A 144179-nucleotide genomic window follows, 5' to 3' on the forward strand; every position below is an offset into this window, starting at 1 on the left:
TGTTCCTGAGTTATTCCGAACCCGAATACTCGTGAATAATTCTTTATTAGGGGTACTTACGTCCACTGATGGGGTGTAATGTCTTCCTTTAGGGTCCCACCATGGGTAATTCTTCAATTATATATGTATCGATTTTGTCGGAAATTCAAGTGTATCTATGTATTGAACAGCGCGATACGCCATCGAATTCAATCGGATTCTGTTCTGTTCCTGAGTTACTCCGAACCCGAATACTCGTGAATGATTCTTTATTAGGGGTACTTACGTCCACAGATGAGGTTGAATGTCTTCCTTTAGAGTCCCAACATGGGTAATTCTTCAATTATACATGTATCGATTTGTTTGGAATTTCAAGTGTGTCTAAGTATTGAACGGCGAGATATTTCATCGAATTCTGTTCTGTTCCTGAGTTATTCCGAACCCAAATACTCATGAATAATTCTTTATTAGGGGCACTTACGTCCACCGATGGGGTTGAATATCTTCCTTTAGGGTCCCAACATGGGTAATTCTTCAATTATATATGTATCGAGTTTGTCGTAAATTCAAGTCTATCTATGTATTGAATGGCGCGATATTCCATCTAATTCAATCGGATTCTGTTCTGTTCCTGAGTTATTCCGAACCCGAATACTCGTGAATAATTCTTTATTAGGGGTACTTACGTCCACAGATGGGGTTGAATATCTTCCTTTAGGGTCCCACCATGGGTAAATTCTTCAATTATATATGTATCGATTTTGTCGGAAATTCAAGTGTATTTATGTATTAAAGACGCGATATTTCACCGAATTCGATCGGATTCTGTTCTGTTCCTGAGTTATTCCGAACCCGAATACTCGTGAATAATTCTTAATTAGGGGTACTTACGTCCACTAATGGGGTTGAATGTCTTCCTTTAGGGTCCCACCATGGGTAATTCTTCAATTATATATGTATCGATTTTGTTGGAAATTCAAGTGTATTTATGTATTGAACTACGCGATATTCCACCGAAGTCAATCGGATTCTGTTCTGTTCCTGAGTTATTCCGAACCCGAATACTCGTGAATAATTCTTTATTAGGGGTACTTACGTCCACAGATGGGGTTGAATATCTTCCTTTAGGGTCCCACCATGGGTAAATTCTTCAATTATATACGTATCGAGTTTGTCGGAAATTCAAGTGTATCTATGTATTGAACAGCGCGATACGCCATCGAATTCAATCGGATTCTGTTCTGTTCCTGAGTTACTCCGAACCCGAATACTCGTGAATGATTCTTTATTAGGGGTACTTACATCCACAGATGAGGTTGAATGTCTTCCTTTAGAGTCCCAACATGGGTAATTCTTCAATTATACATGTATCGATTTGTTTGGAATTTCAAGTGTGTCTAAGTATTGAACGGCGAGATATTTCATCGAATTCTGTTCTGTTCCTGAGTTATTCCGAACCCAAATACTCATGAATAATTCTTTATTAGGGGCACTTACGTCCACCGATGGGGTTGAATATCTTCCTTTAGGGTCCCAACATGGGTAATTCTTCAATTATATATGTATCGAGTTTGTCGTAAATTCAAGTCTATCTATGTATTGAATGGCGCGATATTCCATCTAATTCAATCGGATTCTGTTCTGTTCCTGAGTTATTCCGAACCCGAATACTCGTGAATAATTCTCTATTAGGGGTACTTACGTTCACAGATGGGGTTGAATATCTTCCTTTAGGGTCCCAACATGAGTATTTCTTCAATTATATATGTATCGAGTTTGTCGGAAATTCAAGTGTGTCTATGTATTGTACAACGCGATATATCATCGAATTGGTTGTGATTCTGGTCTGTTCCTAATTCCTTAGTTATTTCAAACCACTTTAAGTGTAAATCTGTTTTACAGTTGGGTACCTGTGTCTACTGATTGAGTCGCATTCTTGATCAGAGATCCCTGTAACCTGTCACAAAAAAACTATTGTAAAATCTGGCAAGTCGTTTTTGGAATTCGGGAAAAAATTATAAACTGAAAAATATAATGTTGGACCTGATGTTTTTTGTGTTTCACCTGAACATATATAATTCCTGAGAATTCTATTAGAATCACAGTGGTATTTCCATCTAGACATGATGTGGAGTTGACATCGCAACAGGGGTTAAACCCGCTCAGAGGCCAAACGCCGGACGCCAGACGCCGAGCGGCGGCCGAATGTTACACGGCGTTTGGCGGCTGAACTGGTGACGCTAGATGGCGTTTTGGTCTAGATTCTAGCTACAAGTCACAATAACATTGCATATAAGCCGATCGCTATGACGGCAGGTCCAAATGTTGGGTAAAGAATTGTGAAATAACGATTGGCGCCCGTTTCAAGCAGAATCATTTGAGAATAGGAGAAAGTGTACCAAATCAAGGCGCGTTCAAGGCGAGCAGAGGCATCATTTGAAAGAGGAACTTAATTACAAAACCCCGACTCAAGTGCATCGGAAATTATATGACCAATTATCAGACAATAAACGTCTTTTAGGGTCACATACATTTGTACCCTCAATTAAAGTATTGCAAAACGTCAAAGGAGATGGCTGTCCAGCAACGAAATATTCCAAAAATTGGCTACTCGCAATGGAGAAGATTATGGAAGTCTTCACGAAGGAAAAAGATACTAATTTTCTACGTGCATGGTCCGCGCATCCCCCAAGCGTTAGTATGTATAATGACGCACAGGTGTCCCTTTATCAAATGCTGTGTCGCATAGATTTCCTTTTCTTGGATGCCAGCGGAGGCGTTACGCGCAGCAAGAAAGGGTTTGAAAATTTTCAAATCTACGTACTTTTTATGCGAAATCCAATGGCGGGTCGGCCCGGAATACCAGCTGCGAGCTTCCTGTCCAATAAGCATGACAGCATAACAATAGGAAACTTTCTACGAAACTTTCTACGAGATTCATCTGGTGGAAAGCGTACCGTTAAACCGCTAATCATCGTAATAGACGGCAGTAAAGCGGTCTGGAATGCAGTGTTGGATGCGTTCACAAGGGAGAATAGAATTCAATATTACTATCGATGTTATCGCATTGTAACGGGTAATGCTGCGCAAAATGATTTGGAAAAGACATTCGTAATAAATTGCTACAGCCACAGCATGAAAGCCGCATCGATCTTGTGTCGCAAGCACTACAAAAAGGAATTTGTTTCCGCTGCATTGTTTTGGATCGGTCTTTTACTCTCGCAAGAATTGTTATCAAAAATGGACGAGATTATGCGCAACATTTATATAATGTTGCGAACTCCCGAATTGACATCCGATGTTCAAAACAGCTTTCGGTTTCTGTTAGAGCAGAAAGGACAGGAACACCCCATTGATAACATCGACGATGATTTCAGTGAGCAAGGCCACGACGAGGATTATTTTTCCGGAATAATTCCTATCGATAAAGAGCAAGAACTCCGATCTCCTTTTTACCTTCGATATTGCAATCTCGAGGCAAAGTGGACATCAGAATTATATCAATCCGATTCTGACCTGGGAACCGACGATAACGTATATTATTCGCCGACTTTTTACGCAAAATTAGTCGAAATAATTGCCAGTCGACTCGGCGCAACCTCTCGACTTATGCTCGGAAATTTATCCAGACATAGTCAAGCGGACATTCCATCAAGTCAATATTTGAAATTTGGAAATCTGTATAATCAGTTGAAGCGATACCGTGGACGCTCAATTTGTGACGGTACAAGAACGCAAGGTTCGGTCGAACAATTTTTCTTGCAGTTGAAACGTACCTATCTAAACAACAAACGCGCTTCAAATATACCAAATTTCGTGTGGAAGTACGAAGACGAGATAAGGGTCACCGGTAAAACGTTTGCTGATGATTTGATTAAAGTGAAGTACGGCTCTCAGGCCCGACGAAAACTGACACAGCAAGGAGTGCGGCCAATGGTGAAAAAGCCAAAATTTGTGGAGTCGAAGTTCAAGAAAAGAACCAGCAGAAGAACAGCATATTATGGAACTCCTGCGGCTGCAAAGAATATCCGGGATCATAATTTAAAATCCTTAATTTCAAAGCAGCGGAAATTTGCGGAAACATTGTGGGGCGCAATAGAGCAACAGACCGCGGCAACGGTCGGGGCTAACTTGATGAATATTGCGATAACAACGAAATTCAATATCGGTGTGACGTATGCTGATATAATTTCCGTTTGTCCTAACGCATCGGAGGAAACCATTCAAAATCTTAATGACGTCACGACAAATCACACCAGCGCAGGATGGTTAACGGACAGCATTGTTAATGCATTTGTTCAGCAGTGTGTCGGGGTTAGAAATTCGCAAATAAATGAAGATCATTTTGGGTGTTTGGACACAGACATCTGTGACATGATAATCAGTGGAAGACAGCCTCATTCAGTTGCGGCCACCAGCAAATTTGCAAGGAAATTATCTGTCCAGTTCTTATCCGTCAGGAATTCAATCATTTTGCTCTGCTACATTTTCAAGAAATGGATAAAAAGATCACCTTTTACGACTCTTCCGGTGATCGTGAGACGGACCAACAAAAGCACATTTTATCCTCGATTACGCAATACCTTTCTGGTATTTCTGGGGCAAATATAAACAACGTAAGGGAGGAATTTTGTGACCAGTTCCTTCAAAATGACTCGTCGTCATGTGGTGTTTGCGTATGTATGTCAGCGTGGAATATTTGCTTTCAGCAGCATCGCCAAACATATTCACAAAATGAATTTCGTGGGAAAATCATTTGGGATTTGCTTCAACATTATGTTACGTCATCTCACATTGTACAGAATGCCGAGGTTGAAAGTGGGATAATCACTCAAATTCCAGGACTCATAAACTTGGGAAATACATGCTGGTTCAATTCCGTTGTACAGGTATACTCTCATGTCATACGACTGGTGTCGGGGCCTATGGACGACAGTGTGCAAATTCATCCGGAAATCACAAATATACTCATTCCATTGACAAACTTGAAGACGGTTGCACTTGACGTGCTAATGAATGCTGTTCGAGCTGTATGCGACGGAAATCATTTGGAATTTGGTAGTCAGCACGATTGTTGTGACTTCATTTGGATGTCACATTTGCCGAAAGTATTGAAAGAGCTGGGATTGAAGCACGAATTGAAGTATGAAAAGATCACACAATGTGAGACATGCAATATAAATCAAACAGAAACGTACCATCAAAAAATGTTCGACGTGGATTGCGGAGTGAAAACGATAGCTGATGCATTTGAAATTTTGAAACGAACATGTGGAAAATGTGGCTCCATGATGGATATTAATTTCAAATTCAATGAGACTCCAAGGATAGTGACCGTGCGCCTTAACCGTTTGAACGATGAAGCTGAAAAGTTGGAAAATGTCGTCATTCCCAGTAGAAATCTGGACATCCAAGGATCTAACCAAATCCTGATTGGATATGCCCTCAAGGCGGTGATCGCACACAGCGGAACCTCCCAAAACGGGCATTATACTGCATATTTAATGAGCCCAAAGAGATCGGTACAGCTATGCGACGACGAACATGTGAGATTTGTGGATTCGAAAAAAGCCTTCGATGTCATGTCTAGATCGGGATAGGCTACATCTTTCTTTATGTTAAAAAACATCCAAAACGAAGGCCTCTGCAATCGTCACCCCAGACCGAATATTTTATGAAAGCACTGCCATCGATTATTGCGGATGTCAATGATGAAGTCAAGGAAATGGGCGATGCGATATGCCAAGATGTTGTAAAAATTGCTAATCTGACATTACAGGAGGCGAAGAGTGAAGTTCGGTATCAGTATCATGCTTTATTTCTCGAAAGAAAATACAGCCAATTACAAAAAATGATCTTACCTGTAACGACGGATTCTGGAAGAGAACATTGGAACGACGAACTTGAAGTGATATTAAATTATATCAGAAGTAAGACTTGTATCACGCATGAAAGATGGATAAGAAGTTTGACCACAGGTGACGAATACAAATCCACCCGACACTTTTCGCGACCAGTTCTGAACAATGCTTTCGTGCATAAAGAAAGTGAGCTCGTAACGCAATTGGGGCCAACCAACAATTGCAGTAAATATTTCAAATGGGTTGTTTTTCCTGAAGTTGCTTTGATGTATCTATCGATTATCGAGAAGAGAACATATGAACAAGTTCTGGAAAATATGAATCGATTGACCGAAGAACTCAATCGGTAGTGGTAATATTACAATATTGGCTTCATGAAATGTATCCTTATCTTGAACGGATCATTCGGGCATCGACGTAGCCGTCAGCGGCACAGCGGCATTCCCGGAAATGAAATTGCGGATGAATTATTGCGTCCGTCCGTTTTCGACCGAATATCGTCATTTGGAATATCGCGTCGACATGATAATATTTTTTTTGCCTTTTTCCAGGTCATTAACTACTAACAGTGCATTTGTTTAAAATTGGGTGTATTGATTCTCCTACATTTGACTTCCGTTTTCTACCTGACACAATCGACTATTTTATTTTATCATGTTGTAAATACGCGCATCATATATTGCTGTGATTAATGTGAACTTTTGATATGTATTTCTACTGATTTAACGTTTACTCACGAGGTGCACCAGACCGTTAACGGCGATAAGCGCTACTTCATTTTTTACTATCTATAATAATAATAACAATATTGGTTTGCCATGTATTGATTTTTTGTACCTAAGCTATCACGTAACGGCAGTGAGTTGCTAACATTCTACAAAGATGTATTGTGCAAGTATTTAATATATTTCAACATATATTGGGGTTACTTGGATTTTTGTTGGAAGATAAACAAGTTGTTGAAGTTGTATCAGTGTTTCTAAATAGTGGTCTAAGTATCGTAGAATTGAAAACGTTGTTGTTAGTTCGGTCGGTCCTCCGCGACATACCGAATAGCTGAGTAATAGGATTGACCAAACAATGTTTAGACTGCGTATCAGTATTTGAAGTATTCAACATTAGGCAGGGCGTATCGTTGACCACGGAATTATGAAAGCTACCGTTCTGTGGTGTCCACGTCTTGCGATCAGTTTTTACACTTGCAAATGTCGGCTCAACTCACAAAACAGAGTATTATAGCGAAACAGTTTAGTGTTCATGCTCAGTTCATACATCAAGCGAAGTCTCATGATGTCAGCGGGGATTAATTCACTTACATACGATCTTAGCGTATAATACAGCACGACGACTACAATTCCACTTGATAAATGGATCATCAACAAACCCGCAACATGCACTGCATAAAACCACTGTACAGAACAAACAAGGGCGATAATCATCTCTGAATTTAGATTTTTCATAAAGTACTTTGAAAGACCTTTCCGATAATACCTTGATTGTGTGAAATATATCGGCGAAACACTCTTGAATTCAGCTTGGAATTTGTATGCTTTGGAATCTGTCGCACAATTGGAATGGCGGGCATTTGTCCGATACCCAATTTTACCCGAGGTTGGCAGTGGTATTAAAAACAAACAAGGCCGATAATCACTCCTAATTTAGATTTTTCTTAAAGTACTGTGAAATACCTTTCCGATAATACGCTGATTGTATGAAATATATTGGCGAAAGACCCCTGAATTCAGCTTTGAATTGGGCATACTTTGGAATATGTCGCACATTTGGAATGGCGGGCATTTGTCCGATACCCAATTTTACCTGAGGTTGGCAGTGGTATTAAAAACAAACAAGGCCGATAATCACTCCTAATTTAGATTTTTCTTAACGTACTTTGAAAGACCTTTCCGGCAATACGCTGATTGTATGAAATATATTGGCGAAAGACCCTTGAATTCAGCTTTGAATTGGGCATACTTTGGAATATGTCGCACATTTGGAATGGCGGGCATATGTCCGATACCCAATTTTGCCTGAGGTTGTTAGTGGTATTAAAAACAAACAAGGCCGATAATCACTCCTAATTTAGATTTTTCTTAAAATACTTTGAAAGACCTTTCCGGCAATACTTTGATTGTGTGAAATATATTAGCGAAACACTCTTGAATTTACCTTGGAATTTGTATGCTTTGGAATCTGTCGCACAATTGGAATGGCGGGCATTTGTCCGATACCCAATTTTACCTGACGTTGGTAGTGGTATTAAAAACAAACAAGGCCGATAATCACTCCTAATTTAGATTTTTCTTAACGTACTTTGAAAGACCTTTCCGGCAATACGCTGATTGTATGAAATATATTGGCGAAGGACCCTTGAATTCAGCTTTGAATTGGGCATACTTTGGAATATGTCGCACATTTGGAATGGCGGGCATATGTCCGATACCCAATTTTGCCTGAGGTTGTTAGTGGTATTAAAAACAAACAAGGCCGATAATCACTCCTAATTTAGATTTTTCTTAACGTACTTTGAAAGACCTTTCCGGCAATACGTTGATTGTGTGAAATATATTGGCGAAAGACCCTTGAATTCAGCTTTGAATTTGTATGCTTTGGAATCTGTCACACATTCGGAATGGCGGGCATATGTCCGATACGCAATTTTACCTGAGGTTGGTAGTGGCATTAAAAACAAACAAGACCGATAATCACTCCGAATTTAGATTTTTCTTAACGTACTTTGAAAGACGTTTCCGATAATACCCTGATTGTGTGAAATATATCGGCGAAACACTCTTGAATTCAGCTTGGAATTTGTATGCTTTGGAATCTGTCGCACATTTGGAATGGCGGGCATATGTCCGATACCCAATTTTACCTGAGGTTGGTAGTGGTATTAAAAACAAACAAGGCCGATAATCATTCCTAATTTAGATTTTTCTTAAAGTACTGTGAAAGACCTTTCCGATAATACGCTGATTGTATGAAATATATTGGCGAAAGACCCTTGAATTCAGCTTTGAATTGGGCATACTTTGGAATATGTCGCACATTTGGAATGGCGGGCATATGTCCGATACCCAATTTTGCCTGAGGTTGTTAGTGGTATTAAAAACAAACAAGGCCGATAATCACTCCTAATTTAGATTTTTCTTAACGTACTTTGAAAGACCTTTCCGGCAATACGTTGATTGTGTGAAATATATTGGCGAAAGACCCTTGAATTCAGCTTTGAATTTGTATGCTTTGGAATCTGTCACACATTTGGAATGGCGGGCATATGTCCGATACGCAATTTTACCTGAGGTTGGTAGTGGTATTAAAAATAAACAAGACCGATAGTCACTCCGAATTTAGATTTTTCTTAAGACCTCGATAGCGCAATATTATCTAAGGTTGGTAGTCGTATTGAAAACAAAAAGGCCAATAATCACCCTGAATGTAGATTTTTCTTTTAAAGTACTATGAAAGACCTTTCCGATAATACGTTGATTGTGTGAAATATATTGGCGAAACATTCTTGAATTCATCTTGGAACTGAGCATACTTTGGAATCTGTCGCCCATTTGGAATGGCGGCCATATGTCCGAAAAGCGGAATATTGCGACAGTGAAAATGGCACTAATGTGTCAAGTTGATTCTCGTTAGCCGGTCTTACTGTGAATAGAAGATGTATAGGTATTAGAGATATTATATTTGTTTAGAAGAACCTAACATTTCGATTATTGAATAGTGGAATATTGCCCAGCGGCGAGTTGAGGGTTAATATTCCGAGTTCGCAGTAATAGTGTTTCACGTGATCACAGAGATTTCGCCGAAATTTCGCCAGGACGAGTTGAGTGGTGAGACGCCGAGTAGCTATACGGCGTTTGGCGTCCGAAATGTGAGACGCCGTATAGCTACTTGGCGTCTGAATTTGTCTAGCGTATAGGATCTTATTTGAGGGTAGTCACGCTCACGAAGGATTGCTAAAGGGTCGAAGTTGGGAGCTTTAACGCCGACAGACAAATGATGTCTGCTATACAGAACACTATGGTAGACGTCTTTCGATGCTTATGATTATCGAGTTTCCTTGCAACAATGACAGCGATTGCTCTAGCTGAGGATTTGACACACCTCATTAGAATCATAACAGTCCAAGAACTTGATTGTGGTCTCTGCGAAATCAACACGTTCAAAACGTCAGAAAAGCTAGATGAGCATATCGAGGCGGTACACTGGGCTCATCGTGTACCTCACGCTGTCGACAAAGAAGTGCAAGGTGTGTAAAGATCTTACCGAGTATATAGCCATGTTGCATTCCTCAGTGAAGAATCTCTACTCGATTGTGATTTATGGGTAATTGACTGAATGTTAAAAAGCTTGATATTATAATGGCTTGCGATTACTTGAAACTGGAATTCATGTTTTGAGGCAATTTTCAGCAAAATCTGAGACTTGAGAGACTTGAACCAATCTCTGCTTTGGTTAATCTCAAATTGAATTGTAACCGGTAGGCCTACCCAATGGATTCAGAAGTATTTGTGTAAAGGTAATTAATTTAGAGGTAGGCTACTTATACCCATCAAATATTAGTTAGCAAGACATGTCAGCGGAGTCAGCCATGTTTTTCTCTGAACCAGCTTTCATATGACATGTTACTTCCCAATTTTCGTGTAGACATAATTGCGCTAGTTCATGTTATGCATGATCGATTTGATTGGGGGAAATTTTTCCTTCAATATATTCTATCATTTTACACTATAATCCACTCTCAACTACTTGGCTATGCTGTTTTATGACCGTTACAGTAACAGGGAACTTAAAAGCGATTAAACTTCATGTGTGGATGACCACGAAATGGTCATTTTTTAAAAGGCGATAACTGTGGTGCATGGACCAATTTTGATTAGCTTTACTGCACTCAGGGCTATGTACCAGATTTACCCAGCTCCGTTTTCATTGCAATCTGAGATCCGGGTTGAAATCCTGGTACGTTTAGCGTAATATATTTGGTGAGAGACACCGATTCCATATTGGTCTGAGACCAAGTGGATACGAGTGTGGTTGATTTGACATGGATTTACCCTTGTGTATCTAATTGTATTCATCTATTCCAGGCTATATCGTACCATGCCGTTTGAAGTGTATGGAACGTATTGGTCAGGCCAGAGGCAGGAGTCACTACCACTGCCATACCTGCACTAAAGTTCTTGGTCGACGTGGTACATTTGAAAGTCATTTACAAAAAGTATGTGGCAATCCGCCACCAAACAAGGAAAGCAAGACTCGTCGTTTAAATCAACCGACAGATAGCAAAAGTAAAAAGCAATGCACCAAATGCGACAAGTCATATTCAAGGTCTAATGGCTTGACAAGACATGAACGAGATGCCCACGGCCTTCCAGCAACCCTTCCTGCAGTTTGTATTGATCCGAAAAATGGTGTGTTCATGGTCTCCCAAGGATCATCAGGCCAAGCTGCTCCTTTGCACGTTACGAAGCATTTATTAAGAAGCCTGATTGGGTGTGAAGACAAAGACTGTATATCAATTTTTGGGACCCTCAAGGACAAAAATCCCGGGGTCCAATGTGATCATTTAGATGCTGTAGAAAATGCACGTCCATGTGCAAACATTGATTTAGATGAAAAGGTTTTGAACACCCTCGTTGAAATGAAGCTAATATCAACCGCAACTAGTGAAAAATGCAGCAATGAAAGAATGAGGAGTGTGCAATGCAATGCTCCACTCGTGGTGCATGCGAATTTTGAAGCATTCAATATTTCGAAGAAATACAAGTATTATTCTATCTTCACTGGCGAGAAGACATACTATAGTCCTAGTGAAAGAGTGCGGGTGACATTTGACGTTGACGGAGGCTCATGGTCATGTCTGTGCTCTTGGAAAACTGGAACATTCTTGCACATCACACTGGCGAAATGGTATGTGTTCCAGACTGAACCAGATCTCATATCATGTATGTCGAGGTAATCTTCATTGCATGACTTTCGAAGATTCCATATTTAGTTTCTTAATATTTGATTTACAGTACTCAACCTCCTACTGATCACATGCAATTGAATAAGAAGTATTTTCTCGAGCATAAACTGATCCCGGAAAAGATACCTAATGAATATTTGAAGGAAGGAATAATTTCAGAATTGGCGCTAGAAGAAACTGTTTGTGCAAGGTGTGCTGGAGTCCTTGAAGTGAGCGGAATGCGAAAAGCTCAGATTTGTTGAGTCAGTTGTATGTGCTTGCTTATTTCTCTGACTTTACCTGTGGTTCCACTGCTTATTTTTTTGTGACTTTTATTATGGTTCCAATGCTTATTTCTCAGTCATTTTTACTGTGGTTCCACTGCTGATTTCTCAATGACGTTTCCTGTCGTTCGATTGCTTATTTCTTTGACTTTTACTGTGGTTCCACTGCTTATTTCTTAATGACTTTTACCGTGGTTTCGTTGCCTATTTCATATTGTGGTTTCATTACATACTGTATCTGCAGAAATTCATTGCGAGTGTACAAATATGGGGTGGTGACAGGGTTGTAACCAAGTCACTAGGTTTCAAGAAGTCAAGTCGAGTCGTTTTCAATTCACCGGCGAGTCAAGTCTGAGCAATCCCCAACGAGTCAACCCGAGAGCAATGGGTCGAGTCCAAGTCATGGTGTTTACTGTTCCCCATCGAGTTCAGCTTCAGATCACTTCTGTGGAACTCGCGGAGGTGATATCAAAGGCCTCGGATAATTTTTATGTTTATTTTTTTCCATTCTAAACATGGTTATTGTAACAGATAAAAGGCAGGTTTGGGCCCATTTATCAGTCCTAATATACCATTCTTGAATACGTCATACAATTAGTAAATCCATTTTTAAGAAAGAGACTCGAGTCATCAAAAAAATTGTGAGTCGAGTCATGACTCGATTCATTGCAACCCTGGGCGATGATACAATAATTTGATACAGCTGAACATACAATAGATCATTTGGGATTCTGCCACCGCTTATTATGACAAAAAATTAACAATATGCAATCTCAGATATCACATAGTTGCGAGAACTTGATAGTCGCGCCATGAAATGAGTTAGCCTCTGCTCAGTTTACCGAGGCACCAAACGCCGTATAGCTACTAGGCGTCTCAACGTACCAGAGGCCAAACGCCGTGTAGCTACTCGGCGTCTGAACATAACAGACGCCAAACGCCGTATAGCTACTCGGCGTCTGAACATAACAGGCGCCAAACGCCGTATAGCTACTCGGCGTCTGAACATAACAGACGCCAAACGCCGTATAGCTACTCGGCGTCTCACCACAACAGACGCCAAACGCCGTACAGACATTTGGCCGCCGCTCGGCGTTTGGCGTTTGGCGTCTGGCGTTTGGCCTCTGAGCGGGTTTAACCCCTACTCTGACATCGACATCATACGCTCAGGCATGGTCCAAACCTGACATCTGCGCAATATTTGCATCCAGACATACTCCGGGTCTGATATCTTCGTATCGCTTGGCGTCAGACATGCTGCGGACCTGATATCTATGCAGGAAACAGCACCAGGTATGGTCTAGACCTGATATCTGCGCACTATTTGTATTCGGACATGCTCCGGAGCTGATATCTGTGCACCAAAAGAATCCAGGTATGGTCCAGACCTGATATCTTCGCACCAAAAGAATCCAGGTATGGTCCAGGCCTGATATATGCGCACTACTTGTATTCGGACATGCTCCGGAGCTGATATATGCGCCCAAAATTCCCCCAGGCATGGTCCGGACCTGATATCTGCGCACCAAAAGAATCCAAGTATGGTCCAGACCTGATATCTGCGCACTATTCCTATTCGGACATGCTCCGGAGCTGATATCTGCGCACCAAAAGAATCCAGGTATGGTCCAGACCTGATATCTGCGCACTATTTGTATTCGGACATGCTCCGGAGCTGATATCTGCGCATCAAAAGAATCCAGGTATGGTCCAGTCCTGATATCTGCGCACCAAAAGAATCCAGGTATGGTCCAGTCCTGATATCCGCGCACCAAAAGAATTCAGGTATGGTCCAGACCTGATATCTGCGCACTATTTGTATCCGGACATGCTCCAGAGCTGATATCTGCGCCCAAAATTCCCCCAGGCATGGTCCGGACTTGATATCTGCGCACCAAAAGAATCCAGGTATGGTCCAGACCTGATATCTGCGTACTATTTGTATTCGGACATGCTCCGGAGCTGATATCTGCGCACCAAAAGAATCCAGGTATGGTCCAGACCTGATATCTGCGCACCAAAAGAATCCAGGTATGGTCCAGTCCTGATATCTGAGCACCAAAATAATCCAGGTATGTTCCAGAGACCTGATATCTGCGCACTATTTGTATTCGGACATGCTCCGGAGCTGATATCTGCGCACCAAAAGAGCCCAGGTATGGTCCAGACCGGATATCTGCGCACTGAATCGACCTAGACATGCTTAAGACGTGATATCTGGGCACAAAATTCCCCCAGGCATGGTCCGGACCTGATATCTGCGCACTGAATCGACCTAGACATGCTTAAGACGTGATATCTGCGCTCTAAACGAAGCGTGACCTTTACATAACCTCGATGTCTGCGGTTTTTGGTGATATCTGCGATATCTGAGTATATCCAGAATGATATCTGCGATATCTGAGTATATCCACAGTAGTGATATCTGAGTATATCCACGGGGCCTGAAGTTAGCCCTCAACGATTTGGCCCTCAAAGTAAAAATTACCAACTAATATACTCACGACAGCATGAATCCAATAGATCACCATTTTTGAAATATCGACCATGATCTGTAAATCTCAAACGCCACACGTAGTATTTTCATGAAATCAAATCAAAGCATTGGCCTGCAACAAACCTAGAATGATGATATTTCGCTTGACGTAACAAACCCGATCTGCACATCCCTCTGGTTACTTATGCCACCATTATATTTTTTTAAATAACATAACATAACATAACATAACATGGTTGGGTTATATTTTTATCTGAACAAGTCACACACAATGTACAATGCGATAAGACACAACGCGATGTCATGAACAGATAGGAGGATGTAGAACGACACGCTTCAGTAGCGATCCTTTACTCTAACATCCACCTCGGCCTAGAGTGCCCGATGTCACAGTTCTTTTTCGATGTTGATCTCTTTGAAGCCGCGGCCCTTTCTACTAGTTCTTTTCCATTCTTTGTGAGTGCTTTCTTTCGTCGGGTCTTTTTCTGGGCTTTTTAACATGATCTCGCTACAGTGGAAAATAAAGAGCGTCGAATATTGAAATCAGAACGAATAAATCTAATGCCTAGCACATTAATCACACACCGAGTCTTGACTTCTGACAGGAGCCGATTAGGGTCCAGATCAGAGGATGAAGATTCTCTCTTAAGACAAATTAACATGATCGCTCTACAGTGGAAAAAATAAAGAGCGTCGAATATTGAAATCAGAACGAATAAAACTACTACCTAGCACATTAATCACACACCGAGTCTTGACTTCTGACAGGAGCCGATTAGGGTCCAGATCAGAGGATGAAGATTCTCTGTTAAGACAAATTAACATGATCGCTCTGCAGTTTAAAAAATAAAGAGCGTCGAATATTGAAATCAGAACGAATAAATCTAATACCTAGCACATTAATCACACACCAAGTCTTGACTTCTGACAGGAGCCGATTAGGGTCCAGATCAGAGGATGAAGATTCTCTCTTAAGACAAATTAACATGATCGCTCTACAGTGGAAAAATAAAGAGCGTCGAATATTGAAATCAGAACGAATAAAACTACTACCTAGCACATCAATCACACACCGAGTCTTGACTTCTGACAGGAGCCGATTAGGGTCCAGATCAGAGGATGAAGATTCTCTGTTAAGACAAATTAACATGATCGCTCTGCAGTTTAAAAAATAAAGAGCGTCGAATATTGAAATCAGAACGAATAAATCTAATACCTAGCACATTAATCACACATCGAGTCTTGACTTCTGACAGGAGACGATTAGGGTCCAGATCAGAGGATGACGATTCTCTGTTAAGACAAATTAACATGATCGCTCTACAGTGGAAAAAATAAAGAGCGTCGAATATTGAAATCAGAACGAATAAATCTAATACCTAGCACATTAATCACACACCGAGTCTTGACTTCTGACGGGAGCCGATTAGGGTCCAGATCCGAGGATGAAGATTCTCTCTTAAGACAAATTAACATGATCGCTCTACAGTGAAAAAAATAAAAAGCGTCGAATATTGAAATCAGAACGAATAAATCTAATACCTAGCACATTAATCACACACCGAGTCTTGACTTCTGACAGGAGACGATTAGGGTCCAGATCAGAGGATGAAGATTCTCTGTTAAGACGGAAGGATCTCTATAAGTTGAAGGATATTGCAGGAAAACTCGTAGGGCCCAAATACATTCTGTGGACCCAGTTGTACCTTTACAAATCAAGGAAAGGCTGGTAAGGTGTGCTCGCTTTTAGCGAAGCGCCTATAGAAAGTAGCAACAGCGCCACGCATCTCTGGAGCCCTACGCAACAAGCGGGCTAAGGTAATAGATATCATAATAATGTGACATATCCAATGTAGACTATTTAGACGTAGCCTAAATATCTCTATCAGTTGAAGGATAATGCGCGAAAATTGGTAGGGCCCTAATACATTCTGTGGACCCAGTTCTACTCTTAAAAGTCAAGGAAAGGCTGATAAGGCGTGCTCGCTTGTACCGAAGCAAATAGAAAAAGTATCAACAGCGCAGCGTTTCTCTGCGACGCGTTTGCACATAGCTATTGCCGCGACGTCAGCTGATCCCACTCTCGCCGCTCTGCCGCATCCTTGCTCTTGAGTTACTCTCTCGTTTCGCCAGACAGCATTGTTGCGTCACACTGCCAATCTACTTAACAATGAATAATTTGGGGCTGATTGTGGGGGTTCCAGAGCCATGAGTGGAATAAAATTTATATTTTCGTAATCAGTGCAGAGTCAGCTTTCGATTGATACCCGATTCATCAAATTTATTGCTCGGCAAGCCGGTCAAAAATAACCGTCAAATTGCCTGTAGCCAAATGGAAATTGTGACGTGATACAATTTCAATGAACCGTGAGATTTGCTTGTGTCGACACCATATAGGACACTATGGTTAGATAGTCCGATTTGTGCGAATAATTATTGAGACGACCGATTTCGAATCGTTGGGCGGGGCCGTTCACAATTCCATTTGTGTGCCTTGGAGTCGACTTTTATCAAAATACGCCAACCAAAACTCTGTCAACAAAAAGAGTTCGTGTACCACCTAAAATAGTACATTGAACGCTCTCTCATTCGAAATTTCATGCTGGTGACGTCATATTTTGTGATACGATTGTTGATATACAATGTTCTATTTCCAATTCTCTACTAGTTGTTGACGATTACCTCTGACGAGTGTCAGCCGAAAACATTCGGGTTCATTTCAATATGAATATACTATTCAATTACGATAAATCTGTTTGAAGCATATATGCTTTCCGAAGCCTTGCTTGAGTGACGCGTCTTTAATATCAAATGAAGTCAGACAGCAAAGTCAGATGACGTTCGATTCGACACTACCGATCACTTTATTGGGAACCGCGCATATTAGGCGGCGCTTCTGTAGTTTCGATTATCACTATGTAACAAAAATTTAGTTGAGCCGATTTTTTGATATTTCCCATGCCATATTCCTTATAGTAAAACACGTTTCTGGCATTTATTTGCCTCAAATGTCGTTTAAAAATGTCATTAAGCTTGTTAAAATTCCCGCACCATGTTTTTCAAGGTCCTTTATTGAATTTCCTATTAACTATGACGTCACATTGATCCATCATTCATTCGATTCGTAATAGTTGGTTGTAAGTAGGGTTACCATACGTCCTCTTTTAAGAGGATTTGTCCTCTTTTTTGACTTTTTTGAAAGTGTCCTTGGAGGACGCCCAAATGTCCTCTTTTTTTAGATTTTGCCTTCATTTTTGAGAATTTTGGTTAAATATAGGGAAGAATTCGACTGAGATACTGTAAATCAGCATCATAGTAATGCTCCAGCGGCTATTTCGGGAGCTTAGCCGGAAAGTCGACCTTTATTTAGTCATCTGACCACGAAGTGCGAAAAATTTACCATTTTTTCAGGATTTTCCTCCGGTATTACAATTCTGAAAAGTGTTCTCTTTTTAGTTTTCCCAAATATGGTAACCCTAACGTTGAGCAATAGAACAAAGACCTCTGCAAAGGTCTCATGATCAAGTGTGTCGTTGACTATGACTACGTTATGGCACGATATTATACAAATTCCAAAAGGACGTAAGGCTCTGCAGCTCTGCTCTTCACATTACACATAAATATCAATGTATGAGTCATTGTTTTATGTCAGGCCTATACCTACTTATCCAATAAGCAGAGTAACGTCCATTGCTGGGTCATTGCACAATGCGCAACCATGACCAGCCTTAGATATTTGGTATGAATCATACCCAACTTTATCGACTATAATCAGAGATGGACATCACTGGACACCGGAGTAGTATAGTAGATCGCTCGCACATCGCCATTCTTTCTTATGGGCCCGCTGGTGATGTGCCTGGAACTCGTGTTGGTGATGGTACCCTTTTGACCCCCCCCCCTTCCGCTCGTGATGTGCCATGTGTTCTTATGGGATCTCTGGTGATGGTATCCTTTCGGGTATAGGCTGCGTCGGTGATGTGCCGTGAAAACTCGTGGTGATGATGGTACCCTTTCAGACCCCCATGTGGTGATGATGTGCCTATGTGGTGATGATGGTACACTTTCAGATATATGCTGTGGCGATGATGTGCCCACGGATTCTTGTGTCGTAGTGAACTAACGTTGTGGATATAGGCCGCGGCGATGATGTGCCTGCCACAGGATCTGTGGTGACTCGCCATGTGTTCTTATGGGTGCGGTCGCATGCGGCTATTGCGTCTTATGGCGGGGGGGGGGGGGTGGGGGGGTGGTGAGCGGCTATTGATGCTAACACGAAACCCGGGGTGGCGAGCGGCACTTATTTCTTATGGCGACGACACTTATTTCTTATGGCGACGGTTCTTATTTCTTATGGGTGAGTTGGCATGCGGCTCTTATGTCTTATGGGCCCGCTCGCATGCGGCTATTGCGTCTTATGGCCCCTCTCGCATGGTAACTCTTTTCAGTATAGGGATCGCTCGCAAGCGGCTGGGAAACTCGTGTTGGCATGCGGCTCTTATTTCTTATGGCGGGGCGGCATGCGGCTATTGCGTCTTATGGGTGCGGCGGTGATTCGCCTGTCGTCTATTCTTACGAGATCTGTGATGAGTCGCCATGTGTTCTTATGGGTGCGGCGGTGATTCGCCTGTCGTGTATTCTTACGGGATCTGTGATGAGTCGCCATGTGTTCTTATGGGTGCGGTCGTGATTCGCACTTTCAGGCATCTCTCGCGTGGTGTTGAATATGTACGAGTCACCAACAATAACCGCGCAGACGGAAACGCGGCCTGTTTGCAAGAGGATTACGCAGAGCGTGCGACCTATATTTCGAATGACCTGCGCGCTGAATTGTTTCCCATACAGCTGTGTGCTACTATCGATTATTACACTAATCCAGTCAGTGCGAAATAGTTTGCTAAATCTAGGAATTACTCGCATGGTAATGTTTGAGTAATTAGATTACCACAGAGCCGGCGTAGACGGCGATTCGAATATCAACAATAAGCGCGTTCACAAACTAACACTTCAAAAATGTGTGAAATAGGTTGCAAATCCCACGATCACTCACGAGATAATGTCTCGGACATAGCCATCTCTCGCAACTTGTTGTTAAATACATTCCAATCGCCACAATGTAATATTTTGATAATCAGTAGGGATGGTGTGAACCTCTGAAAGGTTCAGGTTCGTGTGAACGCGAACCTTTTTGAAAGGTTCTGTGTGAACACGAACGTGAACCTCGTGACGTCACGTGACGTCATATTGCTAATTCCAACCCTATCTTTCAATGAAGTGATAGCCTATATTAATGTACAGTACACGATACCTAGCGAAGACTCGGTCCACATAATGCCACAATGCTGAAGTACATATCGGCGTTCTAAACGTCGCTAAATGTATCAACAGCGGTAATCAAAGGATATAATAATTGCGTAAAATCAATACATTCCGTCGCTTTGCCAACAATTTCGACGAGGACTTACTACGGAATATAGGCTTACGCCTTAACGGTCTTAGCCAGACCGGACAATGTGTTCGGAGTCTGGGTATTGCTACATTGATATTGAGCAGAGTGTACAACGGGTATCAATACTCGCTACCGATACCACAAAAGACAACAAGTTATGCAGCAGTAGCAAGCACCTTAATCGCACGGATTTGGTTTTAATGATACAGTAAAGATATGAAGTAAAGATTGACCCCGTACGCCCGTTCGATTTTTTACATCAGAAGACGATATCAATGTCATTGATTGGTTGAATACGCATCATTCGCTGACTACGTATATCGCTCGTGATGTTGTGTGATTGCGGGTCAAGCTCACAGCAGATAGTCACTAAATATTCACAAAGGGAAAGCTGGTTATTCCGAGAAAATTTTTGCAACAAAGCAACTAAAACTTTTAAGGTTGTCGAGGTGCGTGGTGCATGCTCGTTAAGCGTTGATTTCTTATGCTGCCAGCACCATGCATGGAGTGGCCCGCAGTTGAAATGCAATAAATTTTAGCCAAAGATCTTATAATGAAGTGAAAATTACAATTTACCAAAAGGTTCACAGTGCAGAACCTACCAAGGTTCTGTTGTGAACACGAACCTCTAAATTTCCGAGGTTCACACACAGAACGCGAACGTGAACCTCACGTTCACACCATCCCTAATAACCAGTATGTCACAGAACTGGATTTCGCTCGTAAGATTTAATAAGTAGCGAATAACAGACCGTCAGTATCGGTAACTTGAATAGCGACAAATTGTCACTTATTTCCGCTCTAACCCTAATCCTTTGTGAAGTGAACGCATATTCAAAAAGGTGTGAAATAATTTTAAAATCCTACGACCACTCACAGGGTAATGCTTCAGACATAGCGATCGCTCATGATTTGGTGTTACAGACATACCGATCGCTCACAAGGTAATATTTCCACAATAAGTTTGTCACAGAGCCGTCGCAGACGGTGATTCGAAAACCAACAATTTGACACTTTCTGGTGGTCGCTATATGTTTTGACACTTCGGAACAGTGACTGACTTTAGTTGTATGATAAGAATCATGAAAATATTCAAGCAATGTGTCAATTCGTCAACTTGAAATGAAACTTACTACACAACTCAAGTTGATTCTTATCTTAATGTGTTAATTCGGCACAACTCTAATTCTTTTGAGAAATCCTAATAACGCGATCTGCTGAATCGAACGTAACCTGAATATTACTGACGCCAACTTTCAGCCACATCGAATTATTCGCACATTCCGCGTCGCTGTTTCACACCTATAGAATCAATACCAACTATCTCAATGAGAATCAGGAATCACAAGTATACACATACAATAATTATATTTAATACTGAGAAATCAAACGCTTAACAAAAACAAGCAACTAATCATTTGCCGACTCTAGCATTACCAAAAAAATTCAGGCATTGTTGATTGAAAATCCTCGAATCCTTATTATCAAAAAAATGTTATAGTGCGGTGTCGGAATCCATTCGCGGGATGTACTAAAGGTAAATCCAAATAATCCAGAATGAAATATTTGGACTTTGACATAGTCTGAATTGAAATAAATTAACAAACATGACTACCAACTTTCAATCCAGTCATATTTAGAATTAGATTTGAAACAAGTAATGAAACCTTACAACTCTATTCACGACTGAGTTTTCCGTTTGTCAAATAGAGTTTCAGTAAATAATTTCACTATGTTATCGCGATATTTTAATGTGTTACTACACACAATCAAGTCAATCAATGAAATAGCACCTGTTGTGAATATTTCTTACTTGACAACCACTTGTGCATACCGCGATCGAGTTGCGACGCGATGAGTTAAATCGGAATATTTCAATCTATTTGTCGAAACCTTGAACAAGCTGTCTGATTATTTTTTTGTTGCAATTGAGTTAACGGAAATAGTATTACACATCGACATCTTACCATCTTACCATACTCCAAAGAGTCAACAAGGAAAAACCTTGCCAAGTAAATCCGTTTGTAACTCACCCAATCAACTCAAACAGTACCAGTATGAAAACAGCCAAGCATACACGAGTCCATACAATCACTAAAACCTAAAGTCTGTAACAAGCTCGGCTGTATTCATATCCCTACGACGCGTCTTTGTTTTTTTTTCAACTGTAAAAGTCGTTACTATTTTGCAAGACAAAGTAATTAGGCCTACTACTCGATATATTTTGTAAGACAAAAGTAATTTCTACTCGGTGCAGGTGACTTGAGATTAACATACTATGTTTGAGTACACGAGATTTGAATGTCTGACCAACGTAGTTGCGACTTCATTTCTTACAATCGAACGCTGGTGTTATATTCAAAGGTATCACGCTGTAAACATAAGGATTGACACATTGATTTGACATATGTTATAGTTGATCATGACTTGATTATTAAATTATTCGCGGTAATTAGACACGGCGTTGTGGTAACTGTTATGACAGCAACAAACTTCTCAGTGCCATTGTTCTTAACATATTAAGTTGTAAAACTATACGTGTCTGAAATGTTCTTGATTGGAGAATTACTCCACCTCGATGAAAATCACTCTGCGTATCACGACATCAGGAAATATTTTACAAATGTAATTGTTTCCAGTAATCAAGACTAAAGATAAAACAGCACTATCGGTATTATTACATTCAACAACCAGTACAATTATTAAAATCTATCGTTTGCTATAACCGGTTATAAAGATGTAATAATTCCATTATTCATACATTGAAAACCCGATACAAAATGCTTTATTATCCCGATTCGCAACGAGTAATTGAAACGACTAAGTGTAGAGTCAATATATCACAATATCGTTAGTATTGAATCCAGCAATTGATACGATTTATTGTCGGGATTTGTGACAGCGCATTGAAACATACACAACTTACAGAGTGTGAAAATATCACTTTGGTATCGAATACCCTTTGAAGCGCGCGATCAATACATAATTCCGGTCACACTCTCTAAGACATTGTGAAGTCTACAGATTTACACTTCAAGACTTTGATCAACACAGAATCAATTTGGAATATCTTTACTGGATGCATCCTATTCTACTAGACTTGAGTATACATAAAACTCACAGCATTAACAAAATCGCAATAGGTGCTACACTGAAATTTACAAAATATGTTTGTATTATTACTCAAAGTAGTGATCATGAATTATCATTTGAATCTTCTAAAGTAATTGTAATCGTAAAACCAAACTTGCGAAAGTCATTACCATAACAAAAGAATATTGTAGGTTGCTTGCTAAATGTATGCCGGAAATATTTGTAGAACGCTCACGACCAAAGAAATCGGAAATTGTCATTCATCAAAGTAAATGTCGTCACAATACTCTGCCACTAAAAGACCATACTTGTATGTGATTGAATCCCTAACAATTAACTATTTTTCAAACGAGTAAAATTTATTACCTGATTTTCTCCGCTTACTATATGTAAATGTAAACTCAAGCGTCATTTAACATCACAAAGACATTGATAAAAAGTAGGCAATCAAACGCTACAAGTTTAACTTTTGTAGGTTGTGTATGATTACCCCACGCAACTCATTTCTTACCAAAAGTATATGAAATATATTCATGTTACACGAAAATACTCGATATTCCCAGAAACATCCGAGTTGTTTACACAAAAGTTTGTATGTATACAGTATGCGAATACCATGTGTAAGTCCAGCACAATTGCAGTATCTATCCGAGTTTAGTTAACACAATTTACGACAGCGAGGTCGCGTCATTTTTCGTAAGAAAAACCAACCAATCCTGCAGGATATGTCAATGTCATAGCAATAAATCAGCTACTCCAACAACAGAGTACATATGTTTTCTAGTTACGGTGCTTACATCTTACACACAAAACAATCTACTTTGCTAACGAAAAGTGCTGAGTCATCACATGGTTGTCCTCACAACAATACAACTAAAACATACTATCATACAAAATAGTCGTTATAGTTTGCACACCAACGGTACATCGTGCAAGTAACAAGTCTCGAGAATCCAGTTATTGAAAAAACGTGAAAGTGTTTGTCCTGCGCCAAGTCGTTATGTTGACGAAAGCGTATATTGTAATATCATGATCGATTTGCATTCGTTGGTCACAAAATGGCACTACTCTAAATAATTATTTTACACTCAAACACAAAAGCATACTAGTCACCATTCGTTTTCATCAAGCACGAGTTCAAGAAACTTACTACGACATGAATTGTTATTTCTATGTTGTGTAAATAGTTAATAATTAATTTTAGTAACACTATATCAACATCATCGAGTTGTGTGAATAGATTTACATGCGGTCTTGTGGTTTTAATCGAAGTACACAGCACGGTCTAATGTAGAGCCATCTCTATTGTACAGCAACTCGGTAATCGAAATGCATTAACATTTAAACAACGATCTTGGTTCGTCACACGAAAAATATCTTCACTGTCCCTACACTCTGATACTCTGCACAAGATGTGTAAATCATTTTCATACTCGTAATATTATGCTAACGAGATACCGACATCGAGCGAAAACGTTTAACAACATCAATGACACTGAACATACGATACCTACCCGAGTAAAAATATCATTTTCGTTTGGACAACTGACGTTTACCTGTGTAAAATTACCATTTTCCTTTGGAGATCTGACGTTTACCTAGAGTAAGAAACCATTTTCACTTGGAAATATATTTTTTCCCTCAGCAACAAACCATTTACACTTGGAAATATATTTTTTCCCTGAGCAACAAACCATTTTCACTTGGAAAAATACTTTTACCTAGAGTAACTAATCCTTTTCTTCTGGAAATATATTTTTCCCTGAGTACCAATACCGTTTCATTTGGGGGGGCTATCGTTTACCCCAAGTAACAATACATTTTCACTTGGAGATTCAGCGTTTACCTAAGTAAAAATATAATTTTCCTTTGGAGATCTACCGTTTACCCAGAGTAACACTTGGCGATCTATCTTTTCCTAGAGTAACAAAACCATTTTCGTTTGGAAATAAATTTTTTCCCTAGGTAACAAACCCTTTTCACTTGGAAATATATTTTTTCCTAGGGTAACAAAACCATTTTCGTTTATAAATATATTTTTTCGCAGAGTAACAAACCCCTTTCGTTTAGAAATATATTTTTTCTCTGAGCAACGATACCGTTGCACTTGGAAATCTATTTTTTCCCTGAGTAACAATACCATTTTCGTTTAGAAATCAGACAACCAATCCCGACAATTTGATATTTTTGTATATTGTTTACAGTGGATAGTGGCAAAATATACACCAACAACGACCCCGATACATTTGTGTAATCACATATTCACTTGTTATGGTGCATCCCATCAAATTCGGCGGTTAGCCACACACACACACACAATAACAATGCGCAATTTCGATATGACTGCGATGTCCGGGTTCGTGCTTTAGATTTTCCAGAATCAATCCGTCTAAAGTTGTAATCCCCTCGACTTTGTTAACTGATTGATACACGGATAACAATCTGTGGAAAATGTAGGAACGCATGCTACCCATCGAGCTAACGATTCCAGGTTACTTGTGATTAATTTTCTTGCTCACACTATACAGATTATAGGTACAGGGATATGTAGCGGTAATCGATTTGGTCAATGCATATCCCCCCATTCAGTATGGAATTACAGACCCAATACAGGTCAGTTCCGGATATTCAACGCAAAGCGATAAAGCAGAACCAATGACCAAATGTAATTAAACATGTAGATTCACAAGCCTTGATTTTTTCGTTAAAAATGCCAATACATATCGAATATACTTTACGATTGTTCAACCCTACCAAGTATTCGCGTAAATGTGGTGGATGACATTACATACAATGTGTCGGTGTACAAATGTTGGGTGTTTATGCACACATCGGTATGACCCATAGGCAACATCATCATACCCTCCAGGACTTCGTTATTGCATCGCGAGGTCAATAAAATCGATTTTGTGTACTCAATCGGTGGCATAGACGACGGAAGGCTTGGAGATCCAATGTAAAATACAGACAAACAAACGGGTATATTTGTCCATCTTGGTTATTCATTCAACCACCATTGGTGCTCTCGATACAGCGAACGGTACAGTATGTAACGCATATCATTAGAGTGATATAACCACAGGTAAATATGGAGACCGGCCACAATAATTGTATCGAGATTTAACCGAGATTACTATCCGTTCACTGATTCACTCGATCGTTTTAGCAACTTGTAACATCACAAGATAGACTCGAATTACTAATATTCACAATGTTTATGATAAGTGTCGTTACTGATCGTTCACTAAGTCTATATGAATAGTCGAAAAATCGGATATCGCTACTCTCAGCACCAGTGATTCGGTTTAAGTTTGAAATCGATTTGGTAATGTAATCCAAAATGATGTGTTTCTGCGGGATCTGTTAACCTTCTCAAGAAAGTGCTGTCTCTTTGCCACATGAAACAAATATTATCAACCGCACCTTGCGTGCATCGATTTGTCGGCGTCGTACAATTATTGTGGCCGGTCCCCATATTTACCTGTGGTTATATCACTCTAATGATATGCGTTACATACTGTACCGTTCGCTGTATCGAGAGCACCAATGGTGGTTGAATGAATAACCAAGATGGACAAATATACCCGTTTGTTTGTCTGTATTTTACATTGGATCTCCAAGCCTTCCGTCGTCTATGCCACCGATTGAGTACACAAAATCGATTTTATTGACCTCGCGATGCAATAACGAAGTCCTGGAGGGTATGATGATGTTGCCTATGGGTCATACCGATGTGTGCATAAACACCCAACATTTGTACACCGACACATTGTATGTAATGTCATCCACCACATTTACGCGAATACTTGGTAGGGTTGAACAATCGTAAAGTATATTCGATATGTATTGGCATTTTTAACGAAAAAATCAAGGCTTGTGAATCTACATGTTTAATTACATTTGGTCATTGGTTCTGCTTTATCGCTTTGCGTTGAATATCCGGAACTGACCTGTATTGGGTCTGTAATTCCATACTGAATGGGGGGATATGCATTGACCAAATCGATTACCGCTACATATCCCTGTACCTATAATCTGTATAGTGTGAGCAAGAAAATTAATCACAAGTAACCTGGAATCGTTAGCTCGATGGGTAGCATGCGTTCCTACATTTTCCACAGATTGTTATCCGTGTATCAATCAGTTAACAAAGTCGAGGGGATTACAACTTTAGACGGATTGATTCTGGAAAATCTAAAGCACGAACCCGGACATCGCAGTCATATCGAAATTGCGCATTGTTATTGTGTGTGTGTGTGTGGCTAACCGCCGAATTTGATGGGATGCACCATAACAAGTGAATATGTGATTACACAAATGTATCGGGGTCGTTGTTGGTGTATATTTTGCCACTATCCACTGTAAACAATATACAAAAATATCAAATTGTCGGGATTGGTTGTCTGATTTCTAAACGAAAATGGTATTGTTACTCAGGGAAAAAATAGATTTCCAAGTGCAACGGTATCGTTGCTCAGAGAAAAAATATATTTCTAAACGAAAGGGGTTTGTTACTCTGCGAAAAAATATATTTATAAACGAAAATGGTTTTGTTACCCTAGGAAAAAATATATTTCCAAGTGAAAAGGGTTTGTTACCTAGGGAAAAAATTTATTTCCAAACGAAAATGGTTTTGTTACTCTAGGAAAAGATAGATCGCCAAGTGTTACTCTGGGTAAACGGTAGATCTCCAAAGGAAAATTATATTTTTACTTAGGTAAACGCTGAATCTCCAAGTGAAAATGTATTGTTACTTGGGGTAAACGATAGCCCCCCCAAATGAAACGGTATTGGTACTCAGGGAAAAATATATTTCCAGAAGAAAAGGATTAGTTACTCTAGGTAAAAGTATTTTTCCAAGTGAAAATGGTTTGTTGCTCAGGGAAAAAATATATTTCCAAGTGTAAATGGTTTGTTGCTGAGGGAAAAAATATATTTCCAAGTGAAAATGGTTTCTTACTCTAGGTAAACGTCAGATCTCCAAAGGAAAATGGTAATTTTACACAGGTAAACGTCAGTTGTCCAAACGAAAATGATATTTTTACTCGGGTAGGTATCGTATGTTCAGTGTCATTGATGTTGTTAAACGTTTTCGCTCGATGTCGGTATCTCGTTAGCATAATATTACGAGTATGAAAATGATTTACACATCTTGTGCAGAGTATCAGAGTGTAGGGACAGTGAAGATATTTTTCGTGTGACGAACCAAGATCGTTGTTTAAATGTTAATGCATTTCGATTACCGAGTTGCTGTACAATAGAGATGGCTCTACATTAGACCGTGCTGTGTACTTCGATTAAAACCACAAGACCGCATGTAAATCTATTCACACAACTCGATGATGTTGATATAGTGTTACTAAAATTAATTATTAACTATTTACACAACATAGAAATAACAATTCATGTCGTAGTAAGTTTCTTGAACTCGTGCTTGATGAAAACGAATGGTGACTAGTATGCTTTTGTGTTTGAGTGTAAAATAATTATTTAGAGTAGTGCCATTTTGTGACCAACGAATGCAAATCGATCATGATATTACAATATACGCTTTCGTCAACATAACGACTTGGCGCAGGACAAACACTTTCACGTTTTTTCAATAACTGGATTCTCGAGACTTGTTACTTGCACGATGTACCGTTGGTGTGCAAACTATAACGACTATTTTGTATGATAGTATGTTTTAGTTGTATTGTTGTGAGGACAACCATGTGATGACTCAGCACTTTTCGTTAGCAAAGTAGATTGTTTTGTGTGTAAGATGTAAGCACCGTAACTAGAAAACATATGTACTCTGTTGTTGGAGTAGCTGATTTATTGCTATGACATTGACATATCCTGCAGGATTGGTTGGTTTTTCTTACGAAAAATGACGCGACCTCGCTGTCGTAAATTGTGTTAACTAAACTCGGATAGATACTGCAATTGTGCTGGACTTACACATGGTATTCGCATACTGTATACATACAAACTTTTGTGTAAACAACTCGGATGTTTCTGGGAATATCGAGTATTTTCGTGTAACATGAATATATTTCATATACTTTTGGTAAGAAATGAGTTGCGTGGGGTAATCATACACAACCTACAAAAGTTAAACTTGTAGCGTTTGATTGCCTACTTTTTATCAATGTCTTTGTGATGTTAAATGACGCTTGAGTTTACATTTACATATAGTAAGCGGAGAAACTCAGGTAATAAATTTTACTCGTTTGAAAAATAGTTAATTGTTAGGGATTCAATCACATACAAGTATGGTCTTTTAGTGGCAGAGTATTGTGACGACATTTACTTTGATGAATGACAATTTCCGATTTCTTTGGTCGTGAGCGTTCTACAAATATTTCCGGCATACATTTAGCAAGCAACCTACAATATTCTTTTGTTATGGTAATGACTTTCGCAAGTTTGGTTTTACGATTACAATTACTTTAGAAGATTCAAATGATAATTCATGATCACTACTTTGAGTAATAATACAAACATATTTTGTAAATTTCAGTGTAGCACCTATTGCGATTTTGTTAATGCTGTGAGTTTTATGTATACTCAAGTCTAGTAGAATAGGATGCATCCAGTAAAGATATTCCAAATTGATTCTGTGTTGATCAAAGTCTTGAAGTGTAAATCTGTAGACTTCACAATGTCTTAGAGAGTGTGACCGGAATTATGTATTGATCGCGCGCTTCAAAGGGTATTCGATACCAAAGTGATATTTTCACACTCTGTAAGTTGTGTATGTTTCAATGCGCTGTCACAAATCCCGACAATAAATCGTATCAATTGCTGGATTCAATACTAACGATATTGTGATATATTGACTCTACACTTAGTCGTTTCAATTACTCGTTGCGAATCGGGATAATAAAGCATTTTGTATCGGGTTTTCAATGTATGAATAATGGAATTATTACATCTTTATAACCGGTTATAGCAAACGATAGATTTTAATAATTGTACTGGTTGTTGAATGTAATAATACCGATAGTGCTGTTTTATCTTTAGTCTTGATTACTGGAAACAATTACATTTGTAAAATATTTCCTGATGTCGTGATACGCAGAGTGATTTTCATCGAGGTGGAGTAATTCTCCAATCAAGAACATTTCAGACACGTATAGTTTTACAACTTAATATGTTAAGAACAATGGCACTGAGAAGTTTGTTGCTGTCATAACAGTTACCACAACGCCGTGTCTAATTACCGCGAATAATTTAATAATCAAGTCATGATCAACTATAACAGGGGTCGGCAACCTTTTGGTGGTCACGGGCCAAATTTCGAGTGTACAACTTTTTCGCGGGCCAGAATTTTTCTTAATACTATATTTTATTCTCACTTCGGTATATTATCCTACATTGCCGCAATCTCAATCATACCAATAACAAAACACGTTTATTTACACTTCAACAACGCAGCTTGCTTTGTGAATGGTTTTCGACTTCTGGTAACAAGTCAGATGAAGCAAGAATCATACCATATTTTAAATGGGCGTACGAAATAGTGATCTTAGCTTGCTCTTTGTGAATTTCATTGTTGAAAACTATTGTTTACATGCGTACGTGCTACCAGAAATCGATGCAATTTCTTTTGCATTGTTGGTCAAGCTGGGATAAAGACCAATTTCAAGAACGTACTCTTTGTAAAGTCATGCAGCGATATGCTGTTTGTATGAAATTTGTCATTCAATTCAACTGCATCGTATTTCAAAACAGCCCATTTGAAATTTTCAGGCAATGGTATTGGCGTCCACATTATTAAACGGAGTACTGAATAGTCGGAATTTATTTTGTAGAGAAGGAATTTAAGAAAAGCGGGTGAATATTCAGTAATTAAGTTTCGTATCGCAGTTACAAATGTGGTGTTGGTACTAGGTTTTCTCTCCTCCAGCATAGGAACGTGAGCATAATTTCTTTGTATTATTGACATTCCCAGGGTCGCAGATTTGTTTCGAATGCGTCTCAACATCTCATGTATTCAGCTGTTTTCCCCCGAAGTTGCAAATTCAATTTGTTCAGATGTGACGTTAAATGTACAAAGAAAGCAAGATTAGATAACCATTTTCGATTACAAGATTATGAGTCGGCGATATTTGTATTTTCGAGGAGAGTTGCTATTTCATTTCTCAGTTCGTACACTCGTGCAAGCATAGCTGCTCGACTTAATGCGCGAACATAGCAGATATACAGAACATCACCATATTAATTCTCTGCTTCTAATATTATCTGGCGTAAATGTTGGTGATTCAGTTTGTGAGACCAAATCATCTAAACAGTTTTCATCATTGTGGCCAAAACACTATTCAGGTTTGTTAGAGGCTAGTTATCTATAATTAAACAGTATAAGATTGAGATTTTGTCATTGCGTCTGAGATGTTCCAAGAGTTGGCGGGGGGGGGGGCACAGCGTATAGTGGTGACGATAAGCGCCCACCAATCCGGCGACCCGGCTCGATTCCCGTCGGAGGTTTATCTGGGCTCCTCTTCCCCCGCCGTCGCCGTTCTTACAGCGACAAATAAAAAACAGAAAAAGACCCGAGAGAAGAAAGAAAGCACTCACTAGAAATGGAAAGAACTAGTAGAAAGGGCCGCGGCTTCAAAAAGATCAACATCGAAAAAAACTGTGACATCGGGCACTCTAGGCCGAGGTGGATGTTAGAATAATATAGGATCGCAACTGCGTGTCGTTCGACATCCTCCTGTCTGTTCATGACATCGCATTGCGTCTTATCGCACTGGACATTGTGTGTGACTTGTTCAGATGAAAAATATAACTCAACGACTGATTGATTGATTCCAGCAAGCAGCGGAAGGACACCTTTATTGTCACACCCCATCAGAGTGGTAAACCCTTTAAAAAGTATGGCACACGTTCGGTTGCGAGATACACCCGATTGATAAGTAGGCCTACTGATGTAGTCTACTCTACAGACAATCTCCATCTCCTACTTCAACCACCTTCGTTTTATGGCGTAACAATAGACTAATACGATGTAGGCTACTTATATCGTAGCAATGCCGCATTCTTTCCAAGCAGCGCCGCACTGCAGATTGAAACTCATTATGAGTAGGGCTTGGCACAATGATTCGAGTACTCGAATCTGAATCGAGTATTAGTTTTAATGATTCGAGTCGAGTAGTAAAAGACGATTTTTTCGAGTACTGAAATTATACGCTCCTCACCACTGAAAGTTGATTTATCAGCGAGGAGTTTATCAACGATCAACGAGTTTGCTAATTTCACTGTTGAAGCCTTGAAACCTTGATTGGCCGTATCGCAGCATGCGTAACATGAAGTACAAAGCTACGAACGTTACTGGAAATAGCACATTTCCGAAGTCATGATCATCCCACAATATTGTCACCAAGTGCAATGAAACGGTATGGTCGAAAAAAATAACAAAGTATCCCTAATATGATGGATAACAGGCATTATATTCTTTGTGGTCGCTTAAAAGGTACATATTTGAACTTTGAAAAATAGTATTCTGTTATGACGTCATAATGAGTGATACTCGATTACTCGACTCGACTCGAAGCATTTTACGTGATTCAGAATCGAATCACTCAGGTACTCGATTTTGCCCAGCCCTAATTATGAGACGGCGGGCCGTATTCTTGTGATAACTAATTATGATGTCGCGGGCCGGACGATTTCGCTTGGCGGGCCGGATCCGGCCCGCGGGCCGTAGGTTGCCGACCCTTGAACTATAACATATGTCAAATCAATGTGTCAATCCTTATGTTTACAGCGTGATACCTTTGAATATAACACCAGCGTTCGATTGTAAGAAATGAAGTCGCAACTACGTTGGTCAGACATTCAAATCTCGTGTACTCAAACATAGTATGTTAATCTCAAGTCACCTGCACCGAGTAGAAATTACTTTTGTCTTACAAAATATATCGAGTAGTAGGCCTAATTACTTTGTCTTGCAAAATAGTAACGACTTTTACAGTTGAAAAAAAAACAAAGACGCGTCGTAGGGATATGAATACAGCCGAGCTTGTTACAGACTTTAGGTTTTAGTGATTGTATGGACTCGTGTATGCTTGGCTGTTTTCATACTGGTACTGTTTGAGTTGATTGGGTGAGTTACAAACGGATTTACTTGGCAAGGTTTTTCCTTGTTGACTCTTTGGAGTATGGTAAGATGGTAAGATGTCGATGTGTAATACTATTTCCGTTAACTCAATTGCAACAAAAAAATAATCAGACAGCTTGTTCAAGGTTTCGACAAATAGATTGAAATATTCCGATTTAACTCATCGCGTCGCAACTCGATCGCGGTATGCACAAGTGGTTGTCAAGTAAGAAATATTCACAACAGGTGCTATTTCATTGATTGACTTGATTGTGTGTAGTAACACATTAAAATATCGCGATAACATAGTGAAATTATTTACTGAAACTCTATTTGACAAACGGAAAACTCAGTCGTGAATAGAGTTGTAAGGTTTCATTACTTGTTTCAAATCTAATTCTAAATATGACTGGATTGAAAGTTGGTAGTCATGTTTGTTAATTTATTTCAATTCAGACTATGTCAAAGTCCAAATATTTCATTCTGGATTATTTGGATTTACCTTTAGTACATCCCGCGAATGGATTCCGACACCGCACTATAACATTTTTTTGATAATAAGGATTCGAGGATTTTCAATCAACAATGCCTGAATTTTTTTGGTAATGCTAGAGTCGGCAAATGATTAGTTGCTTGTTTTTGTTAAGCGTTTGATTTCTCAGTATTAAATATAATTATTGTATGTGTATACTTGTGATTCCTGATTCTCATTGAGATAGTTGGTATTGATTCTATAGGTGTGAAACAGCGACGCGGAATGTGCGAATAATTCGATGTGGCTGAAAGTTGGCGTCAGTAATATTCAGGTTACGTTCGATTCAGCAGATCGCGTTATTAGGATTTCTCAAAAGAATTAGAGTTGTGCCGAATTAACACATTAAGATAAGAATCAACTTGAGTTGTGTAGTAAGTTTCATTTCAAGTTGACGAATTGACACATTGCTTGAATATTTTCATGATTCTTATCATACAACTAAAGTCAGTCACTGTTCCGAAGTGTCAAAACATATAGCGACCACCAGAAAGTGTCAAATTGTTGGTTTTCGAATCACCGTCTGCGACGGCTCTGTGACAAACTTATTGTGGAAATATTACCTTGTGAGCGATCGGTATGTCTGTAACACCAAATCATGAGCGATCGCTATGTCTGAAGCATTACCCTGTGAGTGGTCGTAGGATTTTAAAATTATTTCACACCTTTTTGAATATGCGTTCACTTCACAAAGGATTAGGGTTAGAGCGGAAATAAGTGACAATTTGTCGCTATTCAAGTTACCGATACTGACGGTCTGTTATTCGCTACTTATTAAATCTTACGAGCGAAATCCAGTTCTGTGACATACTGATGATTATCAAAATATTACATTGTGGCGATTGGAATGTATTTAACAACAAGTTGCGAGAGATGGCTATGTCCGAGACATTATCTCGTGAGTGATCGTGGGATTTGCAACCTATTTCACACATTTTTGAAGTGTTAGTTTGTGAACGCGCTTATTGTTGATATTCGAATCGCCGTCTACGCCGGCTCTGTGGTAATCTAATTACTCAAACATTACCATGCGAGTAATTCCTAGATTTAGCAAACTATTTCGCACTGACTGGATTAGTGTAATAATCGATAGTAGCACACAGCTGTATGGGAAACAATTCAGCGCGCAGGTCATTCGAAATATAGGTCGCACGCTCTGCGTAATCCTCTTGCAAACAGGCCGCGTTTCCGTCTGCGCGGTTATTGTTGGTGACTCGTACATATTCAACACCACGCGAGAGATGCCTGAAAGTGCGAATCACGACCGCACCCATAAGAACACATGGCGACTCATCACAGATCCCGTAAGAATACACGACAGGCGAATCACCGCCGCACCCATAAGAACACATGGCGACTCATCACAGATCTCGTAAGAATACACGACAGGCGAATCACCGCCGCACCCATAAGACGCAATAGCCGCATGCCGCCCCGCCATAAGAAATAAGAGCCGCATGCCAACACGAGTTTCCCAGCCGCTTGCGAGCGATCCCTATACTGAAAAGAGTTACCATGCGAGAGGGGCCATAAGACGCAATAGCCGCATGCGAGCGGGCCCGTAAGACATAAGAGCCGCATGCCAACTCACCCATAAGAAATAAGAACCGTCGCCATAAGAAATAAGTGTCGTCGCCATAAGAAATAAGTGCCGCTCGCCACCCCGGGTTTCGTGTTAGCATCAATAGCCGCTCGCCACCCCCCCCCCCCCCCCGCCATAAGACGCAATAGCCGCATGCGACCGCACCCATAAGAACACATGGCGAGTCACCACAGATCCCGTAAGAATACATGACAGGCACATCATCGCCGCGGCCTATATCCACAACGTTAGTTCACTACGACACAAGAATCCGTGGGCACATCATCGCCACAGCATATATCTGAAAGTGTACCATCATCACCACATAGGCACATCATCACCACATGGGGTCTGAAAGGGTACCATCATCACCATGAGTTTTCACGGCACATCACCGACGCAGCCTATACCCGAAAGGGTACCATCACCAGAGATCCCATAAGAACACATGGCACATCACGAGCGGAAGGGGGGGGGGGGTCAAAAGGGTACCATCACCAACACGAGTTCCAGGCACATCACCAGCGGGCCCATAAGAAACAATGGCGATGTGCGAGCGATCTACTATACTACTCACCGGTCGGCAATGAATTACATCTACTTGAGAATAGGTTTGCCCACTTGTACTACTTTTTCGGAGTACTCAGGTAAAAGCTACTTGTAGTACTTACGCAAATGCTTGAGATTTTAGACTACTTTTCCTTCAGAATTTTCATTTTTAGGCCTAGAATACCTACTTATTAATGATGCAAGGTACAATTCAGAGCAAGTACTTTTCAACTAGGCTACGTTTCATGTTACGAAATCGTAAGGGCATCACTCAGTGAAATGCAAAGAACTGAACAGCTTACGCACACATCTGTCGTTTTCAGTTCGCCATTTAAATGAAAACATCCCACCCAGTAGTCATTTATTACCATGAATCTTCTTGGAACAGACGCTTTCCGAAGCCTTGCTGTAGTGACGCGTCGTTATCAAAGAGACAGCAAAATCAGAACGAAAGTCATATGACGTACGATTTGACACTATCCAAGGTCAGCGTTATTGAGAACTGCGCATATTCGTCGGAAGATCTTTACTGCACCACTGGACTAATTTACACTTAACTCAACAATCGAAGCATAAATTCTGTAATTTCGATTGTGCATTTCAATTATCTCTGCCTCTAACCCTTGCGAATTCTTCCTCTATCTAAATTCTGCAATCTAACCATTTTGTGTGTTGCATAGGAATAGCAATTTGACTTCAATATCGATAGTTTCTCCAGGATTCTGTACGTATTTACCATTTTTACTGTGAATAAAGACAAAATCGTTTAAATACTTCGTCGGGTGGTGTCGCTGCTGTGGCGTTTCTTCTCACTTTCTTCACCACAAGACACACCCAGCTCAAAGCCATGCTGTGCAATGATTATTACCGATTCCAGATACCATAAGAATTGCAATGGAGTGGGAAGTAAGGAATCGGTAAAAACGGCTGGGTGTATACAAAATACATAGTCAACCACAAAGAGGTGTGCACTGTGCATGTGCACTAGGGCTGTTCAAAAATAACCTTTTTTCCCGGATTCCAGCCATTCACTGATTAAATTGTCAGGTTACCCTAAAGAACGCTGCACACCAAATTTGGTTCGATTCTAACAAGTATAGGACTCCGCAGATCCAATTAAAATTTTTAATTTATTATGGAAAATTGAAAAAAAAAATTTTCCAAATTTTTCTGCCAACCCCATGAAATTGTTGAGCTGTCTTCAAAGACGTTGCAAAACAAATTTGAGTCAATTCCGACCAGTAGAAGCGGAGTTATGTGAGTTTTTCGTTGATAAATCGCGGATTATCCACCGATCAAGGATAATCCGAGAATTCTCATCGAAAAACTCACATATAACTCCGCTTCTGCTGGTCGGAATTGACTCAAATTTGTTTTGCAACGTCTTTGAAGACAGCTCAACAATTTCATGGGGTTGGCAGAAAAATTTGGAAAATTTTTTTTTTCAATTTTCCATAATAAATTAAAAATTCTAATTGGATCTGCGGAGTCCTATATTTGTTAGAATCGAATCAAATTTGGTGTGCAGCGTTTTTTAGGGTAACCTGACAATTTAATCAGTGAATGGCTGGAATCCGGGGAAAAAAAGTTATTTTTGAACAGCCCTAATGTGCACAGATGATGTCCCTAAATGACTATATGTCGTCTATCAGTAACACCACCTCTGTACTGATATTTTCATCGGTATTGACTCCCGACGCAACTGTGACATGATTAGTGTTCACGATAGCTGTGTGCGTACTTCATCCGGACTATATGCACAAAGAAAGACCTGGTACAAAACAGTATAATGCAACGCAGGTGTGGTCATGTTTTGTTCAACATTGAGTATGCCTATAACGTACTTTATATTGTAGTTAGAATAATGTTGATGGCACACCCACAACATGCTATCAACAGATTTCGAATATGGATAATACGTTTATATGTTTGCTGTCATGTCGCATCACTATGGCAAATATGGTTATACTATTATCTCGAACTTGTCTCTTCAAATTTATGGGTCCCGAGAATAAGTTTGCTAGGCGTGTCATTCTATGTAAATTTGATCTGTACGATATAGCGTACACAACGCAGGGGACAGCAACATTATAAACAATGGTAAACAACAAAGTGAAATAGATCGGTCTCGTTTACGACCTTTTACGTTTACTGCTATATAAAAAGTAATTGACGTTATATCCTGGAAACGATATTAGAGCAGAACTTTGTTGATGGGCGTATACTGTAACGCAAACTGTAATATTACAGCGCATGTTATATATTATGGGACTATAACATCTTTGAAACGAAATATATGCCGGCTATGAACAATGGTATGAAGTCGTATCGTGATGGGATGTAAGACGCAAATCAAAGAATTCATTCCGACCATTACAAGCAACCGAAATTATCTTGCAATATATTGTTTTAAGAGGCGCATGACTATAACCAGGAAATTACATTATTTTGTTTTCGCCTTCGAACATGCCTCTTCACATTGAAATGCAGGCCTACAAGGAAGTATTGTCTGTATGAATTGAGAGATAATCTAACGCAGTTGATATATCTATGACATAATTTCCTTCCGTGCTGATATTGCAAACTACGCTAAATAAAAACGCATAGTTCATACATAGACTACAGAGCAGGCACGTCATATTCGATTTGAATTGCGGGTATAGATGATTGATGCTTATATACCGGACCAGCAGTCCAGTGATGCCAAAACGTTAACTGCAAATTAATGCCTATGTATTTCAGTGGTATCCTTCATTACCAAACATTGCCATATTGAATAACGACGACGAAGGTTATAAACACGCAGTGATTTGATACAGCGATATATTAACCAATAAAACGTCACCATCCTATATGTTGAAATATTTTTATGCCAATTTTTGATTTATTCGTGTTTCGGATATGGCTGGTCTTGCAAAGTCTACTAGAACAAAAGTGGGTCGTGATAGTAAAGCGATGGCTTATGCTAGCACTCTTCATTTACTCCTAGCGTATTGCATCTAGGGCCGGATGAAATCGTATGGTGGTCCGGATACAAAGTCAATACTCATAATTTTTAATGATTTGACTGGATCGGTAATATATGAACCACGATAACAACGGTGAATAGAGTGACTGCAGTCGTAGTGTGTAAGTGTCAACGATCGCTGTTACGTGACATACAAATCGGCTTGCTGCGTTTCTATGTACAATTTTACAATGAGCGCTGGGCGTCACTCCTGGCTATCAATTCCCCTGAATCAACAGACTGATGGCAAACATTCAGTTAAGCAATAGATGCTTCGTATCTGAGACTAAACAGAAGGACGAATTTAGGAATATTACTCTAAGTAAAAGCAACTAAAGAAAATGACGCGTATCAAAACAACGAAAAACAGTAGTACCTGTGATTGTCCCATAGGAACGGTATGAAGCAACAAATGTGTCGTAATTGCTATAGGTCGTTTATAATAACATAGCATGTATCGGCAGTAAATGAATTCAGCCTGTATGGACCTGCCGCACGATGCAACATAATAAACATTCTAGGATGGGTGATGTGGCTGTAGGTCAAAACAAATATGTGTCTGCACATGGCGTCGCAGTCAGTGTCTTATTGATTTTACGAGAGTATCTGCGACTTTCAGAAGATCATGTTCCAGGCTTTCTTTGGTGTGACAGACTTTACTCTGCAATGTATTCACTACACTCATTTCGACAGCGATTTCTAGCGCTAAGTCGTGACAAATCCCTGATATTTCGCTCTATACCACACCCACACTAAAACGACGGAACAGGCTACCATTTACAATTAGATCGAATTTTTAATAGTATCACGAGTTAAAATGAAAAGCACACACTCAAATTGGAACATTTTATGTTATTCTTGCCAATCACGATCAGAAGCTAGACATCAGTAAATGAAAAAAAGGATATACGGTAAAAATTACATTCACTGGTACGAAATGACTACCAGGGCCTTTTCATGCATATGGCCTACGTCAACAATGAACTGAAATTTTGGTTGGGACTCACGACTGCATTTCGCGCATCGCATGAATCGAAGCTTTTCGAGTATTTCTAGCAGCAAAACCAATGTCGTTACCGAAAGGTACCTATCGGGGCGAGCGGCATACATGAGCTCTTTTGTTTTTACAGTTACGCACGGGAGCTCACATGTACTAATGCACACGCACAAGCTTACGATTGAAATTACCTCATTAAGCAATGTCAATATTATAGTTACGTGTGACTTGGGGGATGTTTATTTACGGACAAGATACACCAGAAATATTGACACACGTGCTTTCAGTAATAGCAATGATCTGCCAGTTATGAATATTGCCCACATTACATGCTGCCTCAAATGATGCAGATTCGATACTATTCAATTATCATGAAATCAATCAGTGATACTCACTTCTACTAAACAGTGACAATCACCTGCACGCTTCAGTGGATGTGTCATATTAATGCAAGAATAGGCGACTCTAATTTAATGGGATTGGCAGCCTACAACACACCAGAAAAATACAAAAGGGTAGGCAAGGGATGTTCATTACACAGAGCAATAGACCAACTCTTGGGATATCAATGTCGAATTTTTTGCCTTGCATGTATGTTGCATACAAGTTACAACAGTTTATATTGATTCAGTCAGTTTATGTACTCGTAAAATGCCAATAGATTAACAAAAAAAAACAGCAGGGTTCAATATAATTGTAACAGGGGCGGTAAAATGGATGTGGAAAAATGGGCATCACATAAATGGACACAAAAAGGACGAATGCGTGAATATAATAAATTTCAGCTACTCAAAAAGGTCATGTTCATTATTACCAATTACATACATAATTAATAGTGACATTAGGGCAGCAATGTGCTGAACTTGCAATTCAAATGATTCTTTTTCTTGTTGGAGAAAATTGGTATATTGACGCCAAGATGAACACTATACAACCCACAAAAATGATGAGAAAGAAATTACCACTGAAGGCGAGCAGCTGAATTTCGATATACGTGCCTATGCATATGCCATGTTATCTACATAGGTTGTCTTGTCTGTGACAGAGGAACAATTAAAATACCGGATAGTTGCGAAGGAGAGTAATTAACTATCATTGAATGTATAGTTCTGTTCCTTAGCTGTGACTCAGTCCTAAAATAAAAAGCCTTCAATATCACATATAGTCGGCCTACGGCCGGATTATACAATCACGTGCTATTGCCAAGTATTTGATACAGCTAACACAGCAGAGCACAACAGGTTATATAGCTAAAGAAACTCATTATTGGTATGAGCTTTGGGCAACATAATTAATAAGACATCAAGGCATAACACATTGAGATGACAACAGAAGAAGACATCTCTAATAAGAAAAACATTAATCAAAAGACTGCTCATAAGTCAATCCGGTCAGTGGTGGTCCGATTTTCCTTCTTTCCTGGTGTGCTCTTTATTTCTGCTAAACATTGAAAATTTTGATCAAATAGGGAACAATAAATTTCACTTGATTCGATACATAGATTCAAGAAAGCATATGACAAACAAAAAAACAGCAAAATTTGTAATCCACGCAGAACTTCAATATCGCCGCAAAAAAAAACAGATTCATATTACCAAATTTATTCGGCCCTGCGCTTTAGTTAACTGAATTCGGAATATACAAACAATTTAGACGTTATGAATTACCAGTAATAAGTATAACTAGGACAAATTTTAGAGATGTAGAGGTATAGAGATGTTCTTTCAAGAGGGAATGAATAGGTTGTAGCAACTTTATGACAATTGATTCATGAATCATTTTGTGAAAAAGTGAGCAACCATTAGCAATTACGGAAAATGGGTCGTTCGTCGTTGCTATATCAAAGGTATTTTGGAGGTATGACCTGATGGTACAGAGTTACAAGCCATTATCTGAGCATAGTCGCGCATAGTATCTAGAGATCTCATCCGGCTGCGATTTTCTAATTTGCCTTGAAAGTTGGAACATGTTGACAAATTCTTTCTTGGAAGCACTGTCACGTGCAACCTACATACCGACTAAGTCAACAAGCATATTGGCCGCCTTCATTTTCATAAAAAACGTTCAATTAATCAATTAATTAAAAATTAACAATCATTCAACAATCATAAAGTTGTAACAATCGATTCCATGCCCCTAGAAAAACATCTCTATACCAAGGGAATATTTTCATTAGTGTCATGTTGCCATTTTATTATGTATATAGTCGAATTTGTCTGTTTTACCGTTAACTGTACGTTGTTATACGAACTTCACGACTCTGTTTAATTGTTATGATTACGTCTCGACGACAAAAACAGGCTAAGCCTACAAATACCATCGCTTAGTAATCCCTAATCAGTTTATCATGTGAAAAATCCATATGAACAAACGGCCCTGATGGGCTTAACTAATATTTTATATGAATTTCTATGCAATGTCAAGTTTGTTCATTGATACTAGCAGCTAGCACGATAGACATAAATAACTAGCAGAAACCAGTCAATCAAAAAGCAACCACACTGTTCATGAAAAGCAGTTTGCGTTACTAGAAGCCATGCAATGCAACATTTCGGAAGTACAGTCTATAAACAATTTTAATCCTACAAAAAGGAGTATTTTGGAACGACTAGAAACAATTCAACCAAAGACAATTCAAACCAAACTACATAACACATATTTCATACATAACAGTAATGCTAATTGAAGCGGTAGTTACCATAATGTGCTACACGAGTAATGGAGAATAAGGCAATTTGAAAAAGTAAGATTTGTCCTAAACGCCTTTAGCATGCAGTATGGTATTGCCAAATATGTGGGTGAGACAGGTATTCACATCCATGCAGAATTAATATGAAATACTATATCTTCGCATGTCTAAAATTACTTGCAAAAGCTTGGCGAGAGTCCTTTCAAATATCACTTACGTTTATAATCTGAAATAAAAAGATACATATTTATCAAATGCATGATAAAAGGAAACTGAGTTTTCATATAGTTAGGTCATGCTCGACTGAATCTAGCGGCTTTCGTCAATCGCAGCGCAACAATCCAACAATTTGCCTAAGGTTAAATGGCATATCACACTTATAGATACTCGACTTTGATAACGAAATTACTAGACTAATCAGTTAGTAGTAATCTTGAAACTTGCTACAGTGTTAGATAGCATCATCAAGATATACAATTCGGAAGCTAGTCTCTCATTTGGGTATGCAACACAATAAAAATCCACATAGACCGACACCGGCTTTAACGAAAAATCCGTTATGCGCTAGGAAGCGCGCACCCATATACTCGACTTCGATAACGCAATTACCTACCTACTCAGTTAGTGGCAATCTGGAAACTTGCGGCAGTATCAAGATCTACAATTCAAAAGCTAGTCGCTCATCTCCGTATTCAACACATTCAAAATCAACATAGACCGATACTGGCTTTTGCGAAAAATCCGTTATAGGCTGTGCGGATGTGCACACCTTTACAATACATACTTGACTTCGGCAACGAAATTACCAACCCAACTGTATGAGAAGAGCCGCATAATCCGAAAGAACGCATAATCCGAAAAATAGATACGAAGTCTCGTCATATATCTCCCTCTATGGTAACACCTTCAAAATCTATAGAGCAATACCGGTTTTGCGTAAATCTGTTCAGCAGTTATAGGCTGGATGCAGGACCGTAACAGCACTTTGTCAGCCCCCCCAAAACGTTGGTCTTGGGCCCCCAATAGGGTGACAAACCCAACATCTGGGGGGGCGTCACCCCCCAGATCGCCTAACAGGTAAGTCGTATTTGCCGCGACTTATCATCGACAGCTATTGAAAGTGGCACGCGTTGCTCCGCTTGAACACGCGGAGCGCGAAAATTATCAACAATTCATGTTAAATTGCCCAATGTGCTTGGAAATTGCATATATGTTGCCATCAATCTTAAACCTCCCTGCTCACGTAATCAGATTTCCCGGTAGATATGAATGAGGTAACTTGGCAACTGTAAATAATTAAACAATGAACATATTCGATCGGTATAATGATACCTTCATTACATGATATTGTTTCATGACCTCCTGTCTGCTATGTCAAAAGATATTGAAATCGCCCCAACGTACAAACTAAAAGAGGGACAGGATTCCAAATTGGTGTTTCTTCACTGACAATTACATTTTCCTTGCGAGTTGGCATTTGTCTTGTCGGGTTCAAATTGCCAGGACAGAAACATTCGGTGCCAGCCTTTTAGGCGCCCACGGCTTGTTAAACATATAGGCCTACGTATATATATCGAAGTTTTCCGTCGGCATGGGCAATCCTTTTCGGCCCAGGTTTTCTCGCCGCCGATCGTTCAGGCACACTTCTTGGAGTCGCATGTTACATGACCTAAAACTGTATACGTCTCGGTGCGTCATGGTGCGGTAATGGCCGACGCCGAAATGCCCATTTGAAGTTGCGTGTATTTGTATATGGTATAGATTTTACGCGAGTATATAGGCGCGCTCTTAACGTATTTTTTGCAAAAGCCGGTATCGGTCTATGTCGATTTTGAATGTATTGCATACCCAGATGAGCGACTAGCTTCTGAATTGTATACCTTGATGATGTTATCTAACACTATAGCAAGTTTCAAGATTACCACTAACTGATTAGGGTAGTAATTTCGTTGTCAAAGTCGAGTATCTATAAGTGTGACATGCCATTTAACCTAAGGCAAATTGTTCGATTGTTGCGCCGCGATTGACCAAAGCCGCTAGATTCAGTCGAGCGTGACCTAACAATGGGAAAACATGAGTTTCCGTTCTACTTAGTCACATTCGATCCAACCCTAACCCAATCCTTAATCTAAACCAGGGGTTTCTTACACATGGTCTGCGGGATCATTTTGTGCGCCCCGTGTCGGTCGGTGTTTTGGATTTTGAAGTATTCGACAATATTTACCTGCCACATATATTTTTTTGGATTTGAGAAGTTGAAATTTGCTCTAAAACTACTCATCAAACATCACTATCACATCACTTTCAAAAGTTACCATGAGGTGGAGGATTACGCACAGTTCCTGTTTATAATGGTATATCATGACCCGTAGATGATTTGTGACTGAAAATTGTGATTTGTGCGTGACCTTTTATAGAATTACTCGAACCTTAACTGAATGGGTGATAAAATAAAAATGACGCCAGTTGAGTTGGGTCAAATTTTGCAATCACAGAAGGACTTGTACAATTGGTACAACCACGGATGAATCAAACTATGAAACTGTTATGGGAAATAGTAATATATCAAACAGTCGGAGCTTGTGTTGGTAATGTATTCAAATATCTAAGCAGATCGGTATGGCAATTGGCAATCATTGGCATTCGGTTGCCCACTTGATGTATAGTAAGTTACACCCTGTGTCACCTTGGGCCTCTTTATCCAATTTATTATCGCCAATTAAAGTGGCGAGTAAAGTAGTGGTACGCTCCACAGCTGTTACACTAAAGAATTCTTGAACATTGATGATTACTATTGCTATGGCGCATTAATCATTATATTGAATAGTATATTCATATTGAAATGAACCCGAATATTTTTGGCTGACACTCGTCAGGGGTAATCGTCAGCAACTAGTAGAGAATTCGATGGGATTTCCCTTGGGACTTATTTTGGCTAACATTTTCGTAGGATATTATGAGGGCGAGCTTCTCTCCCAGCGTGTGTCCGTCAAACCGTTGTTGTACCGACGATATGTAGACGATACTTTTGTCATATTCAGAAATGAGTTGGACTGTGATCAATTTCTCATTCACTTAAACTCGCTTCACCCGGCTCTGCTATTCACAATTGAAAAAGAACGAAATAACTCATTGTCATTTTTGGCATTTTTAGTCGAAAAACATGATACCAATAAATTTGAAACATCAATCTTCCGGAAACCGACATTCACTGGCCAATACCTTCGGTGGAATTCATTTAGTCCTAGACGCAGAAAAATCAAACTCATAGGTACCCTCGTGCATAGAGCGTTGATGATATGTTCGGGTAATAAACTAAACTCAGAACTTGACAATATCCGGAAAATCTTACTTGATAACGGTTACCCTGAATATGTCATCAACCGCGGCATAGAGAGGAAAGTAACGCAATTCAATGCAGAAAAGTCAACAGAGTCTACCGAACGAACAACCAAAGATGTTTACATCCATCTACCTTGGATAGGGCGTATTTCCACCCGCTTTGAAAAGCAATTGATTTCAGCAGTCAATAAGTGTTACGACACAGTGAAGACCAACGTGATTTTCACGATAACGCAACTGCTCCCTGCAACACGTAAAGACGTGCTACCCGCACTTCAGCAAAGCAATGTAGTTTACGAATTTAAGTGTCACTGTGATTGTAGCTACGTGGGAAGAACGTCAAAGCGCTTGCAGGAACGCATAAATCAGCATGTCCCTCGATTCATTAGAACACGGTCGGTGAAAAGCTCACCTTTAGCTCATCCGCTCAAGATTGATGCGGAACAATTAAAGGCCATAAATTCTGCAATTGGCAAACACTTTTTGGATAATCCCGCCTGTGCGAAAAATTATCGAGACGACAGATTTCGCATACTCGGAAAGGGTCGCTCACACTTTCATTTGTGTGCCTTGGAGTCGACTTCTTTCAAAATACATCAGCCAAGGCTGTGTCAACAAAAAGAGTTCGTGTATCATCTAAAAATAGTACATTGAACGCTCTCGTATTCGACATTTCGTGGTGGTGACGTCATATTTTGTGTTACGATTGTTGGTATACGCTGTTCTTTCGAATTCTCTACTAGTTGCTGACGATTACCCCTGACGAGTGTCAGCCGAAAATGTTCGGGTTCATTTCAATATGAATATACTATTCAATTGTATATTGAAGTTCTGTACCTCAAAGAAGCTAATCATTATATTCAAGTTGTTGATCAGTTCCAATTTTCGAAGGTAAACCAAACGCTGATTTAATTTGGCTTTAGTAATGACATGATCAATAGCCTAATAGTCAGTAGGATGCCCAAAACACTGGTTAGGCTTTACTGCTCCAATGCTTTGATATCAGATCAATCTTTGTTAAATTCTAAAATATTCTACATATAATTGTGGCACGCCAAATGTACGCTACCTGTAAAATTATATCGCAACAGCTTTTACGATGCCATGATGCATTTGCACTCTCACATGGTGCCTATAACTAGTTATTTCAACAAACTATGCGAAGTATAACAATTTTATTCAAATATTTGAAAATGTGATTTTGTTTTCGTGCCAGCCGTGAATTCACAATAGCATATCTCCTCTCCACCTCATCCGCGTAAGCGCTGTCTTACAAAAAGCCTAGAAGTGGGTCGTGCTGTAAGTCGTCAGTTACGAAATAAGAATGAAGAATGGTGTAAATGGTGTAAATGACCATAGTAGTCGACAAACACCATGAATACCACAATAACAAAACAAAACAATAGCATATCACATTTTCACGATGTGTATGCCAGTCTGCAAGATCAGTCAAATAAGGCCTACTTGGAACTACATTGAATACCCCTATTATTAGTGCTGCAGTTTGCGCCGCCATCAAAAACCACGAGCACATTTGAGATTGAGACCCTTGATCCAAACCATACCCGGCCGCAACCCCAAAGTTTACCCACATGATCAATTGTGGCATGCTGTTATGTCCACAGACCAAAGATACCATTTTACTTTTTCAAAAAATTATTTATGACATCAGGTACAATTGCAAGGCCAACCAAAATTTGATTAGCATGACAGCGAAATTTGATGATGACTAAAACAACAGGTCTGACGCATTCATGTATCCAGGGGCCAGCCCCATTTATCCCAGATCTTCGCATATGACCATAGAGTAAAATATTTCATAGCAGATTTATTTGACTTGAAATTTTTCTCGGTACCTCACATGATTTATTGTCACTAGATTTTATTTGAGCCCCCTTCTGAAAATTATAAATACATATTATTCACAGAATTGAGTCTAACTATATTCGCAATTAGGAGATAACGTGTCGTCCAACATGCGGCTTCGCCTGGACACTCGCAGCGAGATCGTCGACAAAACATTTGCACAAAATGATAGAGGCATGTTCACTGATACCGTCCATTTTTTGCTATGTCTAAACGTCGAATAATCCTGTCCTTGCCAAATGAGCCCAGTGGTATACAGATGCGACCCCCAATAGCAACATATTTATTGATATAATTCAGTCATTATCTCGCAAAAAAATTTTGCGCTTCGCGCAACCAGGGTCTGATTGCGCACTGCACAGTTGCATGACATGTTGTTATCAATTATAGAGCGTATTAATATAAGTCTTGTTTGCTATGTTACCTAATTCGGTTCGCTCCTGTCGCAGGACTAAAAAAAGGTTATCAACATTCCAGTTGCCCGCGCAATGGTTCGTAAATCTCATGTGTCCCTTTGGCCGAAAAAGTTGCCCACCCCTGATATGGATAAAATTAGACATTACTTGCAAATTACAACTCAATTGCACAAGGGAAGAAAATCGCAATATGCGTTTTCGCGATGCAGTCAAAGTTGATGCAATTTTTGGAATTATACCATGATACTGTGGCAGAGCAAATGCATCGGCTGGTTTTGTAAAATTGTAAAAATGATGTAAATATGACCAATCGATGATTCCCACTTGACAAAATTAAAAATATTTGTAGTGTAGCTTAGCTGTTTGGATCGAACAAATGATTAAGAAAGACTGCAAGTCCCAATCCTTGAATACTTGATTAAATAGCCTACATGTAGACTAGACATAGGCTATGGTCTTTGACTACTTAACTAAATTCCATTTATGACCAAGTAGCAACAGTGTGTGTGCTTGTAATCAGGATAGTGTGCATCTGTGCAATGACAAAATTAGTAAGTTCAATCTCTTAATTATTCGCTGACTGATACACAAGAGCTACACTTCATACACTTCATACATTTCAGGATATTAGAGAGTCCATGTTATAACAACTTGAAAAAGGAAGGATATTTAGCAAATCTTTCTTTCATGTTAATTGCATAGTGGATAATTCGAGCTGTGCCACGATGAAACAATTTAGCATACCACCATTAATCATATGTTTGCATATTTTTAATGATTGTATGATAGTCATTCAACCGACAATGTGGCATATAATTGTGGAAGTAAATTGGTAATAATGCTGCAGTCGGAGTTGGGAGTCGGAACGTTTAAAGACCCAGGAGTAGGGCTGGGCAAAATCGAGTACCTGAGTGATTCGATTCTGAATCACGTAATATGCTTCGAGTCGAGTCGAGTAATCGAGTATCACTCATTATGACGTCACATCACAACGCAATATCCCAAAGTTCAAATATGTACCTTTTTTGCCACCGCAAAGAATATAATGCCTGTTATCCATCACATAAACATACTTTGCTATTTTTTCGACCACACCGATTTCATTCCATTTGATGACAATGTTGTGGGATAATCATGACTTCAGAAATGTGCTACGTCCAGTACCCTTCGTAGCTTTGTATTGTATGTTTCGTGTGCTGCGATACCGCCAATCAAGGTTTCTGGGCTTCAACGGTGAAAATTAGTATCATAACTATATTTCTCGTTGATAAATTATTTTTCAGTGGTGAGGAGCGTATAATTTTAGTACTCGAAAAAATCGTATTTTACTACTCGACTCGAATCAATAAAATTAATACTCGATTCAGATTCGAGTACTCGAATCATTGTGCCCAGCCCTACCCAGGAGTCGGAGTCGGTATATTGAAAATGTGTGGAGTCGGAGCCGGAGTCGGTGGTAAAATTTACCGACTCCACAGCCCTGGGTATATTGTAACAAATCAATAAAGCAGTGGTTCTTAACGTCTACCAAGCTGGCGAGGCCTTATGCCAGTGGTTCTCAGCCGGGGTGCCGCGAGAATATGAGGACAGAGGGCTGCTGTAATTAATGATAACCGCATCTAAATTATGAGTAGCATTTGGGTAGCTGCTGACAAAAAACCATCACCGGCATTTAGGCGGAGCGGTCGGTCGAAAGTGATGGTCTTTGTATCATATATTTTTCATCACAGCAATCAGAATCACGAGGTTGAACAGAGATATGACGTTGGGGTATGACCGTTTTTGCTTCCCAGATATGTGACTCAGAAGTTTTACGTGGACGTCCCTAATGTAGGTTACATATTGACACAAACCATCTTTACATCATTTTCTTGCCACATCCAAAATACTTCAAGTGATACGGCGCTGCGAACTATTTCTACCTTTTAGAGGGGCGGCGAGGTTGAAAAGGTTGAGAACCACTGCCTAACACCAATGTGCGAGTCTTTGGTGAACCCCAAATTTTTACCGAGTCACAACAAAAATCAACCACATGGCACATCTAATACATTACTATAGAATACCAGAAATGCTAAGGTTTACCCTGGAAAGCGTCTCGCAACAACGTGATACCACTTGCTGAATTGCAAACGAGCTAATATATATTGGAGATGGAACCGGCATTATCAAAGGACGGGGTTTCTATTTGGAACCCCAATACAGTCGCAATGCGACTGCTCATTGCGACTAATGCTCTGCAGACAACAATGACCAAAACTTGCATGCCATAACAAGTCATGAGTCGGGTGTTGTCTTGACCACCACCAAGACCCTGAGTCTGGCTCAGCAAACCCTCTTTATGAACCACTGCAATAAAGCAAAAATATAGACTTCATCTTAGTCGGCACCATCAGGTGCTAGAACGATGGAGATGTGAACCAATTGTAAGGTTTTCGAGTCAGTACCACCATGGTGCGGAGCGCCTAGCCGGGCACTACGTTCACAATGTGCAGACAATGGGCCGTCTATAATGATAGGCCTATAAAGTAGGATACAAGCTGCAAAATGTAAAATTACAAGTTCACCAATAGTGCAAATATCTACGATACAAACGAATGGCAGGTTGCAAATTTGTTTTGAACAATTTTGACAATTGTTTAACCTAACGCTGTCAAAAAATGCCCTAGTGATGAAATATCCTATACTACGCAAACACATTGTAATTGGCATCAGGTAGGCTTACTGATACCAACATATTTGTATTTTGACATGAATATAAATAGCAGTTTTTCTTAATCTGTTATAAAGAGAATGAAACCTCACCACGGAATCACACTTTCTACAATGATATACATAATCACCATTTCACTGCTTTTAACAGTAAATTCATATTTATTGACCCGAAGAAGTTTTCAACCTCTTATCAAGAGCAACAACCCGGCGTGCGCCTTGAACTATTCAGACGACATGTTCTCAGTATTATCCAAGGATAGACCTATATTTCATTTGACAGCATTGAATCCACTTTTATCAAATTAAACAACCCGGTCCTTTGTCGCCAGAAAGAATTTCTATGTAATCTTAAATCTCACACTAGTTGTTGTTGATTAGCTGTGGTTCATCCGTGTTTTTTGGTAAATTTTTCTTCTGTGTTGCTGCATTGTCTCATTGCATTAGTATTCTATTCCTCACGCGCACTACTTTTTCAAGTTGCTTGTTGCTATATGCGCTGCATTGTTGCTATGGTCGATTTTCCATTCATGTTATTTATAAATTTTGATTATTGCGTCACAATTCGTCATTTGGTTTTGAATCCATATCTGTTCTGTATCCTTTATCGTGCCGGTTGCTCTTGATAAGAGGCACGCAAAAAGTTCTTCGTGTCAATAAATATAAATTTACTGTGAAAAGCCGTGTTCAAGTGCTGTACCACCAATCAGTTAATCACTGTGTCAAAGGAACTTCAAGATGAGATGCTGGATAGAGATGATTAGCCTGGACGTGAAATGCTCATTAAAAAAAATCTGTTCATCACTTTTGGTGCCATATATAATACGATCATACCCAAAGGTGTCGTCGGAAGCATTACACGTTATTATCCTATTTGCCTGCACCTATCTTTGTGGAAATGGATTCGGCTCTCGTTTATATAGAATCGAACGCGCCGAATTACAAGATACGAACACGTATTTCACAAAAGGCAACTGCAGATTTTGCTTTGAAATAAGGTCTTTCTGCATATGATGTTATTTTCATGAAAAAGTCAAATTGTTGCTGTATATCACTTGTCTATGAATAGTGGTACAAGGCGAAAATAAGCACGATAATTGAGCTAATTTGAACTAAAACTTATTCGGGGGTTCGTTACTGTCCAAAAAGGATCCGCGAGGACAAAAAGGTTGGAAACCACTGATCTATTTGATACACACTAACCAAGGTCTGTGGCATAAATGAAGGTGATTGAATTATTATTGTCCGTCCAGATTTTGAAAATTGGGAAGTAGATGATTAATTACTGGTACTGATTGAATTTTGAAAAGTTTGCCTGTATTGAAGGAAAATTGTACTATCATAGAAATTGAATAGTATATTCATAATGAAATGAACACGAATATTTTCGGTTGACACTCGTCAGGGGTAATCGTCAGCAACTAGGAGAGAATTGGAAAGAACATTCTATTTCAACAATCGTATCAAAAAATATGACGTCACTAGCATGAAATTTCGAATGAGAGAGCGTTCAATGTCTTCACTCCGTCTGATTATGAATTATTCATTACAAAATAGTGATGTACATTTGTACATTTAAAATGGTCGTCAGTTTGGTCAGATGAGCATCAGTGCCTTCTGTGAATGACATAGTGATGAATTTTTTCCGAGCCACAGGTGTTTTTTTTTGGTCCTTACTCAGATGAAAAAAAACTTCTGACCTGGTTATTCGAAATGAGTTAAATCTATAAAGAGCATCGCGGGAAAAATACTCAAAGAAAAGTCTTTTGAAATTTTGCTTTCAAAAATAATAAAATTCAATGAAAGTCAGATAAACGTCGATCATTCTCCACCAAATTTTCACCAAAGTTGGGAAGTCCGTCAAAGCAATTTTGAGTCCAAATTTTAGAAAGATCGCTTTTTTAATTTCAAAGTTATGTGTGTATGACTGGTTTTCTATTTTGAGGGGAAGCCCAGCGCCTTAAAATTAACATGCATGTACTAAAAACAAAGCTACCCATATTATAGAACGTACATGTGAGGTTGTGGGTCATACCACAAAGCAGAATTAGTCTGTATGGTGCGAAAGGAAATATACTGACAATTTAAATTCGTAGCTGCCAAATACAAGAATATTCAGTTTATCATGTGGGCCAGAAAGCTCCAAAGCATGTCTACTGTCTAGTCTAGTCTACTGTACAAACCCCTGGGTCTTACTCTCAACTGTGGTATAAGGCCACTGTCACTGATTTTGACACACCGTGTGCTGCAAGATACAATAGCCTAGCTAATTCGAAACATTTTGTTGAGAAAACCCATCTAAAGTGTTATGGGACTGTGTTAGGGGAGGCTTTGCAATCTAAAATTAACCCATGAAGCATAAAATCCACATTTAATACGATTTTATAATCATCACTGCAATTATTGAAACACATTGCATCATAGGCGTCGAACGCTTATTTTCCTTAGGAATGCGAGTTCGATGACGTCACAAAGGAATGACGTCATGATCTGACGGAATTGATAATTAGGGTTAATATAGCATCAATTCATGAAGGTTAAGTGCATGCATTAATGCCGATTATGCAATATCTTCGTGTTAACAAACTTGCGTGTATAAGCTTGTCAACGAGTCTGGAAGTGCTGTCAATTAGCGAGTCCCTGATCGCTAGCGAACAATTAAATACGCCGCTTATCAATGCGTATTACGTAACCTCGGCGACGATTTGCGCAAGGCAAAATGTCGGAGTTGTTATGGAATCTGTTCTATAATGGCACCGATTTCAGGTTGTTCAAACCTTTCTCGTCTTTTTACAACTCAAGCGTTGACAGTTGACACACATCTTCTGATGGTTATGTTTAGGTATTAGCGGAATTCAATTACACATGCACGGCGCACTCACAATCGCACATGTCTGCGGACATTCGATGAGATTCAGTTCAGCGATGTCGCTCTTTAATTACAATCGTTAACCAGCAAACACCTAACGGCATTGTCACCAAGCCATCGAGAGATCGGAGCCAGCGCATGCTCGGCTCTAGACGTGGTAGTTGGCCAGCGATGGTATCTTTCGTACCAGGCCTGTTGCAGATGCGATTGTGTAGGCAAACGATAATATCGTGTGCGCCAATGCAGATGCGATAGTGCAGGCAGCGATGACACAGTTCGTACCAGGCCTACCGCAGATGAGATTGTTCATAATATTCAAGCGAGTGAAACTAGGCTTGTTGGAGACGAGATAAATCAGGCAAGCGTCCCAAGCAGTGGCATAGACAGGGGGGGGGGGTAATCGGTGTCCGATACCCCCCGTTTCCAAGCTCGAAATACCCCCCCGTCTTACATATATTTCCATTGATCTAATATTTCTTGTTCTAATTCGATAATCCCCTAATTGCCGCGCGGCATCATCACGCCATCGATCAATCAGACAATACAGTGCGGTGATGCCTTTTTCTCATATTGTTCTCTCGTCTACGGAAGCCCGAAAAACGCATCTCGCATGGCTCTCCCGTCTTATCTGAACGATATTATCCAGTTACAGAACCAGAAGTCACAGTAACAATGACACTCGCATTGAAATTTCGATACCGCGCGAGTTGGTTTTCGTGTTTGACAGTCTATTGTCAACAAACGTTTAGAACATGCGCGCTAGGCTTGTATCATTAGAGATAGCAGATCCCTACAGTACCAAAACAGATCGTACTGATCAAATGTTCTGTATGGAATCTATCATGTATTGATCCAATTTGCGATCATTTAGTTCGGTTGTTGTGTGTGGGTTTCCAGATCTCCAGCCGTTTCGTGTCTCAGGCCTCTGGTGCATCTGCTGACTGTCCTGTTCTAACCCGCTTGGCCAGTAGTAAAACATTGGAGGCTAGGAAAATTAGGCCGCTCTGTGACTCGCGGCGCGTGATAGTGCTACTCGATGTGCTATTGTAATGACCAGAAGTTATAGTCTTGGCCTCGACAATTCGCAATTGTCACTTCTACACCGCAAACGCGTTTAGGAATGCATTTTGATCGCGAGCCTAAGCCTGCGCCAGGCCACTGTTATTCACGTGATGCAATCGCACAAGCTCGAGCGGTAATTAGTCTTTACCATCTCCACACTCCAAAAATACTACACCATCTTGGCAGACAGTAAAAATCATATTGATTTATAACAAAATTAATCCAGATTGTTTGTATCAAACGGCAACAGACTATAATTCATTTGCGTGTCTTCACTGTTCGAGTGTTCGTCTTTGAGCGCAAAATGGAGAGATCTCCCACTGTGCTGTAATATGATCCGCGCGCACTTTCGTGATTACATCCTCGCTTTGGTAATTAAGGTCAAGATACCTCGCTGTCATCGAAATTTGTTTGCTACTCCCATCTGATCTGATACATTGTGATTTGTGAGGTGATCATCGATCACCTGCTGCGGTGAGTCATGATTCGAGCGCGCTTTGTATCAAAATCCACGCGCATGAAACTCGCTGTCGGCAAATAGTGGCGCGCAAGGCAAAAGCGCCTTCCGTTTGTTGCTGTAGCATGCGACTGCGCATAATAGAGCTATATTTTAAGATAACTGGCAACTGTTCATGTGTATAAAGACGTAAACACAAACGAGATTATCTTACCCTTGTTGTATCGGCATTTGTGTGTATTAAACCGCAGTAAAGTGGTTAGCATAACGAATATCATCTTTTCAAAAAATATCCCCCGTTTTAATAAATATCCCCCGTTTTTTTCGGCTGGCTACGCCCCTGGTCCCAAGCGATGATTGCCGAGCGCATAATTTCGCGATCATCTCAGCGGGAGATCGCGTTGCGTTACATTGTGCACAGACAAATCTCGATAATTGGCAACGCGCTTGTCGCTACTTGACCGCGCGCAATGGGTTACCTCGCTCACATAAGCGGCAGTAGGTAATGTCGTAAACAGAAATACATTGCGATTCGTTCTAAATAACACAATCGGGGTTTATGCCGATACATGTCAAACCGAATTCTAGGTATGCCGCATACCTAAAAAATGTCTAGGTATGCCTGGCATACCTTGCATACCCAGGTTCGCCTATGCATGGCATACATCCTGTGTATATTTTGTACGAAACACGATGGAAAATTTGGAGATTTCATCAATTTGTCAAAAGATAATTTGCAACGACAACGCCCAAGGATATAGAAAAGTAGTTCTACTATAGAGCTATATCCCTATGAGAACTACCACACCATGTATACCGGTACACCATTTTTCTTCGGCATCCCATTCAAAATCCAAATCGGCCCCTGGGGGTGCTGGCAACAAGGTTAATAACCACCGATCTAGCTAATTCGCATTTCCAAGACTTCAGAGTATTTATTTGAAAAGCTTTGTAGCCATTGCAATGCCTAATAACACCGGTCAACATTTTCAACTTTTGTTTTTGTTTTTTTAGAACGATGAATTGAAGTTGCATCTGAAATTCTTGGAAATACCAAGGATCTTGATTATTTGGAGGTTTTAGTTTAAGATAATAACACCTCAAATCCAATAAAGTAAGTTGAGAGCTTTGTAGGATGTGTTTCGTATCATATACGGACCTAAACGGGCATAAGTGCCCTTAATACAGCCGTTTTTCAGTAAATTTTTCGTTCGATTTTTGCGAAAAATTGTGACGTGATGAGTGAATTCTGACGGCAAATTCAGAAACAGCATCGTCAAATTAGGTCAACTCAATTAATCGTTCTAAAAAACACAGAAGAAGTTGCAAAATGTCGACCAGTGTAATTGGTCGGGCTCTAGTCAGCATATTGTGTTAACACGTCATGCCGTGACAATGGTCAGGACATCTGGGCAGAGATAAAACCTATGCAAATTAGGGATGGAGTGCACTGGCCTATTATCAACCAGACATTGCTAATTGGGCAATATTTTGCTAACCTTTGCACTGTTTCCGAGACTGTTCGTAACAGATTCCCATAATATTATCTGGTGCCATGGTGTCAAGGTTAAAAGGTTGGGAGCCTATGCTTTGCAAGATAGTTTATTGGTCAAAGCAATTTGGTGGCAACAACAGCCTTCCTCCAGAAAGAAGCAGGACCCTCCGGATATTTCTTCTTATCATAAAAAGCATGCATGAATAGATCAGGCAAACGACGAAAAGTATTTGCAAATTCAAAGGAATCGCGCTGCATGCATCATAACAATTCTAGTCTGTTACAGTGACTTTGTGCCAAACTTATCAACACATTGAAACTAGTACAATAAAGACAACATTAACTAGATCTAACCGCTGTCACAGGCACTTAATGCGCGTAAATCAGGGGTTCCCAAATGTTCAATGGTGGCGACCCCAAATTTCTATTTGAAAATAATTCACGACCCCACCTCCCAATTTGGCATGCTGATTACTAGGTGTTTATTTACATGATTATTACGTGTGTCCTGTGTATGTACTACCAGTCATTTGTAATTTTCCCGGAGGGAAATTTAACCGTGCTATTGGTTTCTATGCTCCCGACGCTTTGTTTGTTTGTTTGTGGTATTCATGGTGTTTGTCGACTACCATGGTCATTTATACCAGGTCGATTTTCTTCATGTCTATTCCGTAACTGCTGACTTGTAGTACGGCCCACTTCTATGCTTTTTATAGCACGGCCCAGTTCTATGCTTTTAAGACACCGCTTGCACGGATGAGATGGCGAGGAGCCTAGGTGGACCTCCGACACTTTAATCTTCATACCAATTACCAGACAGCAACCTTGCGTTATATTAGGGGGCGCTTTAAATTACGCTTCGAGTGATCTGACATCTTGTTTGCTGGTTTCACATTAGTTTTTCCTTCTATTTTGAAATTGAACAAAAATATTCAGAAATGAGCTGCCGATAGTATCCGCTTACTTGACATTCTTCTAATACCGTAGTTATTGGTATTTAAATTTCGTGTCCGCAACCCCAGAGAATAGTCAAAACGACCCCATAGGGGTCACGACTACTAGTTTGGAAACCCCTGGGTAAATAAAGCATTATTCTTATTCCCTTTATCCATTGCATGGCTGAGTAATTGTTAGTCAATGTCATTCTGATTTTAAAGGAGGATATGTAGCAAAAGCACTTCCTGAATATTTTTGAAATCAGGAGACAATGCCCTGCAGAACTTGCGAAAGTCATTTAGACATAGACGTATATGTGTTCTGGAAACGCCGAATTCCTGAATAGCGCTGTCACAAAATATTGGGTCTCATTACATATGCATTATATACGCCCCTGCCTGCTCAAGATTCACGGCTGGGACAAAAAATCAATCATCCTGTTTCATACTGATATCACGCTATGACAACAAGTAACTCACTATATATTGCCGAGGTGAGTAGGTATATTACTGCTGCCTTGCCAACAAGGCTCAACGAACCAATCGTAGTTCCAGCAATGTAGGCGGCATTGTTGTCTGAAACAAACAATACAAATCATCTCAAATGATGCGGACAACACAATTATGTTGAAAAATTAATTATATCTTTTTCTGATTCCCAAGAATATATGCTAGAAAACTCGCATGGCTTCGGACACGTTTATTCTTATCTTTATCTAATTAATATATTTACAGACCTAAATGCCTCTGTTCAGCCTCTCTTTAATTCTATTACCTGGTATTCCAAACAATACTCCAACAGAAATCGACCAAGCAATTACAGAAATTCCTTTGCCAATATGCAAGAATTTAACATTCTCCACAGTGATTTCTGTAAATGAAGATCATAATAAGCTATGCCTATGTTTTTTAACTGACTGTAAGTAAGTACTCACTACTTATCAATGCATATCCTGTTGTCCCACCATAAGATGTCATTGAAATGGCACCGATGGATGTTATTGAAATGGCAGATATTTCCTGGCTGGAACGTTTAGGTGAACCTGAAAGATAAAATTTCACATGCATATCATTCTTTCATCTTATTCATTGCTTTCCAATAGTTTTCCCACAGTTTGCATTCGACATTGCTGGCCTGATTTTTTTTTGATAAAGTGAAACCCCTCAAATGGAATCACAAAACAATATTAACTCTGCTCACTCAATATAAATAACATATATAAATATAGTCTCTTTACATGCTCCATAATGTTATTAGCATATAGAAGCAGGAAATCATGAACACTTGGCAACAAATAACTTGACCTCCGTGGCACCGTGTGACAAGTTGGAGGTAACCATAAACCATGTCATAAAAATTTGCAATCTACAATAATTCAGCAGTATTGGATATTGAAGTGTTAAAAATAGGAATTGAAAATTACAGTGAATAATGAATATACGAAGTACAGTAGTCTGACGCCGATAACCCTCAAAAAGAAATAGCGACGACCATGGCTGCATGGCCACCAAAGTTTTACTAATTTTTTTCCTTCGTAGAGTTAGGAGTCAAAGTCGGAGACATTTTAACACCCCTTGGGGTACTATGTTAATATGAAATGTCCTTAAAAATTGCTGATAATAACAATAAAAAAACGATTTGCATGCACCACAGAAGTATTAAAAATAATTATCACTCTTTTTAGTAACATCATTGATAAATTTATACATATTATGTGCAATTCGAGGTCAACATGCATAGAGATGGACAATCGCAACTGACACAAAATTACTGATGGAGTCACAAATGCAAGGAATTTATGCAATTATGCACTGTTACCATAAAGTAGTTGGATCGCCCAGTTGACGATATTAATCATAAAATTTATGCATATCTAACCAAATACTACTTTTTACTTTAAAAAATGAAAAAAGTAAGTAGTCATTAGCATGGGACTGTCTGAGTAAGTCATCCACCTGGCAATGTGGAAAGAAAAACGGTATTTTGAGCTCTGAGCAGAAAAGATGACCTTTTTTTTAATTTTTTTAGTCAACCGATGGTAAGCCTAGCATGAATCATATGTGTTATAATGTTGGTGGATCGTGAAGAGATCGAAGAGTACCATCCGAGTGAGATGGTGTATTGGTGATGCGTCCGGCATCTTGATCGATAGGTTGTGGGTTCAATGCCCGGCGGTCAGACGAAAGACTACAAAACTGGTATTCGCAGCTATCCTGCTAGGCCAGTGGTTCTCAAACTGGAGGGCACGCCCCCCTTGGGGGCCCGAAAGCATCAGAAGGGGGGCGCGAAGCTGGGTTAAACTGAATTTTTTTGGAGCTCTGCGCGATCTACCTCCAATTCATAGTTGTTGCTATCTGTACAGTCCAAATTTCATATTTGTGAATTCTCATCAACGGTCATAACTTTCCATGGTATCAAACTATCCACTGGGAATGCTACCATTCTGGTTGCATTTTGTGATGACAATAAGGAGAGCACAAATTTTTTCACTATCATAAAGGGGACGTGTCTAAAAAAGTTTGAGAACCACTGTGCTAGGCGCTTGGCATCCACGGATAGGATGGAGGAAAAAAGTGGTGGTGTAGCCTTAGATGACCTTGCTTAAAGATCGTATTGCATCTCCATCGTCCGAGGCATCTCGATGGTGAAGGCGAAAATAAATCTGATCTCTTTCTGTCCGTAATTATAAGATTTATTATTGCAAAGCACCCTAAGATTCCTAAACTGTGAGTCGCCACAGATTCTCAGGTGCGCTGCAAATCTTTTTGGAATTACGGAAAGAACTGTATAAATATAGACAAAACAAGGTATGCAGACAAACAAACAAACAAACATACGTGACAAGCACCAACTTAACTGCCTCACTACCTGATAAATCAGTACAACATGTAACAATGAAACCAATTATGGCATTGCCTACAGCAGGGGTGCCCAACCTTTTTTACACCATGGGGCCCCCTTTTGAAAATTTTGCCCTGCCTCCAATTTCCTTTGACATTTAAAAATTTAGAAACGTTATTTAAACTTAAAAAAAAAACAGGTTTATACAGTAACCGGTAGCTAGAATAATTTGAAGAGCTTCTTGGAGATACAGTACAATTGCATAGTATATTGATATTGAAATGAACTTCTTGGCGGTACAAAACTTCACAACAAAACTCTGAAAAATGGAGGGGTGTGAATATTTGCCAAATTTACAGAAGTAGCATCGATTTATTAGTGTTAAGTACATGTGAAATGCTGATTATACAAGGATCAGCTAAGCATAGTGTTGAGGAATTAAAGCATATGATATGTATATAAAAGCTCGCTACAATTAGAAATTGAAGGAAAACAATGCCGACAATATGCAATCCCCTGCTGAATGTTCCCAATCAAACCAATACTGTGGGAGCATAATATTACAATTCATCAGATTTAAATTGCTCCATTTTGCGAGAACATGAATACAAAATCTCGGTGACAGAAAACTATTTTCCACAAATTTCCGCTCTGTAATCACACCGATTTCAGATTATTCAGACCTTTCATATCTTTCAGTATATCAAGCGACACATCTTCAGAGGGTGACGCTTTAGTAATAGTGAAAATCAATTACACCCTTCGTAGGCATTATGCATGTTTGAAATAAATTAATTCTGCTTCACGTTGTTAGTCTTGAACCAGTATGGATGGCATTAAAACAGTGGTTCCCAACCTGTGGTAAGCGTACCACTTGTGGTACGCGAAGGTCTTCCAGGTGGTACGCGAGCCGATTCTGTTTTTTTTTCTACCGACGGGAGTTATTAGTTTAGGTGTGGTTGATTTTGAGTTTTTGAAGCCGTCGTCTCACGCTATTCCCAAACTGCTAATTTTCCCATATACGTGGGAATGCGAGCAAGGATTTTCATCCCTGATGACTATCAAGTTGATGAAACGAAACCGACTTACATACATGACTTTCGATGCGGTGTGAGCAAACGTATGCCACGCATCGACCAGCTAGTGGAAAATAAACAAATGCAGCCGTCGCATTAAATAAATTGAGTTTTGTTGTGTGTTGTTATTTCATTATGTTGTTCTTCTTGTGACTGGTGGTGAAAAAATAATTCCATGCATCCCATCAACCCTGGCTGATAATGCCTAGTTCAGGGGTGTCAAACTTAAATTGCATCGTGCGCCGGATCCAAGTCATGAAATCGCTCGCGGGTCGGACCGGTCAACGAAATCCAAAATGTTGCCTCGTGCCATTGCTTCTCGCTGGAATTATCAAGTATATATACATAATACACCAGGGGTCACCAACCTTTTTGCAAACAAGGGCTACTTTTGGGTACTGATCGCAGTGACGGGCTACCATTTACTCCCGCCGTTTACCCGTACCAGATTGACTTTCCGCTGTGATATTCATAACACTGGGCAGAATCACATTGCGGTCAAACTTCTACAAGAGTCTTCTAAATCAAAACATCTCATTTCAACTAGCTAGGCAGTAAGATCTTTTAGGAAATCACGAATTACGCACCATGTTTATATAAATTATACAACAGTCAGCTCAAATTTTAAAATAAATCATGTCACACTTTGGACTGGACATGGACATCATGTTATCTGTTTCTATATCAGTCAGTGGCAGGCCTGGCATTGCACGCAATCAACTAGTGCGCTGTAGTGTGGTATGTAACTTGACACTTCAACTCTGAGTGAGTGTTCCAGATGTGCATTAATGAGTTCTGTTCTGTGTTTGTTTTTGAATAAGTTCATGTCAGCAAGGGGTGATTCACAGCGATAAGTTGAACCAAACACGCTTGCAACCTTCATAGCTGCTGCGCATACACCACTGTACTTTTCCATGTCAAGAAGGCACCGAAAGTTTGCTGCAGCCTTGTGGGCTTTGAGGTGGAGGTCGTTTTGCAGTGTTACAATTTCAATTTTCAACTGTACAGCATCCAGACATGACTGATTTCAATACACCGGACAGCAGCATCGATTACGGAAATTTAGAAATATGGTACTAAACTCAGTTGAGTGTCAGAGAAAAAGCTGTATCAAAAGATGCAATACGTAATGGGCATACACATGTTGAAATTCTGCTAGTACTTCACCGCTATCTGCTACCGAATAGTAATGTTGTTTACTACTTTGACATTGTCCTGGACGTCCAGCTACCATAACGGAACCCCCCGCCATCTCAAGGAAACAGTGGATGGCATTCTGTCATGCCGCCTGTATGGGCAGTGCGCGGTATTCTACGTCTTCGATATCTTGTGATTCTATTACATGTTAGTACAATACTAATTGTAATTGAGGATATTTGATATCATCATTTTAAGTGTTAATTATGTATTGTCATTTGTAAGCTACATGTCAGTGTGATTTAAACAAGAATAGCTAAATCAATCAATTTATATATTTAAAAGCTCGCTGGTAATAATTTGACGAATATTGGTAAATGCTGTTATTCGATCTATTTTTAAAAGAGTCTCGCGGGCTACTCATCTGTTCCTCGCGGGCTACCTGGTGCCCCTGTAATACACGGAACGTAGGGCTTTCATTCTAGTGAGTTGCAACACCATTATTTGCAAGCAATGAAATTGGCGAAAATACGATGACTGTCCGGTTGAATACAGCTAAGAGCCGCTAAAACAGTGGCATTACCGGCGATACAGGTAGACATATTTCTGTGTTCCCGTTCCTTTTGTCATAATCTTGCGTTAGCCCCCGCGTATGCGTTGTGATGAATGCAAGATATTTAACTGTCAACGCGGACGTTGTAATTTGGTTTATTACTGTGGATGTGATGGATAATATAATCTTTTTTCAATATACTCAGAATTGCTATGCGGGCCGAATAAAATCGTCTGGCGGGCTGGATCCGGCCAACGGGCCGTATGTTTGACACCCCTGGCCTAGTTTAATAGAATTTGTTATTACACCTCGCAAAGTCAAATACGTGAGTATAACGTCATAAATGGTAGAAACGCGCGTAACTTATATAGGTGGTACGAGAGCACTGCATAAAACCTCGAAATGGTACGTGGGTGGAAAAAGGTTGGGAACCACTGCATTACAATCACTAATCCATAAAAATCGTAAGGCATTGTCTGTAAACCAGGGGTGGGCAAACTTTTTAGCTCGCAGGCCGCATTACAAATTTGGATTCATTCGCTGGCCGTATTATATAAAATTGGGATACTAAGCCAAAATTCAATATTGTTATTTGATTTCAAGTGACCAAACATTGATTTGGTGATAACTAGATGTAAATTTGAGAGTCTGTGAGCAGCGATCTGTTCATCGATCAGCAGCTGATTGTACTTTTCGTTCAACTCCAGGACGCACAATGCTGACAGCATCATAAGCATGCTACCCTTAGATACGCTTCTCCAGTATATAAATATAATTACTGCTACACATACAAAGAATGAATCCCTTCAACACGCTCACGAATCGTTTTTTCCAAGTACAGAGCCAAAAGTAATTAAGTTGCTCGTGTTGCCAATCTAAAATCACACTTATGGTCCGAATTAAGTCACATACGTTCAGAGGTGGTCAAGTAGTCAAGAAAGCTACTCAAGTAGAAGTAAAAGCAGCGACAAAAAAATCTACTCAAGTACGAGTAGAAGTACTTCTTCAATAAGCCACCCAAAACTATTTGAGGTGGAAGTAGAATTGACTGACTTTAAATCTATTAAGTAAGTAGTTTTGGAAACAGTCTAAATTCGTTCGCATGGACTATCATAAGCTGCGAATTGAGATATGAGGAATGTGCAGAGAGCTTGATTCGTATTAATGCATCCCAGGAGGTATCAATTTTTGACAGAATAAGCATTCTTTCGCATCATGGGATGCAAATTATAGTATCGATATGAAAATGTGATACTAACTCTTTGTTTACTAGAACACCCCGTTTTAGAGAGTACCATGACATGGCGCTCTACCCCACATGATAAGGCCCCAAGGTTAGGCGAAAAGCAATACGTAGAAGCTGTATCGGATACGGTTTCATCACTTTCCGCGATTAGTATTCATTAATAACAAATATTGTGGATTGTAAAAGTTATACTTAGTGTAGCTTTATTGTCGAAGAATAGAGGCTTTACAACACTTGCTTTTGTGCTTCAACAGGTATGTTCTGCAGACAAAACTGAACTGAAAGTAATTAGAACCCAAAGTTTGATACACGCAATTGAAAGTGAAATACAAATACCACTTCTAAAAAGCGGAAAATATATTTCATGTCTTTTGTCCATAATGCTTCAAAGGTGATCTGCTAAAACAGTTGTGACGTTTAAAAAAAATGGATTTTCCAGATAAGCAAGACAACTTATGGGTTGCTAGATTACGATATGATAGGTAATTGCTAGATTGCGAAATGGTAGTTTCAAACGTTATGGTGTGAGCGGAACCAAGCAATCCGGTACCTAAATTATATTCACCGATACTTTCGTGAAAACATATTTGTCACTCTATAACTACTTTGGGCGAAGCGGAACAAAATCTCTGGGCTTTACTTAACTTTTACGAATATTAAATGTTGGTACTCCGTGAAAACAGCCCCGAACTTTCTCAGGCTATTTTTCGTATTGGCGGATTAAACTACTTCTACTTGACAAACTGAAAATAGCGAAAAGTAAGTAAGTAGATCACAAAATAGTATGAAGTAGGAGTACAGAAAATCACATCTACTTGAGTAAGTACCAGAAGTAGAGGAAACTACTTGAGTGCCTCCATAAAGTAGAAGTACTTCGTTACTGACCACCTCTGCACACGTGTCATCTTCTGTGATGTTTAACAATGGAAAACTTTCAATAGCATGGGCCTCGAGGTCAAGCTATCTCGTCAACAATGAAATAAAAATACTATGGTAAGAATATAACTTATCATGATCATGTAAATATATTTTATAAAAGTACCCACAGTAATTTGATTTATATTATACATTTTATCAATGTTTCCACGTTTCTTGAGGCTTTCGAGGGCCGCGTGCAGCTCGTAGTTAGCCCACCCCTGCTCTAAACCATGGATGGATGAACGAAGCAAACCATGTCAGGTGAAGATTGCTGGTAGCTACAGGAGACATGATATTTCAGGCCAGGGATGATACAACACAATAGGAAATGACCATCACCCAATTTCATGTTTGCATCATTACGCACCTCAGTGATTGTTCGCGTGCCGTTGTGCACAGTGGATTCCTAGTACTTGGCAACACTGCTTAGTAATATTGGAGAAGGAATCGGCATTTACAAAGGATGGGTTTTACGTTTGAAATGGTGGGATTTTGAACCCTTCTGGGCGCGACAGTGCTGCCCCATATGAATATATTGACAGCATATAGCACTTAGTTAGGATAGCTTACAAATGATCAACAGACATTTGAAGGATGGGTGAGCGGTCTTCAGGAAATGACCGGGCCAATTTCCCTCCGTAATTAAAATCGGAGCCATGAACATGGTTAGCTCACCAGGTGGTGAAAATTCTTTCCACCAGTGCGTTATATATCTGACCAATGATTAAAAAGCCTTGTTAAAATTATCACATGAATTCAGTAGTTGGAGAGTCTGATATGTGTGTGAGTTGAAATCCAAGATCAAGTTGTACCACACCACAATGAATTTTGCCCCCTGATTAGGAATCATTGGTATCCGTATAGGGATTCGAAGCCACATGCCCACCTTATAAATTACACTGGTCAACACACATTTTGGTGCCAAGGAAGTTTCAACGGTTTTAGGGTATTTTTAGGTCGCTGAATCCCAAAATGACATTACTTTTTCTGAATTGGCTCAATTGTTTTAAATATTCCATATTTTTGGTTCGAAAAGTGCTACAAATACGCAAATTGTGACATAGATACAATGCCCTTTGTATACTACGGTTTTAGGGCATTCTTATGTCGCTAAATCCGAAAATGACATTCGTTTTCCGAAAAGACCCTATTCTTTGAGATATTCCACATTTTTGTTTGAAAAAGTGCTCGAAATATGCAAATTTTGGCATAGGTAAATTTCACTTCATATACTACAACTACGATGAGTTCACATCTGTCTCTCCAAGTGTGTGCATACAGTATTGTTCTATTTCTGAAGCGATATCGTTGAAGACGCAATCGTTAACACAGAGAGCCTTTCATACGCGAGTCCTGTTTCATGTGAAAATCAAGCAAATATTTTAAAATTTGGCGATATTAGAGGTAAACAACATATTTTTGTAAATCAAAAACCGGTGCCGTCAATGCCCAAACACTACGATCAGTAACGCGCAAAGTTCAGTTAGTAAGCTGTCAAAGTACGCCAATCAATCATATACCTCCATTTTTAGTAAAAGCCCTTCGATGTCTTTGCAGTAAAAAAGTTCATGTTGTTGGCTAAAATACTGAAGTAATTCTTTCTCTCTTGTACGGGAAAATGTTATTCAAGCTCCAGTTCGAGGGCAGTTTTTGTCTTTGAGTCGGATACTTCCTCAGAGTGAGGCACAGATCGCCGAGAAGATTCTAAATCTGCGTAATTTCAAGTATTCTACTCATGACGATTAAATAAAATAAAAAACAAATAAACAGAAAATATCGATATCTCAAAAAGTAGAGCCAATTCAGAAAAACGGATGTCATTTTCGGACTCAGCAGCCCAAATCTACTTAAAAACCTTTAAAATATCTTTGGCACTCAAAAAAAGTTTTTTTGTTGGCCAGTGTTATTTGTGGGTGTGGGTTGAGTTGTAGTTTGAATTTCAATTGAAATAGGAAGCACTCAAAAAAAGTAGCATTACCCTTGTTCTCACAAAACCGAAAGTATCGTAAACTCCTTCTATACCATGGTTGTAAAATTTCCATTAAATATCACGCTAGCATACTTCCATTTTTCAATATACATTTATGCATTAGATTACCTCATTTATGTATACCTGTCATGTTTTCTGAAATTGATGTGTTGTAGCTTGTGCTTGAAATGAAGATGGTCGGGTTTACAATGGTGGTGCTTGGCTCTAACAAATTCAAATTAATGCAATTAAGTTACACAAGTTTTGCTACAAAATAAATACTTCAACTAATGCTAACGCTTGACCTTGGTATGCAATGCATACCCTGTAAATTTTACGGCATATACATTAGTTTATTTTTCCAGATTCCACCCGCAGGTTGTCTTAAAACAAGCTACTCACCAAAATTGGGTGAATTCCGACCAGTGAAGGTCGTGCAATCTTAAATTGAAATTTCAATCATTTTCGAATTTGTAGTATTTTCGGTAAAAAATTTCGACACTTCGATATGACCAAATGTCGTGTTCCAGGCATGTCTGAAGGGAAAGTGATGCTTTTTTCTCGGGATTACATCTTTACACCGGGCTGTGATAGAGTTGAGATAATGAAATTGCTGATTAATAGAAAATTAATTGAACACTGATTTGCTGAAAATGAGTAAACGAAATTGAAGTAGTCTCGTTAAAATGATGATGATATATATTAGCAAATAAGGCTGAAATCATGCACCATGAAGAGAAAATGAACTGACACACAGGTAAAATGCAGCAAAATATATTTCCCAGGTTAATATCGATACTCGAAAGTATCGTACAGTAGGGTATTTACATGTCAACTCGCGCCAACCAACCAACAATGAGATGCTTGAGGTATGTAGACCTGATGAAAGAAAGCATTCAAAAAGAATGGGAAGAGCTAGAGCGAGCCACGGCATAAAGATCAACATTGAAAATGAGCTGTGACATTGCGCACTAGGCCGAGCTGGATGTCAGTATAAGAGAACTCAACTGCGCGTTGTTCGGCATTCTTTCATGTGTTCATTACATCGCATGGTGTCTTATTGTATTGTGTGTGTCTTGATCGAATGGAAATAAATCTCTAGATTATTGATCATTGTCTTTGCATACGATTGTTTTCACTTGACCTATTAATACGACAATGCGCTTTATTGCTGAGTGTGTAGTGTTGTTGTCCTCCAGCTCATTTGCTCTGATTACGTGAAATTGATACTGGTGCTACAAAAGATATTGCCTCTAGTCTGGGAAATATATTTTACTGTATTTTACCTGCATGGCAATTCATATTCTCTATATTGTCCAGGATTTCATCGCTTAAAGTATTCATATGCGACGTATATCACTGTCGTTTTCACGGGGCTGTTTTGATGTAGTTCTAGCTTATCACTGTCATATTCATTTTTGATATATTAGCAATTTCATCATTTAAACTTGATCACAGGCCTTATCAAGATGTGAACGCGTCAAAAAAGCACCACTTTCCCTTCAGGCATGCCTGGAACACGATATTTGGTCATATCGAGGAGTCGAAATTTTTAACCGTAAATACAATAAATTCAAAATTGGTCGAAATTTCAATTTAAGATTGCACGGCCTCTACTGGTCGGAATTGACCTAAATTTGGTGAGTAGCGTTTTTTTAGGCAAACTGACAATTTTATAAAAAAGCGAGTGAAATTTGAAAAAAAAAGTTAATTTTGAACAACGCTATTGTACATTAGGGTATGAATTGAAAAAAAAAATCAAAATTTTGTGTGTTCCGTAGTCACAAATGATGAACTTTTGCGTCCTGATTGGAAAATTCACAAAAGTTACGACTGTTTAAACAAAAACATCCCACACAAAATTTTTCCAGTTTTTACTGTATGAATAATGGGCTTTTTTGTAGATACAGACTATATAATATATGTATCGACTGATTTGAATTCAACTGACACAATTCCAATTGCGAAGAGTTAAAATAGTGTTTAGGTAAATTGTGATCCCAGATTGAATTGATTCTATCGTGTTCTTGTTTGCAGTCAAAAATAAATAATTATTAATTTCGATTTTAGATGTAGACCAGTGGTTCCCAACGTGGGCGATTTGGCGGCCTAGGGGGGCGAAAATGACGAAGGGGGCGATAGGGGGGCGAAAATGGACAAAGGGGGCGAAAATAGCGAAGGGGGCGATAGGGGGCGATGACGCGTTAAAACGGCTATATTGGAGTTAAGTCGGAGAAATGACCTTTTTTTTTAGTTAACCCACGGAAATTTCGACATCGAGTTGAAAAGTTGATCTTTTTTTTAGTCAACCCGCCGATGATTACAGATTGTATACCAATTTTTGGGTTCACAAAATCTGTGGGGCGATGATCGGCGTCTAGCTTGAAAAGGGGGCGATGAGTCGAAAAAGGTTGGGAACCACGGATGTAGACTGTATGCGTGTATATATCACATAATTTCAATTGGTTGGACACAAGTCAAACTGGGTGTTCGAAAAGGCGAAAGCAGAACAACTCAATATATTTACAACGGTAGAGAAAACCGACTAGAGCGGTGGTTCCCAACCTTTTTCAATTCGTGGACCCCTTGGCCGATATTTGAGCTAAAATTCCTCCCTGTGAAAAAGTTGCCTGTGACTAAAAAAGTGCTTTTTGACGCACAACCATTTATTGACTCTGCAATATGTGGCCAAACATATTCAGATATATCCGAACTGTTCGAATGCGGACCACACTACACTTTGGTAAAGTAAAGTACAAGACATATACTAGGTAGGCCTATACATTTTACTACTAGCATATTCAAAAAATGTCTCCATCTTCTCTGTAGTATCCCATTCATCAAACAATTGTTTGAAGCGGGCCCAGAATGGGTATAGTATTCCCCACCAAAGTGGAATTAAACCCCCAATCACACAGTGAATGCGGGGATTGGATCATTGGGTTTCGCGACTTGAGTCGAACAGAGGATGTACACAAGAGTTATACGATATTGCAGGGCCGTAACTTTCGCACCCCTAACCCACAATTGGGAGAGCTCAAAGTTGCTAATAATAATTTCGTTGGTTGTCTGTTGGAGATTTATTTACCTTGAAATTTTTCGTCGCGCTTCGCGCGAATTCATGTTTCCTCAGATCGACATTTAAATATGAACAGTCATGAAAAAAATGCGTATATTTTTGAGAAATAGCCATATCGGCGGCGATTAGCCTACCACACATTGAAGTGCACCATGACTTTATAAGAGGTGGGCCACAGAACATTTTCAAACCTGAAAATGGGCCACAGACAAAAAATGGCTGAGAACCCCTGTACTAGATGCTATGAATATGAATTACGTGCCCCAGCTTTACGGGTAAATCTGACACTCGGGGCTCAGAGAGGTTATAAATGAATAGTAATATAATGCAATTACCAATATTATTGACGAAATTCACTTTTGAAAATTGACGAACGGTTGGACAGGGGATTGAGGGGAATTGCTGTTTTGGCTGAATTGCTGATTCTAGCTACAACCCACGCTAACATGTCAGGCTATATAAGCGGATGGTTATGGCGGCAGGTCCAAATGCTAAGTAACGAACTGTGAAATAACGATTGACGCCCGTTTCAAGTGGTTAACATAAAATTTCTGCCTTCAACTTAATACGTATACAGCGAGCTGCTGTTACGAGAAACGGCTAAGCACGGCTCGGTTATGATATACATCAGCAGCTGTTTATTTGTAATGCTTCGTTGTGGAAACTGCAATGTCTTATTCGACGAGTACAAAATTCCGAATCTTCGTCAGGTGCGCGTGCGTACGTAGGCCTCCTGCTCGCCAAGCATCAATGATAAACTGCGTTTAACTAAGCACAACCAAACATTAATACATAAGTTACTATTTGAAACTATAGGCAGAGTGGTGATCAATATCCTGCTGCTCCAAGTAGCGGCTTCTGTAGTGTATTGATAACCTGATATACACCACGGGAGGTGTTCTTACAATCACACTACAATGTCCATCGCATGTCTGTTTACTATGTGTGGATACTTGTTACGCAATGACGAGCGGAGCTAATACTTCTGACGTAATAATGAGTCAGTGGCGTTTGAAAACAGACGTTTGTGCTAACGCTAACGTGGTATATTATCTCATTCTTGTTCACGAATATTCAGTTTATGTCATAGTCCTTGTACAAACAAAAAGTAATCGTTCTTTCACAAACAAATCGATTAGATATGGGAAGTAGTCGATTACGATTACGATTACTTCGGATTTTTTTCGAATGTAATCGATTGCGATTACGATTACTTCAAAATGCTGTAATCGTCGTAATCGATTACGATTACTAATCGCGATTACCCCATGTCTGCCTTGGATACTCTCAATTTGAAATCAATATCAAATATTTGTGAATCCAGTAATCACGTGTAACAGATAAGCTTTGAGACTTTTGAGCAGCTACTCAGCGTGTGCTTATTCCATTTCTTTGGTAGACACTCGAGTGTGTGACAACTCATTGACAAATGCCAATTACATTCATTCGGTTAACAAATGCCCGGACGGATGATTGAGTGACAAACAATTCAAGTTCATTTGACTAACAGCTCGTTGGAGCGAAAAATGCTGATGATCGTTTGATTGATGAATACCATAATTCAAGTACAGTCAGGTTCAGGTTTATTCGAGTGACACCTAATCCTGATGACTTATGCCTATTATAGTTGTTTGAGTGATAAATAATAGGGTCGATTGAGGGATTATATTATGTTAGGTTACACTCGATAGATTCAAATAGACCATGGCAATATGTTGCTTGAAATAACCTCATTTCTGTAACTCAGGAGTAAAACGGCAGTCAAGGGCTCCACCAAGACCAAGGTATGATAAATATTAAAAATATATTGAGTAAGCAGCTATTTGATGTACTTTCATTTATTTTTTCAGTCAGGCTATAGAAGATGCAAATATTATGAATAATATACAATCTTTACAATCTATAGTACACTACATAACTTGTGTAATTTTGTAATATAGATCAGTGGTCAGCAACCTTTCCCAGACGCGACCACCATTTGAAGCAAAATCCACTCATTCGACCTCATTTTTTACTCAGATACAGAGAAGAGCATTTGAAGGAATGCTGAGACTAAGTAATAAGAATTATGTAGGAACAACTATAGAAAAATGTAACTACACAAAAGTATTCCAAAATTACTGTTTTTAATATCTTTCCACTAGCATATGAACTTGATTTCACCAACACATATTGTAACCGTTTAACTTGCATTGCTAATGCGATAGTTGCACATGTGACACTTGTGCCTCGTCTCAGCTATTCGGACTTTGATGATTGCAACACAATGAACTAATTGTGACACAAGAAAGCAAGCTATACACACACAAAGGCCCGTATTCAAAGAGACGCCTTGAACTCAAACTCAAGCCTTGCTCGACGGAGTAAAGGCCGAGTTGAGCTCCATCGGAGTAGAGGCTTCGTATTCAAAGACATTTTCGAGCTTTGCTCAGTTTCGAGTCTTACTCGACATGTCTGGCATCATTCGCAACTGTGCGCTGTGCGCTCGCTCGATATGAACTGTTACGATGCCGGGTTGGAATCCCTGTACGTTTAGCGTAATATATTTGGTATGCAGTATCACACCGTGTGTACAATTTGTAGAATATTTGGCGTGCACGAGACACCGTTTCCAGATTGGCAGATAGGTATACGGTACGTGTTTTATGCCTTTCAGATCAAATGGATATTGACATAGATATGTTAGAATATTACATGTAAGTGAATGGAAACAGGCTGCAGCAAGTACGGAAGTACCTTACAGATTTTGATAATCTCGTGGAATACATCACTGAGGAACTGTGTTCTGATCGCTATAGGCTTACGAAAACCGGTGTTAGTGGATTTATGGAGGTGCTACATGACCTTACCAACCCATCCAACAAAGGCCTGCTGCTGCCCCCGTTGTTAAAGTTCCTTGTTGTTTTGCGCTTTTACGCCACAGGAAGCTTTCAAGTTGCTGCTGGGGAACTGGAACATGTCTCCTAGCTCACCGTTGGCAGATTGGTGAAGCTGGACAGTATTGCCATAGCTCATAAAAGCTCAGCTTCAGCATACATCAAATTCCCACAAGGTGAAGTCGCAGCCAATGAAGACACACAGTTTAACAAACAGCTGCTGAACGTCGATATAACAAGGTTCTAATATCCAGAATAACTATAGAAAGGACTTCTGGAGCGTGGAAGAGGGTATTCCCCCTGCTTATCACTGGGTCTACGGATAAGGATAAATGTCGACACATCAATGACTGATTCATTTTAACAGCAGTGTTCTACTACCATGCCAGAAAGCACAGGTAATATATTTCTTGATTTTTTTAATATCAAGCGCTTAACTCCCTTCAAATTTAGGTGCACAAGAAGTTGCGAGAGATGTACGCGGTTCGCGGAGAGGCCTACCTAACTCGGAGCCGACGGATCGTATAAACCCACTTTACGAATGAAATTTAATTTGTTAATACAAATAAAGAGACTGTGGTGTAACTTGTATAAAACCGAACGAAATGGAACAGTGTAGAAAGAAATGAAGGAGTACAGTAACTGTCAATAATACACAGTTACATGAGCATTAGGGTTGTCCAAAATTTGGAAAATCTCAAAAAAGATACGTATCCATGTCTTATTCTGTAGATTATCAATAAAAAACGTCAATGAACTTGCAATAAGCTCACAGGAAAGTCGTTAACATTTGTCTAAATGCGTTTGAAAGTAGCTGCCGTAGAGTGGGCGTGTTACCGACCATAGAAAGGCGAGAAGACTAGTAATCACGAAATCACGTCTCCCGATTGGTTAATCAGCTATGCTTGAATGATCACGACCGCAGCGACTTGCTGATTATGTGCTTCTACGAGTTCAAGAAGTTCGCTAACGGCAATAATTCTGTAAGCGCATTGTACATTGGTGATTTAATAATAAAATGAGACACCTCGTCATTGAATATTTTAGTGTGTTAAAACTGGGTAACGATAGGTTTCGAGCAACAATAGCCTCTTGTGGGCATGACAGGGGTGACAGCGAATGATTGTGAGGTTATAGAACTAAGTATAGATCCGAGAAATACCTATCTGATATGCTTGAGATTACGCCAAGTGGTACTGCTTTTCTCGGCGAAGGTAAGGTATATTAGTCATCGCCAAACTGGTGCAGCACACCGTGTGAGATGGATTCTGGACACAATCCTGTATGCTGAAAAGATATGTGGCCGACCAGGTAGCTAACATTGAAACTCTGAAGAAGTGTACCTACCACACCGCTTCAATAGATTCTTTTTATGTCCAAGTCTGGTTTCTTAGTCGTGATGCAGCCGGTAACGAATCAAGATTCATTAGGGACACGCAAAGCAATGCAAGCGATCTGTCTTTTTGCTGGTCCTACCAGCATAGTCTATGCTTTCATTTAGACCTCTTTCCGCGGCATGATTGAAGGCTTTGACAGCAATTGCCAATAGAATTCATTAGGCTGCCATAATCTGACAAGTGCCAAGCATAAATGGCTGATTCATCCAGCCCTTACAGCATTCAAGACTTCAATTATATACCACGACAAGAGCCTAATAAGAACCGACGAAGTAGTATCAATGTCAAGTTTTATATTTGTATTCAATGGTGGTACATCCCCTCTGAAACTAGAAATTCGTTCTCCATTTGCCCAAGCGCCTTTGCAATATTTCTTCGCCTGTTTTTATGCTTTCCCTCAATGACAACGAGGCATACAGGCTACAACGGTTACCTTCACAATAAGCCATCCAGTCATGTATTGAAAGTTTTTGTGAAGCAGCTGTTTTTGTTCATCATGTATTTCTTGACTCAACATGTTCTGAATTAATCTTAAATCATTATCTGGGGACCATCCTGCAATGCGCTAACAGAAACACCGCCGTTAACCGACTCCTTGACCTGCTGATTAGCAAGCCGCTGTGGTTGTGATCATTCAAGCATAGCAGATTAGCCAATCAAGCGCCATGATTTCGTGAGCACTAGTCTGCTTGCCGTTCTATGGTCGCTGATACGCCCACTCTACGGCAGCTACTTTCAAACGCATTTAGACAAATGTTAACGACTTTCCTGTGAGCTTATTGCAGGTTCATTGACGTTTTTTATCAATAATCTATAGAATGAGAGATGGATACGCATAAATTTTGAGATTTTCCAAATTACGAACAACCCTAATGAGCATAGAGAAAAAAGCATTAATATCACGGCGTGGTATTGCAAGTCAAGGCTTATGCAGTTAAATGGGCATAGCAACAGAAACGTATTTATGTCACGGTGCTGCAATTAGAGGCATAGTAGCTATCAACAATGCACAGTTAAATGGGTATGGCACAAGAAAAGCAGTCATGTCACATTGCTGCAGGTACAAGCATAGTAACTGTCAACAATGCACAGTTAAATGGGTATGGCCCAAGAAAAGCAGTCATGTCACATTGCTGCAAGTACAAGCATAGTAACTTTCAATAATGTACAGTTGAATGGGTATGGCACAAGAAACGTATTCATGTCACATTGCTGCAAGTACAAGCATAGTAACTATCAACAATGCACAGTTAAATGGGTATGGCCCAAGAAAAGCAGTCATGTCACATTGCTGCAAGTACAAGCATAGTAACTATCAATAATGTACAGTTGAATGGGTATGGCACAAGAAACGTATTCATGTCACATTGCTGCAAGTACAAGCATAGTAACTATCAACAATGCACAGTCAATTGGGTATGGCACAAAAAAAGCAGCAATGTCATATTGCTGCAGGTACAAGCATAGTAACTGTCAATAATGCACAGTTGAATGGGTATGGCACAAGAAACATATTCATGTCACACTGCTGCAAGTACAAGCATAGTAACGGGAATAGCACAAAAAGAGTATTTACATCACGGTGCTGCAAGCAGAAGCAATGAATCTTAAAATTAAAGTTTTCATAAAGTAGGTAGACTAGTTTCTACTAGGTCTGGTGAAGGCGAGCCTTCAAGCTTTTGCCTTACATCTGCTATCAACAGGTGCTTGGTCACAAGTGCCAACCCGCAGATCAGCAGGGGACTGTTGCTTCTCTACTAAGAGCCTTTGCTGTTGCAAGCAGTCAATTTCCAATTCAATCTTTTCCACTTTCAGCTCATGCTCCAAGAACATGGCATCCGATATGAAGTTATTAACTTCAGCTCTTTTTGGTTTCTTGGCATGCCTGTCTTTTTTGTTTCTTTTACCACCGGCCTTGAAGCCGGAGTTGCAGTCTTGAAAGTCGCATCTGAAATAGGGATATATGATATAGACAGCCCTCATTGCATCGCAAATGCGTATAACTTCTAAATAACTTACATATGCTTATAAAGCTTTGCTCATGTTAGTCATGTATCTGTAGGCCTATATATTTACACAGATTTTAGTTAACTCTCATTATTAATAAACAATATCGATGTCCACACCACCTGGAGGATATATCCCAGACCCAGATCACCATTGACTGGCTATGGTCCTCACGACCATCAATCACTGCGCATTGCTAATTATGGTCAGTGATAGCTTTCGGGTTTGCAAACGTATGGTTTTACAGTTATTAGACAGAGCGATTTTGGTGGTAGGCCTATGGCACAAATTTGGTACGTACAGGAGTCGCAGCTAACACGCAGCAAAACCTAGATAACCAGAATCAGCGATGCTCACATATCAACAGCGAATACCGTTGACTACCAATTGTGGGGACTGGGGATCACTGCTTGATATGGTGCTTGTATCAGTGAAGTGTCCATTATTATGGCATATACCGTACCTGAAGATGTCGATCAAGATGTGGCTCGAATTGTTCTGGTATCATGCTATGGATCATCTGCGACATCTCTGGTACTGCCTTGGTTGGAGGACCTCCGCCAGTTACAGTCAGTTGGTTGTAATAACTTCTTTCGATCTGTTGAAATGCATACGCATTAGAACTGGTCTCGGCACATTCCTAGAATTTCATCATAAAGCTTACCTCGTCTTCATGTTAGTCCAACATGATTCAAGCTGCTTGGATATACCTTTTGAGCATCCGGGAAGGAATTGTATTGAACGGCAAGATCTTCCCATGTAGCATTTTTCCTTTGGATAGAACTTCATCATTTCTTTTATCCTCAAGTACATCCAGCTTTGCGCTTACAAGAGTAATAAGACAGCGCTTGTCAGCCAAACTAAACCTTAATTTTGACATACTTCAACTGAAAAAAATGTTCCTGTTGAAATCCAACATTATAGCCTAGTCTGCTTTACCTGAACATTATCATGCGACAGACACATCGAGGTAACTGCGAAAAAGCAAGGCTTGTATGTATGAATACTGCCACATCACTGCCATACTTCACAACTCTCATTTCATTGATGTACAGTTATCTGTACACTATTATACAGCTTATTAAATCCAGATATTACATGAAAATGATCGAACTCGGTGGACTTTACAATGTTCCATACCGGAATAGTTTACCATTAACATCATAAATCCCATTAATATATGTGCACAGCCCATCAACCTGCAGCATACTACCAGAAAAGTCAATGCAAAGCGTTCGAGTAAAGCCCTGAGACTGCCCCCGGCTCGACTCAGAAAATGCGCACTCGACTGCCAAATTCTCAGCTCGTCAGCTACCGCGCATCGTCTCTGAATACCAAACAGCTCGAGGTCGAGCTCGACAGACCGCGAAGTACGACTCCAGCCGTGCTCAAACTCATTCTTGAGTTGCGCTCTCTGAATACCGATTGTTACGCAATTTTGACGCACAGTGAGTTTGAGCACTGAGTGAGGTTTCTTGAATACGGGCCAAAGAAGCTTAATGTTGCAAAATAGGACTAAAAAATATCTGTATTCTTAGTGGTAACAAATTTAGTATAGCGAGTTATGGCGACCCCAGAAAAAGTTACGACCACAACTGGAGTTGCAATCCATAGGTTGTCGACCAACGAGTTGGCGAGTCTGCGATAACTCGCCTTCACCAATATACTGCGCGTATCATATAACGTATCACATTGTGATAACCACGATATACCAATCCCGTGGTAATGATAATACAAATTACTAAATCGCAGATGAGCTAACAAATATCGGAGAGGTTGGGACCCTGAACCCCCCTCGCCTGGCTACCCCACTACCTACTTGTGTCTCTGTTTATTTAACAGTCAGAGTTCTGTTGGTTCGAGAACATATAAATCATAAGAAACTCATGGATGTACTAAACTTCTATATATGATTGACTAACATATTCATATTGAAATAAGCCCGAAATTTTCAGTTGTCAGGGGTAATTGTCGACAACTAGTAGTAAATTGAAAAGAACGTTGTATATCAATAATCTTATCACTAGATACGACCTCACTGTGAGAAATTTCAAATAATTGAAGCAAAGACATAGATTGATCAAAGACGAGACAAGAACCTCATTCCTTGGCACAAACTAAGTTGGTGTACTGTGAAAGAAGTCGATACCAAGGTACAAATGCTTGCCAATGGCATATGTTATTTCCTCAAAAAATTACCGTATTCAGACTGCAGGTAAAATATTTTCAGAAACGGTAAATTTCAATATATTTATCTCTATGGTATCGACGTTATGCATCATGTTTCTTAACCCTTGGCGAAAATACTGACACAAATTTTCTCACTGTTCCAGATTTACGATGTGATAAAGGCAGAGCAGGAACTGTGTCATACAAACTACGGTGGCTCAGTTACAATAACTAGGCATACGCTAATAATGCTTAACTAACAGATGACATTCAGCCAAGTATATCTCCGCATGTAAAGCTTGCTACTGGTACCAATCCTATTTCAGTTGTCGTATCTTGAAAGATGATACCCTGGTACGTCCAATTCTCGTGGTTTAAAAGACACAGGTAATGACTATCTAAGAATCTTTTCCTCGATTGCATCGAGAAAGTGCACCAGTCAAGAAACGTGCGGCAGGAATTTCGCAAAGGGTGGAGAAGAGATGACACTTGACCTTAATACCGGAGAGATAGCTGGGATATATTGGTGGATTTCAGGAAAATCGCAGTTCAGCAAACTGTAGATCACACTCCGGACCACATCAATTATTGCGCAAACTATACAAACAGCATTTCTCATTTGTTCACCTTTTTATGGCGTGATGCTAGCAACAAATTTGGTTAATCACTGCCGAGTGCCGAGACATAAAATCGCATACAGTGGTAGTCACTAGTCATTACTACGGACTACAGACACATTTTGAGGCGGGACAATGACATGTTTGTGAAATTATTGAGTTAGTGATAGCATCACTTGTAAACGCTGCTTCCCACTTAACAAAATCAAAAATATTTCTAGTAATATGAAGCTCAGCCGCTTGGGACGAACAAATCTTTAATTAAGATTGCAAGTATAGTCCTAGTTCATGAATACTGAACTAATTGCATGAAGACATATGCTACTTGACTACTCCCTAAATTTTGTTTCTGACCGCCATTTATTAGTGGTGAGTAGTGGTTATCATCAGCATCGTGTGTAGTGAGAGAATTTATACACCGCTGTATTAGTGGCTGACTCATCCACAAGAGCTACACTTTTATTGTTTTTATCTACGTTTTAATTATACAGGACGGGATATATATCAGGCTTGAATGATTCATACATATTAGAGCAGGGGTGGGCAAACTGCAACCCGCAACACCGTTTTGTGCGACATGCGAGTCTCAAGAAACTTGTTAAAAATATTGCTAAAATGCGTACTCAAAATCGAATTACTGCATGGACTTGATTAAACCTATTCTTAATATATTTCACCATGATAATTATAAGGCAGTGGTTCTTAAAATTTGTTTTGACACGCCCCCTTTATGATAGTAAAATATTTCGAGTCCACCCTCATCTCCATATCACAAAATGCAACCAGAACGCTAAACATCACAGGAATCCTAAACGGGATTGACATACTTCGGATCACGAGTGTGACTTCAGATTGGCTACTCCAGCAAAGTTGATCAATTTTAGTGCTGCGCTTGAAAAAATCAACGATTCGCAGGTGTTTTAGGTATCAATTTGTTCTCGATGTGCATAGAAGTAGGCTATTCTATTTATATTTTATCTACACCAGGGGTGTCAAACATATGATTTTATCGGGCCCGCGACGAAATTCTGAGTAGACTGAGAAATTCCTATCTAATCCAGCACATTTGTAACAAATGTTGAGATTTTATGTGGGAAATGATTTCATTAAATATTCCCTTGAGACAGCAATTGCCGAGCATGCTCATTGTTCATAGGCCACATTATAACCACCCGACTATGCCAATGTGCTTTCACTCTCTCTGTCTGATTCGAATAGCCAAAAATGCACTCTGCGTTCAGAGTTTTATGAAAAAAATGGACCAGAAAGTATCTATCCATAGAAGTGTGGCATCGTTATATGCACTTTACATGGGAAATATCTTATTTACACCAATATATAATTCAAATATATGTGGTAGCACTGCTGTGTCACTTCCCATTCAATATAGGTCCCCGGACTTGGACAGAGAAACCTGACTTGTGATTTAACCCAAATGCCTACTCCAGCGTTTAGAGCAGTGGTTCTCAACCTTTTTCGCCTCGCGGACCGGTAAAATTTCAAAAAATGTCTAGCGGACCGGTGAACTGTCAAAATTGAAATGAAGCCAAAATGTAAAGTATGCAACCGTTTTTGGCAATTATATGATGCTAGAGAGTGACATTTGGAGGGTTTTGATCGTATTTAATAATATTCATGATGGCATCCATGTGATTTTATGGTAGTGAGTCTGCCAAGTCGAGGTAAAATTGCCTTGTCCAGATAAACGTATGCTACCGCGCTGAGAGTCGTTTACAGTCTTTCGCGCCAAAGGCCGTGGGTTTAAACGGCCACGCCAACTCAATACCGACCGACAATATCACGAGAAGAGGCGTATCGGAGTCGAACCAAGCACCTTGTCGTGCTACCTTGCTCATTGCCCACTGCCACCAGACGCAGGCTACTCCGGCAACTGCGAATACAGTGCGTGCCGCAAGAAAACACATTGCAGCAGCTATACCTGCCATCCGCAAATCCGGGCCGAAAAAGCACTTCGTCAGCCCACCCCCAAAAACGTTGATCTTGGGGTCCCGACAGGGCGATAAGCAAAATTTCCCGGGGCTTCGCCCCAAGACCCTACACTTAGGTGGATGTTTTCACCTGTACTTGTGATCACATCCATTCTACTCAGCGTAAGCAGAGAGTTTACGTAGCTTATCGCGACAATGGCGACAATTTTCGACCATTCACGACTGAAGCGCTTTTCTCGCGGTTGAATTTTAGGCCCAAATTTCGGAGTCCCATGTTAACATAAACTTCATTATGTGTGGATACGTCGTGGTGCGGCAATGGCTGACGCCGAAATGCCTATAAATCATGCGTATTTCTCGGAGAAGGGCACCTTATAAGCAAGACATATAGGGACACTAAATCGTGCAAAGCCCAAAAAGAAATTGAAAAATGTTGGAAAAAGTTTCAAATAAAACGCTATGATTTATATTCATTAGCGAAATAATTTTGGGCCCTTCTCAAGCTCGGCCCTCCCCAATTGGGCCATTTGGGGTGCCCCAGTTACGGTCCGGCACAAAATAAATGAATCGAAAACCAATGATCAAACTGCGCTGCTTAGCGACAGGGTTGTAACCAAGTCACAAAGCTCCGAGTCATTCTCACTTTTACGGTTTTGACTCGAGTCAAGTCGAGTCATTTTCAATTCACCACCGAGTCAAGTCCGAGTCCAAGTCATCAAGCAGAGGTTTGAGTCCGAGTCATGGTATTATGACTCGAGTACGAGTCCAAGTCATTGTGTTGACTGCTCAGTTTCCAGGTAAGGTCTTGTTAAAGCCACTCTTATAACTCTGTTTGGTGATATCGAATGGTTCGCATATATAATGTACTAATTTTCCTCACTTTTAACAGTTTCTGGTCGCATTTTCAAATACCAGTACCAATAGACGTAATCCCAATAGAGTTGTTACTTTACTGTACTTCGAAATTACAATGAAATGTCGGTCTTGGCCGGCTGAATCTCGAGTCATATGACTTGGTTCGAGTCATGCGCAATGACTCGAGTCCAAGTCGAGTCAATACACAAATTGACTCGAGTCGAGTCGAGTCATTTCCTTATTTTGAGAAAATGACTCGAGTCAAGTCGAGTCATCAAAAAATCGTGACTCGAGTCTGACTCGAGTCGAGTCATGACTCGAGTCATTACAACCCTGCTTAGCGATGAGTGAGCTCGTATCTGTTCTGTATTTGTCGCTCGCATGCCGTCAAATGAAACGTGTTGTACTTTAAGTCAAATCGAACATGTTTCTAGCCCTAATGTTACCTCACAAATTTTTGAATCAGTTTAAAATTAGATGTTTTATTTATTTTATCAAAGGACAAGCCTTCAACATTGCATCTTGAAATTAAAGTATAAAATTGTAATATTCCTCGCGGACCGGCAGGAATGTCGTCGCGGACCGGCACCGGTCCGCGGACCGGCGGTTGAGAACCACTGGTTTAGAGTTAAATATCTTTTATTCCTCACAGCACACACGCTAACGGCAGATTACCGCTACAACAAAGGGAGCATAGAAATATGCCAACTTATATTGTCGTTTGCGCCACTGTTTTATCTGTTCTCAACTGCATTCAACCGGACAATCATTGTATTTTTGCCAGAACAATTGTTCACAAATAAATCTGTTGCGACTTGCCGGAATAGAAGCCCTATGATCCAGGGATTATCTATAAATGCTTGATAATAAGTATTCAAGTGAAAAGCAACGACACGAGGCAACATCTTGGAATCAGTTGAACGATCTTTCCCACTGGCGATTTGAAGACTAGAATCCGGCACGCGACTCAACTTTAGCTTGACACCCCTGATCTACACATACAGTTGAAGCGTGTTTGAAGCTAACAGTGTTATGATACTGTTGGCATTGTGTCACCTGGAACTGAATCAAAAGAGGAATTAGCAAATCTATGAACAGGTCGTAGCTCACAGATTAAAATTTCAATCCTGTTTTAAGAACCGGGACAACCGACTCTCGTCCCTGTAATTTTTACAAATTGGTAATTGAGGTCGACCAGCCTGTAAAATCTCACCACTATTTCTGACACGTGTATGATATCAGCAAAGCAATGATTAGATTGTCTTACATAAGCATAATTATCTCCATGTCCTCACTATATAATCAAATACCAAAATATTGCGTTTTTGGTTTACAATCCCAATTTTCTATTTTCTAACCGCGAATGGTTTCGGATGTGGAATGCGGCCCGCGAGCTCAAAAGTTTGCCCACCCACGAATTAGAGAATAGCCGTGGCTTGCCTATGTTATGAAAACTTATGAAAAAAGGAAGGATACTTCAAAATCAATACTTTCATGTTAATTGTACAGTAAATATTTTGAGCAATGCCACAATGAAACGATTTTGCCATTGTGAATAATATGTTTGCATATGTTTATTGGCTATATGAAAGTCAATAAACCATCACTGTGACATAATTTTCGAAGTAAATTTGTGGTACTGTGGAAGTCGATGCGTTTAAAGACTCGGGAGTCGGAGTTGGTATATTGAAAATGTCTGGAGTTGGAGTCTGGTTTTAAAAATTTACAGACTCCACAGCCCTGATACAATGTATAATCTAATATATCTAACAACCTATGAAAAGGCATCATGAGAGTGTACTTGAACATGAACATATCTCATAACAAATCTGAACCAGAGAGTTTACTAATAAAGTAAAGATCTGCATCACAGGTGCATCACTTATGAGTCAGCTGTTTCACTTCTTGATTGGACAGTTACGGGCTAGTCGTGGCCAGACTAAAAACTTACATATAAAACTGGCAGTCGTGGCTCCTCCGTTAGCCAATCCGCACTCTAGGATTGCATTGAGAGGAAAATGGGTGGCGCTAATTCGACAATATTGTGATTCCCGTGATCTAATACGCAAGCTCAACTTTCGCATTAATAGTAAATTCTATGCCATTGATTGTTTCTTTTCCTATTAGCTTGTTTTTCATTCTGATTGTCACATCTCACAGTGGGCTGCACAATATAGGTAGGGAAGCACTATTCTGAGGTAGACCGCATTGCCAGCTGAGCCTTACGCATTAGGGTTGTTCAGATTTGAAAAATTGTCCGGAAACTTCGGCCATTGTGATCCAAATGATGGTTTAGTACACAAAAACAATTTTATGAGCAATTTTGGTCATCTTCATCGTGATCTTCCTTTTCCTCAAAGCCCGCAAAGATCAGGGGCCAATTCTCCTAATTATTGGGGATTCCCCAGACTATTTACCTAGCTCTTATTGTAAAGCAGTGCTCTGAGGTGATGATTGTTGTACCTTTAGTGGAGTTTGCAGTTGAAAACGACCGTCTAGGTCTATGGGTGATAAATATCATGGTAATATATCTTTTTGGCAATCGTATTGAACTGCATATGCCAGTGAGACCTTCTGGTACATGTGTTGTTATCTCTATAGGCCCATTGCTACAACTAGTCAGGCTATATGAATGAGACAATTGCATGCATTTCCAGGTTGCTTTTATTTTGTTAACGTTGGTGAAAGATCTATTAGGTAGGAATTTCAGCTCATTTGTAAAAGACTGAGTAGTCTAATTTGATGGAGGACCAGAATTTAGTTGAAGAATGTCTGAAACAAAGCGGAGAAGGGTTGCACCTGTCCTGCAAAGAACAAAAGACAAGTCCACTACTCAATATTCCCGTTCACGTATTGCCCGAAGACGACCAAAACGCAGGACTGTCCTGTTCAAACAGTCTAAGAGTTTGCCATAGTGTGGAATATGACAAGGGTACCTACTGAGCAACATTGTGAAAATCCAACAAGTTCATGATACTAGGCTTGCTCTTGTAACAACAAGAGAGTCAAGTGAAGGCAATGTATGTTTCTGAAACTCGATGAATTTATTGTGAGAACATTTTGAATAATCAAACTTTATGAAGCAGATTATGGCAAAAAATAATCAGCCAATTATAACATTTTCGTGGCTTGCGACAATTGGTATTATCATTGAAAAGATGTTGGGAATTCCAAGTAATTTTCCATCTGTATGCTGAGGATAAGAAGACGATATCACAGCCAATGCTTCTTAGTTTGTTCCAAATCTGTCTTCTGTCAACTTTCCATCCCAGTGTATAGCAGCATGATTGGGTAGGTCTTGTTGGAATGATTCAAATATATCATGTGGAACCTTACGGAGATTAGCCTTTATATGTCTCTTTTATACTTGATATGGATAGCACAAAGGCATCAATATTCCCTCCGCATGCCTGTATAAATGCACTAAGTAGCATAGTTGCTTGGTTATCAGTCAATTTTAGGCGGACCAGCTCATCAGTAATATGTTTCTTTCTTAACAAGTTTCTAGGAGCTTGACTTTCAATAAATGAAGGATATTTGATTGCAGCATCATAATCAGAGGGTGGTGTACTGGTTTCCTTCCCAGTTGACGAGGACATCAACGTAACAAATTCATCACTAGAACTTATGCCCGCAGATGCTGAAACAGGTTCGTCACTGATCTCAACCTGGCTTCTTTCTAAGGTCTCATGTTTTCCTGCGAGTCGTGCACTGCGAGAATACTATTGGTCCTCACAAAATGCGATGTCTTCATTTTTCTGAGATGGCGACAACTTCGTCGCAATGTCCAAGGTCCCCCAACTTATCGAGTTCATCACAATTGACATGTTCTTTTCAAGATAATAAAGTTCAAGCGGCATGAAGATTGGCAACCTCTTCCAACAGTTTGAAGAAGAAATTCCTGCGTTTTGGTAGTCTTAGGGCAGTTTTCTTTCAGATATAGCAGATATTTTAGAACTGGGAGTGACTGATACAATCAGATGACTATCCGCTCGAATAGTAACCAGACTTCGATCTTGTTCTTGGTGAATCCGGCACTACCTTTCTCCGCTTTGTGTCAGGCATTCTTCTTCTACTAAATTACACTCTACCATCAAATGGAATTGCTCGTTATGTTACAGATAAACTGAAATTGAGGTAAATATTTCTGACATTACATATCATACACCTTTCAATACATTTACTGCCTAAAAAGTAGCTGCAAATCTCTGCATTTGTTCACGACTTTGCAACCCAACGGCACTCCTTCGAAGTACGATCCATAACAAACCAGTGTCACCCGTGCAACTAATAAATGCTTCCCATGAACACGATATACAGGTTTTGAACAGGAAAACGGAGATACATCTGATATTTATAAGACAACATTTAGGTACAATTTTGAAAACAAATATATTACCTTGCAATTCCTTATTTCTGCACAACCGTTTTCAACTGATAACATCACAAAAGCTCCAAACTGGTTACACGGTCAACACTACAGAGCACTACGTCAACGTAAACACTCTGGTGTATCAGCTGTAGTAAGGAGAAATGACCTCGGGATCTTTGGGGGCTTTGAGGAAAAGGAAGATCACGATGAAGATGACCAAAATTGCTCATAAAAGTGTTTTTATGTACTAAACCATCATTTGGATCACAATGGTCGAAGTTTCCTGACAATTTTTTAAATCTGAACAACCCTATTACGCATATACATACAGACAGCCGGTAACATTTGTTGAGCATAGATGAAAATGTATTGGCATAACTATTATCCAAATATGGCCTGAATCAGGGTGGCCCTAGATTGCAAAGTGGGCCACATTGAACGATAAGAAAAACCTCACAGGTTGCAAACGGAAATGATATATCTTATTGCCTCAATTATTCCTGTATTTTACCACTCTTTATTAGGCTACTTCTTGGAGGTTACTACTTGTCTGAGGCTTTTCTAAGTATGATTCTCTGCTAGTAAAGCAAAAAATGAAAGTAAATGAATTTATTAGCTGTTTTTAGATATTGGGAAAATGTCTAATTACAAGTCGCACTGCATTCCACATGCGATGTGGTGTCAAATTAAAACTGAATGTGTGATGGAAACATTATTGGCAGCATCCATATTCCTGATTAAGACAGCCTATCCTAACTACGACAAAAAGATTTTCACAAATGATCCAATTCTACTCTAGGTATCTAAGTGGTATCGAATTACCGTAATTTTCCATGTATAATGCGCGAAATTTTCACGATTTTTCGCCCTAAAATAGGGGGGTCCGTATTATGCATGGGTACAACAAGCCTTGAAAAAATCTCCCTCGATAAAAAACTTGAAATCACACCTTTCTTCATGTTTGTGTCCAATCGCGCATCACTTTCAGCCATCGCGACCAATAATTCGTATTATCAGTGTCACGCGCTGCCAATTAGCGAGAAGCGTGTTACCAATTAACGAGCAGCACAGCACGCGGTCCTCTGCTGAGTTAGTTTGCCGTTGGTACGCGAGCGAAATTAGGTCATTGTGCAGTGCACGCGCGGCAACCCTCGCTAGCTCATTGCGTCAAAGACAGGCCTGAACAATCTCATGTACAACAGGCCATGCGTGCAAGATATAATCGCTTGCGTGATCGGTCGCATCTCTAAAAGACCTAGTGCGCACAACACAGCCGTTGGCCTGGCCCCTAGGCAATCACATCTGTAATAGGCATTGTGCCCAAGATGTCGTGTCGCTGGCCTAAATTATCACGTCGCTGGCCTCGCGGGCTTTGCTGCTATCTACGTTCGTTTAGAGACAATGCCGTTAATTGTATAATGATCAGCAATCGCATCTGAAACAGGCCTCGTGCTCAAGATGTCGTGTCGCTGGCCTGAACTATCGCGTCACCAGCCTTGCAGGCTTTGGCTGCTATCTACCATCGTTTAGAGTAAATGCCGTTAATTGCATAATGCTTAGCGATCCTTATGTCATGATTGTTGAACAGTGACATCGCAAAACAGAACGACATGTCGACATAGTATACTAAAACACAGCTATTCGTGTACTGCAAATGCAGGGTGCGTACTATACATGGGTACAGGCTTTTTCCCCAAACTTCAATGCCATTTTAAGGTGTCGTATTATACATGGGGGCATACTATACTTGTAAAATTACGGTACGTGACATCGCTTCTCAACCCTGGTGAGATGTCTGGCATGCATTCATTTACTAATGCACTTCCTCGACTCAAACTCTGTTTTACAGAGGACCACTTGTGATAATAATTCAGCATCAGCTTGAAAACGTTGACATTCTGAGGAAAATGGCTGCTACCAATAATATATATTTTCATATCTTCAACTTAAAATTTGAGACCACATCATACTCATAGCAGACTTGAACAACTTTTTCAAATTAGATTAGAATTCAAAGTACTGAATTGGCAAAAACTTCGAAACTAATTAAATTCTTCAGAAACATATAGAATTGAATGGTATATTCATATTGAAATGAACCCGAATATTTTCGGCTGACATTGGTCAGGGGTAATCGTCAGCAACTAGTAGAGAATTCGAATGAGCTGCGTATATCAACAATCGTAACACAAAGTATGATGTCACCAGTACAAAATGTCGAATACGAGAGCGTTCAATGTACTATTTTCAGATGATACACGAACTCTTTTTGTTGACACAGCCTAGGCTGGTGTATTTTAATAAAAGTCGACTCCAAGGCACACAAATGAAAGTGAGAACGGACCCTTTCTGAGTATGCGAAATCTGTTGTCTCGATAATTTTTCGCACAGGCGGGGTTATCCAACAAGTGTTTGCCAATTGCAGAATTTATGGCGTTTGATTGTTCCGCATCAATCTTGAGCGGATGAGTTAAGGGTGAGCTTATCACCGAGTGAGTTCTAATGAATCTAGGGACACGCTGATTTATGCGTTCCTGCAAGCGCTTTGACGTTCTTCCCATGTAGCCACAATCACAGTGACACTTAAATTCGTAAACTACATTGCTTTGCTGAATTGCGGGTAGCACGTCTTTACGGGTTGCAGGGAGCAGTTGCGTTATCGTGAAAATCACGTTGGTCTTCACTGTGTCGTAACACTTATTGACCGCTGAAATCAATTGCTTTTCAAATCGGGTGGAAATAGGCCCTATCCAAGGTAGATGGATGTAAACATCTTTGGTTGTTCGTTCGGTAGGCTCTGTTGACTTTTCTGCATTGAATTGTGTTACTTTCCTCTCTATGCCGCGGTTGATGACATGTTCAGGGTAACCGTTATCAAGTAAGATTTTCCGGATATTGTCAAGTTCTGAGTTCAGTTTATTACTCGAACATATCATCAACGCTCTATGCACGAGGGTACTTGTGAGGTTGATTATATGTTCGAGTAATAAACTGAACTCAGATCAGAAGTAATTGTACCAACGGGCATGAGCGAATATTTTTAATTATTAATTATGTGGCCTCCGTTTTCCAAGACAACAGCTCACTCAGCGCTAGTGGTAAATCTGATTACGAGGGCTGAGAGGATATAAAGTATGGCGCTTCTTCGATACACGCCCGAGATCGAAACAGTGTTTCACATAACACCAGCAAGTGCTTCCCATGAGCATGATACAATTTTATAAACGTCAAAATAAATTAAGTGGGATATCAGAGTTGGGGGAGGGGGCTCTTAGAGTTGTATGTGGGTTAGGGTTACGGTTAAAGTTGAGGTTAGGGTTTCCCAATATTACGGTTGGGGGAGGGGGTCGGATGTGGGTTAGGGATGCCCTAACCTAAACTTTGACCCCAACCTTAACCCTAACCCACATCCAACCTTCATACCCCCTCCCCAACCATAATATGCCCTCTCTGAAACTTTGACCCTAACCCACATCCAACCCTAATCTCCCTCGTTTCTCTTCCCTAATACCCCTCTCCCCAACCGTAATGTTTGGGATACCCTAACCCAGACTTTGACCCTCACCCACATCCAACACCAACATCTCCATTCCCCTAACCCTAATATCCGTCTATTCAAATGAAAAGAAATAATATTTTAACGTTTATAAATTTTTATCGTGTTCATGGGGAAACATTTACGGGTGTCATGGGGAACACTGCTTTGATCTCGGGCGTATATCGAAGAAGCGCATAAAATTTATAGCGACATATATATGCAATTACATCCTATTCATTCATGCATTATAGAAACATTTGGCGCCTAGGGCTACCAGGCCACACAAAGTTTGCTGACCATTGAAATAACGCGAAGGGGTTCTTAGCCGCGAAGCCCCCAGAAGTTTGGTTTATCACGACAATCGTTTTTTAGTTGGGCTGACGAAGTGCTGTTACGGCCCTCTCTATTACCCATTGTCTTTATTACAGTCTTTACAATATGTGAGGGGGGGGGCGCTAGAGCCCGATAATTTTTGAAAGGGGGCGCTGGAGGTAAAAAGGTTAAGAACCACTGGCCTAAGTGGTCACGAACACATCTGGGTGAATATACGCTCCATGTTCGGTATCAAATCAACCGTAGCTGCAAAAGCACTTTCTCAGTCGTAAGTGATTGAAGAATTACACATGGACCATAATTCCATGCTTGACAGTCAACAAAATTCTGATTTTGTCATAAATTACATGAGTGAATGAACAACTGCAAGTAGTGTTCCCGTGCCACACAAAATTAGCCAACGAGCCACATGCCACCCTGCCTTGTATATCTACCTGAATCTTGTGTAGCGTTAGATGAGCTTGAGCTGGTAATGGACTCCTCCTGACTGGTGGTCGGCTCTTAACAAATTCAAATTGATTTTATATGTTCAAACTGTTCAGTGATTTGGGGAGTTGATGTTCATCTATCTGCAATTGTTAGTAGGAACTTGCAAACAATCGGACAATGTAAACCAGCCGTATGCCGATATTTCTTGGACTTGAAACGTTGGAGCACTCTCAATTTGAAACAGTAGAAAATCAATATGAAACATTGCAGAATCTCGTAATTACGTGAAAACCAGAAAAGCTTTGTGAGTTTTGGACATCTACTTAGCGTAAATCCTATTCCATGTCATTGAAAAATGTCTATCATATTCATTTGGTTAACGAATGTCGCCTATGGCCGTTTGAGTGACAAATAATTCAAGCTCATTTGAGTGAAAAATACCATAATGCAAGTGCAGTCAAGTTCATTCGAGTGATAGTCAATCCCGGTGACTAATGTCTATATAGTAGTTGGAGTGACAAATAATAGGGTTTATTGAGGGAATACATTATTTTAGGGTTACACTCAATAGATTCAAATATACCATGGCAATGTGTTGCTTGAAATAACATGATTTTTGTACCTTAATAGAGTAAAGCGACAGCCAAGGGCTCCACCACGACTAAGGTATGGTTAGGATCAAGGTGTTGTGTAAGCCGCTAACTGATGTTTTTTTCATTTCTTTTTCAGTCTGGCTATATAAGGTGAAAATAATATAGATAATATACAATCTTTGCAATCTATAGTACAGTGAAGAGATGACTAGTTTGGAATCTGCCACATAACATATGTAATTTTGTAATATAGATCAGTGGTCGGCAACCTTTTTCCGATGCGACCCCACTTGAAAATAAAATCAACTCATGCGACCTCAATTTGACTTCCGACACAGAGAAAAGCATTCGAAGGAATGCTGAAACTAAATATTAATATATATCAGTGGTTCTTAACCTTGCCTCCAGCACCGCCCAAGGGGCGCTGGCGATTTTGAAGGAGGCGGAAACGATCAGGGGGCGATATGGGGAGCGCTGGGCTCAGGGGGCGATAAGGGGGCGCTGAAGAAAAATGGCTTCACCGTAGACGATGTGGTAGTAGGACATATCCTTAAGTATTCAGAACAAATCAACATTTTACAAAACATGTCCAATCCCGGAATTTTTGGCCGCGCTACGCGACGATGCTTGCTACATATGTTCTCATAAATGCAGTGGCTTATTATAATTCAAATATAAAACAAATTGCGCGTACTTTTTGATCGTCAATTTCCCGTTATTTAAAACACTGCCGTCACGCTTGCTAGGATTATTTTCAACAAAATTATCGAATTAGGTATTATATCCCGCTGCGCACAGCGCATGAATATCGAAGAAGGAGGCACTGTATTGAGAGTGAGAGCCCCTTGTACATAATATAAGTTTTGAAGCTTTGTTTATGAAATGAATAACTAAATATACTTGTATTTGAGAGCTACAAAATCAAATCGTCAGAATATTTCTTCATCGTATCACAAAGGATGATACTATCTAGTGTTGTGGTTCACAACCTCACATGAACGTCATATAACACTGGTCAACAAAATGAAAAAAAAATTTTTAGGCAGAACATCCGAGAGCCGTTTCCGGGGTTTTTGAGGTTGCTGATTACGAATATCACATTAGTTTTGTCAGATTGGCTTTTTGTCAGAAGATATTTATACCCCTAAAATAGCCCAAAATTACTGTATTTACCCTTCAATATTTCACTTAGTAGGAAGAAAATCGTAGTTTTTTCTAATTTTATACTGCGCATAAATACCTAATTGACTATGAAGAACCCTCATGTCATTCTCAGTCATTCTTTAAATATTAACATGACAAAAAAAGCAGTTTGACAAGCCTAAAAATTGTACTTTTGCACAACGGAAATAGATATTGCCCTGTATCAATTGGTCATTCTACCAAGATTAAAGTGGAGTGTAAAGCTGTTAAATTTGTCCTTGAAAGGCTTAACTGCAGTACTCATATACGTCTCATTTCATTTTACTGGTAAATGGATAATTTTCCGCTGAGTCAACAAAGTGGGTATACCTATAGTAATCCTATCAAACGAGAAGCTTAAATCTGGTAACTGGTATATTAGAATACCGATGAAAGATTCCAATTTTACATTAGAAAGGAGTTCTCTGCATGCAATTTCTCCTAGGATGTAGTGAATAAAACTTTTTAGATGATCACACAGCACCCAACTACAAGCAGTTGGTCCGAAAATTCGTATCTGAATATCGAACTCTTGAGAACAAATATGAGCATAAAAGTTCACTTCCTGTGCAGTCATCTTGAAATATTTCCAGATCATCTTTTTGATTACCAAGGGGAGAGGTTCTACCAAGACATCAGAACAACAAAAGAAAGATATCAGGGCAGATGAGATGAGCAATGGAACATATTATGTCAGACCATTGCCGGAACCTTTCGAGAAACTGCTCGAAATAGCTTACAGGCGAAAATCGTACAAAAAACAATTGTAATTAAAATATATCGATAATGTTATATTTCAACAGATTATTTCAAACTTACAATAGGTGGTTGACATAGAACCGATTGAATTAGTGACACGTTATTTGAGTATCTAGGTAAATACTTATTATACATGACAACTATATAAAGCTCGATCTCTGCGTGACTGCTGGAGCGTGCTGCAACTATGGAAATTTCAATTCATTACAGCTCCATTACGGTGGCGTTCTGAAGAAAACGGCTGCTGCCAAAATTTTTCTTTCGTTTTGCCCTTCAATTTGAGACCACATCATTTTTAGAGTGCAGTGCCCCTTTAAACGATACTCAGCCAAAGCCTCGAGGCCAGCGGCGTGATAGTTCAGGCTAGCGACACAACATCTTGAGCACTAAACCTATTACAGATGCGATTGCTAATCATTATACAATTAACGGCATTGTCTCTAAACGATAGTAGATAGCAGCCGAAGCCTGCGAGGCCAGACGCGATGAATTACCGAGAATCGCCGGGCGCACGGGCCTGTTAGTGACCTAGTTTGGCTCGAGTACAAACGGCAAACCAACTCAGCATGAGATCGCGTGCTTGTGCACACGACTCTCATTAGTTGGCAAAACGCTTTTCGTTAATTGGCAGCGCGTTACACTCTATAATACGAATTAATGTGCGCGATGGGTGAAAGTGATGTGCTATTGGAAACAAACAAGAAGAAGGTGTTATTTCAAGTTTTTTAACATGGGAGATTTTTTTCAAGGCTAGTTGTACCCATGTATAATACGCACCCCCTATTTTAGGGCAAAAAAAATCGTGAAAATTTTGTGCATTATACATGGAAAATTACGGTAGTACACTGGTAATTGACGCATGCGAACATGAAGTCAAAGAGACCTAAACAAGTAATGAATCCAATATACCTGGTGTTTCTTCAGCTGATGTAGTGACTAACATGGTTGCAGTAGTTGTTACCTCTAAATGATAATGAAGAATATATTCAAAATATATATATATATATGCAGAGCCAGCAAAAATTTACAGCTGTTGCTTACGTGTCCAACAAAAGCAGAAAATAGACTGCATTAATACCATGGGAGAGACAGTACAAAGTAAAGACGCCAATAATTTATGAGCTATAAAATAATGACATTGCATATCTCCTATAATATTCAGAACATGCACAGCAAAAAATTATCAACTAGACATCATGGTTACACCAGAAAGAAATTATAAAATCTTCAGATATGAAGGAAGATGAACTCAAAGATCAATATCCCTTCTGATCCTTCTCTTGGCCGCTTCTATCTCCTACCTAAATTACACAAACGAAATGTTTGTGGACGTCCCATCATGTCGGGCAACAAAACTTTAACGGAAAACATATGCGGATACGTGGAAAAACATCTTGAACAGCTGGTGAAAAATACACCAAGTTTTTGTCGTGACACCACTGACTTCTTAAAACAAGCTCAAGAACGTCAATCACTTGAAATCAGGAACGATGTTGGTCACCATGGACGTATCATCCCTGTATACGAGTATTCCGCATAAAGATGGCATGGAAGCTGTCGAAAGATCTCTTGTAGAAAGTGGCCATTCATTGAAAAAAATCATCATGGAACTAATCGGCTTCACGCTGACGCACAACACGTTCAAATATAACCAAGACAGCTTTCTCACAGCTTCAAGGCAAGGCAATGGGCACGAGGGAGATTTCGAGGGAGATCTTTTCAAGGCTTAGGACTTAACACAAAAAAAAATGGGAAAATCACGGTATTCGGTGCCGACAACGTAGCATAGCCATATCAAAAGGTTTGGCCATCCCGCGACGGCCATTTTGGCCAAGGTTTTGTGGCCACTGATGTCAAAACTTTATGTCTTTATGAGCCCGGATGCAGAAGGGGTTGGCCTGGAAATTAATCAGTCTCATAGGCCTGAGCTCGCTCGTTACACACCCCTACACTAGTTCCTCTCAACAGGCATGTTTTCCAGAAAAAAACAGTCTGACAAATCTTATCATGAATTCAAACCAAAGCTTGGCAGATTATCATATCTAGCCATATTTTCTGCGTGCCTCGCGTATTGGCTATAGCGTTGGTTCTTAACCTCGTCTCCAGCGCCCCCCAAGGTACGATTTGGATTTTACCCCCTTTGTAACCGGCCGGCCTACTGACCAAAATTTTACTGCATCCACAAAAAAAGGATAAAATGTCATCCATATGGCTTAACCCTTTCTAATCGGCCGACCTACAGACCAAAATTTTACTGCATCCACAGAAAAGACGATAAAATGTCATCGATATGGTTTAAATCGACGCCCAATATATTGCCGTAAACCTGAAGTAGCCGCCTAGCGGTCTGAGATACTCTTACGGCTAAGACGCCAGAGGGAATAGCGGTGTGCGAGAAAATGTTCTCGATTTCTTGATTAAAACAATGGTGCATTTCCCAATTTAAGTTCGCGAAGCATTTCGGGAGTACATCGGTCAATTTGTAAATTCAATCTGCGTGTCGTCGGCCGCCAACGCATACTAATTGAATTACGTGTTGACGGACGCACAAATTTCCTTCTACGACCGCGGGTTGGCCACCCCTGGGCTAGAATTAATTCCACTTCCGGATACGAGTACATCCAGCAATCAAGTTTATCGGAATGTAGAAGGTTTCCTGTTCAAACGAATCGAATAAAATCAGAATTTGTGCCACCCATAATATTGTGATGCATCACGTTAATAATGAAAAGAACACTGAAAAATGACTTTGTGCGACAATTTCGGAGTACGAATGTATCTAGTAGATAACAAGAAATAAGGATGATGGCAAGTGAGAAAGCGTGTATTCTAATCAGTATCACCACGAATCGGTTTGAGTGTGAAACCGTATTGAGTAACTTTCGTGGCGGCAATTGTTTTCTCATTACATCGGTGTTTAAGCTGTATTGCTGCATTTCCCGATTAATGCCACAGGCAAAGCCTTGTTATAGAAACGAATCTGCGCAGAAATGAATTCCAATTTGCAGGTACACACTAACACATCCTCTAATTTCGCGCTCCGATTACCTATCACGTAGCTAGCTAGCTCATGAATGGTTTTGTAGACGAATATGGGAGCACATAATTTAGATTTCAGAAAAGCAGAACGTATATTTGTGCGCCTGCTCGGGAAAGGAGATCTAGGATGGTGTTTCTCAGCACACGCTTGGCGCGTAGCCAGTCGAAAAATTAGGGGAATTTGGATTTTCTTTTCAAATTTACCAATATAGCATCAATTCAATTCGGGTAAGGTACATGTGTAAATGGCGATCATATAATCGCTTCGTATCGACGATTTTAGGCGTATGATAAGCTTGCCGAAGAGTCCGGGAGTGCTTTCAATTAGCGAGTCCCTGATCTCTGGTGAACAATTAAATTATATTACAATTATAATATTATTAAATATTATATTACGCAGTCTCGGCTGCAGTTTTCGCAAATCAAAATGTTCAAACTTGATGGCACCGATTTCAAGCCTTTGTCGTATTCCAGAACTCGAGACATGGTACACATCTTCTGATCGTTACGTTCAAGTATTAGCGGGAATCAATTTCGCACGTTAAAGTCTGTTTGCTGCGATTCGATGTTATTCAGTTTCGCGATGTCGCCTTTTAATCAATATGACATAAAACAATCACTAATTAGCGTACACCCGACCGCATTGTCGCCAAACCCGCGAGAGATAGGAGCCGAAGCATGCTAGGGTCGAGACGCGATAGTCAGGCCATAGGCCAGCAATGATCTCTTTCACTTCAGGCCGAAATCGTGGCACACCAGGCCGAAGCCGCCAATGCAGATGCGATTGCGCGGTCAAGCGATGATACAGTGTGAACTGGGCTCATTGCAGATGCGATTGTTGAAGCCTGCGGAACCAGGCTTGATCTAGACGCGATAAATCAGGCTAGCGACGTTTGCCACGCGCACGGGGATGAATGGACCTAATTTCGCGACCATCCCAGCGGGAGATAATCACAGATTCTTCTCGCTAATTGACAACACGTTTCTCGCAAACCCGCCGTGCGGAACACTGACTACACAATTATTGAATTGCAACTGAATATTAGATTTCGAATGATCATTTCCAAATGACGGGGTTTCGCATTTCAAATGGGGAGTTCGACCCCCGAAATCCCCGTGGCTGCGCGCCTGGCACACGCGCGTATCGAAATCGAAGACGTCTCTCACGAGGTCGCATCGATTCGCCTGATTACTAATTACTAGTCACAAATCACTTGGGCGTTCGAGCATTTTGTACGAGGTGGCCGCCACCTCCTAAATATGGTCACAAGGTGGCTGCGCTAGGGTGGAGTGAAAAAAAGAAAAAATTGAATTTCAAAAAGTGCCTTTGATATTTGGTCCCAAATCTCGAATGAATTACTTCTATCATAATTTCAGGTTCCTGCACGCTCTAGTGGCCGTGCAACTTCACCGAACGAGCCGAAAATAGCCAATTTTGCCATATCTTGAGATACGCTTATGCTAGAAAGGAAAGGACGTAGTTTATTTTTGTCCTTGATGTTTTTGCGGCATATACACCGACTCATGATACACATACACACGATCTGCGCATATGCATACCATGAGTGCATGATGTGCATATGCCGCTGGACAAGGAAGTGCAGATATAGCCTTTAGGGCTTTCTAAGTCATGCACCACCCCTCCATGCTATCCCAGTAATGCATGAGCGCCAAGCAGGGAAGCCATGGATACCAGTGTTACTAATCAGGTCTTTGGTCTGACCCGGCCGGGAATCGAACCCACGACCTTCTTGATCGGTAGGTCGTGGGTTCGATATTGTTATGAATATATTGATATGAAAATCGTCATTTTCAACGAAACATCCAAGTATTTGGTATATAGAAATTATATATCTGATTTATTGTAACTGATTCACTTTTTGAACAATCTAGGCTAGGCCTATTGTTTGTTGTAGAGTTGAACAGGAAGATACCCTTTTCACCAAGTTCATATCATAAAGGTTTGTGATGATGTAATATGATGACAGTTTGTGATGTAAATTCAATCATTCTCTCTACTAATCAAAATTATGCTAGGTTGATCTATAAATCAACTCGCAGGTCCTCCAAACAAGATTTTGTTGTTAAAGCAGCAATGTAATAAATTGTAACATGCAAATTGGCATTGCACACTTGGTAAAACCAACCGACATTGTATTGGCGGCCTCAAAATCAATAATTTGCTCATAACATTTTTTATGTACATTTACAAGACAAAGTTCTATGGAAGTGAGATAGAAACATGTTGCTTCCGCAGCTTTTGAGCCCAAAACCAGCTTTCTAGCATAAGCGGGTATCAAGATATGGCAAAACTAGCAATTTTCGGCACGTTCGGTGAAATTGCACGGCCACTAGAGGGTGCAGGAACCTGAAATTATGCTACAAGTAATTCATTCGAGATTTGGGACCAAATATCAAAGGAACTTTTTGAAATTCAAATTTTTCTTTTTTTCACTCCACCCTAGGCTGCGCCACCTCGTAACCTAGTAAGTCGGCGCCTATGGTAGCAGCAGGGGCATATCTAGCCGAAAAAAAAAAACGGGGGGTACCTTTAGAATAGGGGGGTGTTTTTAAAAGGAGAGTGTTTTCCTAGTTCTAACCGATTGATCAGCTTAAATGTATGCAGAAATGCAGATATTACCACGGTCAGATAATCTTACTCGTTTTTGTGACTGCCTCTTTCGCATATACAAAACTAAGTACAACTAAACATAACGTTGTAACCCGTAAGCGAAGATAACAGTATAAAGAGAGACTGCGAGGTATCTTGACCTTAATTACCACAGCGAGGATGTTATCACGAAAGTGCGCGCAGATCATATTACAGCACATCGGGAGATCTCTCCATTTTGCGCTCATATACGAACACTCGAACAGTGAAGATACGCAAATGAATGTTTTCGTTTGTATCAATTGTTCAGCCTGTTTTTGCACATGATCTGGAATAATTTCGTTCTAAATCAATATGATATCTACTGCCTGCCAATATTTTGGTGTGTGGAGATGTTAAAGACCAATTAACGATTGAGCTTGTGCGATTGCATCACGTGAATAACAGTGGCCTGGCGCAGGCTTAGGCGCGCATTCAAAATGCATTCCTAAATGCGATTGCGGTTCAATAGTGACAATTGCGAATTGTCGAGACAAAGACTATAGCTTCGCGTTATTACAACATTACGTTGCACATTGATGTAGAACTATTACGCGCCGCAAATCACGGAGCGGCCTAGCCTCCAATGTTTTTACTACTGGCCAAGCGCGTTAAAACAGGACAGCAACCGAACTAAAGCATCGCAAATTTGATCAATACATGATAGATTCCATATAGGACATTTGATTGGTACAATCTGTTTTGGTACTGTAGGGATCTGCTATCTCTAATGATACAAGCCTAGCACGCTTGTTCTAAACGTTTGTTGATAATAAACTCGCGCAGTATCGAAATTTCATGGCGTCTATTGCGAGTGTTATTGTAACTTTATAATAGCGTTCAGATGAGACGAGAGAGCCATGTGACGATGCGCTTCTCGGGCTTCCGTAGACGAGAGAACAATACGAGAAAAAAGCATCACCTCACTGCATTGTTTGCTCGATCGATGGCGTGATGATGCCGCGCGGCAATACGGGGATTAGCCATAAGAAATATTAGATCAATAGAGATAGATTTAGGAAGGGGTACATTCGAGCTTGGAAACGGGGGGGTACCGGACACCCATTAGCCCATTACCCTTCCCGAAATACGCCCCTGGGTAGCAGTATAACATATTACTATTAATTATTTATCCTTTCTCAGCCCATGCGATCAGATTCACCTGTAGAGTTTATGGAGGTAGTGCTTTCGAAAGTTTAGGGCAAGTTATAAATGATAATGCATCTTCCGATGGGCCAATTGTTATTAGTCACTTTGTTGCATGCTGTTATTTCTTGACCCCCCATCGCAGGATTGTCGATTATATCGATAGTGGAAATGGTGAAAATATATTGAAATCGCCCAAATGTACCCATAAACAAATTTCTTATGTGAGGAGCACACGATTCCGATTCCAGCTCAGATTGAGAAGGGCGCTACTACATTAAAATCAAAAAATTAAGTAACGTTTAATCACGCGGAGCGCGAAGAAAATTTCAAGATTCATTAAAATCTCTCAAAAATTCGGGAGTGAATTCGTAATGTCAATTTGCGTGTCAACGACCGCCAACACATGATAATTGAATTAGGTGTCAACTGCCATACAAATTCCCTTTTACAGCCGCAGGTTGCCAATGCCCATCCCTGATCTAATAGTATACATATGGTATGTCTTACGCCAAGTTTGAATCCGCGTTCCATTGGTTGAGTCTTCAACATTTCTGACAAATTTTCCCGAACTTGTTTGAAAGAACAAAACACATTGAACACAACATATCAATTTATTTCAAGGTAGGTTGCCCTGAGACTAATCCTAATGCTGGTAAATTGTGTTGATTTAGGGTAGCCTAATTGAGGACGAAACCAGGCAATCTACATTGCATTTAAGTCTGTCTTAGGCAGTGCAGTTCGCCAGCTATTAAGAACAGCTACCCAGCGCAACGGGCATTAGGCTACTGCCAAAGCTATGAAGTAATGAAGTAATAAATGACTTACGCGTGGGAATTGCTCTAAATCTTCAAAGAATATCAAAAATTTGCTCAAATGAAGTTGAATTCAGCCTATACTCCGTTGATCGCGACTGCTGGTGTTTTAATTTGGCGAGCTCTCTTGAATACGTAATAAGTTTCATCTTCAATAATCGTCTTCTCAGAATGGTTGTGAAACACATGTTTAGTCTGAATTCATACAGACTTTTTCAATTTCTCGACCCCCCGCGTCCCCAGATTGAGAACCAGTGCTCTAAACGATAGTAGATAGGTTATGTCGTGCGCACCAGGCAAAAATAGCATTATACGTGGAAAATTACGGAACACTACTACATTTCCTTGGCTTTTGTGTTCCTTGTTTGTTCCAAGATGGCTCAATCTAATAATCATATTAATCTGCTTTTTCACTCTTTGTATGTATCCCGATGGAATCGCGTGCATATTTTTTCACACCTTCAATTTTAATCTGAGACCAGATCATACTAGGAGCGTGGTACCCCTATAATATATCATACTACTTTGGGGTAACACAGCTCTGCAAAGTCCAAAATACATACCCACACATATCGTTTGATTAAAAAAATCCCATTCAGCCTTTGAATTACAAGTGTAGACATCCGTTGATTCGACCGAGGAGCCATAAGTATATCCTGGCGCACAGTCAAATGAGCTGTTGCAATTGTAACCACATGGAACAGTGGCGTTGTTACTCGCTACCGCCATCCCCACTGTCTCCGGACATTCTAGAACAATAATACATCAAGTCATTGGTAAATGTGGTCAGTACGCACATTAACATGGCGAAGTCGTCTCGGAGCTAAGCCATATTGGAGAGACGTCATGCGAGAGCTTACCAAAGTGATAAAAATACAATCGAGTTTACATGGGCATATGTTCGTTGCAGTTTGGGATTAAGCTCGGGGAGTATGCTACGCAAGCTGTAATAACGAGAAATACTTTTACGTAATTCTAGAATGGCCAAGTACACCTTGCATAACACGGGACAACAAAAAAAAAATTTTTGTAAATCATTATATGTGAGATCGATGGAGGGGTGTATCAGGGGCGCTGAGTCCGACAATGGCATTACTTTTGCCAGATTGGTTCTATTTCTACATATGCTATGAAAAATAGTATGTATGTGGGTAATATAGGCTGACTCGCGCGTGTGGCTGTGTTTGACTACGCTCTCTGATGCTTTCTAATATTAGATACTGTCCCTTGCTATTGTTTTCAGAAATTTCAATTCATGTTTCAAGTACCGTATGTTAACCCTACTAGAACAGCCGGTCTCCAGTCCGAATTTTAATGCATTTGGAAAAATGTTCATAAAATCCGAACCACTGGACTTGAACCGACACCCAATTTATTGCTGTAATCGTGAAACAGCTGCCTAAACAACTGAGCTACTCTCAAAGCGACAGAGATGATGCCAGGTGATGCCCCTATACCAAGAAGTGTTCTTAACTTTTTGAATTTGATTTTTGAATTTGCGACTACGTCATACATATACTTGCTCGGGATAGAATCATCGCCCGACTGATTTCACAGCAATATCAGGATTCTAAAATGACCTGAGTGAGGTTTGTACGATCATACAATCGAGTGTAACGACCACTGATATGCCGATGGCTACAGTTGGCTATAGCGCGATCGATGCCAGGCGTCTCGCATTCACAGCACATACACGCGCCGCGTGTTTTGTAGTATTGACGACGTTCAAAGATTCATTTCACAGTGCCAGTGTATGTAATCACTTTGTACGAGGTACTAAGTACTAAATAGTGCTTTGTCTAAACACACCTTGCTCTTGTACAACAACTAGAGCTGAATATATAGTGGTTGGACTGACAGGTAGTCACACCTGCAATATAAAATACAGTGTTTCACTGATATTTTACTGGGCATTTGAAAAAAGATTAGGTCATATTATGCAAGCCTTTCATCGACAAAGGTGATGTAGACAATCGCTTCGAGACAATGGCTGGCTATTGAATCAATATGCATCCTGATAACGCAGCTATCACAACATGCGCATCGCAGCAATCAGTTTTGAAGTGCACAACTCGACCGCCGACTCTTACATACCAATTTTATTCGCTAATTTTACAATGGGCATTGGACATTCAACCATATTTTGGTTTAATTCGCTACCATTGGCCAGATCTGAAACATAAATTTACTGTCATATCGATTGTGCGTTGAGGATCTTGTAGCTCGCTGAAGACCATCATGTTGGTAATACTGTATTAGTATGAAAAGCAGCAATCGATATGCGTAATCTGCAACAGCGAATCTGCGCTAATCACAACAGCAAATATATTGCCGCGTGTTATTGTTTGGGTAATAACATAATATCGCGGACGTTCAAATGATTCATTTCACAATGGCGGTATATGTAATCGCTTATCCATCCTTTGTACGAGTTAGTGCTATGTGTTGAAAATAAACTTGCTGTTGTACAACAGGCGCATCGCAGCAATCAGTCTCGAAGTGCGTTCGCGACCGCAGACTCTACATACCTTTATCCGCTAAATTGAAAATCGCCATTCCACCATATTTTTGTAAAAGAATTTATTGCATGGCGCAATATATCATGAAATAATGCGCCACGTGTGTAATGCAATAGCAAATCGAAATAACAACAAACCACATCTAACACCAACAAACGGAAAAAACATATGTCACGGGTACAATTATGGCTTCATATTTTGTGAAACGATTGTTGATATACAATGTTCTTTCCAATTCTCTACTAGTTGCTGACGATTACCCATGACGAGTGTCAGCCCAAATGTTCGGGTTCATTTTAATATGAATATTGGGGTTGTTGAAAATTTGGAAAATGTATGGAATACTGCGTATCCATCGCTTATTCTGTAGATTATGGTTAAAAAACAATTATGGGCCTGAAAGAAGCTCGCAGGAAAGTCAGTAAGATTTGTCTAAATGCGTTTGAAAGTCGTTGGTGAAGAGTGGGCGGGCCACCGACAGCAGAGTTGCAAAAAGGCGGGCAATCACAAAAGCACGGTTCGTGATTGGGTAATCGGCTAAGCTTCAATGATTATTGCAACAGCTGACTCGGATTCCGGTGCTTCGCAGTTCGCTTTACTAAATTGAAAGTCTGCTTTGCTGAGGTCGAGTCTGTTTCTGGTAGCAGCGGCTGTGGTTCTGTGCAAGCGCGTCGTGGGTTGATGAGTCATTAGTAGTACTGTAACACGTCTTCTTTGAATGCTTTAGAGTCGATAGCAGTAGTTTATGCTTTGGAGCAACAATATTGCAGTCATGGCAGAGGCAAAACGGCGAAAGATTGTACACATGCTACAGCGAAGAACAAGATCTAAATCTGAGCAGTACCGTACTTGGTCGAAAATATTTGAGATTACATCTGCGGCTCGAGATTACCTACTATACGAGAAGTAATGAGATACTTGCTGCATCTGAAAGAGCATTGTCCTCAGTCAACCCCTACTCATGAACTATGTAATGTACTGGTGGTGTGGTGGATGATGTAATGACAGTTAGGAAAATGGCGAGGATTGCGACCATACAGAAATCACATGTGGTGCGATCACTTGAAAACCTGCACGAAAGATGGCGTGATCACGTGGTATGCCCACCTTCAGAAGAACTTGAACAGTCTTGACAGAAAACAACAATTCAAGACTCCGACTATTCCTATATGTTTCAAAGAACGAGCAGCAATGACAGTTGATAACTTCAAGCTACTATTTACCAGAAAAGATTTCTTCCCACGGGATGACTACATACAATGTGTGACTGACTAATGCTCTTGCGCTTTTCGGTGCAGGTGAAGATATACATCATCACAAACCTGGTGCAACACACCACGCAAGATGGATGTGCACAATTCTGTATGCTCAGAAGATGTTCATGTGGGCTTATCAGTTACATTACAGACCTGAAGAAGTGGCACTACTGCATCGCTTCGATTTGTTTTTAGTTCACTTTTATATACCTGCCTGGATTGATTCCAGCAGTCGTGATGCAACCGGTAAAGACTTGAGATTTACTCAGGACATGTTGAGTTACGAGGAACATGATTAACAAGCTTCCAAAGCTGCTTTACAAAAGCTTTTAAAGTATGACTGGTATATCATGGAGGAAACCGCTGTATATGCTTTGTTTTCGCCTAGTGAAAGCATTGAAACCCCAGAAAATATGGCAAAGATGCTCCTGCAGGTAGAGCAAACTGCAAGTTTCAGAAAAGGGCCCGGCCTCGCTTAGTGAAACTGTACAGATCAACAAGGACACTACTTTTGCTGTCTTTATTGGCCCACAGACATGGTACATATTTGATCTTTTTGAATGCTGTGGGGCGTGGCTAACTCAACCGGTTGATGTTTGGAGCTTATCAGATTCCTACACCAGAATGAGCTCCTACATCAGTTCTGTCAAAGTCGTTAATGATGCCACAGAATGAGGTGTAAAGCTAAGCTCAGACTTATGCTGCAATCTTGACTGACAATGAACAAAAAAAAGAGACACTCTGCTTCAAGCTGTGGAACAGCATAGGAAGACAATTGGAGACAGCAGGAAGTCAACTCTAATCAAAAGCCTGTAATCTGTAACTTGTGCCTGACAATGCAACACTGATCCTGCAGCGTACTTTTCAATGTCTTTTGTAAATAGTGCTTTTTGCCTTCATTCAATTGTGAATAAAAGTGTAATATGCGTTTGTTTATTGGTGAGACGTCGACTAGACATAACAAGTACTACTGAGATGTTGACTACTGGTAAGAAATTTGAGTTTCACTCATTGTCAGTAAGTTTTGGAAAGGTTCAAGATAGCAAGATGCATGCATCTAGTTAATTCGTATCTCAACTAGCGAGAGCACCTGTGCATAGCAACACTGTTATACATTCTGCTGGTAGATAATAACTCAGGGGTTGCGATGCTGTACTATGGACTCTCGATGACAACATTAACAAAAGCAATATATCATGTCTGCAATGCCACCAACAGAAACGACAGCGCACAGAAATGGTTGCCAGCAGTGTTCACAAAGTCGGTCTTTCAGCCAATCAGTAGCTTATTATTACCGGCGTCAACCAATCAGGATTATTGGTTTCTGTTTGCCCGCCCACTTCATCGATGCCCCGCCCACTTGCCGATGGGTACTTTCAAACGCATTTAGACAAATCTTACCGGCTTTCCTGCTAGCTTCTTTCAAGCCCATTATTGTTTTTAACAATAATCTGCAGAATAAGCCATGGATACGCAGTATTGCAAACATTTTCCAAATTTTGAACAACCCTAATGAATATACTGTTCAATTACAGCTTCCTATGGAACCATGTATGTATAGCATTGGCGACTGAAGTTATTGCAAAGATATACCTTGCATACACTGCAATGAAAATAGGTCAAATGTTTTGGCAGAGTTGCACCGACATTTCTCGCCTCTGTCAGCCGAACAGCGCAATAGAGACAAAGTCTTCTGGTAGCAGCTGTGTATATCGGCATATGCGAGAATGACATGTCGAGACGCGTTTCTAGAGGACCTATCTGTCTTGGCAGGCTCTTTCTAGGTCTGGACACGTGGTTGGATGTAACCAGTGCATTGATTAGATTGAGCCGAAAATTGATGCCATTGGATTTGCCGGTCGTCAAATTATTAAAAATGAACCCGCCGTTGTGGACGGAAATCTCGAGCATACACGAAAATACCTTTCAATACCAGAATCGCGATCGGAGCTTTGATGTGCCGGTGCGTTTCGTTTCATTCGCTACTATGGGAAAGATGTGAAACATTTTCACCAGGAGTGCAGCCATTTACAGACATAAATTTGCTGTCATATCAATAGCGGAGATCTTGTAGCTCGCTGAGCAGCATCATGGCAGTATTGGTGGATTTGTATGAAAAGCAGAAATAATCAATATGCGTAATCTTCAACAGCAACACAAAATATATTGCTAAAACCCGCGCATGTTATTTCGTAAAATATTTTTACTTTCAGTTCGAAGAATCCTCCCTGCGACTAATGTTTGATTATAAGTATTCCAATAGATATGCAAAGGGCATAACCAACACACGTTAGGAGGAAAGATCTGCCAATGAATTTGATGTCTATAACGGAGATGCGCTGATCCATGTCGCAGGCGCTGGTTTATCTCACGCGCGCACATTCACGCGAACATCGTGGCAGATTGTATTTTGCGCAAAACGTTTTTATGTATTCAATCTGCATTTTGATCAGGTTATTCGATAGTACAATACAAGGGTCGGCAACCTACGGCCCACGGGCCGGATCCGGCCTGCCATGCGAAATCGACCGGCCCAAAACATCATAATTAGATATTAGAAGAATGCGGCCCGCCGTTTCTTATTCTGCAGCCAACTTCAGTGTTAGTACTGTGTAGCAAAATTGTGGCATTGTGGCAATATAAGTACGGTGTACTATAGTCCATTGTTATGGCATAAAACTGGTGCGTAGCCTGTCTAGGCTCACTAGCAGTATGTTAACACTCGGCATGTCCTACCTACAGTGTAGTACGATATTGTCTGTAAGTCTAAACTAGCTGCGAAGAACAGTGCTCTTCAACCGGATGTATTGTACACCCAATGGTATACCAAGGGTTTACCACTTTGATGGCGTATATCATATACTGCATCCGAACTACATTAGGACTAGCTATCACAGTAAATACGCAGGTTTATGCTTCAGAACAGGTCGACTGGATGTACAATGTTTATCCCAAGTGTACGCAGCTTGTAAATTACTTTTATCAGGCATGTCATTAATGGTTCTTTTCGGAGTAGCTGTTTGTAGTATATTCGTGATGTTTTTCGACTGCAATGTTTATTTAATACAGGCTAAGATTCTCTATTTTGGTTCTCTAGCAGCCTCCTTCTGGGCTTTTTAAGGACACCCCTAGCGCGGGTCGGATGGCGAGGAGAAGTCTATATAAACCTGCAAACCCAGGGAAGGTATTTTGTAGTTGACATTGGGCGCCGGCCAGTTGTTGCATGTGTGGATCATACCGCCTCGTTATCTCCCCACTTTTCCTTTTAGAGTATATCAGGGTGGAGATAACATGTGTTTACATTGCAACTTCTTGCACACGAGCATTATCCTAAACTTTTTTTAATTTAGGAATTTAGTATGTTAACGAAACGGCGAAAGGTTGATAATGAGTGTATAAGTTTTAATGAAGAATGGACGGATAAGTACTTTTCAATACTACACTTTGGTAAACCAACGTGCTTAATTTGCAACGAATCTGCTGCTGTAAACAAGGAATTTAATATTAAGCGTCATTATGACACGAAGCATTCGAAGTTTTCGCAGGAAAGAAAAGAGGCTAATCGAGAAAAGACAAAATTAACCGTATTAAGCTCTGCTTACAAAATCGGTGTAATATATTTAACAAGCAAAACACTGGAACTGAACAAAACACCCAGGCAAGCTATGTGGTCGCCAAAGTAATTGCAAAATACGTGAAACCTTTCACTGATGGTGATTACGCAAAAGAGTGTTTGATGGGCCTTGTTGAAGTCCTATGTCCAGAGAGAAAAAAATGTCGATGTTAGCCTTTCTGCAAGAACTGTCACCCGACGGATCAAAGAAATGTCGCAGGATGTAAAAACTAGCCAACAAGATTGTGCGAAAGAATTTCAATATTTTTCAATTGCTATTGACGAGAGCACTGATACAACGGACACAGCTCAGGTTGCAGTGTTCGCGTTCGTGGAGTCAGCGCATATTTCGATAATTTTTAAGATTTCGTCGAGTCAGTTTCTATGAAGGGCACTACAACAGGAGCAGATATTCTGAAGGCACTGTTGCAGTGCATATTATAGTATGAACCTCGATCTGTCGAAATTGGTGTCGGTAACAACCGACGGAGCTCCTGCAATGATTGGAAAAATGAAAGGTGCCGTTGCTCTGCTTCAAAAACACTGTAAAGATCTCGGACGCGATGAGAAAATCTTAAAGTTACACTGTTTAATTCACCAGGAGGCATTGTGCGCCAAGACAACAAACCTGAAGAGTGTTATGGACACAGTGGTGAAAGCTGTAAACATGATTTTGTCCAACAAACCGAATCAGCGACAGTTTCGACAGATATTACTAGAAGCAGAAAATCGATATGGCGATCTCCTGTATTTCTGCGATGTTCGCTGGCTAAGTCGAGGAGCTATGCTTGCAAGAGTGTATGAGTTGAAGGATGAAATAGCAACTTTCCTTGAACAGAAAAACATTGACGCCTCAGAATTTCGTGATCCGGAATGATTGTCTAAGCTTGCTTTCTTAGTGGATTTAACGTCACATCTGAACAAATTGAATTTGCAACTTCAGGGAAAGAAAACTGATACACGAGATGTGGAGGCACATACTCGCATTCGAAACAAAACTGCGACTCTGGGAGTGTCAACTGGAGAAACAAAATTATGCTCACTTTCCAACACTCGAAAGAAAGTAAACCTACTTGCAACGCTGCCTTTGTCACTATGATAGGAAATTTAACTACTGAATTTTCCTCACGCTTTTCCGACATTCATTCGCTGGAAAGTAAATTCAGGCTGTTCAGTATACTCCGTTTGATGTGGACGTGATACCGCCCCAACAAAATTTCAAATGGACCTTATTGAAATGCAAAGCAGTGACGAATTGAAGGACATATTTCAAACAAAAGGAAGCTCGCTACTTGACTTTTACAAAAAGTACCTCCTTGAAAGTGGTCTTTATCCCAGCTTGACGAACCATGCAAAAGAAATGGCATCGATGTTTGATAGTCCGTACACATGTGAACAATTGTTTTCAACAATGAAATTCTCGAAGAGCAAACTAAGATCCCGCATATGTGACGCCCATTTGGAGAATGTTCTTGTTCTTGCTTCATCTTACTTGGTCCCGGATATTGAAAAACTTTTAAAAAGAAAGCAGCATCAAGTGTTACATTGATGCTGTGTTGTTTAATTGTGAATACATTTGCTCTTTTTGTCATTGGTATGATTGGGATCGCAGCAAGGTAGCGTAAGATACTGATGTAGGTAGGAATTATAGTATGGAAAGTCTGGCCCGCCAACGAGTTGTACACTCGACATTTGGCCCGCGACTAGCATAAAGTTGCCGACCCCTGGTATAATAGGTCATTTATGGCTCGACGTACGCGTATTGATAATAGCTATCCATCTGAAATAGTTGTAATTGTGTACGGCCATAACAACGCAGGAAATTTGGGATTAAGTAAAGCGTGTTTGTGAAAATACGCTCAGGGCTAATGCACGAGTCTGCCGGATATAAAGGGTTAAAAGTGAGTGAGTGAGTGATATAGCTAGACAGAGAAAGGGTCGTAATCACCTAGATTTGTTCTATAGCCTGTGTTACGAGAACAAGTTGAACATGCAGCGATTCAATATGTGAAATCCCACCAAGCGCACTTACAAGGAGTACTTTGGTAAGGCATTGGGACCTCAAGACAAACTCCGGGCACCGCAAACGGTCAGCCAGCATTAGGCTGAAACTTTGTGCTTATGGAATCAAGGTGAAGTCTAAATGATGCAATTTGTAATCCCTGTCGTTTTGTGCGAGCCAAAGAGCCACCATGATGATTGATATTTTTTCATGGATGACATGTCAGGTTGGAACTAAAAAAAGAAGTCATAGCATTGACACTGCTTACAGTCAATTACCCACTCCCCTGAAATTTCAGTTGCAGCTTTACATCCCTGCCAGATCTGATTTCAAATGATGCTACAATATAGCATGTAGTGGAAGATGAAGATGACAATAGTACATGCTGTAGAAAATGCATCAACACCGACTCCTCAACATTATTACGAACAAAGAGTGAACCAACGCCTCTTACTCATGATCAGCTAAACAACGAAGGTCTTGACTTGTATTGAGACCGCAAAAAAGATACTGTAGGAATAACCTGGACGGGATCATCGCTTCCCCTAAAACCCGAGAAATATGAGTGAGGAACTAGGTGGAAGGTTTATCCTATAAAACAAATAAATGGAAAAGAAATATCAATATAGTTGGGATGCTCACATTATGACTGATTACTGCCAGCTGCCTATTGCAAATCTGCCTCCATCAAAATCGTACAAGAGGACTTTCCTGCAGATGACTTCAAGCCGATTTGAGTTAATAACAGGAGTTGCATCATATTCGTTCACAAAATGATTCTTGAGTTAGTTCCGTGATGGTCTCTTTAATCGGAGGCTTGGAGCGCGAAATAGGACAGTGTGCTTGTGTAGCCTATGCCTGCGAATTGAAAGTCATTCCTGCGCAAAGTGCGCATGTTCATTACTCTAACATGACTTTGCCAACTTTTATCGGGAAATGCAACAATGCAGCTCAAACGTCATTATAATGAGCTAACAATTGCCGCGATGTGATACTCGGAACCCCATTGTGCTGTACAAGTTGAGGAATTACTGATTAGATGCGCGCTTTCTCATCTGCTATCATCTGTAGCCTACTAATTCTTGTCTGCTTTATACACTTGTATTCCCTCGATGTCACTTGTGTTTGATTTGTTATTAATACTGCGCATTGTGCATTGCACGGCATTGAATTACGTCGTCAAATATTGATGCAACACGAAATTGGCGCGAATTCTGATTTTATTCGATTAGTTTAAACCATATCATACTTGTAAATTTTCACACCATACCATACTTGCACATTTCCATATTCCACACCGAAACTGATCCAGCATATGCCAAACTTACGCATTTCCGTATAGACTAGAAATGCAGTATGCTACTTTAGAGTCCGAATACCAAAATCAAACAACTTTGAACAGATTCTCTTAATACCCTGCTTTCATACGAAAACATAGGCCTACTTGTTTGAATATTTTGATTGTTGATAACAATCCGCGGTCTAAATCGTGTAATGCTCAAGTGATTTCAGACCATTTACCAAATTTACGCTTCATTTAAACTTTGACCCTACGCCGCAAGACCTTAAATGTCACTTGGAAAATAGGATATGAGACAAGCTATTAGGAAACCAAACAACAAATCTCAGCTGTCTTCCAACATTTAGCTACACCTTCTTAAATACAGTATTGATCAAACTAAGTACTGTACAGGCCCGAAATGAGCGGAAAATAGTCAATATTCAAAATGATGTAACTTTTGTCCCGAAAGCCCAATCTCATAAAACAAAGTTAATCCTGTTTGGAATTAGCTCATCTATGCATTTGTCAAATTCCATGAGATTTAGAATGGTAGACAGTACAAGCATGCCACCGCATCATGTGTTGTCAAGGCTTGTCTTTTTTAGAATTTATGGAATTAGATGGATCAATATTTTTCTGTGCTAGTGCTGCCAGTACTCTACCTTCCTAAACTTTAAAGCATTTTAGCCAACCAAACATTGCATCTTGAAGATATTTTTGAAATACCCTACTCAGGACACCTGAAGCAAATGGTTTAATATATGATATCTTGAATTACCTTCAAGTATAAACTGTAGAATGTTGACAGAAGATCCAGCCTGATAACTCACAACCGATTGATTCTTTGCAGTAGTCAATCCATTAACTGTAAACACAGTCTCTGCATATCCTGTTCCATTTGCAGCAACATTGTTCGAACATCGTACGCAGGTAGGTGAACTACCAAAGATCTGGCATCCTCCTCCACTGGTATATTGGTATGAACAAAGGATCTGAGGAGTCCCCTGAACAGTTATTTGATAGCGGATGATAAATGAGGCAGATGACTTTGGGAAGTACTTGTGATTCAACGTAACATAGTCGAGATTAACTGCCCATTTGCTCGGTGTTGGAGAACAGTCTGTATAGTTGAGAGGGCTGACACAAAGTGGATCTGAAAATGGAATAGCATAAAAAAATCAGCCAGTCATTAGACAGATATTACTGGACAAGCTTTGTCACCACCTGCCACAGTGGGCACTGCGCATGAGCACTGAGCAAGCATGCTACAGTGCCACCCAAGTGTTCCAGTTCATGATCATGGTTGCAAATTTGTCTGTGATTTTAGTCTCTTTGGCTCTATATCAATTTTTTCAAACTGTGTGATGGTACGCACTCGTGCAGATGATTGTACGTACATTTATCTGGACATCAACAAAACCATACGGCGAACTCTCGTCAACTGCATCTAGACCGGGTGTGGTTAACTATTAGGCTTTTCTCGGCCACATTTCGGTTCCCCTGTAGCAGGGGCCAGATCTGGCCCACGGACAATTTCCCGTCTTACACGATAATGAGGCCCACTGCCCGAATCTGCCGAGATTCCCCACTACTTGCTTACTACATCAAAATTTTTTTTACTGTATGTTACTACATACGTTTGCGCGCACTGTGCAGCGTGCGAGAGTAAGGCTCACGAGCTTACGAGTAATTTCGTCAAAGTGTGAAGGATTGCATTATCGGCATTTACGATGTACACAGCCCTAATGAATTGATATCTTGGTAAATTTGGGGTACCAGACTTATCGAACACATTGAAATATTGATTACGGATTGCACCATGTGTTAATTGATCAGAGAGAAGCAGACATGGCGGCGCCTGTATGACAATGCAGTTCTCGAATCCACATTGCTTTTGTCATTATTGACGAGAATCGGCTTTGAAGTGACATTGCTGTCGTTAAAATAAACTCATTAAATATGATTTATTCCTTGTATATGTGAATAAATGAGCGAGTACTTATTGATTGAGCAATCCGGCCTGCCAAGTACTTGACTTTCATACATCCGGCCGATTACCAGTGAACTCGGCCCTCGGTGAATTCGGCCCTCGAACAATTTTGCATTAAAAATGCATTTAATATGAATTAGGATTCTCAGATAGGGAAGAATCACGTCCCATGGTAGATCTCGCAGTGCAGGAACCTGATATCGAAGACCCCAACACACACGCTACCGGTTCACCATGATTGGTTACTGGAATGGTTGCCGGTGAACTCAGCACTTGGTCTTGTGATGTTTTGAAGTGATGAAATTTTACGAATAAACTTGAACTTGGTATTGTAACGCACTTTGGATACCCCAACCCCATGTTTGACCCTAACCCCCCTCCAACCCAAATACCCCCCCCCCTCCACCTCCAAACCTAATATCCCCTCCCTCAACCCTAATACCCCCTCTCCTAACCTTGGGATACCCCAACCCCCTCTTTGACCCTAACCCACCTCCATACCTAATATACCCCCCCCCCCCAACCACAATATCCCCCTCCCTCAACCCTAATATTACCGTCCCCAACCGTGATATCCGTCTCTCCAAAGGCAAAAAATATTTTATTTCGACGTGTGCGGAAACATTTGCAGATGTTATGGAGGAGCATTGGCTTGTCATGATCGTAAAGCGAAGAAGCGCCGCTTCATCTGACAAAGTTCCGATCTCACAAACAACGCCAAGATCCAACTTCTCAAAACTCACACGTCCGGGGGTTATTCGGGTTGGAGGAGGGGGATATTAGGGTTGGTAGCGGGTTAGGGTCCAAGATTACCATATTTTGGAAATCTGAAAAGAGGACCATATTTTCATTTATGTTTTCGGAATCAGTGCGACAGTAGCTTTTGATCAAGACCAGATTGAGTAAATTCAGCCCTCTGGAAGATAACTTCTGAATTGCCAGAAATCCTACAGTCGCTGCCGCAAAATAATTCCAAATATAGCCTCAGCGAAGCTGCAAAACCGGTCGTTCCCATTCCATGTTTTACACTAGATTAATTCCAGTAATCAATCATGGTGAACCGGTAACGTACGTGCGTGGCGGAGTCTTTGATATCAGAGGGTTGAGTTCACCGAGGGTCGAGTTTGTGAGGCCGAATTCACCGAGGGCCGAGTTCACTGGTGAGAAAGGAAAGGACGTAGTTTATTTTTTTCCTTGATGTTGTTGCGGCATATACAGTATACACCGACTTATGATACACATACACACAATCAGCGCATATGCATACCAGGAGTGCACATGATGTGGATTAGGGTTATGACTAAAAAAATTTTTTGCCTGTAGCAGGAATTGATGAACATTTTGGTATAAATTAATAAAATTATAATCATTCTGTTCAAATCGAAAAAATGTCCCGTACAAACTAACATCAATTTTCGACACTGGTCCAAATATGGAAAAAATTTGAAATTCAAAGATATTCTTAGCTACAAATTTAATCTTCAAATATACATGTCCTTTTACACTTATGGTAAAGTTCAATCATCAATTTGACTTCCCTTTCTGTTATTATGTTAGTGCCAGGGACATCTACGACGGACACATCCGACTTCCAATGGGGTTTTGGGGCACTTTATCGCTGCAGGACATTCGACCGCAAAGATAGCAGCAAATATTCTTTGGTGTATTATAGAGCCCGACCGATATTGGATTTTTGGGTCGATACCGATAAAACCAATATCTCACACCTTAGCCGATAACCCCAATACATTCAGCCGATATTCAAAAGAAGTTGCATGTATACATAAGCACATTTTCAAATCTTCAGAGGGCATTTATTTGAACATCTTGACAGCCATTGTTATCCTTGAACATAAAATGAACTAGAAAGGCTGCATCTGGACACCTGTAAAGTGTAAGCTATATGAAATATGTCAATATTCTCAGTCTAGCGATCAAAGATTATAGTTTTCTGGCTTCCTTCCGCTATGTTGTGACGTCACATGCAAATTGCCGTTAATTTTACTACTCCAATGGCCAATACCGATAATTCTTTAAAAGTGTGATATCGTCTCGATATTATCGACGAACCGATAATCAGTCGGGCTCTAGTATATTCCATCTTTAGACATCTGGTTAGAATACCAGTCTTCCTGACATGCATTTGCGATAAATAAGCATCTCCAGAGTTATTCTCTATCTGGGGAAGTGGAAGTACGCAACGCAACCCTTGAGCACCCTCTCGCATTGCGTAGAGATGGAAGTTTATGCCATTTGATCAGTGGTGATCTATACTATTTTCTTTGAAAGAGCGGCATGTTCTGCACATGCCATAGATAAACTTAAAATCATCCCTACATCCTCGGTTTTCTAATATTTTCATCTGAAATTCGTGCTTGGTGGATTGCACCTAGTTTTCGTAGTGTTTTACCACATCATCTCCAAATTTGTAGCTGAGAGTTGGATTTTTCGAAGACGTTGGATCAAAGAACTCTAATATATGCTTTAAGAATCGATAATATGATGTTGGCAAGGGATATGAAAACCCATGCTCATCATTGAATTTCGCATTTTCGAAACAACGCCATTCTGCCGTCCTGATCAACAGATGCTACGGTGTCACATGTGATATATGAGATTTTCAAATTTTCCTGTACATCATATTCTTCTAAGCGGTTTTCTAGACCGCTGAAAATACCTAGAGTTGTTCTACTTACGCCTTTTCGAACACCCAGTTTGATTTGTGCCAGAAAAATTGAAATTATACGATATATACAGTCTACATCTAAAATCAAAATTAATGATTATTTATTAATTATTTAATATTGACTGTAAACAAGAACACGATAGGAATAATTCAATCTGGGCGATCAAAATGTACCTAAATACTATTTTAAATCTTTGCAACTGGAATTGGGTCTGTTAAATTCAAATCAGTCGATAAATAAATTATATAGTCTGTATCTACAAAAGCTCATCATTTGTGACTACAGGACACACAGAATTTTGAAATTTTTTTTCTAGTCATAACCCTAATGTGCATATGCCGCTGGACAAGGAAGGTGCAGATAGAGCCATGTACGGCTTTTTAAGTCTTGCACCACCTCTTCATGCTATCCCATTAATGCATGAGCGCCAAACGGGGAAGTCATGCATACCAGTTTTACCAATCAGGTCTTTGGTCTGACCCAGCCGGGGATCAAACACACTTCCTACCGATCAAGAAGCCGGACGCTTCACCATTAATCTATCTTGTCGGTTGTTGTTGTGGTAATCTTAAATACAGTCCATCCTCAAGATTACCGGACCACGACTGAACTATCGATCTCGCTTCCAATGACATGCCGCCCTTATTTCTTGTCACTGCCTTTTTCTATACTATCTTCTTTACTTTCATTCAGAGTGCATGCCTCCTCTTTACATCGCCTAGGCCAAGGTGGGTGTCCGATTGCATAGACAACTCCTAGTCGCTTCGACAGCTTCCTTTCTTATCATTGTATCGCATTTTTTGTGGTGTATTGAACTGATAAGAGAGAAAGAGATATGGTAATTCTTTTTCGCCTGCAGCATCGAGATGCTTTGACGACGGAGATGCGATACAGGCTTTATAGTAAGGTCATCTAGTCTGCACCCCCGGTTTTTTCTCCTCCATGTTATCCGTGATTGCCGAGCGCCTAGTTTTCGGATACCAGTTTTCGAGTCTTTGGTCTGACCCGGACGGGGATCGAACCCACGACCTACCGATCGAGAAGCCGGACGCAAAACCATTACACTATCTCGCTCGGTTTGCTAATAAACCAATGATGATGATGATCTTCACTCTTCAGACTAATAGTTTAGATTGACCTGACCTTGCAATTTTTTATACACTTCTCCAAGAGGGGCAATTCAACTTAGTAGTAGGCAGTAGGCTACTCTGCAGACAAAAAAGCACAGGAACTCATTTCTTTGCAGGTCAAGTGGCAATTAAACTCAAGCTCGATGAACAATAATGGCTTACCTTGAGAATGCGTAAACGGAATGAGAGCTGCTAACAACAAGCCTAGTGAAATCATTATAGTGAACTGCAATGGCACAGTACAACAATATGCTGAATAGGTACTCTTATCCTATTTCTGTTAAAATATGAGATCTTGATAAGTCAATATAATGAGAACCAGTGGTTCTTCTTGGCATGGCAACAGGAGTGGCTCTTCTCACTCACCACCGTAATTGATTCTGCCAGAAAATGCTGTCGTCATATTTATGAAATTGTTGTCGCAATGATTCACATCATCATGATTCACTTGTGCGAAAGTCAAATATTATTACCGGAAAAACGATTTCGCGACAGATTTGGAGTCCAAACGAACTGAAATTATAGATAACTAACCTACGGATAGATGTGCAGCACGTGACTCACTGTCGAGTGATGCGACAACGGCATATTTGTTGTCGCTTCATTTTGCATGCGACTGACCTTATTTTGCATGTGACTGACCTTATTTTGCATGTCGCGACTGACCTTATTTTGCATGCGACTGACCTTATTTTGCATGTGACTGATCTTATTCTGCGTGTCGCGACCACTGAGCTATATAAACACTGGAGTGCGCTACTCGCGATATTTACGTTGTCACTAGAAACAGTTGCATTGTGGGGGATAGGCTGGACGATTTAGTGCAGGAGCTTATGGAAAAACGTCCAGTTCTAAAATATATTTGATTCGTATTGGGTTTGTAGTATTTTATACGAATGAAGCTTTGAATAAATAATCATCGTAACATTCAGGATTTGTTTCAGACCAATATCTCGTGTTTATATCTGTGTTATCTGTGTATTTCGACATGTCGAAGATATAAGTGGTTTCAACTGTTCGTGGTAAAATACGGTTGTCTATGTGTCATCTTATGTATTTTTTGTGGTTATATTCCTGATGTAGATTGCTTTACTCGTTGTATCCAGCATATTTTACGTGTACAGAAATAACCAAGCTGTCAAAAGATGTATAATACCAGTTCAGTTATCTTTCAGATATATGTATCTATAGGAAGTAAAAGTATCTACGATTGTCAGCTTGAAGTTATTATCGGAGCGTGCCTCGGAATTACCTATCCTGGATTCAAAATCTTCATACTTCAATGGAGCTGATGTGAATGCTATAACTGCCAGCTGTGAATATTGCTGATGGAGAAAATTCAGCATCATGGGACATATCAAAAGGCACTGCTGAAATCAACTGAATGCCATTGTGGTTATTCTACGTATTTATTGGTTCAGCGTATTTAAATAAATCCAAAAAAGATAAAGTAAAGATATGTCTGCTATGTGTGGCGATGGGGTAGTGATTTCTGTAGAAGTGACTGAATGAGTTCATTGAATGAGAGAAACAAAAAACGCATGGGTCCTTATTCAGATGTATTTTATCATAATTACACCTATAGCTACCCATATACGTGTGTACATGAAGCTTGGCTCGTTTTGCACTTTCATGAAACCAGAAATTAGTTTAGATTCAAAACCAACTGGAGATGTGAACATTCCAACTCAGTTTTTCTGCCCACGATACTTGCCTACCCTACTAGATGAAGCACTGGAATCCTGTTTTCCTGCGAGATTCAACAATGGGCTTTCCCGAGGGGTCCTGTAATTTGGCAATATAATCCATCATTTCATACATGAATGGACGCCACAAGTGCTGGTTTGATTCCTTTAAAGGAGATTTATACCCTTTTGCAAACGGGTTTCTCGAATTGAGTATGTCGAAAAGGCGATCAAAACTGCGCAAAAACTTGACGGTAGCAGCACTACCCCGAAAGCATCTCATTTTGAGGTTTTTATCACAATATTCGATTGCATCAGCAACACTGCTGCTGATTGTTTGAGCAGCCAAATTCACTTTCATCTTTTGCTGCTGCCATTCCACATGACACTTCTTCAGCTTATTGCCAAGTCTCAGGCCTTCTGATGCCTGGAGTTTTTGCAGTAAAATGATGAAATTCCAAGAAATTTGGTGCCCACTACCATCTTGCAAAGTACCCCATTCTGCTAGGCAGTTTCTGATTAGTTTGAGCATGTGACAAGGATCTAGAATTACTTGGATTTGATGATCGGGTAAATATGGATTAGTAAAACTAGACACAATGTTCCTGGAGGATATATTTGCCCCTAATGCAGAAAGCATTGCGAAGTGACATGAAGGTCCGTCACATGTCAATGAAGCAACAGTTGCACCCACTTCATTAAGCTTGCTTATGCAAATTCTGACCAAATTTGCTCGTTCCGATCCTGTTAAACCATTAATGAAAAAGTATCCAAGCGGGATCTTCCAGGATGAATTGATACAAACAGCCATAAAAACTAATGCATCTTTAGCAAGAGGCAAAGAATCATCATCCTCACAGTCAGTACCCATGTCTACATATCCTCGGTATCGTTTTCCATCCCAAAAAACCTGTTTGCGGATCGACATTTCATCCATCATTATGGAGCATATTACAGGATTTGCTGATGCCTCTACTTTTCCTCTGATGGCAGAAAAGGCAATACTAGTAAAGCCAGGCTCAGCGGGAAGTTTTCCATACCAGCGTCTTATCACACTTGGATGGGGAAGAGCAAGTTGAAAATTCTGACGCACAAAATTGTATGCCTTGGTAGAATAATACTGAAGCGTCATTGCAAATGATTGCAGTTCCTTAGAGTATTTGACTCCTCTTCCACCAGCTTGTAGCTTCATACGTTGCAAGAGCTCACTTGGTAGACCACTGAATTTTTGTGACATTACCTCCACACACGAATCGCTTATCAAATTGTTCTTCTTAAGAGATGCAATGACCTCATCCAGAGATTTCACTTTTTTTTGCAGACGGTATGTTTTCATTCTTGCTGCAACCAGCCTCTTTTTAATTTCTGCGACCCTACGGCGTTGCTGTTGAACGACTTTTCGAGGAGACGTGTGCGCACAGTAGCTGTGGTCGCGAAGAACTACTTCAGGTTCAGCGGTTTGTGCTTCATATTGCCGTTTCTTATCTGGAACTGCAGAAGGTCTCACTCGTCGGTTGTTTGAAGCCTGAAATTTGTGAATTTTATGTTAACTAGGGCTAAAATAAAGGTATAGTAATTGGAACTCAAACTTCATAAATATATAGTCACTGTCTAGTGTCTACCGTACCTTTGGCCTCATATATTTTGGAAAATTCAGAAATCTTGTCGGCACCGCATTCGTCCTCAAACGAATTCTCCCGCCAACACGTTAAATATCACTTTCTGAAAAATGATCAGAGCAGATGACCGACGATCTTGCTGGCTCCCAGTCTTTTCTTCTAATACATTCTATCCATCTTTCTTTCAGGGAATCATTGGTAGGAAAGCTGCGTTGTAGAGAACATTGTATCAGTTCACAAGTAATTCTATGATACGAAGCACACCAAATTGACCATTCTCTGTTATGAACGATGATAAAAGTAGCAGGAACATATGTGAAATTATCTTGTTTGATTTAGATATATCTGTTACTTTCTACCCCAGAAGGATAAACTATTAGGTAACCTTTTAAATCTAAAGCCAAAGGTAAACCTAAAAAAACATCTTACGAGACAAATCGAACGTCTCGCACGTACAAAGCTATAATGAACTCGGCCACGGAATTAGCAATTTGAACTTTAGTGTGAGCATCTGGCACCAGAAATATAGAATTATTACTCAACTATGCTGGACAAAACAGTGTGGCCCTCAATTATACCTTTCCTTCTAGTCCTAACTCCAACCTTCACGACAATTTTAAGCAAGGATTGAGTACTAAGCAAGTTATTGGCTGAACTGCCCATACAGAATACAAACAGTGACCTGGCTGGTCATGCTATTACAGGTATACTGATGAACTGACATGGTGCTGAGACTGCTGATATAGTCTGCTCTGATCATACCAACATCCATATACTTGTGACAAAATGTTCTGGTATAATGACACTTTAACATGGCCTAATCATTAATGCTGTGGCTTATCTGGACATTGATTAACTGTGATGGTCAGGAAATATTGAAAATAGAAACTGATTCTTCAAAGATAGTCTTGCTGCCCTGCATATTCTGCCATTCACTCACCGGTGAAATGTTCTTGGATGCCGACGCTTTACCAAAGACTCTTCATCGCTACTACCATCGCTATTACTTCTCATATATGACTCCGTGGATATCTTTTTCTGCCTTTTACTGCACCCATAGGCGCAACAAACGCTACCACCAAAACGAGATGTCTTCGACATGTCGAAATACACAGATAACACAGATATAAACACGAGATATTGGGCTGAAACAAATCCTGAATATTACGATGATTATTCATTCAAAGCTCCATTCGAATAAAATACTACAAACCCAATACGAATCAAATATATTTTAAAACTGTACGTTTTTCCATAAGCGCCTGTACTAAGTCGTCCAGCCTATCCCCCACAATGCAACTGTAACATGGTGACAACGCAAATTTGCTTAGCCGGAGATGGCAGTAGTTCGGGGCTTGGTCGCGACTGACCTTATTTTGCATGCGACTGACCTTATTTTGCATGTGACTGACCTTATTTTGCATGTGACTGACCTTATTCTGCATGTCGCGACTGACCTTTTTTTGCATGCGACTGACCTTATTTTGCATGTGACTGACCTTATTCTGCATGTCGCGACCGACCTTATTTTTGCATGCGACTGACCTCATTTTGCATGTGACTGTCCTTATTCAGCCTGTAGCGACTTATTGCGACCTTATTTTGCATATCATCAAGGGGCCTGGCTGGGCCCAGGGGCCTGGCTGCCCATTAGGGCTGTTCAAAAATAACCTTTTTTCCTGAATCTTACTGGTTACTTGATTAAATCGTTAGGTTGCCCTAAAAAACGACGCACACCAAATTTGAATTCATTCCAACCAATATTCGCGGATTGCGTAGAGTTTGAAAATTTTGAATTTGCCTAAAAATGCAAAAAAATTTTTTTTTTCAAATTTTTCTGCCAACCCCATGAAATTGTTGCGATGTCTTCAAAAACGATGCAAAACAAATTTGACTAAATTCGAAGCCGTAGAAGTGGAGTTATTTCAGTTTTTCTTTGATAATTCTGAGATTATCCTTGATTGGTGGATCATCCCAGAATTATCATCAAAAAACTTGAATAACTCCGCTTCTGCAGCTTGGAATTGAGTCAAATTTGTTTTCCATCGTTTTTGAAGACAGCGCAACAATTTCATAAGGTTGGAAGGAAAATTTGAAAAAAATTTTTTTTTGCATTTTTAGGCAAATTCAAAATTTTCAAACTCTACAAAATCCGCGAATATTGGTTGGAATGAATTCAAATTTGGTGTGCGTCGTTTTTTAAGGCAACATAACGATTTAATCAAGTAACCAGCAAGATTCAGGAAAAAAGTTTATTTTTGAACAGCCCTACTGCCCATCCAACACAAGTCTCTGCTGAAGAGATTCGGTGTCCTAAACATAGATGATATTCGGAAACTAGAAATCGCCACGTTGACGTATCAGTTCCACTGCGGTCGTTGCCCCGAATATTTCAATGACTTCATTCTTTACCTCGGATTCAAAAGCGCACAAGTACAACACACGCGCGTCCAAATATCATATGATCGACCGAAAAGATCATCGCTCTATCAAATATGCCGGACCTGATGTGTGGAACAGTATTCCGCCGGCCATCCGACAGTCGACGAGCATGTCCACATTCAAGTCGAAATACAGGCAATTACTACTAAATAAATACAGACCATCCTCAAGATTACCGGACCACGACTGACCTATCGATCTCGATTTCCATGACATGCCGCCCTGTTTCTTGTCGCTTTCTTTTTCTATACTATCTTTTCTACTTTCATTCAGTGTGCATGCCTTATTTTTACATCGCCTATAGGCCAAGGTGGGTGTCTGATTCCATAGACTACTCCAAGTCGCTTCGACATCTTCCTGTCTTTTCATAGTATCGCCTTTTTGTGGTGTGTTGAACTGATAAAATTGCTAATAAACCGATGATGATGATGACATATAAATTCAGGGACTCTATTCGCGGAGAGTATAGAATTTTCATCATGTTTAACGCGGAATGAGTATGGCTGATGATAAGATTCCTAAGATTATGAAACACTCGAAACATTCCAGATAGGCAAATTTTTACAAAAAATTCCAACGAAACAAAGTCAGAAACAACGGATGAAGATTTTCTGACGCAGGCGGTATAATGACACAATGGCCTGACCATTTATATCCACTTTTTTCATAACGGCTGGAACAACCCACCGCTGTAACATTGCTCCCAGTCTTCCCCTGTATTTTAGGCTTACCATACGTCCTCTATTAAGAGGATTGGTCCTCTTTTTTGACTTTTTTGAAAGTGTCCTCGGAGGACGCCCTTTTGTCCTCTTTTTTGAGATTTTGTCCTCTTTTTTGAAAATTTAAGTCAGATTTAGAGGAAATTGCGAGTGATATGCCGCAAATTAGCGCAGAAGTGAAGCTCCGGCGGTATCGGAGGGAAAAGCGGTGATTTGAGCTCTGAGCGAAAAGAAGACCTTTTTTTTTTTTTTTTTTTTTTTTTTAGTCATCTACCTAGCAATGTGTAGTGATCATGAAGTGGGAAAAATTTACCGGTTTTTGAGAATTCTTCTCCAGTTTTGCATGTCTGAAATTTCTGAAAAAGTGTCCTCTTTTTTCATTTCCGAAATATGGTAAGCCTACTGTATTTGGAATTTCAATTTTCACGGGGACATATATCTGAATTTTCATTCGAATTTTGATATTTCAATGTTAAAAGTAGTGTAGGTAACAAAATTTATATTTTGATTTCCAGTAGAAAAAAGTTGGATTTGGAATTATGATTTTTGCGCGGACTGCATGCAAAATATGGTCAGTCACATGCAAAATAAGGTCAGTCACATGCAAAATAAGGTCAGTCGCGATATGCAGAATAAGATCAGTCACATGCAAAATAAGGTCAGTCACATGCAAAATAAGGTCAGTCACATGCAAAATAAGGTCAGTCGCGACATGCAAAATAAGGTCAGTCACATGCAAAATAAGGTCAGTCGCATGCAAAATAAGGTCAGTCGCGACATGCAAAATAAGGTCAGTCTCATGCAAAATAAGGTCAGTGGCATGCGAAATAGGGTCAGTCGCGACATGCAGATTGCAGAATAAGGTCAGTGGTACAAGAAAAAAGTAGGATTTGAAGTAAATATTTGGATTTATACGCGGACTGTTAATATTCTACATGCGACTCACCCCGTAATCGTAATAATCGTCTGATTACATTTTGTTGAAACATCTTCAGATTTAGGATATAGATGGGGAATGTCAATCATGAAATGACTATATAGGAAAGATATTTATTTTTCATAAAAAAAAAAGAATTGGATTTGTAATTGAAGTGTGGATTTGGATTTATGCGCGGACTGATAATAATATTCTACATGCGACTGACTTCGTAATCAAGATAATCATGATTATCTTTTGATTGAAACATCTCAGGATTTAGGATATAGATAAGGAATTTCAATGTTGAAAGTAGGCTGCTATACAGGAAAGATATTTTGAATTTATTTTTCATAAGAAAAAAGTTGGATTTGTAATTGAAGTATAGATTTGGATTTATGCGCGGACTGACCTTATTTTGCATGTCGCGATTGACCTTATTTTGCATGTGACTGACCTTATTTTGCATGTCGCTACTGACATTATTTTGCATGTTTTTGACCTTATTTTGCATGTCATCGCACCAACCCTGTAGAGAATTAGAGCTAAACCGTTTTTTCCGAATTAGATTACAATTATATTGCTGGCATTTGGCTCTAATTTAGTGAAATTAGACCACTATAATTATCTAGTTGTCCAAGTCGCTTCAAACATCTGAATTACCGGTACCTATACCTACGGTATATCATAATATTTATGCTTGAATTTTCTAGGTATATAAGTCATATAGATACATACCTGTAGAACACTGATTCGTGATTTCATAAAAGTTGGTGCAAGAATGGACATTTTCAACTTGATGTTGATTAATGGAGCAAAATTTGATATTTGAGTGCAATTATACCTCGAATCCAGTGACAAGATTATTAATCGTTGAAACCAAACGCAGCTTGTTTATGTTGGCCCAGAGAATTTGGCTAGCCAGACCATATTGATAGAATATGGACCACCGTGATTCTATTAGAAAAATTACGCGATATGGGAAGCCATTGTTACTACCATGGCAGCATTATATATTTCCGATTGGAAAATCTCCGTATACTGCAAAAAGCGGTTGCCAGATAATTTTAACCTGCATTAATTTCGTTTTTAATGCATTATCGCCGGACTGGAAAGAACTTGATACCCTTTACTGAATATAAGGGACCTTAAATAATATATTAAAAGCTGTTTCAAACTTCGGAAGATACCTGGAGATGAGAACCATCGAAATATATATTGCCGCATATTGTGTTGGAAATTGCGTTGTTTTCAAGATATAATAGCCAAAGAAGGAGAGACTTCTTACTCTGTTATGAATAGAATGGCTCCTAAATAACATGTTAAAGGTCGTTTCAAGCTTCGGAAGATACCTGGAGCAGAGAACCATCGAAATATATATTGCCGCATATTGTGTGGGATATTGCCTAATAAACCTATCCACATGCACCAGAGTTGATGTTGTTTTTATGATATAATAGCCAAAGAAGGAGGGACTTCTTACTCTGTTATGAATAGAATGGGACCTAAATAATATGTTAAAGGCCGTATCTAACTTCGAAAGATGCCTGGAGCTGAGAACGAACGAAATATATCTTGCCGCATATTGTGTCGGAAATTGCCGAATACTCCAGTTCACATTCACCAGACTTGACGTCGTTTTAAAGATATAATCGCTAAAGAAGGAAAGACTCCTTACCCTTTTGTGAATAGAAGGCGTCCTAAATAATACATAAAAAGTTGTTTCAAACTTCGGCACCTATCCGGAGAAGAGAACCATCGAATTATATTTATTAGAAAATTACGCCTGAAATTGACTATTACACGAGTTCAGGTGCACCAGACTCGATGTCGATTTTAACATCTAATAGCCAAAGAAGGAAGGACTTCTTACCCTTTTGTGAATAGAAGGCGTCCTAAATAATACATACCAATTCATTTCTAACTTCGGCACCTATCCGGAGAAGAGAACCATCGAACTATATGTAGCGAAAAATTACGCCTGAAATTGCCTATTACACGAGTTCAGGTGTATCAGACTCAATGTCGATTTTACCATCTAATAGCCAAAGAAGGAAGGACTTCTTACCCTTTTATGCAGAGAAGGGGTCCTAAGTATGTCATAACAATTCGTTTCAAACTTCGGCACGTATCCGGAGAAGAGAACTATCTAATTATATTTATTAGAAAATTACGCCTGAAATTGCCTATTACACGAGTTCAGGTGCACCAGACTCGATGTCGATTTTAACATCTAATAGCCAAAGAAGGAAGGACTTCTTACCCTTTTGTGATTAGAAGGCGTCCTAAATAATACATAAAAAGTCGTTTCAAACCTCGGCACCTATCCGGAAAGAAGAACAATCGAATTATATTTATTAGAAAATTACACCACTGTGATTCTATTAGAATTTTTGGCGAAAATCGGTGATCGGGTGAATCATGGAAATATACTCGGGTGTCATTACGTTTTGTGCTTTGGAAATTACATCGGCATATTCAGGAACCTCTTGCCATACTATTTCTTGGTGATGTATTCAATGACAAATGCACGTAAACGACTGTTTTCGGCTAAATTTCCAGGTATTATGACGAAAAAACAATTTTAGGACGACGAATAGATACCTACTACGCAGCCGTTTGACTGAATATTTTGCAGTGAAATCGTCAGAAATGTATCGATGATAACGCTCAACAGACCATGTCTATCGACAATCCTTGGGTATAAATATATTTCGAAGAGTGCGGGAATGGTTTGACACCGGCGGCTGCTACGAAGTATCATCATTTTCTCGAATATATGATCACGACGAATAGTAGAACACTTTTTTAAAAGATTTAGGCTCCGGACTCAATACATATCTCATCAGAATCGAATTGAAATTGGACATTTCCGAAATTTCGGTAATCCGGACACAATTATGGCCCCAGATCGACCCTTGGGACGTCGACTTGAATAAAAAAATTTGTCTCAATAGAAGCGGCCAGACTAGTAGAATCCATTTCAAAACGAATTAGGCTTCGGACTCTACATATATCTCATTAGAATCGAATTGAAATTGGACATTTTCGAAATTTTGATAATCCGGACACAATTATGGCCCCAGATCGACCCTTGGGACGTCAACTTGATAATAATTTTGGTATTGATTGAATCGGCGAGACTAGTAGAATACATTTAAAAAATAATTAGACTTCGGACTCTACATATATCTCATTAGAATCGAATTGAAATTGGACATTTTCGAAATTTTGGTAATCCGGACACAATTATGGCCCCAGATCGACCCTTGGGACGTCGACTTGAATAAAAAAATTTGTCTCAATAGAAGCGGCCAGACTAGTAGAATCCATTTCAAAACGAATTAGGCTTCGGACTCTACATATATCTCATTAGAATCGAATTGAAATAGGACATTTTCGAAATTTTGATAATCCGGACACAATTATGGCCCCAGATCGACCCTTGGGACGTCGACTTGAATAATAATTTTGGTCTCATTAGAAGCGGCCAGACTAGTAGAATCCATTTCAAAACGAATTAGGCTTCGGACTCTACATATATCTCATTAGAATCGAATTGAAATCGTACATTTTCGAAATTTCGGTAATCCGGACACAATTATTGCCCCAGATCGACCCTTGGGACGTCGACTTGAATAATAATTTTGGTATTGATGGAATCGGCGAGACTAGTAGAATCCATTTAAAAAAGAATTAGACTTCGGACTCTACATATATCTCATTAGAATCGAATTGAAATTGGACATTTTCGAAATTTCGGTAATCCGGACACAATTATGGCCCCAGATCGACCCTTGGGACGTCGATCGACTTGAATAATAATTTTGGTCTCAATAGAAGCGGCCAGACTAGTAGAATCCATTTCAAAACGAATTAGGCTTCGGACTCTACATATATCTCATTAGAATCGAATTGAAATTGGACATTTTGATAATCCGGACACAATTATGGCCCCAGATCGACCCTTGGGACGTCGACTTGAATAATAATTTTGGTCTCAATAGAAGCGGCCAGACTAGTAGAATCCATTTCGAAACGAATTAGGCTTCGGACTCTACATATATCTCATTAGAATCGAATTGAAATCGTACATTTTCGAAATTTCGGTAATCCGGACACAATTATTGCCCCAGATCGACCCTTGCGACGTCGACTTGAATAATAATTTTGGTATTGATGGAATCGGCGAGACTAGTAGAATCCATTTAAAAAAGAATTAGACTTCGGACTCTACATATATCTCATTAGAATCGAATTGAAATTGGACATTTTAGAAATTTCGGTAATCCGGACACAATTATGGCCCCAGATCGACCCTTGCGACGTCGACTTGAATAATAATTTTGGTCTCAATAGAAGCGGCCAGGCTAGTAGAATCTGTTATGTTCGTGTATTTACGTTGGTATCGTTTCATTCTATTTTGTATAGGACTAGTAATTAGCGCCAATCATTATTTCCTCGTGTGTCTTGCGTTGTATTTATACCCTGTGTTCTATTGTCTCGGTGTCTTTCATTTAACTGCACTCTGGATCGTGTCGCTGCCGTTAAGTTATACTGCTGATAATATACTGATTTCTTATTGCAACCTCGTCGCATTGAGTTATTGTTCAAACAAGATCAAGAACATAACAATTGGTGTCAGAAGTGGGATTCGAACCCACGCCTCCATTCGGATACCAGACGTACGTGCAGGACTAGCTGCAGGACGTTGTGCCCTATTACTGACCAATGGTTGCTCAGCTTGGGACTGTTGAGGCTGAGCAACTTCCTGTGTCGCTGCTGTTAAGTTATACTGCTGATAATATACTGATTTCTTATTGCAACCTCGTCGCATTGAGTTATTGTTTAAACAAGATCAAGAACATAACAATTGGTGTCAGAAGTCGGATTCAAAGTTATTTCTGCGACGAATACTGTATATATGATGACTAGTAATTAGCGCCAATCATTATTTCCTCGTGTGTCTTGCGTTGTATTTATACCCTGTGTTCTATTGTCTCGGTGTCTTTCATTTAACTGCACTCTGGATCGTGTCGCTGCCGTTAAGTTATACTGCTGATAATATACTGATTTCTTATTGCAACCTCGTCGCATTGAGTTATTGTTTAAACAAGATCAAGAACATAACAATTGGTGTCAGAAGTGGGATTCGAACCCACGCCTCCATTCGTCTACCTGACGTACGTGCAGGACTAGCTGCAGGACGTTGTGCCCTATTACTGACCAATGGTTGCTCAATGCTCAGCTTGGGACTGTTGAGGCTGAGCAACTTCCTGTGTCGCTGCCGTTAAGTTATACTGCTGATAATATACTGATTTCTTATTGCAACCTCGTCGCATTGAGTTATTGTTTAAACAAGATCAAGAACATAACAATTGGTGTCAGAAGTCGGATTCAAAGTTATTTCTGCGACGAATACTGTATATATGATGGATTCGGGTATTTTGAAGCTTCTCGAGAAGCAGCAGGAAATGATGGAGCAACAACGCGCACAGCATGACGAAGCAATGGCAAAAGTCATGGCTGGGTTGGAACAGCAAAAAAACCAACACAAAGAAGAAATGGCACAGTTAACGCAGAGGTTGAGTCCCGGTACGTCAACATCTGAAGCTACCGCTCCCAAGTTTGATTCTTTCGTAAAATCAAGGGAGAAATGGGACCAATATCTTCAGCGATTCAACCATCACCTAGCAATTTACGGCATTTCCAACATGGAGAAGAAACGAGCGTGTCTACTCTCATGGGTTGGACCTGAAACGTACTCGCTCCTACGTAATTTGTTTGGTGCTGCTGATGTCAGTGCACAATCCTTCGACGCGTTGACTGAGAAGTTGTCTACACACTTCAAGGACTCAATTCATGTGCAAGCGGCCAGGTACGAATTTTACAATTGCAAAATGCAGCCGGGACAATCGTACGCCGATTGGATCGCTACTCTACGCGGAATCTCCAAGGATTGCAACTTCATATGCTCAAGAGATGGCTGTGATCAGAGCTACGTTGATGAGCTAATGCGCGATCTCATCATTAAAGAAACGCCGCACGCGGATGTGAGACGGCATTGTCTAACACAAACCAATCCATCCCTTGACGACGTTCTCAAAGTAGCCGCAACGTACGTGAGAACACTGGAAACTGATAGGGTTATCCAGGGCGAGAGTAACGGTAAAGATACTTCCATCGTCAACAAAATGACGGGAAGCTATCAGAAGGGAAAAAAACCTTCCAAATCCATCCAAGGCAACTTCCCGGAAAGACTGAAATCATGCAGCCGCTGTTTCATCGATCACCAGAGAAAAGACTGTCAATATCGACATTCAGTACGTCAGAAATGTGGTCGTAAAGGTCATATCAAACCTGTGTGCATGTCTAAACCTAGTATCACGCAACAGGTCACATCCGTCAATTTCTGCTCAGTGCCGCTCCTCTCCTTCGACATCGATCAACTATATCGACGCGTAGGAAACCAGCTCTGGATCAACTCCAGCATCAACGGCATTCCGTTGCCGACACAGTGGGACACTGGTGCACCCTCCGCCATGGTGGGATTGACTGGGTACAGAACTTTGGGCTCTCCGAAACTCTCAGCATACCATTGCTCTTTCGTAGCGTACGGCGACAAGCCATTGAAAGTGAAAGGTATTTGCACTGTAACCGTGCAGGTGGGTTCGGAAGTTCGAGTAGGCTTAAAATTGGTGGTTCTCGACGAACACCGTGGGCAAAACATTTTTGGTCTCGATTGGAGCGATGCTTTCTCCATGACCGCTAAGGGAACGTCTGCTTTGGATGCAATTTCCTCGCAGATGGTAAAATCGCAATCATGTAATACTATTGACATTTCTGATTCGAACGACAAATTGGTATCTTTTCAGTCCAAATTTCCCTCCGTTTTCTCTAATGTATTAGGACGATGCACCAAGACAAAGGTGACAATTCACTTGAAACCTAATGCCAAGCCCGTATTCAACAAGCCACGCCCTTTGCCTTTCGCAAGGCAAATCGCTGTTCAAACCGAATTGGATAGATTAGTCAATCAAGGTATCCTCGAACCAATCAATTACAGTGATTGGGCAGCACCAATTGTTGCCGTCACTAAATCAAATGGATCAGTACGCATTTGTGGTGACTTTAAAGCATTGAATCAACAAATTCAGATGGATCAACATCCCCTGCCCTCCTTGGATGAAATCCTTCACAAGTTACAGGGTGGTTGTATTTTCACGAAAATTGATCTTGCCGATGCTTATTTTCAGCTAGAATTAGATGATGATGCGAAGAATTTGTGTGTCATCAACACGCAATTCGGTCTATTCCGTTATCGACGCATGTGTTTCGGAGTCGCATCTAGTCCCGCAAATTTTCAACGCTGTATTGATGCCATGATCGCCGGCTTACCCGGTGTTGCTAGTTTTATCGATGACATAATCGTTACTGGCATTGATGAACGCGATCATTTTCGCAACTTATCGCTACTCTTTGAGCGCCTCACCGAATACGGTTTCACCGTCAATTTCGCGAAATGTGAATTTTTCAAAAGTAGTATCGAGTACCTTGGTCATATAATCGACAAGGACGGCAAACGCCCGTCTCACAAATCCGTTGAAGCAATCAAACAGTTGCCTAAACCTCAGGATGTTCGCCAGCTACAGGCATTCCTGGGCAAAGTCAATTATTATCGCGCGTTTATTCCTAATTTTACGAATAAAGCCGCTGCCTTGTACCGTCTTCTTCAAAAAGACGCGAAATTCATTTGGAATGCGGACTGTGACGCAGCTTTTCGCATTCTCAAAAACGACGTAATCGACGCTACGCAGTTAGCTCATTATGACGTAAACAAGCAGCTCATTTTGTCAACTGATGCTTCTCAATTCGGAATCGGCGCTGTCCTCTCAATCGAGCACAATGGCGAAGAGAGACCGATCGCGCACGCATCCAAAACCCTTTCCGATTCGCAAAAATCCTACTCTCAAATAGAGAAGGAAGCTCTGTCAATCATTTACGGAGTCACTAAATTTCGTCAATTCTTGTATGGTAGAAAATTTACGCTCGTAACGGACCACAAACCGCTTTTAGCTATTTTCTCGCCGGACAAGAAAATTCCCGTGAATACAGCGCAACGCTTACAGCGATGGGCACTAACGCTTATGGCTTACCAATACGATATTCGCTATAAACCGACTAATCAGCACGGAAACGCCGACGGTTTATCTCGTCTACCAAAGGGTCCAGACCCTGAGTTTGACGAACTGGAAATTCGTGAAAACGCGGAGATCGTTCACGCTATTAATATGGCATTCGATGGCTTACCGTTAACTCGCAATGAAATTCGCGACGCGACGCTGAAGGACAAAACCATGAAACTAGTAAAATTATCTGTCACTCATGGTAATTGGAATCCAAAGACGCAAATTGAGGATTTTTCTTGGTTTTTGACTCGCAAACATTCGCTTTCTCTGCACGAAGACATAGTCATACTCAATATTGATGGTTTTCAGCGAGTAGTAATTCCGCAGTCACTTCGCTCGCGAGTTTTATCATTGTTGCACGAAGGACATTGGGGTATCGCGAAAATGAAGCAGATGGCTCGACGTTACATCGCATGGCCGTCCATTAATCGCGACATTGAAAATCTCGTGAAGAGTTGCGACGCTTGCCGCAAGGTAATGAAAGCGCCTGATCGTCAGTATCGCGAATGGCCAAAAACTTCTGAAAGCTTTGAACGAATTCACTTGGACTTCGCAGGTCCAATAAACAATAAAATGTTTCTTGTCATCGTTGATGCGCATTCGAAATATCCTTTCGTTAAAGTAATGAATGTCGGTTCTACCACAACCTTGTGTGTGGTCAACGCTTTGAGGGAAGTCTTCTCTATCGAAGGCTTGCCCATAACTATTGTCACGGATGGCGGGCCACAATTCACATCGAATGAATTCGATACGTTTTGTTCTAATTTGGCGATCAGCCATATCGTATCACCGTCTTTTCACCCTGCCTCGAACGGGGAAGCGGAGTGTTTCGTCCAGACTTTAAAAGCTGGATCAATAAAAAATTGCGACGGGGGAAAAGATCTCAACTTCGCGCTCCAAACACTTCTCGCTACGTACCGATGTGCACCGCACCCGGGCATAGACTGGAAAACGCCTGCCGAGATTTTACATGGTCGACAGCCGCGCAATTTGTTAAGTCTGTGCTCACCCTTCGACAAATCAAAACCCGTTACGCCTGGACAATCAGTCACTCATTTCGAGATTGGTTCCTCGGTTTACGCTCGCAGTTACCGAAGCGGACCAAAGTGGGTTGCTGGCGTGGTGACGGAAATACTGGGGCGTGTTGTGTACATCGTAAAAACAGATCACGGGTATTGGAGAAGGCACAAAAACCAACTCCAACCACGCTTGATTTCAGCTGGCAATGATACAGCCACACAGGAAGTTGCTCAGCCTCAACAGTCCCAAGCTGAGCAACCATTGGTCAGTAATAGGGCACAACGTCCTGCAGCTAGTCCTGCACGTACGTCTGGTAGACGCTACCCCGTTAGAAATAGAAAACAAACAGATTTCTATCGGCCGACGTGAATCCCCTTGTACCCTTCAACTTATAGGGGAGGACTGTTATGTTCGTGTATTTACGTTGGTATCGTTTCATTCTATTTTGTATAGGACTAGTAATTAGCGCCAATCATTATTTCCTCGTGTGTCTTGCGTTGTATTTATACCCTGTGTTCTATTGTCTCGGTGTCTTTCATTTAACTGCACTCTGGATCGTGTCGCTGCCGTTAAGTTATACTGCTGATAATATACTGATTTCTTATTGCAACCTCGTCGCATTGAGTTATTGTTTAAACAAGATCAAGAACATAACAGAATCCATTTAAAAATGAATTAGGCTTCGGACTCTACATATATCTCATTAGAATCGAATTGAAATTGGACATTTTCGAAATTTCGATAATCCGGACACAATTATGGCCCCAGTTCGACCCTTGGGACGTCGACTTGAATAATAATTTTGGTCTCAATAGAAGCGGCCAGACTAGTAGAATCCATTTCAAAACGAATTAGGCTTCGGACTCTACATATATCTCATTAGAATCGAATTGAAATCGGACATTTTCGAAATTTCGGTAATCCGGACACAATTATGGCCCCAGATCGACCCTTGGGACGTCGACTTGAATAATAATTTTGGTATTGATGGAATCGGCGAGACTAGTAAAATCCATTTAAAAAAGAATTAGACTTCGGACTCTACATATATCTCATTAGTAGGGCGATTTTATTTTGACATGTCAAAAAAAGTCAAAATTAGGTCAAAATTGTAGTGTTAGGTCAAAATTTGTCAAAATTGTTTACAAAATCAAACATTTTTTGACCTCTACATTTCGTTTGTATCGTAGATTTTGCGCTGTCTGTGAACTTATCATTTGATAATTTACAGCCTGTAGCCTACTTTATAGGCCTACCGTTGTAAATGGCCCATCGCCTGCTCATTGTGAATCATAAACGGTCAAATGAAACAAATAGTGACATGGTTTTATGGTCAACGTACCGCAATATCCTAACTGAAGCAAGACTGCTTGGGCATTGCATAGTTCTTACATCAAGAAGCGCAAGCTGAAAAATTGTGATATAGACAACATTGTCAGAATGAAGTAACACGGTGCATCACCAGCAAGCAGTGTGCACACAACTTCAGTGTTGTCAGCTAACAACTGCTGCTGTTGAACGTTCTTTCTCCATTCTTGGCAAGCTACTTAGTAAGAACAGACACTTTCTACCCGAGATAGCGCAGTGGTATAATCCGCGGCTGCAACACCAATGGGTGTGGGTTCGATTCCGACCGAGGTCGACTTCATAATTCCGATAGCTAAGTGTTGGAGGTTTACCTAGGCTCCTCCTCGCCACCTCATCCGCGTAAGCGGTGTCTTACAAAAAAGCCTAGAGGTGGACCGTGCTATATGTTGGCAGTTACGGAAAATAATGAAGAATATCGACCTGGTGTAAATTACCATAGTAGTTGACAAACGCCATGAATACCACAAAACAAACAAACACTTTCTACCCGAGAATGTAGGAAAGTATCTTTCGTTGTACTACAACAAATTTTAATTATTCCACCATAATACGTAATGTAACTACTGCAATTCTTCATAGGGCCAGATTCCGTTAAAATACTAGTTTTTTCATGTAAAAATTTGTCAGTTTTTGAGCCAAAAACGTGCTTTCAGGCCAATCTACTTTGTAAGGACAGACAGTTCCAACCAGAAATGAAGATAAGTAGCACAATTTTAACATTATGTGCGAAAACACCTAATTTGCATACGTGAGGTCAAAATTTGGTCAAATTTCATCTTTTTTAGGTCAAAAAAAGTCAAAATTTAGATTTTTTGGGTCAAAATCTTCCGTTTATTTAGGTCAAAAAAAAATCGCCCTACTCATTAGAATCGAATTGAAATTGGACATTTTCGAAATTTCGATAATCCGGACACAATTATGGCCCCAGATCGACCCTTGGGACGTCGACTTGAATAATAATTTTGGTATTGATGGAATCGGCTAGACTATTACAACCCATTTCAAAAAGAATTAGGCTTCGGACTCTACAGTCTACATATATGACAGCTATTAAGGTTATTAACATTTCAAAATAGGTATTTTGCGAATCACGCAGCCTAATTCTCAAATCGGAATTTGACGAAACCGGACCAGGACGGGGCTCGTTCACTTTCGGACCAAAAACCCTTTTTCTCCGTAAGGCTGTACTGAGTTTAGTCCGAAAGTGAACGAGCCCTGTAGGTCTGTCAATTACATGTTCCGAATTCATATCGGAAGTGGAAGAAAAAATTGAAAATTTTGATATTTCCGTGGATTTTCGACTTCTCAATCTAAAACTATGTCCGTAGACCCCTAAATTAGGATCCATGATCGTATCTTAAGGTTTTATCGATTAAAATTACCTGAAATAATAAATTAGCTATGAGACCGGCGTCTTTCCATTGAAAAGCACGAGGAAATACCAGGTTAACAATCTGTCAATGTGTGTGCCGATTAAGTTACTTAAAATTCCTGTGCTCGCGGACTCACCCATGACCTTCCGCGGACTCAAACACTGGGCTAGCCGATTCCATCAATACCAAAATTATTATTCTAGTCGACGTCCCAAGGGTCGAACTGGGGCCATAATTGTGTCCGGATTATCAAAATTTCGAAAATGTCCGATTTAAATTCGATTCTATTGAGATATATGTAGAGTCCGAAGCCTAATTCGTTTTGAAATGGATTCTACTAGTCTGGCCGCTTCTATTGAGACCAAAATTATTATTCAAGTCGACGTCCCAAGGGTCGAACTGGGGCCATAATTGTGTCCGGATTATCGAAATTTCGAAAATGTCCAATTTCAATTCGATTCTAATGAGATATATGTAGAGTCCGAAGCCAAATTCGTTTTTAAATGGATTCTACTAGTTTGGCCGCTTCTATCGAGACCAAAATTATTATTCAAGTCGACGTCCCAAGGGTCGAACTGGGGCCATAATTGTGTCCGGATTACCGAAATTTCGAAAATGTCCAATTTCAATTCGATTCTGATGAGATATATGTAGAGTCCGGAGCCTAAATCTTTTAAAAAAGTGTTCTACTATTCGTCGTGATCATATATTCGAGAAAATGATGATACTTCGTAGCAGCCGCCGGTGTCAAACCATTCCCGCACTCTTCGAAATATATTTATACCCAAGGATTGTCGATAGACATGGTCTGTTGAGCGTTATCATCGATACATTTCTGACGATTTCACTGCAAAATATTCAGTCAAATGGCTGTGTGGTAGGTATCCATCCGTCGTCTTAAAATTGTTTTTTCGTCATAATACCTGGGAATACACCCGAAAACAGTCGTTTACGTGCATATGTCATTGAATATATCACCAAGAAATAGTATGGCAAGAGGTTCCTGAATATGCCGATGTAATTTTCAAAGCACAAAACGTAATGACACCCGAGTATATTTCCATGATTCACCCGATCACCGATTTTCGCTAAAAATTCAAATAGAATCAAAGTGGTCTATTTTTTCGGAGCGCTGTAACTCTTGCCCCCGATATCTTTGGATCTTAGATGCAATACCTCCTAAGGAAAATGAGCTTTATTTACACTGCTTCAAGTTAACGGTGTTCTCTCTGTGTGCTATACCCTTGCTAGTTCCTTCCTGGTGCTTGCAAGTATACAATCTTAAATTTATTTCTCTCTCGTTTTGTTTCAGAGATACAGCTGGTGATATCCTAGTGCATAACTGTTCTCAGCGGAGCTGTGCATTTGGGATTAGTCGACAATGTTATTGAATAGCCTAACTCTACCGATACGGATGTTTCGGATACCGGTACTTAACGACCAGATTGGAAACAGTGGTTCTTTTCGGCAATAAGTTGCGCGTGACAGAAGGGTTTCTTACATAGAATAATCAAGGGTAACCGGTGAACTCGGCCTATTGAACTCGGCCCATGAGGCCCTGTGGATATAAAGCTGTATCAGCTGTACCAGCTGTATCAGCTGTATCACTCTGTGGATATAAAGCTGTATCAGCTGTATCACCCTGTGGATATAAAGCTGTATCAGCTGTATCACCCTGTGGATATAAAGCTGTATCAGCTGTATCACCCTGTGGATATGAAGCTGTATCAGCTGTATCACCCTGTGGATATGAAGCTGTATCAGTTGTATCACCCTGTGGATATAAAGCTGTATCAGCTGTATCACCCTGTGGATATAAAGCTGTATCAGCTATCAGCTATCAGCTGTAACACGGCTCTATCAGCTGTATCACTCTACCTGTATGCCAGAGTGGAATCGGTGGCAACAGCACGCGCAACGTCACGCGAGCATTTATATCTGATCACGCCAATTAATGAATTATGCTGACGTCACAAAGCGATACCAGTGTCCAGATCCAGAATAAGACGCTTGCGCTTTACAATGAACGCAAGCAAGCGTGGCATTCGCGCAACAGCGAATATGCGGCGTTAAACTAGTCCGACGTATACCAAGGTCTATTTTAGCACATTGCGTCGTTTAAGAAGTAATTCAGTATCGAATCAAAAAAGAGCGAAAAGTGTTTCCGTCACGCGGATGAAATTTTCCAATCACGCGAGAAATACGTCTGTCACGCACAACATGTTGTCGAAAACAACCACCGATTCCAGTCTGGCCTGTATGGAATCTGTGTCTTGTGTTCAAACAATTCTTGATTTTTTTATTAGTAAACCGGGGTAACATTGGACAATTCTCAACAATTCCGCTTTGTATCTTGGAAATGCTAGGGTGTAGGGGAGGCAAGTTTTGTGTTTTTTTGGAGTCATGGAGCAAAGATTAGAATTAACTAGTCCAAAATCTTCATGGTCATAAATAAGTACCTTATTTTTGTAAATTATCCGTGTCCAAAGTTACCCGTGCATGTGGGGTAACTTTGGACAATGTAGTTTTTTGTATGCCTTTACCCTCTATTGTTTATGAAACCTCGTAAATTAGGCTTATTTGGTAAGAGTTGATGAGAGCAGTGACTAAAACTGAAACAAAATAGTATATGTCTGGCCTATTGCATGATTTTTACCTAATCCCCCCCCCCCAAAAAAAAATAGGTAGTTTATGAAGGCTAATGCCCCCTTATTCATCCCTTTACTCAATTTTCCCTCATGCCTTCACCAATTGGGACTTATAATAACGTATGGTGACAATGGGGTATCCCACTGGCAGTGTCAGCAATCGACAGCAAACATTAAGTACCGTATGTTAGCGTGATTTATTGCCGATTTCGAATATATTACTGTTCTAGAAAAGATATACTTTCCCTTTCCTATGTCCTCTGATGGATATATTTGTCGTAATTTACGATATCCCATATTCAGCAGGCGCATCTTTAGGAGTATGTGATAAGTTTTTCAAGTAGCTTACACCCGATTAGAATCTCTCAGCTCATTGCCTACCCATTTTTTCATATTTTGGCAAACTCTTAATTTATTAACCTTCTCATTCCATTTTAAGAAGCCATCAGGCCGGTCATAAGGAATATAGTTGACAATACCCTTTGACACAGATGAAGCAGTCACTTTCCAGAGCTCTAAATATCACATTTTTCACTGTCCAAAGTTGCCCCGTTCGGATAAAATTTGACGGGGTAACTTTGGACATCACATTTTCTCGTATTGATCTAAGGGTGAGTCCACTGAGATTTTGGCCATGGATTAAGACTACTTAGAGGTATCTGCTGCCAAGTTTTGAATCTATGAATCACATGCTATCTATGTTTGGCTGTAAGAAGTTTATTGGCCATCAATTTTGGCGAAATTGACCCCCTCCATTAATTTATCGATGTTGGGTCAAGTTTATCTGGTAGTGAAATGAATCCACCTTTTATAGAGACTACTTGTAGTACTGTTGCCTCATGAAAAAGAATTGGACATCCAGCGGCAACCCTTTTTCATCAATAACCATTTAAATCTTTTACTGCTTAGTGTCCAAAGTTACCCTTAAGTCCAAAGTTACCCCGGTTTACGGTATTATTTTTTTAATTACTTTTAACTTTGAAAATCATCGCTGTTCCCATATTATAGACCAGGGGTTCTCAACCTGGGGAGCGCGATTTGCCTCCAATGCAGGCGTGTTTCTCTCTATATAGACCCAATTTCATATTTTTTATTCTCTCATCAACATTCATAACCGACCATACCACCAAACAATCTGTTGGGGTTGCTAGCATCCCATTTGGATTTTGTGATATGACGATAAGCCAATATGGAATCGGTGTCTCGTGCACACCAAATATTCTACTGACTGCACACAGGTGTGACGCCGAGAACCGTCTTGGCACACCAAAGATATTGCGCTAAGCGTACCGGGATTCCAACCTGGACGATAAGGGGGGCGCGAAATTTTTCACTATCAAAAAGGGGGGCGCGTCAAAAAAAAAGGTTGTGAACCACTGTTATAGACAAGCCGTACCGAGATTCACCCAGGTATCACTCTGCAATTAGTATCAGGTCTATACTATGTCTGGGATGCGCGAAATAGTCTAGTAGGCTGTCACACATTTAGTGAGTCAGCTCTACTCGCCTACACGCGCAAAGAAAGAGAAATTTCTATATTTCATGATTGAGTCGGTCAATATATGATCGGGAGTTGCATATAGATTGCTATCAATTTTTATAACGTCTCTCTGCTCACGTAATCTAATTTAGGCTACCGGCTGCTGGTAGAGCTGAGTGAGGTGTGCTTGAAAAGGTAGGAGCCCTCGAATAATAGCCTAATTAATCAAACATCTCCGGGTGTGTATACCCGTTGGCAGGAACTAAACAGCACTTCGTCAGGCTCCCCAAAAACCTGGTATCTTGGGCTCTTATACAATGATAAAACGTCCCCCATCACGTTGTTCGCTTTATTGCCACGAAATTATTGTCTTAATGTTTAGTAAGCCAGCGTGAAGCGCAAAAATTTTCAATAATTCATGATAAAATCGGCCTATAAGATCGAGATACAGCTGTGATACAGCTGATACAGCTGATACAGCTTTATATCCACAGGCTGATACAGCTGATACAGCTTTATATCCACAGGGTGATACAGCTTTATATCCACAGAGTGATACAGCTTTATATCCACAGGGTGATACAGCTGATACAGCTTATACAGCTTTATATCCACAGGGTGATACAGCTGATACAGCTTTATATCCACAGGGCTGCCCATGACGAACTCAGCCTATGACAAACTCGACGAACTCGGCCTATGACGAACTCGGCCTATGACCAACTCGGCCCATGGTGAATTTGTTAATAAAAATTATTATAAATGTCGTGAATTGTATTAATTGTGTGGAGACTATGGTGAATTGGTGGTGATGGACATGTCGTATGAATGTTATTACCAATGGGGGCAGTATCGTCAAGGAATAGGGCCTAGACAGAAAAAAACCTCCTTGCACCAAGTCAACTATTAATGTGAATTATATTAATGATATTATTATCAAGTGATTAGGTTAGGGTTATGATTAGGGTTACGGTTAGGGTTAGGTTAGGATTAGGATAAGGGTTAGGTTAGGATTAGGGTTAGGTTAGGACAGTGGTTCCCAACCTTTTTCGACTCATCGCCCCCTTTTCAAACTCCAGACCGATCATCGCCCCCCAAATATTGGGAACCGAAAAATGGGCATACAGACTGAAATCACATGCGAGTTGACTAAGAAAAAAGGTCAACTTTTCGGCTCGACCTCGAAATTACACTTTTCCATCTAAATTTTGGTGAGTTGACTCAGGCGCGTAGCCAGCCGAAAAATAAGGAAGGGGTTTTGAAATAGAAGGGCGGGGTTTCGATGTTTTGCGAATTTACTTAATATAGCGTCAATTCATTAGGGTTAAGTACATGCGTAAATGACGATTATACATTATACAATCTCCTCGTGTTCGCGATTATACGCGTTTGATAAGCTTGTCGACGAGTCCGGAAGTACTGTTAATTAGCGACTCCCTGATCTGTCGTCAACAATTAAATACCTGCGCTTATCAAAGCGTCGAACAATTAAATACGCGCGCTCATCAACGCAGCCTCGTCGACTATTTGCGCAAGTCGAAATGTCCGAGATTTTTGGGAATATGTGCCATAATGACGCCGATTTCAGGTGCTTCAAACCTGTCCTATTTTATAACTCAAGTCGATACACATATTCTGATGGTTATGTATAAGTATTAGCGGAGATATATTACGCACGCGTCGCACATGTTTACGGACATTCGATGTCTTTCAGTTTCGCGATGTCACGCTTTAATCACAATCGCTAATCAGCATACAATCAACGGCATGGTCTCCAAGCCATCGAGAGATAGGAGCCAAACCATGATAGGCCCGAGACGCGATAGTTAGGCTAGCGATGATCTATTGAGATATCTTTCGTATTAGGCCTATTGCAGATGCGATTGTGTAGGCCAACCAATGATATCGTGCGCTTACCAATGCGTCGAACAACTAAATACGCGCGCTTAGCAATGCGTCTTACGTCTTACATAGCCTCTGCGACGATTTGCGCAATTCAAAATGTACGAGTTTTTATGGAATACGGGCTATAATGACGCCGATTTCAGGTGGTTCAAACCTTACCTCTTTTTAGCCTTGACACACAGCTTTTGATGGTTATGTTCAAGTATTAACGGAAATCAATTACGCATGTACGTACGCACGCGTCGCATATGTTTGCGCACATTCGATGTAATTCAGTTTCGAGATGTTACTCTTTAATCACAATCGCTAATCAGCATATACTTAACGACCATTTTATCCGAGCCATCGGGAAATATGAGCCAAAGCATGGTAGGCCCTAAACGCGGTAGTTAGGCTAGCGATATATTTCGTATACTAGGCCGCTTGCAGATGCGGTTGTGTACTTGTGTAGGTCAGCGATGATATCGTGCACACCGGGCCTATAGCAGATGAGATAATTCAAGCCAGCGGAACTAGGCTTGTTGGAGACGCGACAAATCAGGCTAGCAACTATTGCCGAGCACGCGGCAATGAATGACCTAATTTCACAATCATCTCAGCGGATGATCGTGTCGCGTTACATTGTGCAGTGCATCGCGCACCGACGCTTATTGGCTACACGCCGTTCGCTAATCGGCCGCACTCAACACTGATAATACGACTTATTGAATTGCAACCGACCATTAGCGTCAGAACGATCATTTCAAGAGAAAGGGGTTTCGCGTTTAAGAAGGGGGTTTCACGCTTCTAAAGGAGGGGGTACCGACCCCCGAAACCCCCCCTCTGGCTACGCGCCTGAGTTGACTAACAAAAAAGGTGATTTCTCCGACTTGATTCCAAAAGGACCGTAACAGCACTTCGTCAGCCCCCCCCCAATACGTTGGTCTTGACCCTCCTCCATAGGGCGAGGGCGATAAAGCAAACTTCTGCATCCCTCAGACCCAACTCCCCCCATACCTCTTTACCGCAACTCCTCAGCAAAAATTTTTGGACGCTTTAGTTAGTCGGCTTAATTCGCGCGAAGCGCGAAAAATTTCT

The 144179-nt window shown here is 40.2% G+C and overlaps 2 protein-coding genes and 1 long non-coding RNA gene across 3 annotated transcripts; 2 read left to right on the forward strand and 1 right to left on the reverse strand.

The window, feature by feature from the left end:
• Positions 1–9686: 9686 nt before the first annotated feature.
• LOC145450038 (uncharacterized) lies at positions 9687–12520 on the forward strand. Its single transcript, XM_080328497.1, has 3 exons — positions 9687–10098; positions 10937–11804; positions 11867–12520. Exons 1-3 carry the CDS (start codon positions 9918–9920, stop codon positions 12057–12059), a joined length of 1242 nt encoding a protein of 413 aa, XP_080184623.1. The 5' UTR covers positions 9687–9917; the 3' UTR covers positions 12060–12520.
• Positions 12521–39652: 27132 nt separating this feature from the next.
• Positions 39653–117955, reverse strand: LOC145450039 (uncharacterized). The gene is made up of 10 exons (XM_080328498.1): positions 117901–117955; positions 112710–113084; positions 101823–102008; positions 94519–94572; positions 67599–67679; positions 58649–58756; positions 58489–58584; positions 58194–58289; positions 42740–42788; positions 39653–41313 (listed from the first exon to the last, which is right to left on the reverse strand). The coding sequence occupies exons 1-9, from the start codon at positions 117953–117955 to the stop codon at positions 42772–42774; spliced, it is 1068 nt and encodes a 355-aa protein (XP_080184624.1). The 3' UTR covers positions 39653–41313; positions 42740–42771.
• LOC145450047 (uncharacterized) lies at positions 99176–100149 on the forward strand. The gene is made up of 2 exons (XR_013918413.1): positions 99176–99390; positions 99879–100149. It is a non-coding gene; the product is annotated as an uncharacterized LOC145450047 (long non-coding RNA).
• Positions 117956–144179: the final 26224 nt, after the last annotated feature.

Source organism: Botryllus schlosseri, chromosome 11 (assembly GCF_051294905.1).
Source record: "Botryllus schlosseri isolate E-star chromosome 11, Bs_hap1, whole genome shotgun sequence".
Classification (NCBI taxonomy): domain Eukaryota; kingdom Metazoa; phylum Chordata; class Ascidiacea; order Stolidobranchia; family Styelidae; genus Botryllus; species Botryllus schlosseri.

Bases quoted from the DNA above. Each gene is read 5' to 3' on its own strand.
- LOC145450038 (XM_080328497.1), top strand. From the start codon at position 9,918: ATGACAGCGATTGCTCTAGCTGAGGATTTGACACACCTCATTAGAATC. The intron at 10,099-10,936 runs GTGTGTAAAGAT...CATCTATTCCAG, and splicing joins TGTCGACAAAGAAGTGCAAG to GCTATATCGTACCATGCCGT. The intron at 11,805-11,866 runs GTAATCTTCATT...TTTGATTTACAG, and splicing joins CTCATATCATGTATGTCGAG to TACTCAACCTCCTACTGATC.
- LOC145450039 (XM_080328498.1), bottom strand. From the start codon at position 117,955: ATGATTTCACTAGGCTTGTTGTTAGCAGCTCTCATTCCGTTTACGCAT. The intron at 67,680-94,518 runs GTATATTGGATT...TGAATTTGTTAG, and splicing joins ATCAGCTGAAGAAACACCAG to AGCCAAGCACCACCATTGTA. The intron at 58,290-58,488 runs GTAATAGAATTA...TGTTTGTTTCAG, and splicing joins AGTATTGTTTGGAATACCAG to ACAACAATGCCGCCTACATT.